Source organism: Girardinichthys multiradiatus, chromosome 3, assembly GCF_021462225.1.
Source record: "Girardinichthys multiradiatus isolate DD_20200921_A chromosome 3, DD_fGirMul_XY1, whole genome shotgun sequence".
In the NCBI taxonomy this organism is placed as follows: Eukaryota; Metazoa; Chordata; class Actinopteri; order Cyprinodontiformes; family Goodeidae; genus Girardinichthys; species Girardinichthys multiradiatus.
This window is the reverse complement of record NC_061796.1, coordinates 28,037,815-28,159,932: the sequence shown is the minus strand read 5'-3', so window position 1 is coordinate 28,159,932 and position 122,118 is coordinate 28,037,815. Positions and strand designations below refer to the sequence as shown.

General features: G+C 40.0%; 1 protein-coding gene across 2 annotated transcripts; it reads right to left on the bottom strand.

Moving 5' to 3' along the window:
• Nucleotides 1-6,892: 6,892 nt before the first annotated feature.
• efna3b (ephrin-A3b) lies at nt 6,893-98,599 on the bottom strand. Of its 2 annotated transcripts, XM_047360521.1 has the most exons (6): nt 98,110-98,599; nt 97,770-97,971; nt 30,564-30,856; nt 24,982-25,047; nt 24,044-24,121; nt 6,893-9,411 (listed from the first exon to the last, which is right to left on the bottom strand). In XM_047360521.1, exons 2-6 carry the CDS (start codon nt 97,877-97,879, stop codon nt 9,293-9,295), a joined length of 666 nt encoding a protein of 221 aa, XP_047216477.1. In that variant the 5' UTR covers nt 97,880-97,971; nt 98,110-98,599; the 3' UTR covers nt 6,893-9,292. The 2 variants fall into 2 exon arrangements, with proteins under 2 accessions (XP_047216477.1, XP_047216478.1); XM_047360522.1 differs by lacking the exon at nt 24,982-25,047.
• Between the last annotated feature and the right edge of the window lie 23,519 nt (nt 98,600-122,118).

The window sequence follows — 122,118 nt, the reverse complement described above, 5'->3', positions numbered from 1 at the left end:
ATGTACAAAACATCCCGTTTATGAGAATAGATGTAATGCTTGAGGTTCAAAAACATCCAGTGAACGTGTTTTCAACCCCTGCTGAACAATCCCACAGTCAGAAGCTTCACATTCACAAGTCTGCCCATGCATAACATTGGTTCCTCTGTACAAAGATGCTCAGATGTAAATGCTGTTTCTCCTCTGCCTGACTCATTGTGATAAATGAATGCAGCAAGAAAAGCTGCTTTCAAGTCCATGACTGAAGGACCTTGAGTTTACACAGTCATTTGCAGACCTTGGATGGGTATTCACCCCACTGTTTTTCTCTGTTCAGTATGTGAGAGTGGAAGTTAACAATCTGCACCCAAACACTTCCACCTCTAATGGAGCTAAAACAAAACCAAAAGCTTTACTTTTGTCATCATGTGCAGAACTAAACTGTTATATCATAAGAGCTTAATAAATCTCTGTTTAATCTAACAGCTCCAGTTACACAACAACCATTGTTGCTCTAATAGCTTTTTTGTTTTCTGAAAGAGGCTAAGCACTCATAAAAGAGCAGCAGCTCTGACCACTGAAGCTATGACTGAACAGTGACACCATGTGGTCATACTTCGCTACTGCAAGGCGGATTAAAATGATGCCTGAATAAAACACAATTCATGAATCTATGGTCATGTGGTCCCACAGATTAATGTAGAAGATACGACGAAGGTTGATACTGAAGTACATTAAAAGTCTTATTAAAACACCTTGAAATCTGATGTGAAGGTTTTGAAAAACTCCAAGTAGTTGAGTGAGGATGTAAACAGCAGGCTGGACTGGAGGGCTAATATTAAAGATGCGGACAAGAAGAGAATGTGCAAACTATTATCTGAGGAAATACAGATACAGTAAAAGGCTGGTGATCTTCTACAAATCTTTGTTTTAGGTGTTTTCGATTGTGCTGTGAAAGCCACATCAGTGCCAGAGATGGGAGCAGAACATTCCTCCTTATTAAAAAAGTAGGTAAAATCATTGAATAAACCCAGTCCTTCCCAAAAACCTTCATGACACCCTGCTGCTTCAGTGGAGATCTTTCTTCAACAAACTCACTGAGCTCTGCAGTAACAAGAAATTCATCCTGAAATCATTCCTAAATTCAGGGTAATGTCATGATTAAGTGCAGCCAGTGTCTCTTTGCCAGCATAGAAATTATTTGTTTTGACGGCAATCATTGTCAAACACTCATAAAAATAGGAAAGTCAGGGGACCTCAAACAAGACCTAAGGTTCAAGTTATTCAGATACTTCATCAGTTTAAATAAAGGGACCATTAAGAGTCTAGTTTCCAAGGAACTACAAACTGCCAGAACAGCAGTTTTACAGTCCACAATGAAACAGGTTTTACATCACCAGGGACTCAGAGGGTGTTGACCAATAAATAAGTGCCTGCTCAGAAATCAACACCTTTAGCTTAGTGCAACTTCCCCCATGGCTTGGCCAAATACCTTCTGGAGAAAGATGTTAAGGTCACTTGAGAAGATTGAGCTTATTTAACCACAACAAAAAGAATGTTTGGAGGAGTCAAGGTGATGCTTCAATTTAAGAACGTTGTACCAACTGTCAAGCATGGTGGTGGTGACATCATGCCGTGGGGCTGTTTCACTGCCAACAACACTGGTGTATCGCATTTATGAAATAATGAATCAGCATGACCTTCTGAACCCTCAACTTCACAACCAAACCTCCAGCTTAGGGTGTTTCAGGAAGGCAAAGATCAAAAAAACACTTCAAAACCGGTTCTGGAATCAAGAAAGGTGGCTAACATTAAACTTCTAGAATTGCCCTCCTGAATCCCCTTAGACCTATCGAAAATATGTGAACTTAAAAGCTGGGTTCATGAAAAAAGACTATTCAATTTAAACAAACTCTACCAACTCGGCAAAGAAAAGTAGTAAAATATTCTGCCAAAAGAATGCAAGAAGTTTGTTGGGGGCTACATATAGTGTTTGGACAATGTGCAACCTTACTTATGGAGATTTAACCTAATATTAGTGGGACTAATATATTATGGTCTTTATGTATATTTTACCACGTATGGAACTTATAAAACCAATTATTTGTGTAAATAGGTCACTGAAGTTAAATCATTCCACCTTTAGAACACAATACCTTAAATATATCATTAAAAGCCTGAAATATTTATGGTGTTGGGACCAATGAAGAGTGTTTACCAAGTTCTAACAGGAGCAGTATTTTATCTCCAAATGTAGTTTTTCATCTGTACTTTCTCTGTCCTGCACATTACACTTTATCTGTGTCCTGTGTCTGCTGTACTTCTTACTATGGGTTTAGATGCTTTTCACCTTTTTGATAAAACCTGTTGCATAACAGACAATCCTTCTTTCCATCGTCTATCAGGAGTAGCTTTATCCCTTCATCATCCAGTACAGGCACTCCAGGTGCTAACCAGTTGGGCTGTCTCATTGCTACTCAAATGTTCAGCTGGGGTTTAAAGTGATTATCTTCCTTATTTATATATATACAGGTCCTTCTCAAAAAATTAGCATATTGTGATAAAGTTCATTATTTTCCATAATGTCATGATGAAAATTTAACATTCATATATTTTAGATTCATTGCACACTAACTGAAATATTTCAGGTCTTTTATTGTCTTAATACGGATGATTTTGGCATACAGCTCATGAAAACCCAAAATTCCTATCTCACAAAATTAGCATATTATTAAAAGGGTCTCTAAACGAGCTATGAACCTAATCATCTGAATCAACGAGTTAACTCTAAACACCTGCAAAAGATTCCTGAGGCCTTTAAAACTCCCAGCCTGGTTCATCACTCAAAACCCCAATCATGGGTAAGACTGCCGACCTGACTGCTGTCCAGAAGGCCACTATTGACACCCTCAAGCAAGAGGGTAAGACACAGAAATAAATTTCTGAACAAATAGGCTGTTCCCAGAGTGCTGTATCAAGGCACCTCAGTGGGAAGTCTGTGGGAAAGAAAAAGTGTGTCAGAAAACGCTGCACAACGAGAAGAGGTGACCGGACCCTGAGGAAGATTGTGGAGAAGGGCCGATTCCAGACCTTGGGGGACCTGCGGAAGCAGTGGACTGAGTCTGGAGTAGAAACATCCAGAGCCACCGTGCACAGGCGTGTGCAAGAAATGGGCTACAGGTGCCGCATTCCCCAGACCTGGGCTACAGAGAAGCAGCACTGGACTGTTGCTCAGTGGTCCAAAGTACTTTTTTCGGATGAAAGCAAATTCTGCATGTCATTCGGAAATCAAGGTGCCAGAGTCTGGAGGAAGACTGGGGAGAAGGAAATGCCAAAATGCCAGAAGTCCAGTGTCAAGTACCCACAGTCAGTGATGGTCTGGGGTGCCGTGTCAGCTGCTGGTGTTGGTCCAATGTGTTTTATCAAGGGCAGGGTCAATGCAGCTAGCTATCAGGAGATTTTGGAGCACTTCATGCTTCCATCTGCTGAAAAGCTTTATGGAGATGAAGATTTCATTTTTCAGCACGACCTGGCACCTGCTCACAGTGCTAAAACCACTGGTAAATGGTTTACTGACCATGGTATCACTGTGCTCAATTGGCCTGCCAACTCTCCTGACCTGAACCCCATAGAGAATCTGTGGGATATTGTGAAGAGAACGTTGAGAGACTCAAGACCCAACACTCTGGATGAGCTAAAGTCCGCTATCGAAGCATCCTGGGCCTCCATAAGACCTCAGCAGTGCCACAGGTTGATTGCCTCCATGCCACGCCGCATTGAAGCAGTCATTTCTGCAAAAGGATTCCCGACCAAGTATTGAGTACATAACTGTACATGATTATTTGAAGGTTGACGTTTTTTGTATTAAAAACACTTTTCTTTTATTGGTCGGATGAAATATGCTAATTTTGTGAGATAGGAATTTTGGGTTTTCATGAGTTGTATGCCAAAATCATCCGTATTAAGACAATAAAAGACCTGAAATATTTCAGTTAGTGTTCAATGAATCTAAAATATATGAATGTAAAATTTTCATCATTACATTATAGAACATAATGAACTTTATCACAATATGCTAATTTTTTGAAAAGGACCTGTATATATATATATATATATATATATATATATATATATATATATATATATTCTGGAAAAATACTCACAGAGTTGGGAAGGACCAGTGAGAGAAATAAAGACGCAAACACAGCTTTTCAAAATCAACATTTGTAAGCTTATTATTTTGTTATCTTGATAATTGTTATAACCTGTTATGGTTTGTTCAGTTTACAGTTTATTTTTCAAGTTCATTTAAAGTCATTCCAGTCGAAGGTAAACATGATTGTTAATGTTGTTTCCAACGCTATTAAATGCTTTTGTTTTGCCAGACAGTGTGTCACACATTCTCACTCACAGCAAAGGAACAAAGACACAGACAGTGACTCACACGCTCTCTTACCTGTTTATTTTTACGCACGCAAACACACACACTAACACACACACACACACACATACAGTGATGAACAGAAATCAGCTCTGCCTCTCACTCATTCACTCGCTCTCGTCTTGAGTTCTTAAGTGCAACTTCTCAAAGAGTGATTTGCTCTTTCAGGCTGAATCCCAACCCATTCATCCCTCACCCTCCCACTGAGAGCCATATGTACACCTGGGCTGGATCACATAAAATGATAAAGTCTGTTATTTGTTAGAATAGGCACAATCTCTTGTCTATCTGACAAGGTTACATTTCTCTAGATGTGTTGTTCACACTCTGGCTGTTAGAAGGAGTTCCTAGATTTTGGATAATATCCTTCATAAAAATAATGGACTTTTCAACTACAAGCACACAATTATGTCAGAAAAAAGGAAAATAAATCACAGTAGCTCCAAGCAACAAAGTCCAGTCACCAAACCTTATTACAAAAATAATAAAGGTGGGAAAAACCTTACATGAACCAACTTTTTATTGCAGAAAGAATGCTGCTGTTCTTCAACAGAACTGCATTTACAACTGCATTACAATTTTCTTCCCTGTGTGTGGTGGCAAGATAAACATGGGTCCTCATCCAGTCATTTATGTTACAGTTCCAGTTGTTCTAAGCTTTTTATAAGCATTGTTCTGACTGTGCATATGAGCAAATTTGGGTGATTAGTTTCTTCTAGCCATTACTTGACCTACAAGAATCAACACACACCTTCATGTTTTCTTGTGTTTCCCATTTTGAAGAGTGGATATGACAAATTGACCCCTTGTTTCAACATATTTATAAAACAGATTCACTGACATTTTTATATATATATCTTTCTGAATGGAGTTTGCATGTTCTCCCCGTGCATGCGTGGGTTCTCACCGGGTACTCCGGCTTCCTCCCACAGTCCAAAGACATGCCTGTTAGGTTAATTGGTAACTCTAAATTGCCCTTAGGTGCATGAATGAGTGTGTGCATGGTTGTTTGTGTGTTGCCCTGCGACGGACTGGCGACCTGTCCAGGGTGTACCCCACCTCTCACCCATAGACTGCTGGAGATAGGCACCAGCTCCCCCGTGACCCACTATGGAATAAGCGGTAGAAAATGACTGACTGACTGACTATATATATATATATATATATATATACACAATGCTTATTTCTTAGAAAGAGTAGCACTAAGTGTAGCATCGATAGTTTTGTGAAGCAAGTTGAGATATTTTTTCCTAATAGATAAATATATTCAAGTTAAAGCTTAGATTTGTCTTTTTTCTTCATTTTACAGGCTCATGTTATGCTATAACTCATTTGAACAGTTACAGAATATAACCATCTAAATATGTGCACAAGCTCTTAATCCCGCAAAAACGCCTGAGAGCTAACACTGATTTTGAAGGCTGCCTTAATCCTCATGATTTTTAGCTGCACATCTCGTTTTTATTGGTGTGGCAAAATACTTGGGATTTTGCCGTCTATGCTTAATTCATCCCTTTTTAGAATAATTTTTACATCAACGGTTATATTGGGGACCAGACCTTTGCCACAAATTAACTATCATTGTTATAAGACAATATGTTTAGTTTTGGTTTATTTATATGTTTGATTAATGTTTCAGTCTTTGGACACCTAGCAAAATATATAATCAAAATAAATATGAAACATAATGGTGCAAAACAAAGGCTTGCAACTATGAGAAATATGAAATATGAGAGAATATGACTCCTAATCAAACCAACACAACTCTAAATGACCTCCTGTTGTTAGATATTATTTACTGGAGTCATATGTCTACATTTTCACAAAGTCCTTTGAGCAAAATATAGAAAATTAATTTAAGGGTTGTCAAACTGGCTACAAAACCTACAAAACCAACCTATAGTCAGCATGTACTGTCCTGCAGAATGTGACTCCATTTTATACCTAAAATATTTGGGTAAGAACCAACCCAAACTACAGGAGAAATAGGCAAACGGACTATTGAATACTAGCTTTGTGTGGTAGCAGTCAGCTCTGTGCTTCCTTTGACTTCATTTTAAACTCCTCATTAACACAAAATTAGTAAACTGAGTCATCTACCATCAGCAACAACTTCCACCCCACAGAGGGTTATTGTCAGTGAGATCTGTGTCAAAGGTATAAAATGGTGAACAGGGTAAAATTACCAGCACACGCACACAGACAAAAACAAAACATTTGTTAAAATGTCTATTAGGATTAAGTTCTAGAGATTTACAACAGCCCACATTTACATATGGCTCTCCCCACTTTAGTTTCCACTTTTTAACTCCAGATCATCCCCTCAAGATAACCAAAATATACATTTAAAATTAGATATTTACATGCACTGTATAAAAAGACATAAGCCTTTTTTCTCACTGTCTGTCATTAAATCAGTGTAACTTTTTTTTTTTTAGATCCGTTAGGATAACCGAAATTATTGCAATTCACTAAATGTCAGAATAATGAGTTTATTTACATAAACATTGCCATGCCTTTAAATCATTTGGGAAAGCCCTGATGATGATGTCAGTGCTTTACAAATTTCGGATATGTTAATTCACAAAATCTAAAGAACAGCCAAGATACCAGGAAGAGAGCTGTGGACCTCCATAGGTCTGGTTACACCTTGCATTCAATTTACCTGAAGGTGCCACATTCATCTGTTTAAACAGTTAGATGCAAGTGTAAGCATCATGTGAATGTCCTGCCTTCACACTATCCAGAACGGAGATGGGTTCTGAGCTCCAGAGATGAACGTGTTTCACTGCAAATTTTGCAAATCAACCCAAGAACAAAAACTAAAGGCCTTGTGAAGATACTGGCTGAAGCTGATAAGAAAGCGTCATTATCTATAGTGAAATTAATCCGCTAAATATTGAGGCTTTGAAGAAAGTACTAAAATGCTTTAAAATGATTTCACTCCCTCTCATTATTCTGTTATTTAGTACATAAAACTGATTTTGCTAGTTCTAAGTGACCTAAAACATAAAACTTTAGTAATTTAATGTAAGACAGAGAGAAAAATACTGGGCATGCATCCTTTTATATAGTGTCAATATCTGGTTACAAATGTATCTCATAAATCAACAAGAGAAGAATAAAAAAAAACAACCACAGAAAACCAAACAAAAACAAAAAAAACTAAGCTTCAACTTTATAAAAATTCTTACATGACATTTCACTTCTGTAGACTTCGTAAATTCCATTCTATGTCTGCTGTGACATTTACACGAGTACTTGAACGCCTCATGTGCCGGTGGGTGAGCTGCTGAGTGACCTTATGGGCCAGCCATCAGCTTGCAGTCCATCATCATCATCATCTTCCTTTTAATCAACGGTATAATCCTCACCGCCATCAGTGTTATCAGATACTACGGTGAGCCACTCCCTACTGGAGACCACCAGAGTTGGGGATCCACGGCGAACAAGGTGCTAGTAGCTATTGAAATGCTATTCTGAAGCGACTGAATGATGTATTTGAATTGCTGTATCTCCCCACCAAAGCACTGTTTGCTTCTATAACTTGTTTTTGTTTTTTTTGTGTCAATTGCCACACTTACATACCAACACAACAGTGTGTGGATAAATTATGAAGCTGTTAGTACCATTTAAAAATCTTCTTTTCACTGCCAAACATATTTTCTCACTCAGACGCAGTTGGAACTTCACATGTGGCATCTGATGTAAAGGTTTACAAAGAACAGGGCGGAGTATTGGACCAGGGCAGACCAGTGGGAAACATTTGTAGATGCTTGTGGGTGTGTGAAGTAATGTCCTTCCATCTCCTCTCGCCTGAACAGTCTGTTGTGAGGAGGGGTAGTATTGCTGAGTGGCTGCTCCGTTCCATCGCCATCATGTGCTTTGTTAACCTCAGGGATGTCAGAGGAATAACCAAGAACTTCAAAGGACAAAACTGAAAATGATATATACCTAGGAAACTTAAAACATTAACAAACCATTGCAGTTCCTGTAAATGGCACATTTAAATTCTTTTTTTCCCACAAAAATTACAATATAGTAAAAGATTCATCATTTAAATGCTCTGTATTCCCACCCTTTCTACCTTCTATAGATTGATCAGACATATACATAGGATGACACAGTTTAGATGGCTGATGAAACACTTGCATCTTGCCCAGTTGTGTTTTTTTCTGGGTATGTGTATAAACTATTAGCTACTCTGTCTAGTTTCCTAACCAGACCCCACGCAGATCATTTGCTGGGTTCTTTATTATTTCTTTTGCAGACTAGGAGAAGCTCCCAGCATCAAGAACGAGAAAAGAAAAGAAAAGAAAAGGCAATATCAGTTCAGTTCAGCTGAAATCTATACTCTCTTCAGTCTTGGTGCAAGAAACTATGGCAGCTAGCCCTAAGAAAGTGTTATAGCCAATCAGATCCCAAAAAAGTCTTTAATTCATTTGTGATTGAGGTTTTTCTTTTAATAGGAGTTCCCCCCCCTCCCGTCTCTCCTTGTATAAATGCTTTAGGGGTGAGCGTGATTCAACAAGCTCACCCTACGGCCTGCTCAGACACACAGGCAAGCAGACGCACACATAAACAAAACACAGTCAACGGCACCTGCGCCTGTGAGAACAGGCAGGGTTTAACGCAACTGAACAGTTCAGTCTGTGACACCCAGTTCCTTGAGGTCTTTCCGTGCTCTTCTGAAAAAACAGCTGTACCAACAAACTCATTTGCACGTTGATGCTTGAAAAACGTATATTTAAAAAAGAAAAACGCTGCCCTTCCATCCTGCTCATGTATGCCCCCTCTCTTTTCCCTCTGACCCAATGCTGACAGTGAACATCTTCCCCAAAAGGCATGGTGACACTGACGGGACACCTGCTGCTAGGAGATGAAGAGAGCGGCAAGGAAGAGCATTGTCACGGTGAGGAGAAGTCGATCCCTGGATGGACTGCTTCCACTGACACTCTTCTCCAGTTTGGGAACAAAAGGGTTGAATTCATCTGTGCAATAAAGAAGAGAAACAATATCTTAAAAACTTTATCTAACCACCATTCACCTTATTTCACCTCTTTGTTTGGGGTATTTTTGCCCTAAGAATAAGATTTCAACATTAGTTAAACAGTTAAACTGATCTGGAAATTAACTAAGAAAAACATGTCACCTATACAAAGGTAGTTCAAGCTCTACTCAGCTGTTCGGGTCATTTTCCATTACAATGGAGTACTACCTCAATGTACATGTACATAGCATGGCAGTCCGAAAAGTAATGTGACGTGACTTGTATGCACCAAACCATCATCTAGCTCCCCCTACTAGCCCTCTACTCTCCCTCTACTCTTTCAACAGCCACCAACCACAAAAATGTCTGGACCATGAAAGACTACAGCTTTGATTTTGTTGTTGCCATTAAAAATAGCAGGTTTGATTTTTGTAATAGAGTCACTCTCGTAACTCAACCAATCAGAGACAGGCAGTCTTCTGATGTCGCATTTTTGTTTGGTTGGAACCCCGACCAAGTAAATTCTAAAAATGGAACTGGCACCAAGAATAAGTACTTTATGGAAAACCCTAATAACCCGGGCGAGCTGAGTAGGTACTACTCCACCCCATCCCCACAGTGTAAACACTGTAAAATGTCTCTAGCTAGAAAATACTGACCAGAGTTGGGTCTTCTTCTCTAACTCCACACTGATGAAACCCCTTTAAAATCTGTTACAGTCTTTCTTTTATGGAGTTTTAATTAACTCAATATAAGCTATAAAGTGTAATTGCTGTGATGGGGCCTTCTTTTCAGCTGTTGAGCGAGACCCTAGTTTGACATGGTTACAGTGAGTTACCACTCAAACTTAATGGCCTTGTTTGGACTCCACAGTGAACAAGTATTTATAGTCGAAACACACCTTATGAGCTCCCCCAAAAGGTCAAATACATATTAGCATGTGGATTTGACATGGCAATAGGGTGTATTGACCCGCAACAATGCCTCGATTGTTGTTGTGGCTTCTATTGCACAAAGTAATACCACTCATACTTTCTTAAATACTCTGCCAAATCTATATGAATACAGGAAGTGATTGTTTTCACTTGCAATTATTGTTTCTTTTTATAGAAATCAAGGCTTAAACTTAGTAAGAGAAGACATTTTGAAGGCTCTTTTGCCCTAGCTCTTATTAACAGCTCCAAAAGCAGCTGAAATTGAAGAAAATACAGTGGGCATTTTGAATCTTTGTCATTTTTACTTTTTATACTTACATTGGTGAGATTTCATACCAGCTTTCACAACTGATTATTAAAAGTACTTTTCTATAATTTGCTTAGGAAATGTGGTTCTATGTATTTTGTTTGATCAGAAGTCCACTGATCAAATGTAAGTAGGGTATAATATTAAAGCTTTAGAAAAACTACAAAATTAAAATATATATTTCGCTGCGAAGATATTTAAACTAATATTCAAAGGATAAGTAAAGGGGTACAGAACAATTTGCTTATTGGTATTGGGTAGAAGTAAACCAGGGTTAAATAGCAACAAGTGGGTAAAAATGGGGGTACAAATTGCAGATATGCAAAATATTAGTTTGCTCAGAAAATACCTCAGCCAAAGAGAAAACATTAATAAATCGGTCCTATGTGAAATTGCAGTTCTTTCCAGAGGGCTTTATTGTCTTAATATAGTGACACATTTCTTTTACTAACCTTAGACAGAGACCCACTGTAGGTTTGTAATCCTGTCCCAGCTCCAGGCATCTACACCTGGTAATAATCTAAAAATAGTTTGCAATCTTTTGTTCAGGACTAGGCATCAACTGTTGATGTCTAATCAATGAACAAAAAGGGAAAAAAACAGAGGCAGACAGCTCACTGCACATCTGCACCTCTGAGACATGTGCAGCCAAACACACCCTCTACAGTCACTTGATTAATGGGCCCAGAGACGAGACATAAACACAAGTTTCCGTCTGTACAAAAGTCAGCTGAAGCTGATTAGTGATTCTGTTTGCGGTCCAGAGACAAGAAATAAAGTGGTGATGTTCTCAGTGTTCTCCACCAAGGTGCTGTATCTAGCTCCAGAATATTTTCAGCCGCCCTGTGGGCCAAACAGCCAAGTAATAACCGGCTGACACCTGGTTTTAGAGCCAGCCTCTTCTGGTATGCTCGGCTGGCCAGTCTAATGAGGTCTATGCAGCGGTGGCCCTCAGGTTAAACGCTTTGCCCGAATGTGTGGCTGTGGGGATCAGGACACTCTGTTACCTATCTTTGTTTCTTTGCTGCTGACTGACAGATGAATGTGGCTTTAACTACATAACAAGCAGACTGAAGAGAATCTTGCACAACTAGTTCTAAAAGTAGGCTCTACACCTCATTACACTAGCACACATGCACCTATTGTCAGGTAACAAATAACTATTGGCAGACGCTGTTTGTGGAATGTTTATTGACCATTGCATGACCATGTGGCACGCTAGGCCAAATTACTGTTGGTGTAAACAGTATTGAGTCTCAGTCTGTACTGCTTTATCACAGTCAATAAAGTGCAGCAGGTAACCTTGTAATTAGGAGAGTCATACTGTTAGGGATTTATTATTTTGAATGCCACTGTGATGAAAACAAAAAAATGAAACTGTGTCTGTGTTAATCTGTGCCTGTTAAAGGGCAGTTTTTCCTTTCATTGTCACTGCATGCTCAGTGTGAGGAATAACTGCAAAGTCAAGCACTAAATGCAAGCGACCGTCCACTGTCCCTACGTGCTCGTCAGGGAGGGGTGAATGCTGCAAGTCACTGACTAGATGCAATTGTCTGGAATTCCTTAGATAGAAGACTTCTTTTAGCAATTTCTTTTACTTGTTTGTAAAGTGCCTTGAGACGATATTTGTTGTTAATTGGTAAGTGGTAAATAAACTGTATTGAATTTAACTTAAAACCATTGTATTATCTGTCTTTGAGCTGCATGTGGAGTGGTGTTTTTTCTTCTCTAAATTAGTTGCTAGAGATGACTAGATCAGGTTTTTTCTGGCTGATACCAATTTCCTGCTTTCTCGGAGGTCTGATCCAAATTTTGACAGATTTATTTTATCCTAAACTGCTGTCTCACTGTTTCCTATATTGCTACGCATGATTGTAACCAAGTGTTACATGGGTCTACAAATGAAGAAATAAAGAGGTTTTCATTTAAAATCAATTCCTGAATCCAATTTCAAGTATTTATGCTGCTCTTGATGTACTGCTGTTCTGAATAGTGCATGTGTAATAGGATCAATGGTGTGGAACAGAATGTGATGTCATGACTGGGTATGTTACATCCACTGTGAATTCTCCATCTTATTTTGTTTATTTGGTTTTACTTTATTTCAGAATCATTGGAAGCCAAGTTAAAAGGAAAGCATCTTGAGCTATCACTTTCAGTTTCACGGATCTGGCGTGCCATATATGTGAATCCTCATCAGTGCCGATATCATAGAGTAGTGTGAAATTCAGTAATGCTATCATAGGGGCATTGCTGCAATCTTTGAATTGTAGTTACAGTGATTGTGTATCAAGGGTGCTCATGTGCAACATATGTGAGCTGTTGCACTCATGTAGTTTAATTTTTTATCATTCGTAGCAACCTGGCTTATCTGGTGAACAAATAGTGTATAAAAAAGAGTCAATGCAAGCCGTTAGTTATCTGCGTCTCCAGGTGCAAAAATAAAAACAAGCAAATTTTTGTAAAAAAAAAAACATAACCAATGAGTCTTTGACAGCTATTATTTTTTAACATAGCAAAAGTCACTTGAAACCTTAGGGAAATGTGTTACTGTGATAAAGTTTTAACAGAATATTCCTGACACAGACTTCTGTTTTAACTTGCTTTTGATGCAAGATGAGAGCTTACAGGTTTACAGCCTCATGGTCTGCAGTCATATGTTGTGACTATTTCACAGTGGTTTCAATATAAAACCGAATTAAAATCACTCATAGGTCAGAAGAAGTTTGTCAGAAGAAGTTTTTTTTTGGAGATAATCTGTTTAAATTGGGCCTTAAGGGTGCTATCTTTATGTTACTTTGCAGTATATTTACATTTTCACGAAAACTTCTTTAATTTTGCGATATTTGTCCTAAAACTGTCTTAGTGCTACCTTTTTTAGGTTGAACAGTGGCTTCTGCAGTTGAATTTTTCTATTGGTTCAAACGATACATCTTGGTACATGTCTACGTCACAGCCCCAGGTTCGAGCATAAAGTCCTCTCAATCCATGGAGAGAAATGTGTTCCAATATTATTGCAAGCAAAGAACACGTTTCAAAAATGTTAATTTAAAAAAAGGGCATTTCAAAAATGAAACTTTGAAAAACGTCTCAATCAAAAACAAAGATTTGAAACTAATTTACAATGTTTATAAAATAGTTGACCCTATATTTATGCAGTTTGATATTTTTCCAGATTAAATATTTTCAGATTTTGTTCAGATTTAATGTTTTCAATTTAATTTTTCAGATTACATTTTGTCAAATACTTTTTTCAGATTACATTTTTTCAAATAGTTTTTTCAGATTTTATTATTTCAATTTGTATTGGGGAAGACCGAGTTTCACGAATTTCTTAAATTGTGTTTTACAGATTATGTTCCACGCTTCTTGGGGACGGGGCTTTCTCCGAAGGGGGGCGCGAAGACGCTTTTCATTTGGTCTCAGCTGACGTTAGCAACAGCATTTCTATTGGTCAGTGTGTGGCAAGTGTGAGCATTTCTATTGGTCAGCTTGGACACAAAGTTATGAAGTGTTTTTTCTGGTCTGCGCATAGACAACGACAGGACGCTCAAGAGAAGAGGAGACCCCTGTCCAGCCTCAGAAAAGGTGAGTATGTTCATATTTTGCCACACCAAAATAAAAATAAATCCCTGCTGTTTAAATCACCGAGTTTATTTTGAGTTGCTGAACGTGGTTATTTTTCATGCTTTCATACTTTCTGTTGTATCTTAACTCTAACACACTGTTCAGCTCAAATTTAATCTTTGCCAGTTTGACCTGTAAAGAAAGGGGTGAGGGGGTCAAAATACTTACCCGGACCCACTGGACATACTTTTACCACCTGAGCCATGGTCGCTCGCCTCAACGTCCCCATACATACTGTTCATATGTATGTGTATATGTATTCATAGGCAAATAATTCCCCCATAGTAACTCTCTATACCTAATTTTGAATTACAAATATATTTAGAATGTTCACATAGCCTTTGTCACATTATGTAATGTATAATTAACCCTCAATCTAAACCGACCAACAGAAATGCTGTTGCTGACATCCGTGCAGACCAACAGAAATGCATCTACGCTCCACCCTTCGGAGGAAGCCTTAATAAGTGAAACCAAAATTAGATGAATTAAATATAATTGTACAACTTAATAAATGTTTCAGAGAACTGGGTAAGTATTGTGAGAGGTCTCCAGTTCATTTAATCCATTTGAATTAATAATTACACTATAGAATGTGAAAGACTGGGGTTTCTTGCAGGACCAAAGGGCAAACAGGAGCTTGGGAGTCTTATGTTGAGCTAGGAATGTTAATGATAACAGAAATGGTGACTTACAACAGTGAAAACAGGACATGAAACATATGCGATGTGCTACCGCCTAGAGAAGGTGTGCTACCTCCCTAGCAAAGGTGATCTAATTTCGGCCCTGGTTACTTCAGTGGAAACAATAAGGGAAGAAAAGTGGCCTAAGAAAACTACCCTAGTTTGTGGTAAAGATGTTTTTCAGTGTTTGCATTCCAACAGCAGGCCAACAATAAAATGGTTTTAGACAGAGAAAAAGATGTTTCACTGCTTTGTACAAGTTTATTTTAAGGGCATGTTCTGGTATTGAGGTTGTATGTTTATTTAATCACCAAATATAAATCAAACCAAATCATATACAGTATGTCATGTTGATCAATTACCATGCAGCCACGAGACAGATGGTTCCCCTCAAGTAGGAGCTAAAAATAACCTCATTAAAAAAGTCTATAAACCAGCGTCAGTTGCAGTTATTAAGTTACAGATATAAATACAAACACAGCTGAAAGGCACCTCAGAGCATCTTCAATGTGATGCTGCCTGACTGGCTAATATACACACTTTTAAAACATCCTGCAGAGCAATATAGACATGACACACAACACATTGTCTTTTTAAAGACAATGAAATTGGTTCCAACATAAGAGAAATGTTAAGATAGCTGATCAAGTGCAGTTTCTAAATATTTAAATTTCTAAATAAAAACATAAGCAAGATTGAACAATCCAGAGCAATGTTTATGAATACTGCCCAACAATGTAGCCCTCTTGAAAAAGTAGGTACTTATTCATAGGAGGTAGGCTCACTGGTTTAATTCAGAGCTGCATACTTTAAAGCACAAGGATAGGAAATTGGAGGGAAAATGGTGCTCTACACTTGAGGAGTTCTACTTAATCTGGAAAGATAGTCTACTGTTGTATAAACAGACCCTTCACCAAACTAGAACGGTGTAATTTCCATCATTAATAGAAGAGAATAAGAATAATCTCAGGTTTCTTTTTAGTACAGTTGCTAAACGTACCCACAGTCATAGCTCTATTGAGCCATCCATTCCCTTAGCTCTCCGCAGTGATCACTTTATGGTATTCTTTATAAATAAAACTGATTCTATAAAATTGACTCCTGAACTTTATTACTTTATCCTCAGTGAGACAGCATTGGAGGTAACTGTAAAAACCTGATCTGTGTTTGGACTGTTTTGATCCATTTCAGCTTTCTGAGTTATCAAAAATATTAGCTCCATCTAAGCCTTTAACTTGTATGTTAGAGTCAATCCCAACCAAATTATTTAAGGAAGTGTTCTTTTTCATTACCGCCCCCATATAAGATATGATTAATCTATCCTTAGTAAACATATACTTACCACAGGCTTTTAAGGTAGGTGTAATAAAACATTTACGTAAGAAACCTTCTCTTCATCAAGATTACTTACTAAATTACAGACCTATATCTAATCTTCCTTTCTTATCTAAAATTCTTGAGAAAATTGCTGCTAATCAGGTGTGGGAACATTTATGTAATGATCTGTTTCAAGAGTTTGAAGAGTTTTAGTCAGATTTCAGAGCTCATCATAGCACTGAAACAGCACTGGTGAAAGTAACTAATGATATTCTCCTAGCCTCAGACAATAGATGTGTGTCTGTACTTATTCTGTTAGATCTCAGTGTTGCATTTGATACAGTTGATCACAACATTCTCTTAAAAAGGCTGGAAAGTGCTGTAAGGATTAAGAGAACAGCACTAGGCTGGAATAAATTGCATTTGTCCAACAGATTCCAGTTGGTTCATGTAAATGATAAATCATCTTCAAACTCCAGGGTTACTTGTGGAGTACCACAGGGTTCAGTGCTTGCAACAGTTCTCTTTACTATATACTGTATATGCTTCAAATGAGTAAAACTGCACTGTAAAATGAAAAGATGGCAGAACTCAAAATTCTAAGGCAACAAACTTCAGGGCATTTTTACGTTTAGGACTTCAACTTAACCACAAGTTTTGCTTTTGAGTTTACCAAACCTTTATTTCTATATTTTTGTAATTCAACCAAAAACAATTTTAGGCTGTAAAAAGTTTGAATCCTGAATTTACCCATCCATTTTTTTCTGGGAGGAGTGGGATGCACACACCAGTGGCACCCAGGAAGCATTCTGTGGTTAAGGGTCTTGCTTAGTGACCCACAGTGATAGTCTGAGTTTTGAACCAGCGACTACTGTGGTATTTGCAGAATGCCAGTGCCTGCTTCTCTAACCACTAGGCCACCATCTTGACTCGAATAAATAGGAAGCTTTTTTGTCATTGCACAGAATGTACAACGACATTTTATTTGGCAGCATTTCTTTAGCAGTATTTTTATTATTAAAACTGAATATTACAATCACCACCGCTAACTCAAAGCCAACTTCAAAAGTTGAGTTTCCCGCATTTCACAACAAAAGTACAAAAGTTAGAAGAACGTTGCAATGACCTACAACTTAGTAGTGACAACTCATTTAAAAATGCTAGATTACAACCACTCTGGTTTGCTGGACTGACCTAAGATATTGTCCCTAATATGTCACACTTAGTTTTTTAGGTTTTCACAACAAAAAATAGTTTTTCATCCCAATAAAAGGAAGTTGGGATTTTTAGTGTCAGACAGCATGGGATAAACTTCCACTGTTATGCTGATGATACTTAGCTTTATTTATCTATAAATCCTGACAGATCCAATCCGTTAGATAGACTGCAGGCATGTCTTAAAGACATAAAAACCTAAATGACTAGAAATGTTATGCTTTTAAATTCAACAAACAAAAGTTATCATCTACAGACCAGAGTTTTTGAAAAGTAAACTGCTTAGTCAATAACTTTATCTGTATGGCATTAAATTGGCCTCTGGTCATAAAGTGAAGGACCTTAGTGTTATTTTTGACCAGGTCATGTCTTTTAAATCCCATAATAAACAGGTTTCTAGGATTGCCTTCTTTCACTTCTGGAATATTGCGAAAATTAGAAAGCTCCGGTTCAGGAGTGATGCTGAAAAGCTAATCCATGCATTCAAGATGGACTATTATAATTCTTTACTATCAGGATGTCCACAAAATGCAGTTAAAAGCCTTCAGCTGATTCAAAATGCTGCAGCAAGAGTTCTGATGAAAATTAAAAAGAGAGATCATATTTCTCCTATTTTAGCCTCCCTTCATTGGCTCCCTGTTAAATCCAGAATAGAATTTAAAATTCTCCTCCTCACATATAAAGCCCTTAATGATCTAGCTCCATCATACATCAGAGATCTGATTGTTCCATACATTCCTAACAGAGCACTTCGTTCTCAGACTGCAGGTTTACTGGTGGTTCCTAGAGTCTCTAGAAGTAGAATGGGAGGCAGATCCTTTAGTTATCAGGCTTCTCTCCTGTGGAACGAGCTCCTGGTTTTAGTCCGTGAGACAGACACCTTGTCTACTTTTAAGGCTAGGCTTACAACTTTCCTTTTTGATAAAGCTTATAGTTAGAGTGGCTTAGGTTATCCTGAGCTATCTCTGTAGTTATGCTGCTATAGGCTTAGGCTGCTGGAGGACATAATGACCACTTTCTCTCAACCTGCTTCATTTTCATACTAATCTCCAATTTTGCATTATTTGTTTTTATTTCAGCTTTTAACTTTATGTTCTCTCTCTGTTTTTTCTCTACCTAGAAGCTACATCTGGCCTGGCTCTGTATTTAGCTGTCACACCTTCCTAGAGGGGGGGGGGGGGATCGGCCAAGCTGCTGCCAACAACTTCATGGTCACCTTATACAGATGATACACTTGGCCCTGTCTTTCAGTGTTTAACTCTGTCCCTTCTAGACATAGCTACTGGCTGAGCTTCTACTGTGACTAACTGTATGTGCTCTCTCTCATACTTAAAAACTGACTCAGAGTTAATCTGTTCTGTCTTTCTCTCCTAGTTGAAGTCACTAAAGGAGCTACTACTGTCATTAACTTCAACATAGAAAGTAGTCCTGGATCAGTGCTTCTGTGTTCTTTTGTGTCTCTGCTCTGTTCTCTCAACCCCTCAGTGTCGGTCGTGGCAGATGGCCGCTTCCACTGGTTCTGCTGCAGGTTTTTTCCTGTTAAAAGGAAGTTTTCCTGTCTAATGTTGCTACATGGATCTTCATTATGAGGAATTGCTGCAAAGTCAATGCAAGCAACTGCCCACGGTGGCTACATGCTCATTCAGGAGGAGTGAATGCTGCAAGTCACTGACACCAAGTAATCTGCTGGGTTTTCTCAGGTAGAAAACCTTTAACCAATTTAAGTAATAAACTGAATTTGACTGCACTATTTGAAAGCTAAGTCTGTATGATCAAAGTGAACTGACTTTCTGTTTTTTAAGTGCTTTGACAAGATGTATGTTGTGAAGTTTATAAACTGAATTGATTTGAATTATATATGATCGCCACATGGCCGCACCACAGATGTTGCCTGTTTGATTGGTTTAATAGAAAATAATGGAGTCGTATTTTTCTGATGCAGCTGATATGTGTTATCCATTAAGGCTAAAAAACACAGAGATTGATGTTCACATTAGTAATGCTAACTTCACTATTAGTGGTAATTGCAAAAAATAAAATGCTAAAGACACCTTAAGTTGATGTCACTTCTCTAAACCCTAGTATTACAGCGACTGATTTCTCTCACACACTCGGTGTCTCCTCTCCTTCTAATGTAAATGACTTATGACCATTCATGGCAAGAAAGTCACAAAAAAAATATTTTGAACAGTGTTCAAATAAAATATATTACAGTTCTTAAAGAGAAACTGGTATTGTTTATTACTTAGCAGCAGGTCAAAGTTTCGCGAAAACCAGATATCGGAAATGGGTCACAATTGTCTGATCGGTGCATCTCTAGAATTAAGATTTTTGAGCAGTACATAATACCACAATTCTTTCAAATAAAGCTGTAAAATAACAAAACTGAGCAAGTCTTAAACAGCTTGATTTCTGGCACTGATATCTAACCTGATGTTGCCCACAAAGAACCCCAAACATGCAAATTGCTAAGAGGAGCTGCAATTGCCACACTAAACGCCATTAAAGAAAAAGCTTCAGATTTCGCCTTTAATGGCCGGACCTGATCGTCAGATGCAGTAACCTCCGCCAACACGGTGGGTAAATGCGCATCCGCCCACAGAGTGCGATCAGTAATCACATGGCTGCACGGGAAGCTGCAAGCTCCTTTCCATCTGCATGGTAAATGAGATCTAAATGAAATCTAATACTACAGGCTGTATTCAAGGGGGAGGGAGCCTGCGGACACTGATTGAGAGGGGGTGGGGGACTCCCAGGAAAGAAAACTATGAGCAGTGAAGGTGGGAAAGAGATGGGAAGTTTACAGTGTGAGTCTGCAACATTCAGGGAAGTTCAGACAGATTTACACTTAGGGCTACCTGAATACCATTGGTAATGTAATCAATCTAAACATCAAACATGGTTGGAGAAGAGGAAAAAACTACATCTCTGTTTACAGGTCATTTCAAAACTCCCAGCTGATTTCATAATTTGGACTCACGCCTCTGGAACTGTGCTATTTATTTAATAAGGAGCATAACACTTTAGGTGAGAATGACCCACATAAATGACTGGCTAAACTGCACTCAGCTTCTTTGTCAGCAGTTCAGGTTTACAACTGTTTACAGCAATTGAGGAGATAACAAAACCTTAGAGGAAAATGAAACAGAATATAGAGTGCACATTGGTAGTTTACATACACTCATTGTGGGAATGGATATACAAAATGTTGGGGGTGGGGTTATGATTATACAACAAATATCTTCTATGTATTTCAAAACTGTAGAACAAGTCTGAATTTCTTGTGGAAATACAGGGTTCAAATATTTAAATACGTCCCACAAATATTTTGATAAATATCTCTTAGCAAGTTCCAAAGAAACTACCTGCTTTTTGTAGCCTTTTAGGCAAAGACCATACGTTTTTAATAGTGTTCACCCAGGGCCCATGACAAAAGAATACTGTTAGCCTCTTTCATCCGTTCTAAAGCAAGTTTTGAGCTGTGTTTGACATCATTGTCCTCTTGGAACATCTAAATGTGTCCAAGTTTCAACCATCTAGTTGTTAAAGTTGAATAATTTGGAAATAGTCCTTCTTCTTTATGATTCCGTATTAAGACAGCTGGCATGATGCTGCCACCACCATGCTGGGCGGATAGTACAGTATTCTTTAAATAGAAAGACTCACCTGGACTTCTTCAGATATTCCTTTGGTCATTGTAGCCAAATAGTTCATCTATCTGATGATAAATGTTTCTCCAGATAACATTTGTTTTATCCATGTAGGTAGCTGCAAAATCCAGTCCAGCATGATGGTGGTGAGTTCGGAACAGACTCTTCTTTCTTGGTCAACAGCCTCACAGTCCACTTTACTGTGGACAATGATACTCGTGTTCCAGCATTTTCCACTTTATGATAAATATTAATGCTAAACATTATATAAAATCATAATTGCAATATCAATGTTTGGAATATTGTAACTGCAAAGGACTGTTTTTATGAAATATTAGGTTGGATACCATTTTTAAAGGGCAATGCATTTATACTCTGTGTGCCAGTGATATATTTAGCCAGTTGGATGGTCTCTAACTGCCCTTTAATGCACATCATGCATATTGTTTCTGTGGCTGAGATGCAAAGCCTTCCAAAAAATGGTGGGGAAATTGTAATGATTGCCAAGAAAGAAAAAAATGTTTGTTAATTGTAATCTTTATCATCATTACAAAATTCAGCAATGCTATTGGCATCCTGTAATTGTGCAGCCCCAATAGGCAGGAGTCCTGGAGGTTCCTGGATTTTTCTTGAACATTTTAACAAATGTCCTTTACTCACAGGTCAGCTTTGAGTCCTCCACTTGGGGAGTTCTGGACGGAGCATATTTACAGACAAAGGTTTTTCAACTTAAATGCAAAAAGCATATATTTTTATACAGTCCTGGCTTACTGCTCTGAGTGGGTTGTTCTTTCAGCAAATGGCATGTTTTAGAGTCTACATACTCCAGGGAATGACTTTTCAATTATGAAATTAGTTAACGATCATTTCAGTAATCAATTAATCACGATTATTTCGATTAATTGTTTCAGCCCTGACTGGGATAAGGGTGTTTGCTACAATGTCATGAAATATATTTGATTGATTAATGGTGAGGCTTTCAAACCTAAGAACACTGTTATAACTGTCAAGCAGGGTAGTGGTATTATCATGATGTGACTGTTTTACTGCCAGTAGTACAGGTGTATTGCCCAAAATATATAGAATAATGAAAAATGACTACTTCCAAATTCCACACACTTCGACACTTCAGCACAGTAGAGTGTTTCATTAGGAAAATCATCCTAGACACACACCAAAACTGCTTTCAAAGTGGATAAACCAGGCTGGCATTAAGCTTTTGGAAAAACTCTAACCTGAACCCTATAAAAATGTAAAAACTAAAAGCCAGGTCTGGAAATTACTAGCTAGAAAGGGGTGGTCAAATATTCAGTCACAATTACACCAGAAGCTTGTTGATGGCTACAAAAACCATGTAGTTTCTTTGGAACTTGTTTAATGCCACTTACCTGTATATATAGTTTAGCCTGTATGTATCATTTTGACCCCATTTGGATTAGAAAAAAGGTAAAACAAATTGAAAGTTTAGCGGCAAATTGTTGTGTTATAACAATTTTTAAACCGTTTGTGTAATATATCAGCTAGGATACCAGCACTGCCAAATGAATCATGAAAATATTTACTCTGTTGCAAGCAGAATACGCCTTCCTACAACATATTACTAACTTTTAAAATAAAAAAAGTGTTTTCATAAATATGACAGAATCTATTTAAAAAAAATTGTATATTAAAAGAGTGAAAAACTCAATTTCACACATCAGAAGGCGAATAAACCGATTTTAGGTGACTTTCCTCCTCACTGCACTGCTACATGTGCTCCAAGGGGGAAAATGGAAGATGGGAATTAGAGGGCAAAAAGGAGGGGAAAAAAGATGGAGGGAAAAAATGATTGAGGAATGATGGGAGGACAAACAGAGACAGAGAAGAATTTCAACAAACCGCCATGACCTAGAGCTGTTGGCTGCAGCTACTCGGGGGTTTTCTCATGACGGCTATTAGAGCAAACTGAATTATTACACAAATGCAAAATGCACACAGACACAGACACAGCAGCAGTGCAACATGTTTTACAAGCTACATTAGCTATGTACACCCTGGTTGTGTAATATTTGGCCTAGGTGTACATGTTGGTCTCAGTTGACGTGCCGTTGCCATAACAGAAACAGTCCACCTCATTACTCACGATTCAAAAGTTTCACATAAACTCATTTATTACAATTTTTTAACATTTGCTGCCAGAAAATTATCCATGTGGAAACAATTATAGGTTTGTTCTAATTTGTATCAATTAATACCAGTCCAAGCGAAATTAGGTCAAACAGGAGGAGATTTCATGATGCTGCAGATAATTACATGAGATCTAAAGCAGCTTCTTTTTCTGAATGACTTCTATTTACGCTTTTCTCTGTCAGATTATCATGAAACCGTGTTCTTCTCTAATCTTCCGGAGATCTTCAGAAGATGTGTGAAACGAATATTCATGTAGTTGCTTAGCAGGATCAGCAGCTTGCCAAGCCATCTGGTGCTGTGTAGTTAAATGTGCTGAATGTCATTTTGGAAAATGGCACATTTCACCCTGTTAAATCTGTGCGGCCACTCTGATGTCTTATAACAGTGACCGATTTACTGTACATGTGCCTTTTAGGCCTTTTTTGGCTCTTTTTTAGGTTGTATTTATATTTTTACATCCATTTGTTTACAGAGGATATATATGTATATATCTTGTTAATTCATAGTTATATGTTCCTAGATACCACTGGTGCAAGCTTTAATGCTAATTCAATTTGTTTATGTATTGATCTATTCATCAATATATGTGTTTAATAAAATCTATACTTTCCATCTTTATATAAATACCAGTGGTACAGACCTGTACATTCTACACTGATTTTATTTTATTTGTTTATTTATTTAAACATTCTCATTATTGTGCTGTTAAACAGATGTTTGAAACACTTACCAATATCATCAATTTTTAGGCCTGGACTCAGCGTGTAGTCTGGTTCTGTAGGCTCTGGTTCATCATCCACATCCGATGCTGAGAGAGGGAGAGAGAGAGAGAGAGAAAACATAAGAAACTGTGTGAAACTAAATCACAGCTGACCAGAGAGCTGAGGTTTAAACCATTCCAGGCTAAAGGATTTTGATTACATCCACGCTGACATCTTGAGGGAAGAGAGGGACAAGACAAGGGTGCAGAGGTTAAAAAAGCCCAGAGCAGACCAGACTGACAAGCTGTAACATCAGCAGCACTCTCCACAAAGAGACAGGGAAGAGAGAAAGAGGGCTGTGAGGGACGACAAATCAAAACTGAAGAGGGCCAGTGTGTGAGAAGAAAGACATGGAGTCAGACGGTTGAAGGAGGGAGGAGAGGTTAATACTACAGGGCTGTGGAAGTTAAAAGGACCGGACAGGCTAGGGATCAAAGACGAGCGTGAGAGTGTGTGAATGTGTGTTTGAGCGGGCTGAGAGACTGAAATGTGGCAGCAGAGACACAGAGAGAGAGGAAGCATAACAGTACGTATACATAGCCACCCACTGACCAAAAAGAGCAATTCATGGATTCTGACAGGGACCGATGAAGAAAGGGTGAAAGAGTCGGAAAGAGCGAGGAAGAGGACAGGAAGGAGGCGGAGGTGGAGGGTCTTCAAAGCAGGAGCTACTCGCTGTAGAGGGGGAGGGGTTGTAAAGGGAAGAAGGAGACAACGAGGAGCAAAGAGATGGAAAACTGTGAGTGAGAATGGGGGTTGGGGCCAATTGCGTGAACCAGTTGTGTTTTTTCCATTGAAGAAGGTCTGGGGTCTGACAGATAGGCCACAGGTAAAATCTGCAACAAATTCAAAACACTGCAAATTGAGATCAAAGAGCACATACACAAAAAGACAACATGGGGCATACCTGTGGAGCAGCAGACGTACACTCGTAGTCTGAGACAGCTGCGTCCATGGTGATGAGTGGGCGTGGCTGTGCAACATAAAATAAACAGCAAATCAACATTGTGATGCTGCAGATGTGATGTACAGTCATAGCACAAAGAAAGTATATTCTAGGATTTTAATTCCAGGGTTTGGGGTGACGTGGTGACAGTGTTAGAGGTTTGTCCATTAACCGGTGGGTTGCCAGATCGAAACCCCCGCTTTGTCTGTCTCAGTCGTTGTGTCCTTGGGCAAGACACTTCACCATCCTTGCCTGCTGATGGTGGTCAGGGGGCTCGGTGGCGCCCGTGTATGGCAGCCTCACTTCTGTCAGTCTGCCCCAGGGCAGCTGTGGCTACAATGTAGTCTACCACTGTCAGTGTGTGAATAAGTGAATGAATGGGTGGAAGACTGACTGCAGTGACAAGTGCTTTGAGGTCTCTGAGGACTTGATAAAGCGCTATACAAGTGCAGGCCACCTGCCATTTAATATGTAAATTATGTTATATCTTTTTGTTTTAATCTAATCTAAAGGGTACAAACCAACAAACCTAAATGTAAAAGTCTATGAAAGATTAGCAACACCCAACAACCCTGGATAAGTATAAACTATGTTAAACCATACCATTTAAAAGAGGGGTACTTTTATTGTACCATTACTACACCAGATGACTAAGTCTGTATTATGATGATGTACATCAGTTTCTTTCTAGACCTAATTGCTTTTATGCAGTGGTTCATCCAACCATTCAAATCCAGATTGAGTAACATTCAAAATGTCTCCATGTTCTAAAAAAGCAGCTTCACACTTCTTGAGAAAAAAAGTGAAATACAAAAGTACTTTACAGAACAGGGCTTCTGTGTTCAACCTCTCTCTGTCACTCTTAACAGTCACTGCATTTTAGTGGAAATCTGATATTTATATTCTCTACGTAAAACTCACATCCTCACCCCCAGTCTGAATGCTGCATAACTAACCAAAAGGCAGAAATGCAAAGACAGAGAAACCTTCTAAATTGAAAGCAAGCTGGCATAGTAACACTGAGACATGTTCAGCTACTTTTTTCACTCTCACCTTGTCCGGATGTCTCATTCCACCACAGATGGCTTTAGATGTAAAATGCTGGGGCATAGTAGTAATAATCTTCTGTGAGATTTACTCTCAAAAACAGGGTTCAACTTTATTTAAACTCCTGGTAGCCTGGCTGTTTAATCATATAAAACCATCACAAAAAGTCCTGTCATCTGCTCTGTTTACTTACTCCCTCCCACCAATCGATGACACGAGGGAAGGGAACAGTATGTAGCAAACAGATCATTATGCGCTGCATTAACTTGCAGTCAGACACCTGATATTCACTAGTACAGAAGGCATATGTTTACCATTTACAGTTTGATTAAATGCTTTAATTTTTTTATCAGTATTTTTCCATAATTAAGTCCTAGCTCTACGTTACGCTTATAAAATTGTATTTATGAACAAAGTGTAGGTAGGTTGAGTCACAATTGTTTATCCTAAAGCCAAGCTGCAATTACACTAGAACTATATAATTTTTGTTTTTTATGACTATCATTTTTTTTTTACAACTCATCGTCTCTCTGACAAAGTTTTTGATGTAACCATTAATAAAGAAACTTCACTTACATCTGAAAGAACTGCTAAATGTTTGGAGCCACCACTCAGATCAAGTGACATCCTGCTAAAAACAATATTGATTGTGGCCAGTGTGTTAATTAATTTGCTGGCAAACACTTCAACCTTCCCTGATTAATCATATAGTACAATACATTAAATCACTTAAGTTTGGGGCACCTGGCTAAAATATTACATGGTCAGTGTTAGTTGCAGGGAAATAGGCCAAATGATGTGTCATAATCTCAAGGAGCAGTGGCGGCTTGTGAAATGGGCCATATGGCTGGTTGCTCAGAGATTGGGATGCATTAGAAGTGGGAGGGACAAGCGCCAGCTAAAAAATAGATTGCATCTTTCAGTTGCTTCCTTAACAACTTTTCTATGTTTTTGCATGTGCTTTTGCTGTGGAATTGGTGCTTGCTTCAAAGTAAAGGGATATTATTTAATGGGCTTTGTGTGGGACCGCAGTGCATTTTATCCTGTCCCAGAATTCAGGTGATTTCCTAGACATTGACTGGTTGGGTGGAGGAAGGAGGGGTTTGCCCAGGGCACCATTTGTGGTTTCTGCTTAATGCCTTGCTGAGGGGCATCACTGCTTACTGGGACACTTAAATAAAACAGACCCATTCTTACTAACATCCAGAGCACCTGCACTCGTTCGTTCGTTTGTCGTCTTCCGCTTATCCAGGACCGGGTCGCGGGGGCAGCAGACTCAGCAGAGATGCCCAGACGTCCCTCTCTCCAGACACCTCCTCCAGCTCCTCCAGGGGGAGCCCAAGGCGTTCCCAGGCCAGCCGAGAGACATAGTCCCTCCAGCGTGTCCTGGGCCGTCCCCTGGGCCTCCTCCCGGTGGGACGTGCCTGGAACACCTCCCGAGGAAGGCGTCCAGGAGGCATCCGGTATAGATGCCCGAGCCACCTCAACTGGCTCCTCTCAATGTGGAGGAGCAGCGGCTCTACTCCGAGCTCCTCCCGGATGGCCGAGCTCCTCACCCTATCTCTAAGGGAGTGCCCGGCCACCCTACGGAGGAAGCTCATGTCAGCCGCTTGTATCCGTGATCTCGTTCTTTCGGTCATGACCCAAAGTTCATGGCCATAGGTGAGGGTAGGAACGTAGACCGACCAGTAAATTGAGAGCTTTGCTTTTCGGCTCAGCTCTCTCTTCACCACAATGGACCGGCACAGCGCCCCCATTACTGTGGCAGCTGCACCGATCCGTCTGTCGATCCCCCGCTCCATTCTTCCCTCACTCGTGAACAAGACCCCGAGATACTTAAACTCCTCCACTTGAGGCAGGAACTCCCCTCCAACCTGAAGAGGATAAGCCACCCTTTTCCGGTCGAGTACCATGGCCTCGGACTTGGAGGAGCTGATCTTCATCCCAGCCGCTTCACACTCGGCTGCGAACCGCCACAGCGCATGCTGTAGGTCTTGGCTAGAGGGGGCCAGCAGGACCACGTCATCCGCAAAAAGAAGAGACGAAATCCACTGGTCCCCAAACCAGACCCCCTCCGGCCCTTGGCTGCGTCTAGAAATCCTGTCCATAAAAGTTATGAACAGGACCGGTGACAAAGGGCAGCCCTGCCGGAGTCCAACATGCACTGGGAACAGGTCCGACTTAGTGCCGGCAATGCGGACCAAACTCCTGCTCCGCTCGTACAGGGACCGGATGGCCCCTAATAAAGGGCCCCCGATTCCATACTCCTGGAGCACCCCCCACAGGGCACCTGCACTGTTAAGTTAAAATGTCTGCTGTTAAAATGATCTATAAAAGATGTGCAGACGTTTCTTTTAAAGCTTAAAAATAGGTCAGATATTCTCTTTAAGTTCAGCAATATTTCATCTGAATAGTTTAACCAAACAACCGCTGCAAAAATTAAATACTATGATCTGATCACTTAAAACCCATTTTGAGCTTTTGCAAACAGCAGCCAGTGAGAACAAAACAAAGACCGGGGCATCTCCTTGTTTGTGACAGCGCTGTGCAGCTTTCTTACTGCGGCCCAGCGGAGCAGAACGTTCTGATGACATCTTCTATTAAGCATTGTGGACTGAACAGGCGCCACACTGATTATAGAAGTTTGTTTATGACATTTGTTGTTGAACTGTTTACTGATGAGCTCCAATGTTCATTACTCATATGGTGTCATTTCGGCACAAGGTGCTGCAAGTTAATTCGATGAGCAGTCAACAAAATGAATGAGGCTACTTGACTGCAAGGTGATGTGATTACATGTGAAGCAGGAATTTGTTATCCTGAAATGATTCTGTGTACTCTTTAGCTCGGAAGTCGGGTCTGGGAATGCCTTGGGACCCAATTTAACCGTGCTTCACTTGCGAGTTGGAAAACCAGTGGGATTTGCTACTCCTGGTGCTCTGTGACAAGGCTAACTACATGAGCAATAACAGCCTATAAAAATATATGTTTCTATCTTTTATGCTTTTAAAGAATCTGAAGGTTGTACAGTGCTATGTGCTCAAATGATTTAAGAAGGTGCTAACCATTCGTTTTCAGCCAGTTGTCTATGTTTTATGACAGCCATGTTGAATTTGGAGTGGGTAAGACACTTTCAAGTTTCCAAGACAGATTAGGATTTGAAGAGTTTTAAGGAATGACTTAGAGAAGCACCAAACACTCAGATGGTGACTGGAATCGGCTGGTTAAATGCCCGTATGTCTCCAAACAGTAATCGGCCGGTCATACTTCTTACATACATCTTTGGAGTAGAAGTTCTAACAAAACGATGCTAACTTCTGATTTGGCAGTGCGGAAAATGACTATTTCATAGAGATATTTTTTGTTTTTGTCAGATCAGCTACTTAAAAATCTAGTATACTAAGCCTTGTACTGTAAATTTGGTATGGATTATCCTATAAGGAAAACAGACTTTAGATCATTTTTGTCCTTTGATAGTTTTATTTTATTTGTAACAAATGACTAAAATTAGGGCCACAATAATTATGCTAACTGCTAATATAAGATTATATACTATAAAAGTTAAAAAATCTCACATATCTAATCATTGTATTTGTATTTAAAATATTTTGGGAAATTCTGTTTAACTGCAGAGCTGTGTGAAGCCGACGGTTTTCTCTTACACACAGCGTGAGGTCACCGCTGGTCTGAATACAAATAAAAAATGATAAATCAAGGAAAGCCTTCACTATTGTTTCAACAAATGAATGAAAAGCTGATTTTACAACACATGGGAGTAAATTCAAGCTTTTTACTCTCAAATAAAGGTGGACACATTTGTTTTGAATAGATCTTGTACAGAAATGTTAAATGCTTGTGATATGGGAAACATTATACTTCATGTTTGAAAAAAAAGAAAAATAATATTATGGAGCTATGATCTGTTTTCTAAAGAAGTAAAGCAGGTATGATGTAATTATCTTTAGTGTAGGTATTTGTGCAGATAACCCCCCCCATAACCTGGAGGATTTACTGTATTTATAGCTTTTCAGTGATGCAGACAGAGACAACCCTGTAGATCTGAGCTATTCTTGAGAAAAAAAAAAAACCACTTGTTTATATTTTATGACATAAATGCTATATTTAAGACTGAATTTGTTAAGTAAAATTTGCCATTCAGCATATTGTTGTTATTTACATTTTTAAGGAAAATCTGAGTCACCTGAACTGGGTATAGTCATGAAAGTAAAGGCCACAATATCTCTGAAGGTGCATTTCTACAGTCAATTCCAAGTATTAATGCAGTTGCATCATTACAAGAGGATAGGCTTTAACTAATATGACTATATTTTTTATAATGTATGCCCTTGTGAACCACTTCCTCTCAATTAACAGTTTTCACTTCAAACCTTTAGCCATAATATATATATATATATATTTCCCCTCATTTACGTTTCCCAGGACATCAGTTTTATTGACATATTCACAGTGCAGGATGCTAGTTTGACTCCACTCACAGATGTAGTAGTACTCCTGGCCGACATGGAACTCATAGCCCAGCGAGAAGGCGCTGTAGCGCTGGAACTTCTCAGAGAACTTGATGGGTGCGTGGGGGGCGTGGGGCCGGTTGCACTCCCACCTCTTGAAGCCCAGCTGAGGGTCACAGTTCCTGTAGCCACGGTAGCTGACCATGTAGAGGACGTACTGCTCTCCAGTGCCCACCATGCGCTGGGTGTCATTGTAATGAGGGCAGTAGATATCTAGGTAGTCGTTGACGTTCACCTGCATTGTGTAACCCTCCCTGCGGAGACTGCACAAACAGAAAAAACAACACTGAGTTTGAGAATCTATGTGAAGCCCCTAAATTCTTTTTCATAATTTATGTAGGTGTAGCCATCTACTTTCAAATTATTTTGAATAAGAAACAGCTTTGCACAAAAAACTAAGAATTTCACTGCTGTTCCACTTTGTTCTCAATGAAGACATTTTAAATATAAATAAATAATAAGGGAAATAAAAAAGTGTTTTGTAAATATGTATAAATACTGGTTTTACAAAAGAGAAAGACATGGTTGAATTAGTGCAAATATGTATGGTATTTAATCTGGGTTCTCTGAGGTGGCTGGTTTTGCAAATAGCCCTCTGTAATGCCAGTTTGAAGGTAAAGGTCGAAACAGTTTGTGTCCAGGATGTCCTGACTCTAGACCTGTACAAGTTCTGGATGGAGGGAAAGTCAGCCTTGAGAATGCTCTCTTCAGACCTGATTGTTTGTTGTAGTTTGGACTGGTCCTGCTTTGTGGATGAGCAAAACCACACAGTCATGGATGAACACAGCACAGACTAAATATTGGCAGTGTAGAAGATGACTGGCAACTCATGTGGCACTAATTGAGTTGCTGCAGGAAGTACAGTCTCTGCTGGGACTTCTTCCGAACCTTATCTATGTGTGAGGACCACCTCAGGTGGTTCCTAGGAACCAGCAGTGACCCACAGGAGACACAGTGTTGTTAAGGATGGTGTAAGGACATAGTGTGAAGTTATTCTCCGGATGTCTACCATCATTTCCACTCAGTTGAGCGGGTTAAGCTTCAGGTGGTTTTGACCGCACCAGTGGACCAGCAGATCCACCTCCTGTCTGTATGCAGACTCGTCATTATCCTGGATCAGACCAGTAGTAGTGGTTTGATGGAGATGACACCACTGTTACTGGTCTGATCCAGTCATCTCCTTTAAACTTCAGGAGTTCCTCAGACAGGTCCGCTGAGGTGCAGTCATTTGTGTACAGAAGAGAGGTGAGAGAGAACACGCTCCTGGGAGGACCAGTGCTGATGGGTCTTGTTCCCTAGCCTCACCTGATGTTGTCAGTCAGTCAGAAAGCTGGTGATGACGGTGGAGCATTTTAAGCATGAGGGAACCTCACACAGCTTGTTAAAGACCTGAGTGCAGATGGGGGACAGTTAGTCAGCAGAGGTTCTCAGGCATCAGGGGGAGACCTTGTCAGCTTTCCTGTTCTTCTAATGCTGAAACAGCCTATTTACATCTTCCTAAGAGATCTTAAATTTACGTAGGGGTTCTGAGGAGAGAATGGTTGGTGCATAGGAAGCTTTTGTGACAGAGTGAGATGTGGACGACTTGGTGGAAGGTGTGAACAGCTGCTTTTGAACACTGCAGTAGAAGCTGTTATGGTCATCTGCGACATGAGGATTTTGTCAGGGTGTGGGGACGGCTTTCTCTAGAGAGTGATGTTTTTCAGACCTTCCAAAACTGCTGCTGGGTCATTAGCTGAGAAGCTGCTTTTTAGCTTCTCACTGTAGCTTCCCTTAGCTGTCCTGATCTCCTAAGTCAGTTTGTTCCTGGCCTTTTTATACAGGGCCCAGTCCCCACTTCTATTAGCCCCTTCATTGGTCCTACACAGCCTCCTCAGATGGGAAGTGAGCCATGGTTTGTTGTTTTTATATGTGCAAAGGGTCTTGCTCTACACACATGTCCTCACAAAAACTAGTGTATGATGTCACAGTTTCAGTGAGCTCATTCAGGTCAGTGGCTGAGGTTTCAGAAACACCCCAATCTGTGCAACCAAAGCAGGCCTACAACATATGCTTTGACTCTTCAGTCCATTTCCTAACGGTCCAAACCACAGCTTTAGAAGTTTTTATTTTCTGCCTTTGTTGGAATGAGGAGAAGCAGACTGTGATCAAAAATCCTAAAATGGCGCTGGTGAATGGGTCCTTCTTATTTTGGATTTTGTTCTGTTTTCTTTTCTCTGAACAAAGCCAAAATGTCTGCAGTTGATTTTGGCAGTCAGTCAGCGTCAGGTCTATTATTGTTGATTTACAAATTAACAGTTAAATGTAATTTATGATGTGCAATAAATGCTGGAATCGCTCACCGTATTCCGTTCTTATAGAAGTATTCACACCCATAAAACCTTTACATTTTGTCAAGTTTTATGTGTCAATACTGCAACCAACACATAAACCTGTTGGTTGAAGGTTTTTTGGAGAAACATCAGTGGACAAACAGCATCATAAAGAACACACCAGACAGATCAGGGAGAAAGTTATAGAGTTTAAAGCAGGTATGGGTAACAAAACAATTTTAGACTTTGAACATCTCATAGAGGCAGGAGAGAAGAGTTTTAATTAGAAATGCCGCTAAGATGCAAAAGGTAACTCTAGGACACCTGCAGAGAATAAACTGACAGGAAAACTATTAGTAAACAAAGCCATTGTTAAAAAAAAAAAAAAAAAGAAATTATGTTTGTAGTTTACCACAAGTCATGTAGAAAACACAGCAAACATATAGAGGAAGGCTCTCTTGTTAGATGACAGAAAATGTAACTTTTCTCCTAAGTGCAAAACTCTGCGTTTGGGGGAAAACTAACATTGTAAATTACCCTGAAGACACCATCCCCATGGTAAAACATGGTGGTGGCAGTATCAGGCTGTGTGAATGCTCTGTACATATAAAAAAAAACAGGTTGAAACATTTGACATTATGTAGCATTTTGCTTTTTGTTATGTGAAATCCTGATAATATAAAAACTTAACTGATAGGAAAGATGCACCTTTTTGCATTATTTTGTATCTTTCAGCATTCAACACAGTAATGAGTCCTTTAATTCTCAGCAGGTTGTAGCATTAGTTACACACACACACACACACACACTAGGCATTTAATCAGCCGTTGAAATACCATAACGACATGATGTAAACACATAAGACTGTAGTGTTTGAATGCTTTCTGCAGGTATGTCTTTGTCTTAGTCTGACGCATCCAGATATTAATAAAACAAAGCAGATGTGCGTATGTGTTCATTCCTGCAGGGCTGTGGTATTTAAAGAACACAGAGCTTCCTCTCCAGAATGGACTCAAGGGCCCAGGGCCACAAGCTTCTTCACCTGGTGTCACCGCTGCATTGTCCCCTAACCCCTACGCTCATACATCAACTGCAATGCAAACGCTGCACTCGAATCTGCTGTCAAAGTCCTGGCAACGTTTCTTTACACCCTCGTAGCTCATATATCAGTGCCAGCCCTAAAAAAGGCTCGCTTGACGGGAAGATAAGGTCTGATTCTGTGACTGTGTGTGTGTGTGTGTGTGCGTGTGTGTGTGTGTGTGTGTGTGTGACAAAGTAAATTAGATTCCTTCCTGACATGCATAGCCCTCTTTTTTCCCCTCTCCATCACATATACACGCCTGTTTCTATGTGACACAGACAGGTTGCACTTGTAAATCATACACACACCAATGATCATATCACTCAATCACTTACTCAAAAGTTAGAATGGTGACACCATAAAATCAGAAGGGGGCAGCAGAGTGTAATCTTTAGTCTCTCTTCCTGTTTGCCAGTTCTAGGTCATGTCTCCAGCGAGATTATTATTCAATTATTAAATGAAGATCGAACCCCATCACAACTTATCACAGCTCACGCAAAATCCTTCCTAAATTTGTCTTTTTCTATAAGCACCTATTTTCTCTCCTCCCTTTCTCTGAGGAATAACATAAACTCACCTTCTGCTCTCGACATATAACGCAATTTACTACAAATTTTACTTTTTAAATAAATCATTAGAAGAGCAACACAGTGTCTTTCATATTTCCATGGAACATAAACCAAGAAAAAAATAAGGAACAAAAGTGAGCTTGGGTTCACAAGGGAGGTGTAAATGCAAGTTTAGAGAAAGAACTGCGAGAGAGAGAATATAGCAGACTTAAAAAAGATGCGGCTGGAGCATTTTATGCTCCCAAACAAAGGCACGTTTACTGAGATGAAGGGATAATGAGGGAGAAGGGCAGCTGGGTGCATCTGGAGTAATCTGAAAGTAAACTATTTCCCAAAGATAAAAGCTGGCTGCAGGATTCACTCTCTGCATGCTTGTGCATGTGGGCATGCTTCGTTGCACATCGCAAACACTATATTGAATGCAGCGAGCTCTTGCAGTGAGGGGGATAAATAGACATGGAAAGAAGTAAGTGGCAAATTAAATTTCATGTAAAACTTTCATCAGCATGTTAGATCAGCATAAAGCAGGGTAGTTTTATGTCAAGGCTAATCAGAAAATCAGACATGGCCAATTTCATAGTAACATTAGATAGCAGGGAGTGTGCAGGGAGGAGGAACTGCATGAAAAATACATTTAGACAATAATTTATCATACCTGCAATCTTATCTGTACTGGAAAATACATCTGCTGCCATTAAAAACAGAAAGATGTTTAAACAAAATGCTCCCCATGCAGTCAAACTATATAAAAACATTAATTAAAAACTGATGAAAGTGGAGCCTTATTGCATATAATCTGCAAGTTTTAGATATAGATGGTGTAAATCAAACCAACTTACTAAAAATATTCAAACTGTAAACTGAAGGTTTTTGCAGAGTAGCAACAAATCTGAGTCTCTGGAGTCAAACAACAGTTGGTGCATCTTCTGCAACCTACAGACGTTTGTAGAACAGCAAAAAAAGTGGGTGAAACAAAAGGTTTTACATGTAGTGTGTGAAAATAAAATGACGTGAAGGCCCTTATTGTAGGTTAATCCAGACCAGATTTCGCTGGTAGAACTAATCTGTGTTAGACAAGATAAATTGATTGGAAGCCAACTTATTTCAAGATTTGTAAAACATACACATAGCAAAATACAACTAAGGAAAGTAGTTCAATGTCCAGAAAGCTATTCTGGGCATAAATAAAAAATGATATTTGATATTATATAATACTACAGAATTTTGAATTGGAAAATATGTAGGATTCATGGTCATTATATTTTTTTATGAGTTGATCTAAAAGTTTCCTAAAATTATTTTCTCCAAGCTAAAAAGGAACATAGTAAATATTGTAATTATTTAAGATTAAAATAAAAACTAACTAATTTCTTATTGCCACTTACTAAGTGGCTAAACTCTGCAGCCATGTAGTGATGATGCACCAATCAGTGGACCAGTTTTCTTGTGATCAATTCTGATCATTAGGTCAAATACTGGAAATTCAGATTTTTTCCCCTTGTTTGATAAATGCATTAAAGCTGAAAACTCCTCCTTTTAACCCTGTAAATGCATCAAGAGAGGGCTACCCTGAAATTAACTTTGTTTTAAGTTTAGTAGAAATAAACATACAGATCCATAAAACTTGTCCTCTTTCTTCTAAGTAAGACGATTCTGATGATGTCTTTGGTTCAGCAGTGGCTGAACACAATGAATGTAACAGTTTTAGCTTGTGTTCTGGATAAGTCTGTGTTTGGTGGTTCTTGGCGCTCTGAGATTTTACTCAAACTCTTGAATATGTCAGGATAACAGATCGGAGTGAACCCCAGAATGAAGACGGACAGGCGGATTGACCGGAAGTAAAAACGGCTTTATTTTAAGCAAACAGATATCACTCTCGGAAGGATGAAGAAATTAACAAAAACAAGCGTAACTAGCACAGAAAACAAAGAGAAGTGGTGATGTTTCTTCGATGAGTAAACAGAGCATATATGGAGCATGATGCAGGTGAAATGAGAAGACTGATTGCATGACGCAGGTGGACTGAATGAAGCTGATTACAGGTCGACAGATGCAGGGAGTGGAAACGAAACGTTACTGGGACAAAACAGAAATCCAATGATACAAACTAATCGGGAGAAAACATAACGTACAGAACATAAACGAGAAAACAATAATCAGAAATTAAAGCACAACCAGGGAAAATAATAAACAGAAGCAGGATCCAAAACACAGACTAGGAATAAGAATAAATAAAACCCAAACACCTTCAAATCATGACAGAATAAGCTTAGTTTCAAAATCCTTTTAGGGCTGCAAGTTAACTGTCGGTTTTGTGCCTTTTTCTTCCACACTTTGTCCTTCCACTTATCTTTTTAATAATATACTTGGATAGAGAACTCTGTGAACAGTCAGCTCCTTTAGCAATGACCATTTGTGGCTCATCCTCCATGTGGAGGTCTGCTGTATAACTGTAAATTAAGCCATCTCCCACATGATTATATGGCCAAAAGATAATATTCCTGAGTTTAAAAATCATTCTTTAAGGGCATGTAATATTTAAACTTTCAGAGAAACAATATTTTGGGTTTTCAGTAGCTTTAACATGTCAAGTCAAGTTTATTTATATAGCGCTTTTCAGCAACAAGGCAGTGTTAACCTGGTTGAACTTTTGTTTTATAAAACTTGAAATAAATCACTGTGTGTGATGAATCTGCATAACATGAGATGTACTTACTTTTCGAATTGAATTCATGAAACGAATAACTTTTAATGACATCCTTGTATATTGAAATGCAAGTGTATGTTTGTTTTTCTCTTATTAGTAAATTAGAAAACCTTTCACTGTTAAATTCCCACTAATTGCTTCTTCTTGAAGTGCTACCTGCCTAGTTAAAGCTGATAAGAGTCCAGTCCTATGAGAAGTCTCTTCAGCAGTACACCTCGGAGGAGCTGAACAGCAGTTTCCAAGCTAACAAACACTTTTATATAAACAGATCCTCCAGTGAGATGGAGAGATGGAAGGATCGGCAGGAGAGATGGAGGACTTATAAGATGAGACAAGGGGTAGTTGGGGTTAAAAGCAGCAGAGTGTGGCCACTGGGGAGCAGAGAGAGATAGCAACAGCTAACAGCAAGATCAAAGAAGGCCCGGATCAATGTCACTACTGTAGAAATCACATCAGAGAGGGTGTGAGAGAGAGACTTACAGAGGGCATGTTGCCGATATAAATCAGTCAGCGGCAACATAATGCCTCAGAGTTACCCCCTGCCTGCCTATTATCTGCCTCGCCTCTTGGAGTCTCGTGCATCAATAAAACACTTTGACAATCGGTCCATTTTGTAGTAGGAGCTTTAAGGACTGCCTTATTTCTGCTGCTGTTCATTAAAGACTGGACTTTTTGGGCTATGACGGTATTGAAGGGACCTGCAGATATAAATGCATATATGTTTTTCCTCCCTATGCCGTAAAAAAGCAAACAGCAGAATAATATGGAAAGTAACACACAACATTTTTTCAGTTAAGGTGAGCTGTGTTTTAGTGCCAAAGTCCAGAGTAGATCAGCAAATGGCAAAAAACACAGAACCATCAAGTAGGAGATTCGGCTACTACTTAGTACAAAAAAACAGCCACCTGCCCTTTGTGTTGAGGATCACTGTTGCGATTAATGCTAGGCGTCAGTTGCTAGTCCCAGCTGGGTTTTTTCCTTACACGTCCTGTAAAAGCTTCATTGTGAAACCGACCTGCCAAGTTTATTCTTAACAGCATTTTTACATGTTGGCCAAATCAGTTCTTTTATGCTGCTTTTGTTTTTGAAAGTGAGCTGTGTAGTACTTCCTTCAAAGAGTGTCCGTTCTGTGTAGTTAAAAGGATAAACATTGACCCTTTTATTTTCTCAAGATGTTTGATGGCCAATTCAGTGTGTTTTGCACACTCCAACTTTGGTTTATATGGATATTGCTGACCTTTGAAAATCTTATGTAACAGTGGAATTAGTCATTTTTACAAGCATTGAAAAAACAAAGCACAGCAGCTATTTTATAGCCAGCTGATCAGCTGTATGAAGCAACTGGTGGGGAAGAGGCAGCAATTCACTATTTTGTAGGGAGGGCATGGTGGAAAATTATAGAGGTATTAAACTATACCTATTTAAAGCCTTGGTATACCTTAATACAGGTAACTGGCAAATGCCTAGTTGTGGCATATCACATTAAAATGGGCTTGCTTTCTGTATTGTCAATAGGAATGGGCCAGTTAACACAATAAAAAGTTTCAAAACAGCCCAAATTGTCCTTCATTCCATCCCTGTGGTTTAAAGACCTTCAAATTTGCAGCTAGAAGAAATGCCGGAGTGAATGCAGTTTACATCATAAAGGCAATAGATAAATAATAACGGCTAAAATATGTAAATCTCTTTTAAAATATATTTAACCAGCTCCTTAATACCAACAGTTAAGGTCCATATCTTTGGGGCATAGTTAGGAAATCACAGATTTCTAATCTTCCATCAGTGGTAACTGCAATGTTCCAGATCGTTTTTATAACATACAGAGTTTATAAGCTAACTTGGCAATTACAGCGTTTAAATGTTAGGAAAAATAACTTGAAATCAATTCAAAATCCCACAGAAATCATGAGGAGAGGAGCCAGAAAATGGATGAATAACCTTTTCCCTTCTGGTTTTAGTTAGTGGCCTGGCTGCAAAATTCTGAATAATCTGAACTCACTCTGTGGGTTTGAATGAGAGGCCCTGCCAAAGTGCCTTACAGTAATCCAGTCAGAATTAAACAAAGGTATTGATCAGGTTTTCAGCATCCCATTGAGTCATAAAGGATCTTGTTTTGGCAATGGATAATAATAAATAATTATATGATTTAGCAGAGATGTACAGTATTGTAAAATGATACAGTTCTAGGTATTCTGCAACAACAAAATGTGTTTTCTTTTTATCTAATATGGTGTGGAACAGATTTGGTAGCAATATCTCAACTATTTATAAGAATATTTATAAGAATATAAGAAGATTCTCCATAAAAATGCAATAAAAGTTCAGCTTGCAGGTTCCTACAGCAAAGAAAGATTTTGAAAATGGCACCACGTAATAGAAAAGAAGAACACTGCTCAATTATAGTGTCCGATAAGTGTCCGATAAGTGGGTTTACCCAAGTAGGTGTTATTCAGACACCGATTTACATGTCCGTTTACAATTTCTATCTGCTGAGCACTTGGCAATCAAAGGTACACAACAGCAGGGGGGTGATTAGGCTGCTGTTGGTATTCGAAGCTGTTTGAAAGATAAAAACAGAAATGCCAAGACAAAACAAGGTTAGAGAAATCAAAGGAGGCACCGCAGATGGACATAAGCTGGAGACAGATTAAAACTTGTCCAGTAGCGGAACAAAAAATTGCCAATCAGGATTTTTAAAAGCCTCTCTGCCTCCTGAGGCTTAGAATCTTATTCGCATCTTAGTTTGGTACAGAGATGCGAACATTGTTGGAGGATGACTCCAATCAGTCAGCCGAGCGGTAGGTATAATTGAATGGCTCCCCTGCTGAACAGAGACTCCCAGAGATTTGGCTCTCATCAAACACAGACAGGAGTCTTCCTCATTGCGTCCTCCTCTCTTTTCTCTCTTTAACCCAATTTTTCCCCTCTGTTTCTGTCTAGAATTGTCTGACAGAAAGCAGTTGGTGCAGATGAAAAACCTTTGTGTAGATGTTTGTCTGACACGGTGTAATCCTTGACTTGGTTCTAAGTCCTCCCCATTAAAATCAATGTTTTTTGAGTGTGCCTAACATAGCAGTACATGCTTTAACAAGCATATACAGCAGTCCAGCCCTGTGTAGCGTTGGTTCATTATCGGTAATTGATCATAGTATTGGAGCTAACAGGGATTCTTAATTAGAGCCCTTACATTTGATCCCATCTTCTGTCTTCTCCAGCTTTTGTCCACATTTGCTACCTTTTTCTGCTGTTGCCTTACCATTTGCACACTATTGCATCGCTCTTTCACCTTTTTCTCTCTTTCCTTCCTTCCTTATACCTTCAGACATCCCCTCAAAACCTTGCGGCCTGTTTTACTGGCTCCTTTGACCAAGCGTCCAGCTAAACGTAGAGGCACATTCAATAAGAATACTGTACTGCATGATTATGCTTAGTAATATGCGTGTTCTGTGACGGATGCATATTGCACATGCATCCATCATATGTGCTTTTGTTGTGGGTTTCATTCCAACACACGCAACGCAAATAGTTGGGAGTGAGGAAATCAGCATGAAGGGAAAAACAGATGGAGAAAGGCGAGTCTGAAACACATGCACAACCAGATGATGAAGGAAGGAGGCCAGAGAGGTCAGAATATATCAGGACAAAGAAAAAGAAGAACATCGGAAATATTTACTTTCCAAATTTAAAGATTTTGTGTTGGTCTGCAATCTGTTGTCTTTTGCCTCTAACAGGTTTTCTTACACGATTTCCCTGTATTTAGCTCCATTCACCTTCCAATCAATTCCCCAATTTCCGTGTCCCTGCTAAAGAAAAGCACCCCGGCAGCATGATGCTGCCTACTCTATGTTTTACCCTGGGGATCAGGCTGATGCGCAGTGTTTTCCTCCACACAAAGTGTTTTGTATGTATTACAAAATGGTAGGTTTTAGTAGGTTTGCATTTGCGCCATATTCTTTCTATTCTTTACATGGATGGACACTGCTCTGTGAGATGTGTTAAGCTAAGGGAATAATTTATATAACCTAACTCTGCTTTTAACCTCTGCACCACCTTATCGCTGACCTGTCTGATGTGTTGCTTGGTCTTCATGGAGCTGATTGTTCACTAATGTTCTCTAACAAACATCTAAGGCCTTCACAGAACAGCTGGTTTTATACTTACATTAATGTACACAAAAGTGGACTACATTTTACTAATTAGGCAATTGACTACATTGGATTTTATTTTGGGGTATCAGAGCAAAGGGGGCTACATTTAAAAGCACACCAGCCAAACCAAGCATTATTTTCCATCCGCTTCAGTAATACACTACTTTGTGTTGGTCTGTCACGTGAAATCCCATTAGAGGTTTGCATCTGTAACCTGTAAAAATGTGTAAAACGTCAAAATGGCATAGAAACCTTTGCAAGACACTGTGACAATCACTTGATATTTGCAAAACAAATGCATATTTCTTTCTTTTTCTTTCACTTTGTTCCCATCAACCATGTCTGGGCTCCTATATCCCTCTGCTTACCTATCTCCATCCTTCCCTGTTCCCAAAGCCCTAACACGAGCAGCAGTGATCCTCTCAGATGCTCAGGACATCAGTGGTAAAGAAACACACTGAAGAGAAAGAAAGTGTACGTTCACTAAGCTTCTACATGATTGATGGTGATCCCCTCTGATGGCTCTGTATAGACTCAGCACTCAGTGAGACATTACCCTCTGACCCAGCTATTGATTCCTGCCCCAAACACACAACACTACCCTGACCTCTTGTGGACACAGAAAAAATAAATAAAAAACATACTAACATCAGTATACAGCCCTAGAGATTAATCGCTTGGCAGCCTGCGAAACCTGATCAATCCGCTGCATAACAATGATTCCCTGAGCCTGCCTCAGCTCACTTCCTGGCAAAGTCACGTGGCAGTGGTGCCACTGACTGTTTGGATCAGGGTCTGGAGGCTTGGATATCAAGACCACTCTGATGCAGGGAATAAGCCTGTTCTTCACAGCAGCAGCTAAATTACTCAGATCCCTCGGCTGAGCTTTTTACTGAGGGATCTGGGCTAAGAAACGGGGCTCACCAGGGGAATGTCCTTGGTGCCATCCATCAAGCAGACCTGGGTCATGGAGAACTTGCAAATGACTCTTTTTCTGCAAGCACTTGTTTTAACCCACTTGAACTACAGGGTGGGTGGGAGGAGTCTGCTTCATAAATCCCCACTAACCAGCCACGATATTAAGTACACCTGTTCAACTGTTTGCTAACCCAAATTCAATTCAATTCAAAGATACTTTAGCAAATAGCAAATCAGCCAATGAAATGGTAGCAAATTAATATTTAGACTTCCAGACATGGTGAAGACAACTTGCTGGAGTTCAAACCGAGCATCACAATGAGAAAGGAAGGGGATTTTAGGGGATGGCATGGTTGTTGGTATTTCAGAAACTGCTGATGTAGTGGTCTTTGCAAATATCCAGTGAGCGGGAGCTGTTCAGACAGAAAATGCCTTTTTGATGTCAAAGTTGGATTGAGATGTTGAAGCAAAAGTAACTGAAATAACAATTGTTACAACCAAGGTGGACAGAATACCACATTCTCTGAATGCATAACACGCCAAACCTTGAAGCAGATGGACTCCAGCAGAAGAAGACCACACTTCCTAATGAGCAATAGATCTGATTTCAAGACTAAAGGCTTCCACTGAGTCAGACATACTGTGCGTGTACTGAGAGCACCGCAGACTCTGCACACACTGTCCGCGGACGTTTGAGATTTAATTCTCTAACTCAAACTCTAAAGTGGTCTAAGCTAATACTTAGAAGTAAAAAATATAACGGCCACTAAAAAACTCTCCACCAAAAATTTAATAATGCAAAACTGACACATAGCATAGTCAAAGTCAAAGACAGCCTTATTTGATTTACTATCATATATCTAAATTTAATCCCTTTCTTATGTTATAATACTGTGTACAAAAATACTCTGTATTTCAATTCAATTCAAGTCCAAAAACAAATACTTTATTAATCCCAAAGGGAAATTAAATGTTGTTGTAGCTCATTATGAGGGTTTCTTCAAAGAGCCGTTGTAGATGCTGATGGCTGTGGGCAGGAAGGATCTCCTGTAGCGCTCCGTCTTACAACAGATGTTACGGTTTGCGAAATATAGGACCCCAGAATGCAGACCAGAAGGCAGCATGTCGGTAAGTAAAAAAAATTTTATTAACAAAGATTCACTCGCAAAAGAGGCAGGAACAAAACAACAATATGATGTGGTTGAAGGCAAACATGTAGAAGCAGAAGGGTCTAGGGCTGAGGTGGAAGATAAAAAATGTGAGGTGTTGGACAGCTGTGTGTCCTGTGGGTCAAAGGAAGGTGGAATATCTGTTTGGCTGTGAGCAGGAGAGGAGGATGCGAAGCTTGTTTCTGAACTGAACCTATTGAAGAATGTGTTCAGTTCATTGGCTCTGTCCAGACCTCCATCAGTCTGATCATCCTTCTGCTTGAAGCCTGTGATCTTCTTCATCCCTGTCCACACATCTCTGATATTGTTTTGCTGGAGCTTGCTCTCCAGCTTCTTCTTGTACACCTCCTTGCTGTCTCTTATCTTGACTTTAAGTTGCTTCTGTAAACTCCTCAATAATTCTCTGTCTCCCTCTCTGAAGGCTCTTTTTTTCTTGTTAAGCAGGTCCTTCAGGTCACTGGTGATCCAAGGTTTGTTATTGAGGAAGCATCTCACGGTTCTGGTGGGGATGATGTTATCCACACAGAGGTTTATACAGGTCCTTCTCAAAATATTAGCATATTGTGATAAAGTTAATTATTTTCCATAATGTAATGATGAAAACATTTTTAATCCTAACCCTAACCCTAACACTAATTTTGTGAGATAGGAATTTTGGGTTTTCATGGGCTGTATGCCAAAATCATCCGTATTAAGACAATGAAAGACCTGAAATATTTCAGTTAGTGTGCAATAAATCTAAAATATATGAATGTTAAATTTTCATCATTACATTATAGAAAATAATGAACTTTATCACAATATGCTAATTTTTTTAGAAGGACCCGTATAGTCAGTTACACACTCAGTCATGGCATTGATGTCCTCTCCATGTGGCTGACACAGTGCGTCCCAGTCTGTAGCCTCAAAGCAACCTTGCAGAGCTTCTTCAGCTTCCTGTGACCATTTTCTCACAGTCCTCTTTATTACAGGTTGCCTCTGAACAAGGGGCTTATATTTTGAGCAGAGAAAAACAAGATTGTGATCTGATTTGCCTAGAGGAGGTCTTGCTGTAGAGATGTCCTTGGCATTTGCATAAAACAAATCCAATGTTTTGCTTTCTCTGGTAGAGCAGCTGGTAAACTGTTGAAACGTTGGAAGTGTAGCAGATAGTGAAGCATGGTTAAAATCACCAGAAATTGCCACAAAAGCATTGGGGTTTTGTGTCTGTAGCTTAGCAACAACTGAGCTGATGGCATCACATGCAGTGTCGGCAACAGCGGAAGGTGGAACGTAAACTGTTGCCAAAATAACACTGGTGAACTCTCTAGGTAAATAATATGGACGAAAACTTACTGCAATATCTTCAATATCTGGACTGCAGAGATGACACTTCACAGTTACATGTCCTGGATTACACCATCTGTTGTTCACAAGTACTGCCAGTCCACCTCCTTTACATTTGCTGCTCCTCTTTAAATCTCTGTCTGCTCGTATGGTTAAAAAGTCCGGCAGAGAGTCGGGGGATATGATCCTGCAGCCATGTCTCAGTAAAACACATAATACTGCCCGGTACTCTGGCTGGGTCCTTTGTAGGGCTTGGAGTTCATCCAACTTGTTTCCCAACAATCTCACATTGCCCATCAAAATCGACGGAAGAGATGGTTTGAACTTCTTCCTTCTCTCTCTTCTCTTAGCTCCTGCTCTGCACCACGGCGTCTCCTTTCAACTCATCAGGGATTTAGGGTTGTAGTTGAAGTATTATTTGAGCTTTTGAGATATTAATCAGCTGCTCCCAGTTGTAAGAAACAACCCCATTGCCATGGCAATGCATCATAACAAATGTCCAAAAATAGAAAGTATTAGGAAAAATCCTCCAAGCTGCACAGCATCTGACACCGGAGAGGACAGTTGTCCAAAAAAAAAAAAAATCAACTGTATCCACCACAAGAGGAATAGTTCCCAAAAAAGAATAAATCCGCATCAAAAGTAACAGAGCTACTCCAACCTGCTGCAACCTTGAACGGCACAATTCTAAAAATTGTGTTTTTTGGAGAGCAAAAAATTTAGAAAACATTAGTAAATATGACAAGCAATTTATAGTTGAGCGCCAAAATATTCATACACCTGACATATCAAGTTTGTGCCCACAAGCAAGGGATCTGACTTCTGTTTCACACATTTAAATATAAATATAAAAAGTCTAAAGTACAGAGAAGATAAAAAATGTAAAAACAGAAAAGAAATGAACTAGTAAGGTGTACCTAATAGAGAGGCCAATGAATATATTTTACAGGTCCTTCTCAAAATATTAGCATATTGTGATAAAGTTCACTATTTTCCATAATGTCATGATGAAAATTTAACATTCATATATTTTAGATTCATTGCACACTAACTGAAATATTTCAGGTCTTTTATTGTCTTAATACGGATGATTGTGGCATACAGCTCATGAAAACCCAAAATTTCTATCTCACAAAATTAGCATATTTCATCCGACCAATAAAAGAAAAGTGTTTTTAATACAAAAAACGTCAACCTTCAAATAATCATGTACAGTTATGCACTCAATACTTGGTCGGGAATCCTTTTGCAGAAATGACTGCTTCAATGCGGCGTGGCATGGAGGCAATCAGCCTGTGGCACTGCTGAGGTCTTATGGAGGCCCAGGATGCTTCGATAGCGGCCTTTAGCTCATCCAGAGTGTTGGGTCTTGAGTCTCTCAACGTTCTCTTCACAATATCCCACAGATTCTCTATGGGGTTCAGGTCAGGAGAGTTGGCAGGCCAATTGAGCACAGTGATACCATGGTCAGTAAACCATTTACCAGTGGTTTTGGCACTGTGAGCAGGTGCCAGGTCGTGCTGAAAAATGAAATCTTCATCTCCATAAAGCTTTTAAGCAGATGGAAGCATGAAGTGCTCCAAAATCTCCTCATAGCTAGCTACATTGACCCTGCCCTTGATAAAACACAGTGGACCAACACCAGCAGCTGACACGGTACCCCAGACCATCACTGACTGTGGGTACTTGACACTGGACTTCTGGCATTTTGGCATTTTCTTCTCCCCAGTCTTCCTCCAGACTCTAGCACCTTGATTTCCGAATGACATGCAGAATTTGCTTTCATCCGAAAAAACTACTTTGGACCACTGAGCAACAGTCCAGTGCTGCTTCTCTGTAGCCCAGGTCTGGGGAATGCGGCACCTGTAGCCCATTTCCTGCACACGCCTGTGCACGGTGGCTCTGGATGTTTCTACTCCAGACTCAGTCCACTGCTTCCGCAGGTCCCCCAAGGTCTGGAATCGGCCCTTCTCCACAATCTTCCTCAGGGTCCGGTCACCTCTTCTTGTTGTGCAGCGTTTTCTGCCACACTTTTTCCTTCCCACAGACTTCCCACTGAGGTGCCTTGATACAGCACTCTGGGAACAGCCTATTTGTTCAGAAATTTATTTCTGTGTCTTACCCTCTTGCTTGAGGGTGTCAATAGGGGCCTTCTGGACAGCAGTCAGGTCGGCAGTCTTACCCATGATTGGGGTTTTGAGTGATGAACCAGGCTGGGAGTTTTAAAGGCCTCAGGAATCTTTTGCAGGTGTTTAGAGTTAACTCGTTGATTCAGATGATTAGGTTCATAGCTCGTTTAGAGACCCTTTTAATGATATGCTAATTTTGTGAGATAGGAACTTTGGGTTTTCATGAGCTGTATGCGAAAATCCAAAATCATCCGTATTAAGACAATAAAAGACCTGAAATATTTCAGTTAGTGTGCAATGAATCTAAAATATATAAATGTTAAATTTTCATCATGACATTATGGAAAATAATGAACTTTATCACAATATGCTAATATTTTGAGAAGGACCTGTATGCCATGAGCTGCTTGTTAGTGCCATGCCCAACTGGGCAGCCGTGTGTGGTCAACTTTACCGATATATTAGGAAAACCAAGGGGACATTTTAAGCAAGACAACAGCTCAGAGGAAACTGCAACCTTTATTTAATCGCCGCACTAAATTACAGACTGCGGTTAACACATGGCATATTTTTTTGCCTTTGTTGCTCTAACAGAGGCAAAGAAAAGCTAGACTGAGGCGAGTGCTACCTAAGCCCCAGCCTAATGGGCTTTCAAGACAAAACCTCAGCTTGCTTTAAACATTAGTCTCTATGACGACCAAAGAAGCCCTCGATTGTAGCAGAAAGAAAGCGGGAGAGAAGAGGGGTGGGGGGACTTCAGGGGTTTGTGCTAAAATACAACTCTCCTTTATTTTAACATCCATTTCTCTCTAATGGCCAATTAAGCATTACTTATTATCACTCTGTATTATCCCAAATCATCTGTTTCAAAGTAATTTAAGATGGTGGTTTTTTTTTTTTTTTTTTTCGTTACATCTGAGTCCAAAATTAGCAAGCTGAAAACAGCGAGGTAGAGAAGGAGTGCTGCTAAATCTATTTTACTGTATAGCCGGTTCTATATGCTTCACTTGTACTCAAGGGGAGACGTCCACAGGATGAAATATGGTTAGAGGAAGAGACAATGTTCTTCCAGTTTCTTTAAAAAGTGGTTTTCTTAAAATAGGCTTTAATATTAACTTTTTCAAAGAGAGAGAGAGAAAGAGAAACAGACCTGGATAAAGGCTTTCAGAAAAGCCACTAGATAAAATGTGGTGACTGTAGTCTATACGTTATGTTGATGTCAATAAGTCCAATACATGCACATATTATTAACAGAGTGCAAACTATTAAAAATAATATTATATATATATATATATAGTATACTTTGATTCACTCTATTAAAAAATAAAACTGTCCATTCACACATCTTCACCAAAAGATCTACAGGCAGATGCAGCATCCTGGTTCAAACATGTGGACAAACTGGAGTAAAAGTTACAAAAATGTATTATGTACATGTGCACAGGTTTGCAATATGATTTGGGAGGAAAATGAGTCTCCCTTTCAGGCTGGTTTGGGAGGAGAAAAGAATTTTCAGAAGAATAATGACAAAAAAGACATGTTGCAGGATTCAGCGTGTTGTCACACACAATAATGTCTATAAAAGTTGCTAAATCTTGAAATCTAACCCTCAATGCAGAATGATAGAGCAGGCTGATTGCTAGTTTTTGAAGAAAGCTTTTTAAAATAATAACAAAGAAATGGCTATATAAGGAAACTTTCCTTTTATGTGCAAACACATGAACACGTGCAACAATCTGTGTATGTGCATCAGCATGTTTGCATGCAAGTCCCACGAGCATTATGGCACTATGGGGTGAAGGATTTTTGTAGGTGGAAGAAAAGGGGCTGTCAACCAAAAAAGGTTGAAAACCACTGCTCTATTTGACTTTAGCAGATCTGGATCAATTTGTCGTTTTGCCCATTTATATCCCCTATTTCCTAAACCCACATTCCCATTTAGCCCCACCCTTCTTCCATTTCACATCTGGAAACAAATTATTTCATATCAATGTATTAAATCATTTGTTTATCAGTTTATTTCTCATAGGAGTTAAAAAGTATGCTAAATTATTGAGATAAATAATCATTGAAATACTCTGATCTCTCTTATAATTTAATGTTTTTTTTCTTTTTGAAGATTTTATATGATACACCAAGTATAATTTTGCTTCTGAGAGAGGAACACTGCAGGTGGAATTTGCCACCATCAATCAGAGGACCATCAAGCAAGCGTTACCAGTGTTTCCCTGTGCAGAAGAAGGCCTTCTTCTGGTGCACAGATACAACATCCCAGATTGGACATATTTCCGTGATGCAGTGATCCCAACACTTTACAATGAGACCTAAAACAAAGTCATGAAATGTTTGAAGAAAGCAGGTAGGACAGGTCTAACATCCATTGCAACAGAATGTTATGTGACGATAACAGCAGCAGCTTGTTGACAGCTGTTTTTTAGCTTTACGATAAGTAGTAAACAGATGGACAATTATATACACACACACACACACACACAATCTTCTGTTTAAAAATGTCTGGGTATTCCTGTCAGATGGGAGATGACATTGAGCTCCAACGTTTCTATTAATGAACATTGACATGGACAATTAATTAAAGGCATTCAAACATACTCGGTCACAAAGGCCTGAAATTAAAGCATGCTGATGAAGGCGCATTTGTAATCTAAACAATGAGAGCTCAATTAGCCCTTTAGGAAAATTTGAATCAATGGAGTGAAACAACGATTGGAGGAAAACGAAAGCCCGCACAGCAGGAAACAATAATGATCAGGCTTACCCCACTGTGAGGTTTTTATTTTTATTATTTGTCAGAGAGGAACATAAAAGACAAAGAGAACATACTGGTGTGTTTGCACCGACACACTAGAGGGTACACAGGCCAAAGTGACAACAGAAACATAAAACATTGTTGGCTAATAAATGAGCAGACAAGTTTTTTTTCAATCCCTAAACAAAATTCGGTAGCTTATGAAAGAACTGAATACATTTCTGAATTTGTGTGTGACATGTGAAAGTTATACTTACAAATTCATATGCTTTTTTTCAAGACTTACTGTACTGTGAAAATGTATTTATCCCCCTACAGATTTCTTCTCTTTTCACTTTTTGTCACACAATGTTTTAGTTGTCCATGTATTAATGGGGGCTGTTTCAGCAACAGCTCCTATTAATCATTTGTTAAAACCAACAGTCGTTTACATCTCTGCGGAGGAATTTTGGCCGCTCTTCTTTACAGAATTGTTTTTAATTCTGCCATTCTGGATGTGTTTCAAACCTGAACAGCCTATTTAGGGCCATGGCACAGCATCTCAATCAGATTTAACTCCAGGCTTTGACTAGGCCATTCCAAAAACCTTGTGACCTTCAGAGAAAGACTAGCTGTTGTGCTTCGACTTTGTTTCTCATCTGTTCCTGAAGTATTTTAAAATCTTTTACCCTACTTCTTTATTTCTTAATTCTTTAGACGTAGCTGTAATCAGGCCAAGGTGGCTACAGAACGTGAACTCATATTTCCTAAAAACTAAAGAACACCTTTGAAAACTGCATTTTATCTTTGGTGGGTTGTACTTGTCTGATTTCAAAAGATGTTTCATGGCCTAAAATTGTTAACTATGACAAAAACAGAAAAAAACCTATAAGGGGGCATGCATTTTTCACAGCACTGTAGCTCTGGTGTGTTGCAGCTTCAAGTTTACAAATGGAAGGCCTAATGAAAATATAAACCTGTGACGGCAGAGCAGCCGAAATATTAATGTAAAAAAACTGAGACAGAGTTTGAAGGGATTACAAAATGAGATAGATCTTGATTGGTTGGCATGTCAGGGGGTGTTTGTGTCAGTGCTTGATGATGTGGTCGACTCTCTTCACTGAACATGAGCAGTCTCTGTCAGACTCCACAGAGCATCAGTAAAACATTCCTCTCTCTCATGACCCACCAATCCACCCTACACCTCCAACCCCCACTATCAGGCATTTCTCTTATGTCTCCCTGTGCTTATCATCATCCTTCCATCTGTCTTACTTTCACTTTTTCATTTCAGGTCCAATCTTTTTGATGGTCCTCTCCAACAACACATTTTCATCTGCCACCTGTCAATCTGTTGCTCCTCCCTTCTCACTCTCCTCTGTTTCTTTAAGCGTCAGCAACCTTTCGATCATCATATCACACCAAAAAGGTGCATTCATGTACTGGAGAGGTCATATTTTAGAGTACATGGCAACATGTGTCATAAATAAAATATATATTTTTGTACATCAAGATGCAAGAATGTCACAGGTGACACATCTGTCATTTCTTTCTGGTTTTAGATATATTACTTGCTCTAATACACATCATATATTAAGTGTACATATACAAGAAATGAAAATAACAACCTTTAAGCAGGTATTAGACAACTTTCATTAAACCCATGTCTCTTTATTAAAAACAGCGAGATATATAGATAGATATATAGATATATAGATAGATAGATAGATAGATAGATAGATAGATAGATAGATAGATAGATAGATAGATAGATAGATAGATAGATAGATAGATAGATAGATAGATAGATAGATAGATAGATAGATAGATAGATAGATAGATAGATAGATAGATAGATAGATAGATAGATAGATAGATAGATAGATAGATAGATAGATAGATAGATAGATAGATAGATAGATAGATAGATATAGACAATTACATGAACACACATACGTATCTGCAAGAATATACATATATTCACATAAACAAATAAATATACATGCATACACACACGTAATGGTCATGCTGAAAATAATGTCATCCCTAGTTTCCAGTGAAACTAAGAAGAAAAACTGAAATCTGATGTTTTTTTCACTCCAAACATTTCATTGTGAGGAACATAATGAGCGCAAATGGAAATGGCCAAAAGCAGTATGAGCAGATCAGAGCTTTGCAAAATTGAGAAATCACAACTAGGAGGAAAACTGTGATTGGGGCTACTCTAAACTGAAGCACAGCTTCTTGGAGTAACTCATTTGACAAACCATGACAACAATGAATCAGCATGTGGACACATTGGTCTGTTATAAAACAGATGTCTTTAAATGGAATTAAGGTTTATGGTGTTAATGCGTCTTTCAAAAATGTGCAGTATCTATTTGTATTCTGGCATTTATTGAAAAAGGGAGGGACGGTGGGGGGTGGGGGTCTGTGCGTATGAGGCCTCATAAAGTCTTCCCACGTCCCAGTGGAACATCCTGGCCATATAAGCAATGCCTGCTCTGCTCAGCTTTGCTGCTGAAATATGAAATATGCATGGACCATAAAGAGCATATGGACCATCCATCTCAATATCCGCTACAGCGAACCATCAAAAAGATCATTAAACCGAACACACACTCGTTGCTCACACACACACGAGCACACACCAAATGGCACATAAACATGCACTCCCACGTTATGCATAATGGTTTATCAGTTCTCAGTGCCAATTTTTTGCTGACAGCACACACGCAGTAAAACGCTAGCGCATACACGTGCATTTAGGAAAAAGAAAGTGATGTGACATTAGCTTAAGTAAATTAGCTCACCTCAGTTTTTTTGTGTTTATTTTAACATGTTACTAACAGCTGTCACATCAGAAACAATGTTAGTTTGTCTTTGCAAAGAGAAACAGTCTCAGTTTCTGTGTGAGTTACATACAAACACCCTCTAAGCTGTCACTTTTTATATTGTCTTCACCACACCTCTGTCAGCTCTTCTCACCGTTCACTGCAGGGAATTCACATTAAACATTGGGAAGAGAGACAAAGGCAAATGCCTGGACAAATGAAAAGAAACGTCAAAGAAATATTAACCAATCAGGAGAACAAAAATAAAGACAAAGGGTGATTAATGATAACAGAGATATAATAAAAAAAATATAGGAAAAGAGTGAATTCTCATTCAGATTTTGCAGGAAACGACCGCTGTGTGAGCATCTGTGTATTCAAATCTACCCATCTGTCCTCTTTGATACTCTCCCTTTTACCGTCCTATCTGTGTAATCTCTTTCTACAGTAGGTGTCAGCGAGGAGCCTGACACTAAGTCAGCGTCATACTCTATCATCCATGCAGACAGAGATGGAAGTGTGCACAAACAGGACAGCTACAAAATGGCTTTCCTTTTTATCTTATCCCTCCGCTCTTTCCACTAGTCTTCACTTCCCTCAATCTCTCTTTGCCAAAAAGTTGTCAGCTAAGGTGCTTCTGTAACATCAGTCTGCTAATGGGCACCGCACTCTCGTTACTTTACATGGCAACTTTAAAAGACTGTTTTGTTTTATGTGTCAGAACAAGGCTGGGCTAAAAGGCCAGTGTGTGTGTGTGTGTGTGTGTGTGTGTGTATTCTTGACAAGATCCTCTGACACCACTGTCTCTGCTGTCAAAATGACACCTGAAAATTAAATTAAGTAAGACTGTTTACATGTTGGCTATTCTGCCGAAGTAAAAACTTTCGGAGAAGTGCTGTTTGTAAATTAAATTTTCATTAGACAACAAGTATTTATGAGGATGTTTTCACCTGGTAGGAGATGGAGTGCAGCCAGCATCCCACATATGCTTATTGTGTGTACTAGTTGCATATACGAACACAGCAGCATGCTGGACACTTGAAATTGAAACTGATTTGGTTAATAATTATTTGATCATTGAGAGCACTCACAGAGCATTGAAATTTCACTCTCAGGTGATACGTCCATTAAAAATAAATGAAATAATATGCCGTTGTCGTGGTATAAGTTATGTACTCCGTCCATATTCAATAGAAAACTCGGAGCTTCACACCCTCGATCCCAATATATACAGCATGTACTATTAAAAGCAGGAGAGGTTTAAAAGTCAAACATGTTTCAAAGACATGACAGAGTTGGTTGTTCCACAAAAGCTGTCATATTTCCACAAATAAACACCTGTAGTGTGTTTTTTAATATGCCAACATAAATGGGAAGATTGGAAACAGTGTGACAGCAGCTTAGGAGATCCTGGAAAACTTTTTTTTTTTTAAAAGGACAACACATTCTGTCTTAACTGATGCAAAGAGCTGGTAGGTGTTTTTGTAGGAGTCTTATTCAGACGTTGTCAGGTGTGAAAAGACTAGAACAGTAAATCTGTAACTGTATACATGTTATTGGACTGTGAGAACAGCAACATTTTCATTCCCACTTACAAACTAAATCAAACTTTTACCTGAAGAAGTCTATAGGCCCAAAACACTTTCTCTCCTTTCTAAACTTGATTTCTCTTCTTGCCACCTGGAGATATTCTGCTGCTCCAGCGTATGAACATTGTCAAAATGTAAATGCTGCAAGGTGTGCTGCTGCCTTCTGGTTGTAGATTTAAAAATATTTCTTTTGAAACCACATGTTTTAGCTGCTCACCTTGGCTGCTGAGGAGCTCTTTTGATAAACCGACTCCCCATCTTGTTAGTGGCGCTTTGATTCAGCCAATTTCAGGAATATGAAAAGATGCTGGTATGTCTTGGGAGACCATCGGGCTTTTATACACTGACGTTTGCGTGTGTGCGTCTAGTTAAGTATTGCACATGTATGAATGAACTTGTTTAAGAATACAAATAGGCACACCTGATATCAGAAAAAAACATAATAAGTAAAGAAAAAAAATGTCTGAGAAATAAATGTTTGCTTTTAGACATTTGTGTCCCCTCTGGCAAGGACCTTTCTCTGTCCCCCACTGTCATCCCTCCCCTTCAAACACTTTCTTTCCAAGTCTTTTTTGCCTCTGTGTGACATCACCTGTTCCTTTCATCTCCTGCACCTCTGTCCTGCCTGTCTTCCTGTCTACAACTGCCAATCTATCCACCGTGGTGGAAAGTTGTAATCCCCTCTTTCTCTTCAGCGGTTTATTTCCTTCTCTATCTTAGTAATTATCTCTCCGCTCCATCCCCTTGTCGCCACGCCGCCCCCCCCCATCCATCTATCTGCCTCTATGTAAAATATCTCCATCTGCTACCACTTTCATAATCCATTTCTCATTCCACACCCTTCCTTATCTCATTGAGCTGACCCCTTCATCTTTCCCCTCCTTCCAACCATCTTTCCATCCCTCCTCCTGGTTGTGCGCTGATTGAAATTCAAACCAGAGCTTTGCCGGCAGCTCGTGCGGTCAATGATTTGCTTACCACACGTTCCTGTCCAGGTCTGCAGAGGTTGGAAGCAATCTGGTGTTGGGTGTTAAGAGAGAAGATAAAGCAACATCAGACGCCACACTAACAGAGTCTACCGCCCATTAGTTTGCTATGTTTATCATTATTCCTGAGCTAACACCACCAGTTCGTCAGAACTCACATTTCTGTTTGAATTTGAAAGTTTTTTCTCTGTACTGTTTGTTTCTTTTTGCATCTATTGAAGAAGCAGAACAAGAGAACATTATTGGTAATGTGTTGATAAGAATAAATTAGGTTTAAAACTGAAGGTGACAAGAAACCTTGGTGGTAATAGTTTGGCAAAAAAGTTTGTTTCGTACAGCTTTGGTGGCTGCACACAGCAGGAACTGTGGAAGCAGCCTAAAAAACAAATCTGGGCACAATTTGGAGGTGTGCATGCTTCTCTGCAGCTGGAAGCTTAACTCCAGGGAGTAACAGTCCAAGGTGCTTCCAATTTGTAGGGTTACCAGGTACAGGGAGCATTATATTTATTCACAGGGCAGCACAGATTATTTGTTACAGCTGCTTTGCGAGATGCTTTTGGTTGAAACAAGGGCGGCAGTAGGAAATTATGTGCTTAACAGATGTGTGGCCAAAAACAATGTAATGATATGCTTGATGCAGTACCACCTTGTTGTTCAGAAGTTGTAGCGTGGACATGAGACCAGCACGGCCAGTTCTACTCAAGATTTTCCAGCAATAAAGCCACCCAGGTGTTCACCAGCCCAACGGGGTGGATATATTGCCATTATTACCAAAACACTGCTTCATGCCCCACCCAGTTTCCTAATTTGGAGCCACTGAAAAAAAATTGCAGAGGAACTCAAAGAAGTGCAAAATTTAGACCCATCTGTGCTCGAGAAGAACTCACCAAGACCTTAAAAACATCTAAACTTGGGCTGATTTTTTAAATCATCCAGTCTTAATCCTGTTGAAGGAGGTTTATGACTGTAGGTGGTGATCTGCAGATCCAAAGCAAAACTCTAAAGTTATGCTTCAAGTGTTGTGCTCATAAAAAATTTTTTAAACATGGTAAAGACTAAATATGTCATACTCAGTGTAAGGGAGATTTTAAAGGCTTTAAAGCCTATGAAATAAACAAAGAAGCAGATTGGCTGATTTGTGTGTGTTTGTGTTGAAGTTCAAAGAAGAAAACATTTTCTTATTAATATCTGTGAGCAGAAGATAGGTGCATAAACATTAATTTGCGTCACAGCTGTCTTTTTTTAATAAGTGTTTGTGTGTGAGTCAGTAATTTTCATGTATTTGTGTACTGTGTGTGCGCTTCAACCATTAGGCTGTCTTGTGCAAGACAGCTGCTTCAAAGATGGCAGCGATGAGCTTTGTCTTTCACTTAAATCGAAGTGATTCCCCACAGCTCAGCCTGCCAGACGAAACCAGCATCAGCCAACACTGGGCTCCAAGCCTGGCTCAATCGGACAACGAGACAAATAGTGAGCGAAGAAGGCGGGGAGGGAGAGAAAGGAAGAGAAGGATGGAGACCCATGGGTGAGAGGCCACAGAGGTCTGTTTTTGTCTCTGGTGCAATGTGATGAAACCGGCAGGCAGCCAATCAGACATGACGACGAGCCAACCGGAGAATAACCTGGAGGTCAGTAAACACACAGTTACGCACACGCTCTCACACACATACAATCAACAGCGACTGCTTGTTTTAATCACAACTTTGTTCCTTAAGGTCTGAGCGCACTTTTCTTCATATCAAGTGTTGCATGTAGAAGGTAATTGGATTGGCTGTAATTGGTTGTGGTCTGCTGGTTTGAGCAGCAAATGCTGGCTTTGCATAAACATACAAATTAAAGCCCTGTTTATTTTGTGTGTCAACGTGTGCACTGATCTATGTTGGTGCACTGAGTGTAAAAGCCAACCTTAAGCCATTATTATGCACACTGGACGAAAAGACACAGATCCTGAGGCTGGAAAAAAATGTGGCTTGAAACACAGGAGTGGGCAAGGTTAGAGTGGTCAGAGACTGAAAAAAAAACATGAGACAAGATAAGATAGAAAGAAAACGAAGCGACTAGTGAAGACAATGCTTATGAAGGCATAACATCTGAAGTAAAATGTGAGCATGCATTTGTGTTTGTGTCACCCTCTGTGTGAGCTGAGCCTGCTAACAAAACATCATGTCACCTGTAACAGAGAACAGACTTTTACACTAGAACCAGCTAAACCCTATCATAGACTTACATATTCTAATCAAATTTACTATAGTAATGCTTTGTATGCTTTAGATATTAGTTCTAATTATGGTTATTTTCCAAATAGATGACTCAATCTATTCAAACGTCTCTCTCTTTCTCTCTCTCTTTTTACTTCCACCCTGTAAAGGTTTTCCACACTTGATTACATTTTATGCAGCTGTACCATGAATACTATCGCAGAGGTGGTACACTCTGCATTAGCGTTTGATGTGAAAGCAAATAGGTTCGCTTTAGATAAAAGCACCAACTGAGTGAATGCCTTTAAAATGACATGCTCCCTCTTAGCTTTTCGAAAACCTTCTGTTCAGATACAAGAACCATATCCAAACAAATGCCTCTTTAAGGTGAATAATTCATGTGTAATCGACTGCCTGTAATGTTTTTCTGCAACCTCAGATTCGCTGTGCTCCCTCCTCTTACACTGACTCAGGCTTTATCTTAAAAGGAGATTTCAGAGCTTTACATCAAGACTGCCTTTATATGCCTTTTGAACGTTTCAATTACAAAGAAAAGATAAGATAACCTTGCTCTGTGCAGAGCTCCAGATCTTGCTACCAGTCTTCTAATGCTCCTCTTAAAAGAAACAATAATTAGCTTCTCATTCAGACTGAGTGATTAGCTTGTATGACTGAATTAGAGGTCTCTGAGGTTTTCCTTGCCGTTTGTAATTAAATGGAACTAATGAGCCTTAGAGGTAAGGCAAGACATACTCGAAATTGTCTTTAACCACGCATGTTTAAAAAGGAATTAACAATAAAGGAATCGATAATGTGAAACATGAGTAAAAACCTTCAGGCCACCGCCACATGTCTTACTAAAAGAATATCAAAACATTGTTCGGAGAGTGAGAAGATCATTATGATCGTTGATCATCCAGAAAAGTTCACTGGGTTCTGTGTAATATGATGGTCATCTTTAGAGGGCGTACATATGTACAGCACAGGCTTCATTTTCAGGTCACATGAAAAGCTCTTCCTGAGGATGCTGATCTTCTTCACATAAAAATAAACCTAAACACACATGGTGTGACGCTGCTACTGATTCTAATATAAATAGTTAATATCCAGTATCAACAGGAAGGCTAGAAAAATATTCTGCCTTTATGTCTCCTTGTAGCTCTAAAAGAGAAATCTGAATCCGGCACAATTGGTATCAACAGGTCAGAACTTGAAGAAATTCAGAAACCTTTGCATCACATACAACACATACATTTAAAACCTGCTACCATCTTATATTTACATTCAATAAAGTTAAGACACTTCCTCTGGCTGTAGCCAGTCACCACTAACCTGGATGTGTCACCATGATCTAGTGAAAGATAGCAGATAAGGTGATGTAGATGAGCATATAATACAGTGGCTGTCAAACTCCTCAGGGGTTGGTGTCCTGCAACTTTAAGATGTGTCCCTGTTCCAGCACACCAGAATGAAATGGCTGAATTACCTCCTCAGCATGTAGTCGAGATCCACAGAGTCTTGTTAATGACCCAATTACCTGATACAGGTGTGTAGAAGCAGAAATGCATCTAAATGTTTCAGGACACTGTCCCTTAAGGACTGGAGTTTGACACTTTGTTTACATCTCTGACTAGCTTTTGACAAGACAAATCATTGTTTATAGAAAGTGTAGATGATATCTTCTGAGGTTAAGGTACTGACTGCTCGTAACCTCTGCCTCTAACCTCATCACAAATATCTATGGTTTACTATTCTTCTTCCAATCAAGGCTTTTAAACTCAAATCTTGCCAGCCTTCCAGGCTTTCAGCTTCCAGGCTACTGATGTTAAGCAGTAATATTTTAAAACACTGACAATAGGTCACTCTCTTTCCCTCTTTGTTTCAATAATTTATTAGCAGCATTACTGTGTTAAAAAGTGATGAACAGGGATTATGCGTTCTGCCGCTCAGTGACAGGGGGTGGCAGTCATTAGCAGGAGATAATAATAGGCAGGCTATTAGCTGGGGTCAGAGCTTTGTGTCAGATACACTGACTATCTGTCTGCCATCCTTTTCGTTCACTGCTTTCCCAACACAACTCCTTGTTTCTGCTTTGCTGAGCTCAAGCCCATCCCTACTACGACTAATTTATACCTCCTCACTCCACATTTTCTATATTTCACGCAGAAATGCACACTTTCTGTCTCTTTACTCACAAACATTTGTCCTCACTACAGGGCCAAACCACTTCCCTGCAGCGCCGTCTATCTAATCCCATTTCCCATCATTCCCTGCTCCCCTTTCACACACTCACATCCTGCTTTTTCTCACTGTAAATCTTCAAGACAAGCTCCCCGTCGGTCACCACGCATCATTTTACAGTTTATTCCCCCCTCAATTCATTCTAACCATGACCGCTTTAATGCAAATTTATTTTCAGTAAACAGTTTTTGTATCTTTCCACATCCAGGGTAGGGCTAATTTTTGCAAATAAAAAATGTACTATTCTTTTGTAGAAAGGAATGCAGAACTGATCAAAAAGCTGTTTATGTCCTATGTGCTGCTTAGGATAAAGATTATTTTTGTTACCTGTGACCATCTACAGATGTTCCACATCTGCATGGCAGCTCTGAATTTATGGAGCCATGCTTAGGAAAACACATGTTGAAGTTAGCTGAATCAGACGTTAACCAGCCTTTATCTGAACTGCCTCATTTAAGACAAGAAAATTATGTCTGATAGAGTCTGTTTGTCAAGTGAGAAGGTAATTTCTTTTGAAATTCACAGTGAAAGTGGCTCTGAAGATATAATTTTCTATCACATGGCTGTCACCAAACAGAAGAATTTTACAAAAACAGTCACTTCTCATTGAAAAATAAATGATTTCCAGGGATGGTAAAGAGATTGCTGTCTAAAACCTGATTCCATACTGAAATACCCCTCAGCTCAATCAAAGAGAGATTTACCACCAGAGAGAATGTGCTTTGAATGTGTATAAAACCCAAAACCATCAGAGGGTAAAAGTACAAGGTTCCAATACATTTCCTTAGGGAAGTTCCTTACTTTTATAATTCTCCAATTTTTTTAAAATTCTCAGTCCTATTTAAGTTCGTTTGTAAAGTATAAATACATAAATTCACTACTAATTCATTGAAGATGTTTACACTGAGTAGGGATGGATGGATGGATGGATGGATGGACTTGAGCACAGCACAAGTCACTTCCTGTCTCTTCTCTTTCTCATGTGCCCATAAAGCAATCTCTGTAACGTTAACATCTTGGACACTGTAATCTGAGTAAGGTGTAGGTATCTAATGCAATCAAGACACCACTCAACAGCTAATTATTACATTAGCATGCAAACTGTGGACTCATGGCAGTCAGAATACAAAAGCCAACAATTATTGCATTCCAAACAGTCCTTTGTGGTATCAATATTTCATACACTGAAAATGCGATCACCATATTTGTGTGATATATTGTGATTGTTTCATAACTTGTTTTGTCTAACAATGATTAACTGGAACTGAAAAGAAAACATGTTGTGAGCCAAATTATCAACAAGTCATATCAAAATAAAGAGGGAGGAAGCTAACGTTAGCCTTGCAGCATAGCGTACATCTTCCTAGGCAAAGATCCTTTCAGGGTGAGATGCGGGTTTACTGAAGACTTTTTGTAGCCAAATGTGTGGAGTAATGTATCCCTTTAGGAGTAATGAATAATAACAAAATATGAACAAAATAAATATAACAAAATATAAATAAATTTGCAGTTTGAAGAAAAGATGTGCACCTGAAACACAAGTGCCATTGGTAACCAAAGAGTAGATTTCTAAGATCTTTACAAAAAAAAGAAATGAATCTCAGTAAGTATTTTACTAAACTTTTAAAATTTTTCCAGTAACTACATTCTTAGATCATGTTTTAGGGTAAAGAATCTGCTTATTTTGTAAAATGTGGAATATGTAACAATAAAAATGAGAAACCAAAACAAATATTAGAGGAAAAAAAACAGATCTGGAAAAAAAATCAGCTACCCATTAAAGGCATCCATTTTCCATTAAATTATTTTTATGTATAATAAATCGGTCTGGCTATGGTCAAGTTTTACCCAAGTTGCTTCAAGGTTATACTGCTTTGTTGCTCTTTATTTTCAGTTTATTTTGTTTCTTAAAGCACCGTTACAGTCATGGCAAGGAAGGTTTTGTGGTCCAACTATGCTCATACTGTATTCTAAAAAAAATCCCACAAAAAAAACAATATAAAAACCAGGGAACCATCATTTCTGAGCTAACAAACCGCCGAAAGTCTGAGATACATGACACGTAAAGAAACACTTAAAATTCAGGTACAACTACACACCACTAGAGGAGTTTGCACACTGAGAAGAAGCAGGTTACATTTCAGCCTTATGACAGGGACGAAAACAAAGAACGGAGATGTGTGGTACACATGGAGATTAATTAAATGTATTTTACAGACACCTAAAAGCAAGAAATATGTTTAAAACATCCAGGTTTAAAGTCGCACCCAGTGAGAGAATGTAAAATAAGGTTCATGCAAACCTAATCCTCCTTTTATTTGTCAGAGTACACAATGATAAAGCACCAGTTATGAGGGAGTTTGTGTGCCAGAGCAGGATGCCAGGGATACGTTGATATAGGAGATGATCCACAAAGGGAATATGAAGATATGTCACTTAGAGCATCTGATTTTTATTAGGATTATAAATGACCCAGAGAGTAACAATAAACAGGCATTTTGCTTGTTCTCTCCTGCTGTGGTATTTGTTAAAGTGTTCACAATCATCATTTACTATACCATTAGAACCCGTAAGGGAATGCCGACTTCATCTTCATCTAATGTTTATCCAAAATTGCTTTTACCATCAGTCATTCAGTGCTTTAATATTCAGGGATAGAATCCCAACTCAATTAAGGTATGATTGTGCTAACAAGTGCAGAATTAATTATAATAAATCATAAAAACATTAAATCAAGTGGTGTACCTCAGAGAGTATGTGTGTGAGACGGAAGAGTATGCATAACCAAGTGATCAGTCCAACAAAATCAGAATTAAAATGAAATACAGGCCTTATAAAAGTATAGAGAAAAAACAGCCGGCCATATATAAAACATTTCTTGTAAGTAAAATGTTGTCACTAAAGCACCATGTTTAAAATATCATACCTCTGTCACACTATTGCACATCTGCCCTTGGTTTTAAGGACATGCTGAATACTTTTTAGTAGGGCTGTTAATAGATTAATAAATATTAACTAATTAATCGTAAATCAGTAAAAAATTAATTCCAATAAATCTCATTTCAAGTTAACTTATGATAAAATAATAATGAAAACTAATTTAAGTCATCACTTTAAACAAAAAGGGACTTTACTTGTTTTCTTTTACCTTGACACCCTTTCGGAAATCTGTGAAATAAAAATAAAACTTGTTATTGCATAAAAATGCATAACATAACGACAACTTAAGTGCATCACCATACATTCATTTTGTTGTTCAGTCAGTATGAAGTAGGACAAAAATAATTTGTTATCTGTACATGGGTTTTTCCTCTTCCTTTATTGCATGTGGCTTGAATTTCACACTCTTTATTCCTTAGTAAAAACCAATAAACCTCCCCTTCATTCTATAAAAAAAAAATTCGTTTCTGTACTATAATTTTTTCTCTCCTGTCATCACTCCTCAGTTGAGGAGATGTGACCCTCCATGAGAAGGTTGAGGTAGGTACTTTTCAAGGATCGGCGGGATAAAAGCAGGCAAACTGAAGAAGGTGGGAGAGGGCAAAGTTTTTATTTCTCAACAGAGAAATACACTGACTACACAGAGGTAACATCTGTAAATGGGCTTTTAATCTTAAATTCGCAGCAGATTCCTTTAAATGATTACATAAAGACCTGCAAAAGACAAGGAAAAACAAATAAATGGAAAGCAAAGAGGTATAGAAAGTTTTAAAACTACATTTTGTGAAAAATGAAACAAATAATCTTATATTTTCCCAACAAGTTCTTTGTCTTTGTCAATTACAATCATATTCATTTCTGCACTTAAAACCATCCATTATTATCAGGGAATAGACCTACAATACATATTTTTTTGTTTTGTTCAGTTTTTTTGTCGTCGTACTCGTTGTCGTACTCGTACTCGTCGTCTTCCGCTTATCCGGGACCGGGTCGCGGGGGCAGCAGACTCAGCAGAGATGCCCAGACGTCCCTCTCTCCAGACACCTGCTCCAGCTCATCCAGGGGGAGCCCAAGGCGTTCCCAGACCAGCCGAGAGACATAGTCCCTCCAGCGGTGGGACGTGCCTGGAACACCTCCCGAGGAAGTCGTCCAGGAGGCATCCGGTATAGATGCCCGAGCCACCTCAACTGGCTCCTCTCGATGTGGAGAAGCAGCTCTACTCCGAGCCCCTCCCGGATGGCCGAGCTCCTCACCCTGTCTCTAAGGGAGTGCCCGGCCACCCTATGGAGGAAGCTCATTTCAGCCGCTTGTATCCGGGATCTTGTTCTTTCGGTCATGACCCAAAGTTCATGGTCATAGGTGAGGGTAGCAACGTAGACCGACCGGTAAATTGAGAGCTTTGCTTTTCGGCTCAGCTCTCTCTTCACCACAACGGACCGGCACAGTGCCCCCATTACTGTGGCAGCCGCACCGATCCGTCTGTCGATCTCCCGCTCCATTCTTCCCTCACTCGTGAACAAGACCCCGAGATACTTAAACTCCTCCACTTGAGGCAGGAACTCCCCTCCAACCTGAAGAGGACAAGCCACCCATTTCCTGTCGAGTACCATGGCCTCGGACTTGGAGGAGCTGATCCTCATCCCAGCCGCTTCACACTCGGCTGCGAACCGCCACAGCGCATGCTTTAGGTCTTGGCTAGAGAGGGGCCAGCAGGACCACGTCATCCGCAAAAAGAAGAGACGAAATCCACTGGTCCCTAAACCAGACCCCCTCCGGCCCTTGGCTGCGTCTAGAAATCCTGTCCATAAAAGTTATGAACAGGACCGGTGACAAAGGGCAGCCCTGCCGGAGTCCAACATGCACCGGGAACAGGTCCGACTTAGTGCCGGCAATGCGGACCAAACTCCTGCTCTGCTCGTACAGGGACCGGAAGGCCCCTAATAAAGGGCTCCCGATTCCATACTCCTGGAGCACCCCCCACAGGGCATCACGAGGGACACAGTCGAATGCTTTCTCCAGGTCCACAAAACACATGTGAACCGGTTGGGCAAACTCCCATGAACCCTCGAGCACCCTGTAGAGGGTATAGAGCTGGTCCAGTGTTCCACGGCGGGGACGAAAACCACACTGTTCCTCCTGAAGCCGAGGTTCGACTATCGGTCGGACTCTTCTCTCCAATACCCTTCTTATGAAGGGGGACCACCACCCCAGTCTGCCAGTCCAGAGGCACTGTCCCCGACCGCCACGCAATGTTGAAGAGGCGTGTCAACCATGACAGCCCTACAACATCCAGAGACTTGAGGTACTCAGGGTGGATCTCATCCACGCCCAAAGCCTTGCCACCGCGGAGCTTTTTAACCACCTCGGTGACTTCAGCCTGGGTGATGAAAGAGTCCAACCCCGAGTCCCCAGCCTCTGTTTCCACCAGGGAATGCGTGATGGCAGGATTGAGGAGATCCTCGAAGTACTCCTTCCACCGCCCGATAATGTCCTCAGTCGAGGTCAGCAGTCTCCCAACCCCACTATAAACAGTGTTGGCGAAGTGCCAAGTGCACTGATGGACACCCTTATGTTTGAACATGGTGTTCATTATGGACAATCCATGACTAGCACAGAAGTCCAATAACAAAACACCACTCGGATTCAGATCGGGGAGGCCATTCCTCCCGATCACGCCTCTCCTGGTGTCACTGTCGTTCCCCACGTGGGCGTTGAAGTCCCCCAGCAGAATAATGGAGCCCCCGGGAGGGGCACTATCCAGCACCCCCGACAGGGACGCCAAGAAGGCCGGGTACTCTGCACTACCACTCGGCCCGTAGGCTGAAATGATAGTCAGAGACCTCTCCCCAACCCGAAGGCGCAGGGATACGACCCTCTCATCCACTGGGGTAAACCCCAACACGAGACGGCTGAGCTTGGGGGCAACAAGCAAACCCACATCAGCCCGCCGCTTCTCCCCGTGGGCCACTCCAGAGTAGAAGAGAGTCCAACCCCTCTCAAGAAGATGGGTTCCAGAGCCCACGCTGTGCGTGGAGGCGAGCCCGACTATTTCTAGTCGATATCTCTCGACCTCCCGCACAAGCTCAGGCTCCTTCCCCCCCAGCGAGGTGACATTCCACGTCCCTAGAGCCAGCCTAAGCATCCGGGGATCGGGCCGCTGAGGTCTCCACCTTCGTTCGCCACCCAATCCTCTTTGCACCGGTCCCTCACAGTTCCCCCTGCAGGTGGTGGGCCCACTGGGGGATGGCCTCACGTCTCTTGTTCGGGCTTGGCCCGGCCGTGTCCCGCCAGGAGCAACCCGGCCACCAGGCGCTTTCCGACGAGTCCCGACCCCAGGCCTGGCTCCAGGGTGGGACCCCGGCTCCGCCGTACCGGGCGACGTCATGTGCCTCGATATTTTGGTCCTCATGAGGGATTCTTGAACCATTCTTTGTCTGACCCATCACCTAGAGCCTGTTTGCCATGGGAGACCCTACCAGGGGCATTTAGGCCCCAGACAACATAGCCTCTAGGATCATTTGAGCACTCAAACCCCTCCACCACGTTAAGGTGGCGGTTCAAGGAGGGGTCAGTATTTATTTATTTTTTCACAGAAGCTTAATCCAACACTAAATACTATCTGCAATTACGCTTTGAAATGTTTTTTTCCAAAAAATGTGTGTCCTCGCTTTATAAACCTGGGTTCTCGTCCAGCCTCGTTTATCACAGTTTCAGTTTTGATCAACTTTTATTATTGGTCTGACAGTGAGTATGGGCATGTTTTTTTTTCAGTCATTGTAGAAAATTAGAATACATATCCCTTTCCTGATTTGCATGTTCCCTAATCTTTCCCAGCCAAGCCGAGAATGATACAAGAACTTGACATCTGTGTCATGTCATAGTTATACCCCCAATAAACAGGAAGTCATCAATAACTAATTAAAGGTTCCGCAACAGTGATCAATTTGAAAAGTGGAGGGACTGATAAAAAACAGCTTTAGATAAATTTTTTCCACGGAATAAATGTACTGAAATAAAAGGCTGGAGTTTTTGAACATTTTCAGTAAGATTATGAGGCTATTTGAAGGGAAACCATGATTTCTTCAATCTGTTGAAACAAATCTCTATTTCAGGCTGTGGGAGAGCAAGACTTTTAGCAGATAATATGAAGGCTAAATAAAGTGCAGAAAACTTGCTCTGTTTTGTTCTTTAGAGCCCACCTACCTGCCTGAATGATTACAGGCCAGTGGGACTCACTCCAATCATTATGAAGTGTTTTGAGAGAGTGGTGCTGACCCACAGTGTACAGGACACCCTGAATCCTCTTTCCCACCTGGAAAATAAAGACTCCTTCTCTACATTAGGATGCTCTTTATTGACTACAGCTCCACTTTCAATACGGACGTCCCCCCATAAACTCACAAAGAGACTGAGGAAGTTTGGTATTTCTCCAAAGATCCTCAGAAACGTCTACACCTGCGTCAACGAGAGCATCTTGACCAGCTGCCTGCACTCTGGTACGGCAGCACAAGTGCAGTGGACCGCAAACGCATGCAGAGAGTGGTGAGGCAGCGGAAAAGATCAGCAGAACTCTGTTGTCCTCTCGGCAGAGATTCTGCCACTCCAGAGTCCAAAGAGGACTCTGGAGTGACAGAGTCCTCTATCCTCAAAGAACCCGCCCACCCTCAGCAAGGACTCTTCACACTTCTCCCCTCAGGCCGGAGGTACAGAATTGTGAAATGCAGGACCTCCAGACTCATTGTTCCTCTCTGCCATCAAGTGTCTAAACTGTTGATACTTCTCTGTAATTCCTTCTCAAGAAATAACATTTAAATAAATTGTTGAGGTAAGGATCAACATTTTTTAAGGAATACGTGACAAGTCTGCTGTTTTAATAATGCTAACCACTAATTTAAACGGCTCCAGGTTTTTCTGTTTTGAAAAAGTAAAACCTTGTTTTACAGCAACTCTTCTCTGGAAAATATGGCCCGATGTCTCTTCTGCTGCTAATATAAATAAATAATGACCACTAATGACTTGAAAAAACAAACATTAGTGGTCATTAGGCTCTTGTATCTTCATTCTAAAAGAGAAATCAGAATTAGCTACGATCGGGATCTTAAGATCAAATCTTAACAAAAACTGGTTATCGACAAAACTGTGCATCAGTGCATCTCTAATTTTAAATATGTTTTAACCAGATGTGCCAATAAATGTGAAGGGTGCTGTAGTATACATTTATAACAGATACATTGAATGTTTCTGGAGGTCTGAACCTTCCTGGTCTGATTCTGTTACAGGATTTTCCACAGTGTTTATTTATATCTGAAAGCCTCAACATTTTAAGGTTGGGGATCAACCATGGACAAGATATGTCTTATTTGATTACAAATTACATAGAAAGAAAGAAAGAAAGAAAGAAAGTAAGAAAGAAAGAAAGAAAGAAAGAAAGAAAGAAAGAAAGAAAGAAAGAAAGAAAGAAAGAAAGAAAGAAAGAAAGAAAGAAAGAAAGAAAGAAAGAAAGAAAGAAAGAAAGAGCTTTTAATAAGCTTGATCATTTTTTTCTGTTTATTCGCTCTCAGTCGAAATTGCCTCAAGGTGCTTCTCGTTCAAAAAGTAATTCTCCTCCACCATATTTAATTGTTTTATTGTGTCATTACTTCATGTTGCCGGAGCATTAACGTACCGCTCATTCCACTATGCCTATTAAATCGTAATGGCTCTACAAAACAATACACATTGAGATACAACGTACACAACAGCACAAACACTCTTCAGGACACGCAAACATACACACACACACCAACACACACACACACTATTAGGCAGCCATGGTGCCGGAGAGTGATACGAGGCAATATTGCAGGCGAGCGATCTGATGAAGTGTGCAAAACAGTCATTAGAGGAGTTGTCGTCCCCATTCAGTTTACCACACACTTAACATCTTAACGAAGAAGCGGCGTTTCTTTCACACAGCAATGGTTTGTAATCACATTCAGAAATAATATGAGACTGTAAGGCACACACACACACACACACACACACAGTCCAACAAACATGCTTGTAGCACCATTACACTCCAGATAGTCCTGCTTCTTATTTCTCAGATTTATCAGTTTTGGATCATTTTAATCAAACTGCCACATAAGCATCTATTACATATGCAAATCACATGATAATGTCTGTGTGTTCACTTCCATATAGTTAATAATTCATATTACTCTACTGTGTATGTGTCTCAGCACTTTGAATATGTTTCCCCACTATGAACTCCTGGTGAGAAATGTGAAACAGGCATTTTACGGACTTTCATAGGGGAAAAGGCTCTGGGAATAACAACGAATATGTGAAAAAAGAGAAAAGGAAACCAGAGTTTTCAGCTGGTAAGTTATTTAGACAATAATTATGTGCTGTGTTAACTTCTACGAAGTATTCACAACCCATAAAGAAATGCTTTCATTCTCATTCTTCTGCAGGACTTCGGCCCCGAATGCACTGGTAGCATATATGCTACCAGATTTAGTGCATGCAACATTTAAGCCAGACTGCAGGGAATGCGTTGTTTGTACCTTACCGCATGTATAAGTGCAACCCAGCGAGAGAAAGTCTTAAATGTTTCTGGGAGGGTGTATGAAAGTAATAAGATGAGTGGAGTGCATTTCTCTGCTGAGAGAGGGATGATGGATAGTTGAGGAGAGGCAGGTGAAACTGAATATCTTCCAACAGGGCGGGTCATAAAGCAATAAAACAGCCTCCTCCCCACCAACACAATGAGATCAAATAACTTCCAGTGCCTGTAGCAGCATGCATGCACACACACACACACACACACACACACACAGATTTGGAAGCAGAAGCAACATCAGTGACTTGCATCGACATTCAGGTTTTCCTGTGTTTTGAAAGATCCATCAAACTCTCCAGCAGGAGCAGAAATGTAAAGGCAACGACTCTTTGACAAACCCCCACCCCACTATCTCCAGAAAAAACACATTTTCTCACATGCCTCATGTAGAGCATGCTTCAAGATGCATGCACACTAGCTCAGAGACTCTGCATGTGAGGGGAAGTGAGACCAGACGAACAAGTAGTAGAGGAGAAGATCAAATCCAGCTAGCAGAAGGTGAGATCAATCTCATGTCCTGAGGTGGATGGAGGATCACTGATGGGATGGATGTTCAGGACTTAGAATATTTGGATAAATTATGGTCAGATTCCCTTTGACCATTTCATATGTCCCTGTAGCTCTACCAGTATCTGTAAATTCTCATGCTAAAGCAAATACACACCAGCAACCTTATAAGGTACACATGCTATTAACGGGCTGAACCTATTTTGCTTTCAGAACTGCCTTAATTCTTCATGGCGTAGATTCAACAAGATGTTGGAAACATTTATCTGAGATTGTTTAATGATAGCATCATGCAGTGATAAAGATGGTCTATGGTTGACTGTGGTGGCCATTGCAGTACTGTGAACTCATTATCATGAAAAACACTAGTTTGAGATGACTTCAAGTTTGGGACATGGTGCATCAAAAGATGGGCTCACTCTGGTCATATTGGGATGAACATGTTTAGCAACACTCAGATGGACTGTGGCGTTTAGATGATGCTCAGGTGGTACCACTGCGGTCCAAAGTCTGCCAAGAAAATATCCCCCACACCATTACACCACCAGCACTCTGAACCGCTGTCATAAAAGAGGAAGGATCCATGATTTTTAGAAGTTGGGACTAAACTTTGACCCTACCATTTTAATGTTGCTGCTGAATTTGGGAGTCAATGGACCAGGAAATATTTTCCAATGTGTTATAATCCACTTTTGGGGAATTTGTGTGAATAATAGCCTCCGTTTTCTGTTCTTAGCTGACAGGAGTGATACTTGGTGTGATCTTCGACTGCGGTTGCTCATGTGCATCAAGAACTGATCTAAGTAGGCCAAAGATTGTGTATTCAGAGACAGCATTCTCTGTCCCAAGCTGATATTTCAGCTACTGCTGCATCATCATCTTGAAACAGTCTGCTCATTCTCCTCTGATCTTTCACACCAACAAGGCCTTTTCATCCACACAATTGCCACACAACTGACACTCACTGGATAGTTTCTCTCTTTCAGACAATTCTTTGTAAACCTGAGAGGTGGTTGTGTGAAAATGCCAGTGTATCAGCAGTTTCTGAAATACTCACTACAGTCCATCTGACACAAACAAACACAGACAAGTTGAATGTCACCTAAATGCTCTTTCTTTCTCATCCTCCCCATACTAGCTCAAGAACAGTGTGTAGAGCATTGCAGGAAATAGGTTTCTATGGCCAAGTAGCTGCATCCAAACTCTAGATGCAGTGCACTTCATGATTAAGCCTCAAATGATGGCTTAACTCCAAATTAAAGTTCATGATTGTGTAAAAGCAAGGATCTCAATGCTTTTGGCAATATAGTATATGAACTGTTTTGACAAATGTAATCATAAATTTAGTAAGTTAATTTACTAAAACTATTTTATTCACACAACAACCATTATGTCTCTTTAGGTATGTTCCAACATAATGTGTATCAGTTTATTACCAACCAAAGAAAATTGTGTTGCATACGTACCTTGCCGGTCAAAAGTATTAGATACACTTTCCCACTTAATGGCTCTATTTATTTTCATGACTATTTACATTGTAGATTCTCACCAAATGCAAAAAAACAAATATGAATGAACACATGTGAAATTATGTAGTAAGCAAAAAGTGTGAATTAACTCTAAAAATTTTTATACTTTACATTCTTCAAAAGCCTATTTCAAAATGGGTGTTTTTAAGGACAGTGTTTCTGATTGTGGAGCTTTGACAGCAGTTACATGCAGGTACAGACATACAGTTACCTAAAAAAAGACAGAAAGAAGTTATAAATACTATTTTAATGTCACTTTTACTGTTACCACTATAACAAAAAATAACAACAAAATATCGCAATAAAACTTTAAGTCCATATTGCCCACCCCTAGATGGGCAGTCCTTGAACTGTCAACAAGACAATAATCCCAGTCCTACATCAACATTCAACAAAGCTTGATATCAGATGACTTCCCAGAAGATACTGGAAAGGCTATTGTAATTATTTAAATTGAACATTGTTGGAATTGTTTGTTGTGGTTAAAAAAGGCACTTACTGCAAACAAACCCAAGAATAATGAGCTTGATGAATTTGCCCATGATGCTACGGTATGGGTATGCATTGTTTTCAGCAGGTCATTAAAGCAAAAAGGAGCTCTAGTAAGTACTAGAGACGATTGTTATGATGAGTTAAATCATTTTGAAACTACAGGAGGCAATAAAAGAGCAATTTTGTGTTTACTTTTGAGAAACCTCTAGTAATATTAGTTTTGTTGAGCTGTTTTTGTTGAGCTTGTCTGATAATTGCAAACAGCTACTAGTTTGTGTGTGTGTGTGTGTACATGGTACTAACCTTCTACTACTCTTTGTAGAAGATGGTGCAATTGTCCCATCCAGAGTTGACATTCAAATGTGATGCTGCCTTCATGCAGGGCTAGCGATCAGATCAACGTTATCTAGAATCACCAAAGCGGTGATCCTAGACAGGCTGGTGAGACATTGTGCCCCCTTCTGCAGATGTTAAGTTACTTAAACAGATGTGTCCTGTTAAAGTGTAGACTCACAAGTATGTTTTTAATGTTTCCTCCATGAAAATTCAAACACACATAAACGCAAGCACACAGAAACAGTTGTTGGGTGCTAAATCTTAAAAACATCCACCAGAAATCCACCATGCTTCTTGGGGCTAATTTGGGATTAGGGTGTGTGTGATGCTGAAAACAGCCTAAACATACTTACATTGATATGGAAATAAGACCAATTTTCTACTGGCACAAACAGCTAAAAACAGTTGCTTAAATAACAGTTTGTACATGTGTGCACGCACATATACACGCAAACAGAGATATGCATATGAATGCAAAGGGATCTGTCCCAGGGCCCGGCTGTGTCTATCAAAGGCTTGTCTCTCCCGGAGACCAGTCGAGGCCCAGCATTACACACTTAGCATGAGAATACATCAATGGCAGAGGGAAGGAAGCAGACAGGCTTTTATACTCAGAGAACCCACCTTCAACATCTATCTTCCTCTTTGCATTCTCTTCTTTTTGGTCAGTCCAGTCCTCCACCCCCAATGTTTGATCGTTCCTATTATTATTTTTAACTGTGACCACAACTCAGAACTGCTTTTACCATGAACACATGGCCATACAACCCAAAATAGTCAGTCTGTAGATGTGTTTCACATGTGTTACAGAGTTCCTACAACTATGGCCTACTTACTGCTCAATCACCCTCGTGGTTTTGAGTGTCTGGAACAAGCCACTTCAGATCCTGTTCAGCTCTAAGAGATTCTGCAACGGGGCCATCGCCATTTAGCCTGGCTATGCACCAACTAACTGACAAACTCCACTTAATGGGATCAAACTTGGCCCATCACCTGTGTGTCAGTGCATGTATTTGTGCGCGTGTGTGCGCCTCATTGCTTCTCTGTCGATACCCAGAGACAGCCTTTAGTCGGAGAACAGAGGATAGTTGAGGGGGGAAAATCAAGCCGCTCTACCTTTCTCTCTAATTACAAGTGACAAACCTGCAACCAGGAGTCGGCCCGCCACCTGACGCCGCATGATAACCTCTCAGCTCTCTGCCGATACTCAGTGACAGATCTCAAGTGGAGACGGACAGATTAAAACGAGAGCTGCAAATCACCGTCCTGCCCTTTGACACTAATTTCCAATGACAAAGCAGGACATCTATACTGGCAATATCTTGCCTGTCTTCCTCATCTTCCTCACTCATTTAGTTCATCTTCTTTTACTTGAATAGATTTTTCCCTCCTGACTATACTCCTATCTCTCTATCTCTCTCTCATTTTCCGTCGCCTCTGCAACATTCAAAAAGAGGCCCTGCTCCTTCAGCTCATCCATTTCCTCCCTGTTGCGTAATAATCAGGTTAAGACTACTTTGTGGCTTGTACCCTTACTGACTATTATCTCTAATACCATTTTAACAACATAAAAGGCCATATACTGCTGGAGTCCCGTGACAGAATATCCTCACAGCACATAGAGGGAATAACCTGCTCCCCCAACATAATCTCCAACCCAGCTTAACCGCTCCTTTTCAGTAATTTCTGCTGGGAGCAAACCTTTTACATGGACAGATGGGTGGATTTTATACCTGAGTGCTGATCGTCAAACACTGCAGAGTTTCTTAAGGAACTAAAATCAAGCTTTATGTTGTTTAACACGTATAAAGAGACAGAATACACATTTGCAAGTAACAACTGTTCGGAGTAAGCACAGTAAATGATGGCATTCGACAATAACGGCTGTGGTGGACCTTACCTTTTAATATACCCTTTTTTTGCTTAGTTCATTTTATTATGTATTTAATCAGATAACAACATAATTCATTTATAAGGTTATGTTTCCTATAAAAGGAGTCTACATCATGTCCTTTTATCCAAAAAATATTGCAGCCTTACATTATATGTTTTATTTATACTAGTGCATATTGTTTTTGTTTACATGGTTACCTCTGTTCGCTGCATCGTTCAAAGTGCTGCCTCGCTCAGTGCGAAAGGTATGGCACACTTTTAGAAAGTTAGTGTCAAAACCACTCAAATTTGAGGTGGCACAGCAAACGTCCCATATGTAGAGGCTATTAGGCCTCAATGTAGCTATCCAGCTAACCTCAAGACCTTTGCTGTCTGTTTTGCCCCCTTCTGTTGCTGTCCATTTCCTGTCTTAAACACTGCAAATAAAGTGCCACAAAATCCATCCATTCATCTTCCCATGCATCATGTATTCCTACTTTTCCATGCAGGGTTGTGGGAGAGACTGTTGTCTATCTCCAGTGGTCATTTAGTGAGAGACGAGGAACACCCTGTGACACCCTGAAAAGATGCCAGTAGAAATGGGCAAGTACCATTTATCATTATCTTTATTTTATTTTTCCGTATAATAGTTTGGATTTATCGTGACAACAATACACCCAAACGTGATTATGTTTACGGATGCCAAAAACTGTATTGTTGAGACTTTTGCTTTAACAATTTTATCCACAGTTGTTTCTACTAGAGCAGCAATAAATATCATATATTTAAGAATAAAATAAAATGCAGTTTACTGTGTGTTGGTTAGTGATAAAACTGCACTACCTAATGTATCTGGCATCCAGTAAATCCAACAACGTAAAAGTAACTCGTTGCAGGAATGTGTCAATACATAACAGAAAACCTGGAAAAGGACCAGTTTTATACTGAATCTTTAGTTACTGATTTTGTTTGCGGAATCTATTAAATATACCAAAGATAATCCAGTTTGACTGACAGGAAATAGTTGGCTACCACAAATAGTGTTTCACAAAGAGCTACCAGCTGAACACTCAACACACAGTACATAATCTGATGAAGGATCGTGCATCTTCCAGATCCTGAGACAATTTGTTCTTTCTCTTTTAAGCACACACACTGTTCAGTATGCTGTCATTGTGAAGTGCAATGAGTGAACAGAAATAACAACAAAGAAAGTAACAAAGTCCAAAGACAACTTTTAAAACTCTGGTGAAAAGCCTAAACTACTGACCAACAATATGTTTAAAGGATTACACTAAAATGTGCATCCTTGGAAGCAAAATATGAAGAACTTAGGGATGCTTGAAGATTTCAAACTTTCCACTGGCTGTTTATGAATCAAATGATAACAGTGAAAGTATGACCTGTTATAAAAGAGTTTAAAGGGAAAATGACATCAGGTTATTTCATATTTTTTGTCATGTAACTATATGGTTTCTATTGTCTCAGAAACAGGGCAGTGACTATTTTGTTGGCAACCTATAAAGACCAAATAAGAAGCAAGTGACTGCAGTGGTGTAAAAAGTCTGGTGAGAAGAAGTACAAGTTTGGCAAGGCAGTGAAAGAGGCCAAACGACTGTACTCTGAGAAGCTCCAAAACCAGTTCTCAGCCAACGACTCTGCGTCTGTCTGGAAAGGGCTCAAGCAAATCACCAACTACAAGCCGAAAGCCCCCCACTCCATCAACGACCGACGCCTCGCCAACGACCTGAACGAGTTCTACTGCCGCTTTGAAAGACAAAGGGACAGTCCTGCAACCATCTCCCACGACGCCCCCCAACAGCTGCAGCCACAATCCACCACCCCCACCTCCCCAACCTCAAGAGGGGCCTTGGCACCTCCAACCCCCACCCTGAAGTTCCCCCCCACCAGCCCCCTACCCACGCCGAGGACGGCTCTTTCCATCCAGGAGAGGGACGTCAACAAACTCTTCAGGAGACAAAACCCCCGGAAAGCTGCTGGACCGGATTCTGTCTCACCAGCCAGCCTGAAGCACTGCGCTGATCAGCTGTCTCCAGTCTTCACAGACATTTTTAACACCTCACTGGAGACATGTCATGTGCCAGCCTGCTTCAAGTCCTCCACCATCGTCCCTGTTCCCAAGAAGCCAAGGACCACAGGGCTTAATGACTTCAGACCCTCAGTCGCCCTGACCTCTGTGGTGATGAAGTCCTTTGAGCGCCTTGTGCTCTCACACCTAAAAGACATCACCGACCCCCTCCTTGACCCCCTGCAGTTTGCCTACAGAGCCAACAGGTCTGTAGATGATGCAGTCAACCTAGCCCTTCACTTCATCCTCCGGCACCTGGACTCCACAGGAACCTACGCCAGGATCCTGTTTGTGGATTTCAGCTCTGCCTTCAACACCATCGTCCCAGCTCTGCTCCAGGAGAAGCTCTCCCAGCTGAGTGTGCCCGACTCCACCTGCAGGTGGATCACTGACTTCCTGTCTGACAGGAAGCAGCGCGTGAGGCTGGGGAAGCACGTCTCTGACTCCCTGACCATCAGCACCGGTTCCCCCCAAGGCTGTGTTCTCTCTCCTCTGCTCTTCTCCCTGTACACCAACAGCTGCACCTCCAGTCACCAGTCTGTCAAGCTTCTGAAGTTTGCGGACGACACCACCCTGATCGGACTCATCTCTGATGGTGATGAGTCTGCGTACAGATGGGAGGTGGACCATCTGTTGGACTGGTGCAGCCAGAACAACCTTGAGCTCAACGCTCTAAAGACAGTGGAGATGGTTGTGAACTTCAGGCAGAACCCAGCCCCACCTGCCCCCATCACCCTCTGTGACTCCACAATTGACACTGTGGAATCTTTCCGCTTCCTGGGAACCATCATCTCCCAGGATCTCAAGTGGGAGCCAAACATCAGCTCCCTCATCAAGAAAGCCCAGCAGAGGATGTTCTTCCTGCGGCAGCTGAAGAAATTCAACCTGCCAAAGACTATGATGGTGCACTTCTACACAGCCATCATTGAGTCCATCCTCACCTCCTCCATCACCATCTGGTACGCCGCTGCTACAGCCAAGGATAAGGGCAGGCTGCAGCGTGTCATTCGGTCTGCTGAGAAGGTGATTGGCTGCAGTCTACTGTCGCTCCAGGAACTGTACACCTCCAGGACCCTGAAGCGGGCAGGGAAGATTCTGGCTGATCCCTCCCACCCCGGTCACAGACTCTTTGAGACTCTCCCCTCTGGCAGGAGGCTGCGGTCCATCCGGACCAAAACCTCACGCCACAAGAACAGTTTTTTCCCATCTGCCACCAGCCTGGTTAACAAAGCCCGGAAACCACCCTGACACTGTCCCTTTCCCCCACACCCCCCCTTTTTTTGCTGACAGGACACTTGTAACTTGTAACTCTATGAGTTACATTAACGCTCAGCTTGGACTCCTGCTTTACTTGCACTGCTTTACTTGCACAATGATCACCTGCACTGTTGTATTGCTCTTGCATCTTATACTGCTCTATATTTACTCTCACTCACTTAAAACTGTGCACATATATTTATATTATATTGTAGATATGTTTATACGGTTTAATTTGTATTGTATTGCACCGACTACGCCAAAACAAATTCCTTGTATGTCCAAAAACGTACTTGGCAATAAAGCTTTTCTGATTCTGATTCTGATTCTGAAAGAATTACAATTTCGAAAATAAAGCATTTGACAAAGCTTACTTTTATGTTTCTTTCTTGAGCTGTAGCAAAGATATTCTGAAGATTTTTCTATTCAAAAACTAAAGAAATCAACCACTATAAAAATGTTCACTATATCAAAGCTTAACACTTTGCTCTTGTGTCTTCTTTATATAGTCGTATTTACCATAAAACAATTGTATGTAAAACCAAAATAATGTTTTCCTATTCTTGCACTGAATACAGTGTTTACAGTCAAACCATCTGTTGGTGAGTTTCACAGTAAGAAGCAAAGTTGTCAAACAGATCTAATGAATGTGTCACGTTCTGAGTCTGCAGCAAAGAAGGTGCCGGTGTCTAGGAGATCCTTGGAGACTTGAGCCTGGTGTCCAGCTTGGACCCAGGCAAGAACCTTGAAGACTTGGACCTGGCGTTCGGCTTGGACACCGGCAGAAACCCAGATGTAGCATCATCAGGCGTAAAGTCAAACATAGAGTCAGTCGAAGAGTCAGGCGCCACATAGGCTGGCGCATCATAGTCAGGCGCTGAATCTGGTGCCTCAAAGTCAGGCAGTGAGTCTGGCGTGGAGTCTGGCTCCTTAAACAAAAAGTCAGTCGGTCCAAGAACACAGTCGGTAGGCTCAGGGGTACAGTCCATCTGGCCACAGTCAGTCTGGCCAGGAACACAGTAAGTCTGCTCAGGAGCACTGTCCATCTGGCCACAGTCAGTCTGGCCAGGAGCACAGTCCGTCGATCCTGTAACTAAGGTTGAAGGCAGTCCACTCACAGACCCCTCTGGCACAGGGAGTAGAGGCGGTTCGTCCTCGAACCCGTCATGAAACACAGGAACCTGGATGGGGGGCGGTTCGTCCTCGAACCCCTCCCGGAACTTAGTAGCTTGGATGGGAGGCGACTCATTACTGAGCCCCTCTCTGGACATCATAACATGGATGAGAGGCGGTTCGACCTCGAGCTCCTCTCTACACTCTGAAACTTTGATCTGAGGCGGTCCATCCATGCACCCTCAGGAAACTCTGGAACCGTGATCGGAGGCGGTCCGCCCTCGGACCCCTCGGGAAACTCTGGAGCCCTGATCTGAGACAGTCTATCCTTGAACTTCTCAAGAAACTCTGGAACTTGGGTCTGGGGTGGTCCATCCTCGGACCCCTCAGTAGACTCTGAGGTCAAAGCAAAAAACAGAGGTTCTGGAAGCTTGGCTGCCTGTTGAGGTTCAGGAGGACTAGTTGCAGGATCCCTGGGGCTCAGTGCTGCCACCACGTCATTAAGAAGAGGGTTGAAGGGATCTCCAGCAGAGACTGGAGCTGGAGCATCTAACCATCCCTCTGCAAGAAACTCGGTTCGTAATATGGCATGCATTGAAAACAGATCCTGTGGATAACTTAAGTGGGAAACACACTCCAAGCAACGAGATTTCATAAGTTCCTTCTTAGCTTCCTCCAACCCATGCCGGAACTGGAGGCCGAATCGACGGCAGAGGACCTGCAGAGGGCGCTGGGTAACCGCCCACTAACTCCGGGGAAAACAGCCGCGGGGAGGCCATGGCGGGTGGACCCTTCGTGGATGAGTTGGAGGTGCCCTTCCGAACCTTCTCGGTGGCAACTGCCCTCCGACGATGACGTCGTCCTGGGCAGGAAGAAAATCCAGCCGTAAACTCTGCGGCGATTGTGGATGGCTCGGTCGGAGCTGCTGCTGCCATGAAGGGCTCGGACGGAGCCGCTGTGGGCGTGGAGAGCTCTGCCGAGGCTGCAGCTGTCATGAATGGTTCTGGAGAGGCTGCTGTGGCTGTGAGTGACGAGGAGGGCTTGCGGCGAAGACGGTGACGTTGTGGAGAGGCGGAGGTGGCTGAGGCAGTCGAAGGCAAACTGGCGCGGATCCAACCCGGTATAGAGACAGGAGACACCGCCGTCGAATGGCGCCCTTCAGCTTCCTCTATTTCCTGGAGTAACATGGGTGAAGGTAATATTTCCACCCCTTCCTTAATTTCTCCTCCTGCTGTCGCACCCACTTCTGTAGTTCTTTATCTCTGTCTGCTTGGTCCGGGTGGCTGGTTTCTACTGTCGCATTCTGAGGTTTAGGTTGACCAAAGCGCAGACAAGAGCTAGGCAGCAGCAAGTTGTAGAAAAGCTTAAGCTTTAATTCCAAAAGTTCTTCTCAAAGAAACGAAGCAAAGAACACTGCAGGTACAAACATAGTCGAAATCCAAAACTTACAAAAGTATAGACTCTGCAGGAACATGGAAAACTCTGAACATGGTCGAGAGTAGTGAACGGGAGGAACCAGCGAAGAACAATCAAAACCAGAAAGCTTATAAACAGAGGGGAGTGAGGTATGAACCAATGAGACACAGAGGCAAGAAATCAGAGGAGAATGGAAAACAGGTGTGAACCAGGCTGCAGAGAACTGAGGGAATATGAATAGTAGCTAAGATGACAAGGCTATAAAACAAAAGGGAACACGAGAGCTAAACTATAACATTAATCCAGGGGGGGAACATGACTACAAAAACAAAACTCTAAGTAAAGGACTGAATAAACAAGTATCAGGGAACCAGATCTAAATGAAGCTATGAACAAAGATAAATAACCAGAGAAACATAAGAACCAAGAATAATGATTAACTAAAGTAAACAGAGAAACTAGAAGGAACAAAAGACCACCACAACCTAAGATCTATCTAAAGAAACCATAAAGAAACCCTAAGTACAAAAGTAAACAAAACTAAACAAAGACAGACTGAACCAAATAGGGAAATGAAGCAGAGGATGTGAGGACTTAAATAAATACCAACCAAGATGTAAACAATAATTAAAGCTGACCTCCCAGGAGGGAGAACTAGAACTATAGAAACTAAACATAAGGAACTATGCTAAAAAGAACAGAATAAAGGGAACTAACACAGAATAGAATAAACCACAGAAGGGGAACCAAGACGAGGAGGAACAGAGAAAATAAACTAGTAAACTAGAAGAGTGCAAAGTGAACAAAATACCAAACCATAAATAAACACAGAGATACTAAATGAGAAACTAAACTAGAGAATATAGGAAAGACAAGGGAACTAAAATAACAACAAATGTAATGATAATCATAAGAAAACCATAACAAGTAATAGGAAAGCAACCACTAAAGGAACTAGACAAAACCCCAAAATAAATTAAAAGTTGAAAACACAAGACCACAACAAAGTCCAAAAATGTTGCACCACGACGGAATGATTAAATTACCAATGGAGATAGACCAATCGGGAATGTCCAATTTCCCTTGGCTGGGTATGATCGGTCATATCGAAAACTCAGGTTTTTATCCGTGGTGATATTGAAAACTCAGATTCTTAGGTTTGATTTTTAAATGCATCAAACCTAAGAACTTCCACTACTTTCAGTCTACAAATGCATCAACCAACAGGATGTACTTTGATGCAATATTTTTGTTTCAAATATATTAGATGAAGGTTAGGGGCAGATGCCTAAATGGGAAGCCTAACCCTTTTTCCATTTTATGTTGGCTTCAAATCTACTACATTTGTCAACAAAGATGTAGCATCTTTTTTCTCTTTTATTTGTTATTCTTTAGGAAAAAAATAAACAATCAGAATCTCTAAAATCATAATCTGCATGTCAGACTTTAAAGGATATCATAAAAGGGTATCATTTAGGAAAAGTCTGATCGTTGCATCTCTTAGTACAAGACAGGGAGGCATATATCACAAGTTTTAAGACCAAAGTCCATGATTGTTAAAAATACACCAAAGAGCTGAACTAGTTATTTTTGACAATGTTTTTTCCTTAGAAAAAATATTTGCAAGTCCAATTTAACTGTCTGACAAGAACTTGCATTACTGAGAAAAATTTTTATGTCAAATGAAAAATATGAACAAAAACTGCATGTCCGCTTTTGGGAATTCTGAATCTTTATGTTTTGGCTTTCTGCTGGCATACAAAACAAGCTTGTATTCAATTGAATCATTTACAGTGTTTGTAATAAGTTTAAAGGTGAGAAACAGAGTGGGCCAGGCAGATAAAGCAAGAAAGCGGGACAGCCACAGACTCATATAAAGGCATAAACAGAGGCCTGAATGCTCTGCAGACATGGGTTCACGCTACAGGAGTGAGCTTACAGTCTTTTCCATTCACACACAAAGTATTGAGTTTGCATTGACATCCCAATGAATAGCCCTGTAAAGGTGCAGGGCGATGCTAACCAGGAGCACTATCGCTAGCCGCACTGCTCCTTGGCGTAACAGCCGGGGCAGCATTGATATGGTAATGTTGGGGACGTTTCAGGGCCAAGGCTGGGGGACCAAGGACGCTCAATGATCCTCGGAGCCCAAAAAGGACAGATCTCCAGGGCATTGTGATTTCCCCAGTCAAGGCTCTGAGTGATCCGGATAAGCCTGTCCGAATCGCTTTGGTGCCGTCACTCAGCTACTATTGTGGTAATGTGAACAGCCATTTTCACCACAATTGTTTTGGCACTACTGTTCTGCAATGCCCTCTCTTTTCCTATTCTTTGCTGCCCTCAGTCCTTCCCCTCCACTCTCCATTAGGTTTCTTTTCTCTGCCTGGTTTTTCTCTGTCCTTCTTTAAAAGACCAGCAGACACCGCTGAGCAAAACTGTTCTGAGACGATTATGGCAATGCGCTTTGATTATGTCAAAGGATTTTGCAGATGTTTTAGTGTTTACCTCAAAGGATCTATAAGGTACATTTGGAAGGTATTAATGTCAAGGTCTCAGAGGTTTGTGGGAGAACATTAGTGAACAAACAGCATCACATCACCAGAGTAAACCATCCCCACCATGACAGATGTTGTTTGCAGCACTATGCTGCTAGGAGGCTTTCAGTAAATGGCTCCTGTATGCTCCTTTCCTGTAAGAAAGGAGCATACCTTTCAGTAGGGACAAGGAAGCTGGTCAGAATTGATGGGAAGATGGATAGAGCTAAAGACATGGCAATCCAGGGAGAAAACCTGTTGGTTGCCAGAATCTGGAGGCTGAGTCAGAGGCTTCCTGCAGAACAGTGAACTTAAACATACAGTCACTGTTACAATTAAATGGTTTGGGTCAAAGTATACCTGTTAGAATGGCCCAGTCAAAGTACAGACCTAAATTCAACCGAAATTCTGCAGCTAGATTTCAAAATTGCTTTTCACAGATGCTCTTCGTGCAATCTGAATGAGCCCCAACTGATTTGCAAAGAACAATGGGCACAGGAACCTTGAGTGTGTGCAAAGCTGGTAGAGCAGCTAAAAGTGATCCACAAAGTGCTGACTCAGGGGGGTTGAATACGAATGTATCCCACGCTTTCCAAATTTGTATTTGTAAAAAAAACCATTCATCTGATTTCTTTCATTTCACAATTAAAGACTACTTTGTTTTGGTCAGCCAGACAAATTGACATTAAAATACAATATTGTTCATTGTTGTAACATGACCAAATGTATAAACATTCAATGAATACTTTATAAGGCCAGAGTAGTGATAGTATGAGCAGCTATTCATAACAGACAAAGGAAGTGGGCGAACAGTTGGCATCCAAATGCTTTATTCAATCACACTTTAGCAAACGGCACTGGATAAAGTGAGTTTTTCTATCTGTTTGTGCGAGGAGTGCGTTCTCTCTCTTTGCTCAATTTCATTTGATTGCAGCTTGCAGAAAATAACAATGAACTCCCTTGAGGAATATGTGGGAGGTAATGACAGAGATTGTCCCTGTGAAATGAGTTTTCCCTACATGTGTGTGTGCAAGCATGTTAGTAAAAAAGACTCTAGGTGTGTGTGTGTTTTTGTAGGTAAGAATATACAGAGGGAGAAATGAAAACAAAAGTAAAAGGGGAGAAAAGGAGAAATATGCATATGTATTGATGGAATAGTTGTGGGTGGGTGGTACGCTCATGGGCCTCAAACACACTGGTATCTGCACATAGTAAAATGGGAGGAGTATTTTCCCGGTTGCCAAGAACACTACTCCATCAACACATCCTACTCTACAACATCTCCTCCCACATTTCCCTCTCTTTCTCCTCCACCACCTTTATTTTCCACTCTCTCGGGAAGTGACACAGAATCCTTCTTAACTGCGGTACATTCATTACAAGAACCCTGCCACCTCCACATCCTCCATAGACACCCCCACTCCTCCTGTCGTCTCCTCTTCCATCCTATCAGTGGGAAAAAACGGCGTACCTATCCACTTCAAGCAGTCTTGGACTTTACACTCTAATTAACAGAGAGAAAGTTGAACATGAGAGACGATTGGGCTGAAGGAGATAATACGCATTCATTCATGTGCAGCAGTAACACATTTCTGCACCTCAAAGCATAGGAGCACAGAGCAGAGCCTGCAGACAGCGTGGGTGTTAGAACCGAGGCCTGCCAGAACTGCTAGCTCTCAGCCATCCCTTAATGAAACATCCTACTCTGAGCGAGCATCAAATCGACATTTCCCATAAACACACGTGAAGCTAAAAATAATTATGTAGTCATGTTGTAAAAAGCTGAAAACATAAGGATATTATTCATAAAACTCAAATAAAGATGGTAAAAGCCAAAACAAATTAAACCTATATTGCAGCGGACCCTTTAAGGAAAATCCAGCCTTTCAGTTACAACAAATTTTGTAAAATTTGTCACTGTCACACTAACTACATCATCCAGGTCATCCAGGGTCCTGGATCTTTTTTTTTTTTTTTTGCACCTCAGTCATATTATTCAGGATCTACCTTGCCCTTCAATGGCATCAGAAAATATGCTGCATTTGGTAAAGGAGGCTACACCATAAACGTCAGCATTTGAATTGTAGCATACATAATTTAACCACCAGATAAGCCAGGCTGCTGCAGATTCTTTGGAAATGTTGAAAATGGTATGTTGTGAGCGCTGCAGCTCTCACACACCTGCACACGGGCTAAAGCATTTAGACAACTGCTACTCAAATATTGCTGCCATGACTAATCTTGATTTCATATAACACTTGATGACGAATAACTCATTACTGCATGTTTGATAGTTGAAACTGGAATTTATATGGACTGTATGACCTACTTTCTGATTAATTTGGCTAATAATTATCTGATCATTTGTGGTGCTGAAAGCATTGAAATATAATTCCAAGATGGAAGGAGTTTTGTTGCTGAAAAACTCAAATCTTTTTCTAACCTGACCAAAGCACAGTTCCAGTTAAAGTCCCAGAAACATTCAGCAATCTCCCCAAGCAAACATGTGTGATGATAAGACAGAAATGTGTTTCTCCTGGCATTTAGGTAGTGTCTAATGGTACAAGTTGTTCCTGTTGTTCTCTAAGACTGGGTTTTGTTTATTTTTACCTCCCTTCACGTAAAATAGACAAACTATTTGTTGAAAAGTACATTTAAACAGCATGTTTCTACTGAGTCTCATTAAAGGATGCTTTAAGGAATATCAGGTTTCTATTTATTTTGTGGTTTCCTGTAATTATAGATGCTTTTGCCTTGTGGTGTATGTGGTTTCTCCATTGAATTGTGTGACATTTAAAAGCTTGTTTATATTAGTTTGGTATTCCTGTAGATTCTCCTATGAGCTTCAAACTGCAACCACACTCCATCCTGCATGGATCTGAGAGAGGGTGAAAGTCAAACCCAAAAGACAGCAACAACTACAATACATTGTAAGTTTTAATGTAAATATCCCTACTGTTTCTATGTAAATCTCAGAATTATTAGGCTGGCAAAATATTTCAATAACAGTTTAATTATTGAAACACTTGCAATGTTTACTCACTACGTGGTATTAAAAAAAACTCGATTTCCCACAGTGACCATTGTGAAAAGATTTTGTTTATCATAAGCCAGTATGATTTCCCAATACATTACATCATTAGAAAGGAGGTGTATGAAAACAATATAAAAGGCAGTAAAGGTTCCTCTAATCAAAGAAAACAGATTTTCAGCATGTAGAAGTGGTACAACACATCATCACCTGTGCTAAAGTTGTTTACATATATATATTTTATTTGCATCGTGAACCTTGACATTTAAAGCTGAGGAGGAAGAAGCTTCATCTGTAGAGCCCCTGCCAATGAGACAACCCTATGAGCAAACAAAACTCTTAACTAGTAAAGATCTATCAAAAAACAATAAAACTGGGTTATCTGCATCAAATTTCCTGGAACATTTTAATCTACCCAGGCCATTTAGGTATATTACGCCCTCTGACGGGAAGCGGCTCCTTCTTCTGGATGGGGTTTTGCAGTAATCTGGGAACAAAGATCAACAGATCAACTCTGGGCAACAGCAGAGTCCAGAATGCCACTACAACAGTAAAATCATACCAAAATACCACTCATATTATATTGTTTCATAGCAGCTGACGTTTGAAAGCCAATTACTATAAATACAATCTGTGTGGAATTGTGTAGCTAGAATGGTTTTTAAATTAACTGCACAAATCCTGACTTTCTGTGCTATATAATACCAGTAATCATTCCAGTTGAATTCCTGAACTAATCGGGCCTCAAACGTCTATTTCTCATAAATCAAAGTCTTAAAAAGGTTTTGTTTAATGGGTAAAAAACAAATAAGAATACAATATAAACACAAAAAGTTTGAACCAATGAATATTTGTGAATTTCTTTTTTGTGAATTATAAAATACATAAATATTATTTATTCGGATATACTCGCAAACACGCACAAAAGCCCTTGTGAAGGGCTTCACATTGTTATGAGATTCAGCGCTTGAGCACATACTGTCCAAGATGGGTAGATGGGAGGAATTCACTGTAATAAAGTAATCTGTCCAGAATATATCCAAACATATGCACGCACGATGAGAGCTCATTGTCTGAACCGAGGAGCGCCTGGAGAGTGTATACTGATGCAGATGAGGAGAGGAAATGATGCCTCGAGGCCGTGCCGACAGCAGAGATCGAGAGGCAGAGAGGAAAACAGGAGGGCTGCATGAGGGAGAGAGAAAACAGGCTGAAACCTTCAGGAGAAGAGTGAAGTGTCTGCGGGACACCATCGATCGAGCGCTGGCAGAAGCAGACAGCCACACCAGCAGCATCAAAAACTGACACGCAGCAGAGCTGCTGACCCCATATACATCTGAAGAGCAGGATTAATCAATTAGGATTAACTTAAAGTAGTGAAGCAATTTGTCTACTCAGGTGCAAGCATCAAAACAACTGTCCTTTTAGAGTTAGGGAGGGACTATAATCCCGTCTGGCCTGGGAACGCCTTGGGATCCCTCAGAATAAGCTGGAGCATGTCGCTGTCACCTGCAACTAACAATCATTTTGCTAATCGAGTAATCGGTTGATTACCTTTTTGAAAAACAGATTAATAATCAGATAGCAAAAGGTGCATAATAGGATATTTTTTACATACTTTGAACCAGGTGAAGCTAAAACTATGCCACTTGAGTTCTAGAGAGAGTATATTTATAGACAAAGAAGGTTTTTCATCTTAAATGTACAATATACTGTAAATATTTTGGGCTGTGGGTTGTTCTTTCAGCAAATTACATGTTTTAGAGTCTATGCTCCAGTTATTGATTATTCGATTACTAAATTAGTTGACGATTCTTTCAATAATTGATTAATCGCAATTAATGACAAATAATTGTTTCAGCTCCGTGGGTTTCCCTCCTGGACCTGTTGCCCCATGTGACCCGATCTCAGATAAGCAGAAGAAAATGGACGGATAGAATGGAGCTGCTATGCAATAAACTGTATTGCAAATTCACTTAAGAAGTAAATAAAACTCTTTCCAATCTATACTAGCCATCTTTAAAGGCTAAAATGTCTATTTAAGGCAAGGTTCCACTTCACATATGAAGCTCAGGTTTGACCCATCCATTTGTTGTTGTATTACATATGATGTAACAAGAGGCCAATTTCTGCTGATATTAATATATTCTTCAAATTGAGAAATACAAGAGAACCTGAGATTCAAGTAAGGCAATTAAGCATTGATCGTCAAAAGTCAGGAAATGACTAATGGAAACTCCTGACTTAAACCTGCCTGGCTCCAGAATCAGAGCAATAGGTAAAAAGTGTAAAAAGCTGTGACAAACAAGGCTGGATGAGTTTATCTTGCTGCAACCCATGATGAGGTTTATCGTAAGGGAGGTAAAAATCTCAAAAGGCTGCTGTTAGAGAAATACAACCAGAGTGGCATCTTGGGATCTACTTTATCAGGGATGCCAAACATTGTACATAGCACTGCAATAATGTGTCTTAACCCCATGTATTGACCAGATTTACAAAGAAAATGAAAAATGGTACAACCACCAGTACACCAAAGAATCCATTCAGCCTCTTCGTCAAGGAAAAAACTGTCCACCGGCAGATTTCTGATTTGACAGTATCTCTCTGAATGGTGTGTTGATTGACTGGTTTCCCTCTGACACGCCAGGCCGGTAAGGTGTCAGTCTTACCGGCTGCTTGCTGTTCCCATCAGCGGCTGAGTGCTCTCTGCGCCAAATGCTTTCTGCCTCCCACTCTGGCCTGGCTGGGCCTGATTAAAACCTTCTGCTGAAACAAGGTCATAATTCACTTAGCCATTTCCCAATTTCCGCATAATTACCCTACCGCTTTGCGAACACTAACACACACCCGTTCGCACCACATCGCAGACACAAACACATTTCCTCTCTGTTTTGTGTCATTACTGAGAGAAGAGTGGTTAAAAGGTTTCAGGGTTGGCCTCTTAGTGACAGCTTAAATGGATAAAACCTCAATTAAAGACTCGCTCCCTCTCTACCACACTCTCTCTGGATGGAATAAGCATAATTCTGTGCAGTTTGATGAAGCGAGGAATCTTCTTTGGCTTTTCTTTCTATTTTTCAAGCTGCTAAATCAAACCTTCAAACTCTCTGAGACTTTCTCATCACATTGTATAATTAATTTTTACAAAACCTGTTGGAGAGAAAGTGCCTACAGAATAAAGCTGAAACTCGTGGTTCATGGCTGGACAATATTCATAATCAAAGCTGAACAATTGGCATTTCTGCCCAGCGAGCTGTCACATTGGTGAGTAACAGAAATTGCAATCAGTGGATGGATGGTTGGATGGATGGATAGATAATAATAAATAATAATAGTATAGACTTTACTGATATCATAATGGAGAGATTATCCTCTGCATTTAGTCCATTCCTTAGGGAGCCGTGGGCTGCCATTGTGCGGCACCTGGGGAGCATTCAGGGGCTAAGGCTCTTACTCAAACCAGGGTACTTGTGGCCTCTCCAGGACGCAAATGCCCTGATCTCTAACCACTAGGCCACCACTCCCCCCCCAAGGTAGAGCGTTAGACCGCTTTGCTCTGCTGTGATTGTGTTCAGCATATGGCCTCAGACTGCTGCTATGCTGCTATCATTAGCCATGATATCAACACACCATATGAGCATCTGGTATCTGCATGTATGTGTGCGAGCACTGACAGCCTATATTAGTACCCCCATCCCTCCTCCTCAAAAATCCAAGTGCCTGTGGGAAATAGAGTAGGTATCAACGAAAACACTCACACACCACATGCACGCTAATACCTAACCCACTTCAAAACAGCTTGTAAACATCACAGCCTTGTTATTAACACCTGATTACACTCCTGGAGCTTAGGCCTCGGCTTACAGGGCAACGCTAAGATCAACAACATCTCGTGTTTGAAACTCAACGAGTGTTTTCATATACTGCCAAGTGCTCCGTCGCTGTGGGATCGTCTTTCTCTGTGGACAGTTTTTTAGTTTTTTGTATTTAAACATGGGTGGGAGACGTGAGAGCCCCCCCTCCACATATTCCCTAAAAAGTGAAGATAATGAGGGGAAATTCTTCATTAATCATCTCACTCAAGAAAAACATACACTTCTACAGTACAAAAGGCATAATTTCAAATGATGCCTATAGACCCTGCAATGTTTGAGGTTTTTATAGAACGCAGGGGATTGATGTAGAGATCCACTGATCGAAAGTTATAGCCAATTTCTGATGAAGATTTCATTTCAGAATTTTTCTTCAAGATATACTGCCTTGAGTGGTCCTTAATTTGTTATATAAGGAGCAGAAGTGACATCACCCTGTGTGTGATGGAGCAATCACTGTAAAACAGGATATTACTTTTTAAAACAAAGACAAAATGGTTAGGAAGTTGACATTTTAAACTAGCTTTTGCATCTTATATTAGTGATTAGCACAATTAGAGCCAGCATGATTAAAACAGCAGTTTTTGCATGTATCCCTTAGAGATTGCAGACCATTTCCTGAACGATTCACAAGGCGCCCAACATATTCAATTCAATTCAATTTTATTTATATAGCGCCAATTTACAACACATGTTGTCTCAAGGCACTTCACAACAGTCAGGTACATACATTCCAATTAATCCTAACCATTGAACAATGCACAGAGCACATAGAGTTTGTTACGATTCAAAAGGCGCCCAACATATTCTTATGCAGCATGCTTCACAACAAAGTTTGAAAGCTCAAAAGCTCACAACTTTGGTTATGTGTTCTAGTCTTACTCTTTTTTGCTTTTCAGCTGCTTACATAACATCAATCTCAACCTTCCTACGTCTATATTGTTCCTCTGATTAATTGTTTTAAAATCCTCAATGATACTAAAATACCCTTAAAACTGGATGTTTAGTAGTGCTACATGTCTAAAATTAATTCAGAAGTGTTGATGCTTAAGGGTCACAGAAATAAAAGATGTAAATTTTTGTTATTTCTCTAACCATTTAAGTTTTCCAAACATACACAGAGCCAAAATTTGTTTGTCTCCATATACGCTCCTAATTATTGATACCATACAACCTCTACTAAACTGGTCTCATTCTAATTCTTGTCCAATTTAGCTTATTTTAATTAAAGTATTTCCTTAGAAACCTCCTAAAAAGAATACCTATAATAAAGTAAATTTGCTGCCTTATCTAATTACTTCCATTCTAAACCCCCACCATATAACACATGACAGTAGATTAACACAGATGTCCCTAGGTGTTTTCAGATGCCAGTTTTGGTTCCAGCCTTCTGTGTTTTTTGCAACTATATTTCCCTGGCGACCAGATTAAAGGCTATCAGTGCAGTCGAGGAGCAGATTGTGGTCAGCGATTGAACCAGCAACACGGAGTAGAAGACTTCCTCTGTGTTTTAAGCTCCCTGTGTTTTTACGTCTGCACACACCTGGCCACAGCCCAGGTGTAGCTGTCGGACTGTTGGTTTTGAAGAGTTACTGTAATTGAGCATCATGGACGGCACCAGACAGGAGCTTTTAATCATTCTCCTTCTGCTCAGAAAGCACTACAGTTAAAAAAGCAACTGCTCATCCTCTCCATGACATCTTTAAGTAATTTAAACATGTCCAGTAAAATCCTTCACATGTGGCTTGGTGAGAATCCAGCTAACCAACATGTTTAAAAAGCTGCATTAAAAACAGGTCTAAGAGATCAGAAAGGCAAATGCTTATACAGATTATTCGATTTATAAGAATTGACAGTTTTTAATAGCAAAGCATTTCTAGAACTCAAATGTTTTAAGACTGGTTTTTCTTAAATGTGGTCAAAATATGCTATTCATGCTTTAATCAAGGCGGAAGTACGCTAAACATGCAACTGTCAAACTTCCAATCTCCTACTACAAAAATAAACAACTATGTGGGATTATTCTGTTGTATAAATGGTTGGAGCTTTGAGGAACACTCAACCCATATCACTTTCTTAACACATATTTCCTATCAAGTATTATTTCGGACGGTTTGGTCTAATTTCTCACTTTGCATGTTCAGACTATAAAAACAGGCTATTACCAATTAAAAACAGTATCTGCATTATTATTATTATTATACTAATCCAAGCCCATAAATAACTATCAGGAGCTACAACTGAGAGAATGGACTACTTTTCTCCTAAAGGATCACTGAGTGATCCTCGGAAAATGAACAAAGCCTGCATTAATGCACTGCTTTCGTGCAGTTTTTGACTTTCAAATTAAACCACACTACAAGTTCATCTCTTTTGAAATATTGAAAATTAATAATAGCTTCACAACCAGTAGAAAGCATTAGCTGCATTGCTATAATTAATATACTATCATCCATCCACAGCTTTAATCACATTAGCTCCACACCAACCCTCCTAGATTTGAATTAATACAATAAATAACAAATTTTAATTCAACCCCATGTTTTTCACTTTGCATTAAAGTTTAGTTAAAAACTTTGTTCATCCAGACTATCAGCAAATGTTCAATCAAAAATACTGTTAAATTCCTGAGAATCAACTTTCCTTTGAATCCAGTCTGCAGTCTGTCTCAGAACCAGAGATGCACCGATCAGGTTTTTTCTGGTCGGTGCCAATTTCCAACTTTCTTAGAAACTTTCTTTGACCTGCCAGTTCTGATTTTAACTAAATGCAATTTGTTTTTCTAAGGGATGTAACACTGGTTTCTTGATAGAGAGGGTAGATTTGAACGCAGCAAGAAAAAAAGGAGTTCTAAAAAAATCCCCATTTATGCATCTTAACCCAAATCTCTAACCTGTATCTGATTTTCGCTAAACACGCTCAGTGCTTTGAAGAATATACTGCTTGATGATGCATTTGTAAACTGAAACTGATGGAAGTTCTTTGTTTTGATGCATTTACACACGAGAAGTAAATTATGTAAAAAACTTAGTATCTTGACTGTCAATTTCAGATCAGATTCAATTGAGAAATATTGGCCAATTTGGATCTCTGGACAATCGATTGGTGAGTCCGTGCCAGCGCTTCGATCAGTCTTCCATTTTTACAGCCATGAATCTGATTTGCCAAAGATCACTAAAAACAGTACTTGAAGAAATCAAGCATTCAAGAAAAAAATGTTGGCCCAATATTTCAGTTTTATTTTATCAAAATCAGTGGATGCTTTTTTTCTCTTTTATGTGTTAAATTCTTCAAAAAGTTGTGTTTTTCAGATTAATACATAAGAGGAGGCTTTTGGTCAATACCAAAAGACCAGGAGCATTAATAAAGTGTGGACATAGAAAGAAAATCAAGATCTCAAAGCAAGGAAACACCTTTTAAAGTAGTGTGACGATTCAGTCAAAACTAATTTGACAGTTTCCCATTAAGGCACACCACAAAATACCACCTCCCACAGAGGTACCGAGCACAGCCCTGAAAAAAAACCCATCTTATTAATGAGGGGGGACAGAAATTTCCCCTTGCTCCCTTTTAGCATGTATGTCCCATATTCCTCCTCTCATTTACAAGACAAAAACCTTCCCAATCAGAAAAAAATGATTATTTACTTCCACAAAGAGACTTGCAGCAGCATGGGAAAGCCAACAACATTGAAACATATTATGCAAACACCAGTGATCCATCATGCAGGAGTTCCCTATTGCTTTTAATTAATGAGGCCTCAGTGCAGAGCATCTGCACACACACCTTCACACCCGGCACCCAGGATCCATTCACCCGTGTACGCAGCGCGGCCTTATTATTCATCACTGATGAATTATCAGATCCTTGTGTCGTGTGATTTGAACGAACGGTGCTGCTTCCTTACGTGAGGCGTACAGGTGTAAGATTTGAACACAGGTGGGGCTCTCGGACTGAAACTCTTTCTTTAAGAATATATCTTTCGGTCTTAAATGGATCTGGGAGACAGACGGGTCTGCACGCTTCTTGGACTTCACTCGTCTGTCCTCTCACAGTATCTCTCGCTCTTGTATTATGTCCCTCCCGCCTTCCGTGACGCGTCTCTGCTCGCTCTCTCCAACAAGCGGCATGAATATAAAACAATTTGCAGCTCGAGATCAAATACAAAACATACGGAAGCTGATATTACAAGGAGAAAACTCCCATAGCGACAGCTGGCCATGTTTCAATGACTTGCCCTAGAGGTGGCACCGTCACAGATCAATGCGCAAGCGCAACATAAAAAACAACCAAATAAAACAAGCAGAACCTAATTGCAACTGATAAATTGAGAGATATCGCTAATCAAGTTAACGACCATGTTATTGAATTACACTCATACACATGTATACGGACGTTCACAGCAGTGGTTAATTGCCAGGTGGTGGAAGATAATGTGTGATTTAACGGACTGATGGATTTGTTTCTGTTTCTGTCACCCATCAGTGAGCAGAGACATCTGAAACAGGGCAAACACTTACTCCCACACTATAAAAATACACACCTATAGACACTTTTATTCCCTAATAGGGTAGAAAGCTGCAGAAACTTGTGAGCAAACATGCTGGAATTTGCAAAGCTTCATACATCTGCATGCATGTGGATGTGTGTTAGGTTGTTAATCCTTGGTAGCCTGTTTCTTGAGGTTGATGAGTGGCCCTGGGTTAGGAGTTGCTCAGGAAACTGAAGCGTCCCGAGGCTTTACAATGTGTTTACCACTCAAAGTGACAGCAATACTACAGCTTATTATTGGTCTTGCAAGCCTCCGGACTACACTGCGAGTTAGAGGAACTCCACGGAGGCTGACCGCCAGTAGCTACAAAGCACGCCAGCCAAGCCTACGACTGTTGGATGGCAGAGATTAAAATAAATGGTGGAAACGGGACCCGAGAAACAGAAACAAAATATTTCTGGTGTATAAGAGGAGATTAGACATGTTTTTCTGCAGTTTATCAGTATTTTTTTCCTGCCTGTTTCCATGGCTCAAATAAGAATGGTATGACTGGGGGGGGGGATGTTACCGATACAGATTTTTGGTTTTCATTGGGCCTGACCTGTGGATTCTGATTTTTTTTTTTTCTGTAGAGCACGATTCTCAAAGGGTGAGGTGTGCCACCTAGAGAGAAAACAATGGCACTGGGTAGGGGGGGTATCCTAACTGGTTTTTATTTATTTAACTATTTGGTTTTTGTCCAAGAGAAACTAATGCAATATCTTCCAATGTTGCAACTAGAATGAAGGAACTGGATATTTCTGCTGTGTGTGTTTTTTTCATTAGTAATATATACTTTGGGATTTGTTTCCATGGTATTAATACAACTGTAAAAAAATGTACTTTTTACAAACTTATTTTTTTGGCAAAATCTGTTTTTATGGTTCTTAAAAGACAACACGTTTTACTTCTGTATTTGAATAAGTGAAGGCTGATGGAGGAGTTTAGTCAAATTTCATTGTTTTAAAAAAATTCAGTTCTATGCTTGATTGTTTATTTTAAACAAAGAAAAAACTATCTGTGGGAAAATATGACACAAAAACTTTTTTCAAAGGCAATCAGTGCAATCGAGCAGCAAACTGTGGTCAGCGCTTGAGCCGGCAACACAAAGGAAAACATATTTTGAGCTACAAGCATTATTATAATTTGATAATTTAACAAAATAAATTAACTAAAAGAATATTAATTAATTTTGATTTTCTTTTCTTTTTCAATCCAACAGATAATGAAAACATGTCACGGTTATCTTCAATTATGCATCAAAGCAAATGACTACAACCTTTCTGTAGGGGATATTTTTTAGTTGAAAAGTCAAAGTTGCTCCATTAAGATGTGTTTATAGGTTGTTAGAAAACAAACGACAGACAGACAGACAGACAGACAGACAGACAGACAGACAGACAGACAGACAGACAGACAGACAGACAGACAGACAGACAGACAGACAGACAGACAGACAGACAGACAGACAGACAGATAGATAGATAGATAGATAGATAGATAGATAGATAGATAGATAGATAGATAGATAGATAGATAGATAGATAGATAGATAGATAGATAGATAGATAGATAGATAGATAGATAGATAGATAGATAGATAGATAGATAGATAGATAGATAGATAGATAGATAGATAGATCGTAAAAAGTCGGCCATAGATATAGGGTGTCTCCATGGATAAGAAAAACACAAACCAAATGTTTGCACCGCGCGCACCATCCTACTTGACGTAAGGTTGAGTCAGCGGGGGCGCGCTTCATTAACCTTGGTTTTGAGAGTCCATGACACAACCTTTCGCCATTTAATACATAGAACAGAAAATAATGTGCTTTAGGTTTAGGTTCCTTGATTGAATTAAATTCAACAAGAAAGCGGAAAATTTTAGGCTTCTGTCCCAAACCTTTATCTGATTTTTACTAAATTGAAAAAAAGCTGCCTAAAAGCTTGATGATGCATTTATTGTCTAAACCCTGAGGCTGTTTTCAGCTTTGGTCCATGTAATCAACCTGAAAAAAATTATATATTCCAGTATTTGACCTCCAAATCAACATTCAAGTGGAAATTGACTCATTCCAATTTTTTTAAAGACTCCAAGACATAAAAGAAGGAAAACTGCTTTGTGCTATTCCGACATGACAGTTTTGAATGCAACAGAAAATAGGTGTTAAGATTATACCCAGAGCATATGTTTCTAACCTTAATTAAACTCAAAAAAAGGTGAATTAAACTGCAGATTGCTTGTTGATGCATTTTAAGACAAAAACAACGTGAATTCCTATTTCCAATGCATTTATATGAATAGGGGGAAAAAATCAGATTTTTCAGTGAGGATCAGGGATGAGACAGGTCCACAGAGATCAGGGTGTTCTTTAATTAACCACCTCTTCTTTTCTTTTTTTTTTTACAAAAGACACTGCACCGGCTAAGAATATTCTGCCTCTGGGATGAAAACAGTACAGATAGGAAGGGAGGGGGAAGAAACTGCTGGGCTTTGCAGAACTCAGGTCCAAGAGTGTCAGGTTAAAGGTTAGGGCTGCTCCAGACTCTTATTTCTCCTTCTTGAATGGAAAATAAAAAAATACATCTGCTGGGTGTGAATGTGCAGCAAAATTCAGCAGACAAACGACTGAATTAGGGGCACGCTCGTCAAGGTTAGCGCTGCTGGAGTTCCGCCTTACTGATTGTGTGGACGTCCACCTCTTTGCTTTCCAGTATCCCTTTAACCGTCCCTTACAAAAACCAACTTCTGTCTCTAAAATAAGAACTGAAGGTGGAATTGAGGTACAAGGTGTGGGGGAGGGGGGGGGGGGGGGGGGGGGGTGTCTGAACACTGAAATTATGTGGAGAAATGCAAGAAAAATTCCGCTGAAATGCATCAGCTGTAAATGTTCAGCATTTTATAACCATTATGCTTCCAGTATTACATCGCTAACGAAGACCTTAGTGGTTTCCGCCTCTGTTACTTTATCCACTACTTACAACAGTCCTGTTATGAGCTATAAAATAAATCCCCCTCGCCTCTAATAGTTTTATTTCACGCCGTAAGCTAGAAACCACTGGCCTGCAGATGGTGTTGGCGCCGGCCGACAGAATCGTTTATGCCCCCTCTGCCCAAAAACAACTGCATATTTTTGTGCCCTAAATAGTACAGAAACATACATTTTATTACTGCTCATCCTTAGACATAATGGATGCTGCAGGATAACACACTAAATGTCCTGATACCTAGTATCACAAAGCATTCACAAAGACAAGACTCGTGGTGCATGGTAAGTAAAAGGGGAAGGGTGTAGTAAGGGCAGATAAGACATTTTTGCAATTGCATTGTTTTATGAATGTAGTAAATCAATTTGCATCCTAGATTTAAAGAAAATGTTTCAAAGGATTAAGATAAGCTGCCTCCAAATGTATTCATTTTTAAATAAATGTAAATATGCATGCAAGATTTTTACTATCCCGCTGCAGACTGGTGCTGCATTCTTATAATCCCAGTGGCACAGAGCCATGCATGAACTCAGGAAGAGAAAAAAGATAGAAGCAAGGAGCGAAGGATTAGGAGAACAGAAAGACTAAGACTGTGTGTAAACCGGGAAAAAGGGGGTTAGAGAGGAATAGGAGCTAGCAACTTTCAGAGGAAGAGATTGAACAGTGACACTGCTGCAACACAATGGGGTCAGCATGAAGAAGTGCTCCTAATTGAATCACACAGAAGAGAAGACAGTAAGACAGAGGAGAGGAAAGCTGGAGGAGTCACATTATCTCCCTCTTTCTCAGGATGAAAATAAAGGGAATAAACTGTAACAAGCTGACTACAAGGAGCAGGGATATAAATATGTCTGAGCAGCTGTGGAGCAGAAGGTGTTGAAAAGATGCCTGGAGCCACCTTGACCACACAGTGGGGGTCTGGCAGAGCAGGATTCAAGAATAGCTCCAGTTTCTTTTTCGGGCTTGTGCAACAATTTCCATCAATAGGGAAAAAATGGATGTGCATGCATTAAGAAATAGCTCATGCAAAAAGAGCAGGAAATGCATTAGAAGTGTAAAAACAACCTTACAGTATAAATGAAGATAGAGTAGCATAAATATGGGGATCTTACTGTATGTTGGAGCTGTTCCAGTAAACGGAGTGCCGGTTGGCTGACACCTGGAGCGGCGTGCTCCAGGTGAGACTCGTAAGCACCCAAAGAGACAGCGCTGCCAGAGCCATGCTCCCGGCTCCTCTCTCGGTCTCTGCGGCCACTCTCTCTCTCTCTCTCGGTCACCCCACCAAACAGCGCGACTCAAACATCCCAGCAATGCCTAACATGCGAGAAGGAGGCAATTAAAAAAAAAACAACAAAAAAAGCTTCATGCATGCATACAAAAGGGCTACTTTCAAGGATACTGCTTGGTTAATAAGTGTTGCAAAAGTCTATTGTGAAACCAGACTGTGCGAACCTCCTCCTCCTCCTTCTCCTCTTCCACCAGCGGATCCCAGAGCTTCAAACAACGGGGTTTATGGTCCGTGTTTAAAACCGAGGCGCCCCTCCTCTCTCCTCTCACCGGGGATCTGCTGCTCCTGGGGCCGCCAGAGAAGTGTCTGAGGTCGGTGTTGGGTCCAGGCGGGAGGTCGGTGCTCCTCCGGGTCTTTAAAGCAGTCCGAGAAAGAGTTGCGTGCAGCTTGATTTAAATAAAACAAATAAAATAATGAACAATAAGAAGTTGTCCTCTTTTTGAGTGTTTTTTTTTTTTTTTTTTTTTTTTATCTTTCGCAGCTTATTTCCCTTTGTTCCAATAAATACACAGAAGATCTCAGATCTGGAGCAAACCAACGCAAACAAATTCAAGCTTTCTTCCTTTCTACAACCATCGTGCACGATGTGCAGGCTGCCCGCACGTCGCTCTCTTCTCCTCCTCTCTTTCACTGTTTGGTAGGCAGCCCTCGTTCAATTCCTAACTCCACCCCCCCACCCCCCCCTCTGTGAGCGAGAGACAGAAAAAAGGCGCATTCCTCCAAGATTTGTGGCCGAATTGCAGCACATCACCGGACAACAGCGCGACTTCAAGGTTTTTCCTTCAATACCCGCTTTCAGAATGATGCTGCAAAAGTACATCATTCTCTTCATGCAAGCCAGCGATCATCTGAAGCCAGTTTTTTTCCACCGATGTTCACCCTTTTCACTAAAGTTAAACACTTGCAAGTATAATTGTCCTTTTTAATGCAAAGAAAACATCCTCCAAATCAGAGTTGCCTCCAAACGTTGTAGGTTAGTTAGATTCATCTTCAGTCCTCCTCATGAAGAGGGAAATCCCTCTGGGAAATGGTGACTCACCACTAAACTGAACCAAATGTACAATCTTATTGCAACCAGAAACCTCAGTATGTATTTGTGTGAACTTATAGAGTAACACAAAGCAGCACAGGATTGTGATATGGAAGAGAAAAAACTATACAAGGTTTAGGACGTGTTTTTTAACAAATACAAATCTGTGAAGTATTTGTATTCAGCGCCCCTCTTTTGAGGTATCTCTTTACCAGCTCTGCACATCTAGAGAACAGGTGTGCCCTTCTCTTCACAAAACAGCTCCAGCTCAATTAGAGTGGATAGACAGTGTCTGAACAGCATGTGATTCAGGTCTGGACTTTGACTAGGCCACCCAACACATAAAAAAAAAACTAAAGTAAGCCCTCTCACCCCAGTCCATCAAATTTTTTGATCCTGCAGGAGTATTTGTGGCAGAAAAAGTTGGTTTCATTTAGTTTGATGTAAACTCTTAATTTGTAGCTTAGACTGTCTGTTTAAGGTCCTGCGTGAAGGTGAACCACTGCCCTCGTCTCCAGTTTTTTACAGCCTTTAACAGGTATTTTTCAATGATTGCTTTGTATTTAGGTCCATCTGATTTCACATCAACTCCAACCAGTTTCCTTGTCCTTGTTGAAGAAAAGCATCCACACAGCATGATGCGGCATCCACCATGTTTTGCCATGGGAATATTGTAATGAAAGGGCTGTGCAATGTTTTCCGCTGCACATCATTTTGAATGTTGACCAGAGTGTTACATTTTGGTCACATGTTAACAAGAGCGCCTTGTTCTGCATGTTTGTTGTGTCCTATATATGACTTAGCCCAACCGTCTCATGCCTTTATTTCAGCTGTGGCTTTCTTCTTGCCACTCTTCCATCAAGGATAGATTTGTGGAGAGAATGACTTAAAGTTTTGTATTGACAGAATCTCCAACCTGAGCTGTGGATCCTTACAGCTTCTCCTGAGTTACCATGGACCTCTTGATTGCTTCTCTAGAACTTCATCCTTGACTTGTCTGCTGTGTTCCTTGGTCTTCATGATGTTGCTTGTTCATTAATATCCTCTAACAACCCTCTGAGATCAGAATAGCTGTATTTCTTTATGTATTTCTTTATTGCAACTGCAAGTGACAAAATGGGAAAACGTTCTAGAGATGTGAAGACTGTTGCAGGGGACTGTATACAGGGGTTGGACAATGAAACTGAAACACCTGGTTTTAGACCACAATAATTTATTAGTATGGTGTAGGGCCTCCTTTTGCGGCCAATACAGCGTCAATTCGTCTTGGGAATGACATATACAAGTCCTGCACAGTGGTCAGAGGGATTTTAAGCCATTCTTCTTGCAGGATAGTGGCCAGGTCACTACGTGATACTGGTGGAGGAAAACGTTCCCTGACTAACTCCTCCAAAACACCCCAAAGTCGTTCAATAATATTTAGATCTGGTGACTGTGCAGGCCATGGGAGATGTTCAACTTCATTTTCATGTTCATCAAACCAATCTTTCACCAGTCTTGCTGTGTGTATTGGTGCATTGTCATCCTGATACACGGCACCACCTTCAGGATACAATGTTTGAACCATTGGATGCACATGGTCCTCAAGAATGGTTCGGTAGTCCTTGGCAGTGACGTGCCCATCTAGCACAAGTATTGGGCCAAGGGAATGCCATGATATGGCAGCCCAAACCATCACTGATCCACCCCCATGCTTCACTCTGGGCATGCAACAGTCTGGGTGGTACGATTCTTTGGGGCTTCTCCACACCGTAACTCTCCCGGATGTGGGGAAAACAGTAAAGGTGGCTCTTGATACGTCAGAAAGACTTGCTGTCTTGGTCACAGATGCGCCACAAGACGTGCACCAACAATTTGTCCTCTTTTCAACTCTGGTATGTCACCCATAATGTTGTGTGCATTTCAATATTTTGAGCAAAACTGTGCTCTTACCCTGCTAATTGAACCTTCACACTCTGCTCTTACTGGTGCAATGTGCAATCAATGAAGACTGGCTACCAGGCTGGTCCAATTTAGCCATGAAACCTCTCACACTAAAATTACAGGTGTTTCAGTTTCATTGTCCAACCCCTGTATGTTCATTATCTGTCTTATACTAATTTACATGAATCATAGGTGCCTATGGAGTTGACTGAATGCAAAAGTCCTGCATCTCCATCACTTTCTATACTTGTCTGAGGTATTATTTGTTGTGAGAGAAAGGGCAGACTGGAAAAGAGACAGGAAAGGGGAGAGAAAAAGAGAGGACTGGTATATAGGAGTGAGATTGTTACAGTTTTCTTTTTGCCTGCTGGGAATGAGTTGGTTAAGGAGAAGTCAGAATGATTTATTGGGAGAAAAAAGGAGGGAAATAGGGAGAAGAAGCACAAGAAAGAGAGAGAGAGAGAGATGAGATGAGATGTCATCAGGGAATCCCTTTGTCTCCTCCAGTCCTTCCACTCCTCTCATGAGCTGTCCATTTAATCCCCCCGCCCTGATTCTTCCTCCTCTCACCTTATTCTGGGAGGCTCGGTAAAAACTTTCTTCTAACATGTGATCCCTGCTTTCTGCCTGTGCTAGTTTGGTTCTGTTTTTGGGCCCTGGTGGTCTTCGTGTCTGTTCTGCTTCTGCTCCTTTCTCCATCTCTCTGTTGGACATGAGAAACTTAATATTTTCACAAACACTGCTTTCTTCCTTCTTGCCATTTCTGTTCTATCATTCCCTCCCCTTTTGACTGAATTGAGCATTCCAGGCAACAAAGCCCCTTTTCCTTGGGGTCAAATCTGACAGACCAGAGAAAATTATTTACCCATGGTACATATCTCTGGAGACGGCCAGGTGCCAGGACGTGAAATAAAAATAAAATGTATTACCTCAGTTGGGTAAATCTATAAACATGGAGTGTTTTTTCTTTTTTTTTGTTTTTTTTTGTTTGGTTCGGTGAAGTTGGAGATGAACAAATTAATTTGTTCAGACTCAACAACTACAATCAAGTTCCCCCAACTAAAAACAAGTAATCGACATGCCTTATTTTAAAGCTTCTAGCCAGTGGTGTTTATTCTTTACTCTACAAACTGAAAGGCACAACTGGGTAATGAAGCAGATTTCTACTACAGAATTATGCAAAAACATTTTTCAGAGATGTCTCTCGGGGGGACTGCTAAAATCTAATGGCTTCAGTGCATATTGATGATGTCATATTATGTCCGGTTAATGCCATTTGTAACCTCTAAGGGAAATGAACAATTTAAGGTTCTGACATTGATGCTGAAGCGTTTTCCTCTGGTCTGTCAGACCTTTCAACTAAGAAATACCAGCGGTGATTGGTTCCATTTTACTCGTTTAAGCTACAGCTTAACCTGGAGCTGGTTTTATCTGCGAGGACAGTTTGTTTGTTTGCATGGATGGATTCTCTCTGAGTTTAAAGAATGTAGTAAAAAAAAGGAAGGAATAGATTAAATTTTTCTTATCATAACATGGCCATCTTGGAAGGTGGCAACTGATTCAAGCAGAGAGAGCATCAGAACACAGAACAAAGAGAACCTCAAGCCTGCTTACCTTGCCAGATTTTTTTGTGATAAATGTTCTTGTCTACACAAACATTTGTGCCCAAGTTTGAACTTCCTGGCTGATGTCTTGAGATGTAATTCTGACATAGTGACATTTATTTTGAGAAATGCGTATTTCCCTCCTGCAGCAAAACATCCACACAACATGATTGTCCAACCCTACACAGATAGGGCGGTGGCCAGACACTTCAATTTCAGTTTCATCTGACTGCAGGACATGTCTCTAAAAATTAAGTTCTTTGTGCCTGTGTGCTTTGCAAACTGTAATTTGGCTTTATATACTGCTTTTGAAGTAATCGTTTCTTTCTCACCGAGAGCAATTCAAAGCATTGCAGTACAAGACGTTTTTTTTTACTGTGGATAATAACACTCTTACCAGTTTCAGCCAGCATCTATGTAGGGTCTTTTGTGTTTGTTCAAGGTTTGATACACAGATTCTGCTCATCTCCTTCCTAAGCAGTATGATTTGTGGACAGTCCCATGGATATTACACTGGCACTACAACTGTTTGAACAGGAGAACATCACACCTTTAGGTATCTGGAAATTTTCCACAAGAATGAATCAGACTTGTTAATATTCTGGCTGATTTCTTTAGATTTGTTTTTTCATGATGCCGCACAAGAAGGCAGTGCTCTGAGGTGCTGACTTAAAATACATCCACAGGTGTGCCTCCATTGTACTCAAATGTTATAAATTAGCCTATCAGATGCTTGTAATGCCAAACCTTGTTTACAGTCACAGTAATTTTAATGTATGTAAACGTCTGACTTCAAAGAAATTTACATTTTGTATAAGTACAACATTAACAAATTCCAATTTTTGTCTTACTCGTTATTCTGGCATTTAGCAAATAAACATAATTCTAACTGAACTAAAACAGGAAAGGTTCTGTCTGATTGAAGTGAGAAAAATTATTCATCTATTATTTTATGCAGTGTATGTAAAACATCTGGTTTCAACTGCAAATAACATATTTTAATTAACTTTACAGGTATTGTTCTAGGATCACATGGTTGGATATTTGAGGCCTGGATAGCAGAACCATTGGATTACTTGTGTATTGGAGTCATTATGAAAAATGACCTCAGGCCTGGATGCATGTGTTGTCGCTGAAGCTCTCATGACATTTCCAGCCCAGAGTTGGCACACAACACATGTGCCCAGAGCTCCTGAGTGAAACCTTGGAATCTAATCAGAGCTCTCTCTTGGCACTAATGATTGGATTTGGGCTCATGCTTCTTTTCTTTGTGCTCAGCAAGTAAACAATGCACAGCGGGGCTCCTAGATATGGAACGGGAAACATTTTCTTTTGTATCCGTCTCATTCCGATGGATTTCTTGATTCAGGAGTCTCTCTTTCACTCTGCCTAATGCTCACTCTCTTCTTGGCCTGCTTCGCTGTTCACTGTTGTGTTAGTAAATTGTACTGACACTCTCCCTCCACCCCACCTCTGTCTGCTCCATCACCACCTCCGCTGCTCTCCCTCCTTCCCTGGCCCTCTTTCACTCGAGTGACTGACACGAATTTTCAATTTCTCTGTTTACCTTTCACTGCTGTGCCTAAAACAACACTGATACAGGCTAAGAGCAGGGGGGGAAGAGGCTGGGGCAAAGCGAGGAAGGGGGAGTAGATGGAGATGAGCGTGGAAGGATGAGGGGGAAAGAGGGAAAGGAGAAGAGGTGACACGAAGACTGTGGATGAGGTGGCTGGGGGGTGGGGGGTGGGGGGTGTGCAAAAATGGGAGAAGTGAAAAAAGAGAGAGAACAGGACTTTCTCTGTGTTTTTCGTTGCAGAGGAATCCAAGTGAGGAAAAGGAGTTGGGTCTGGGAGAGTGGGGGTTACAGGAAGGAGAAGGGGAGATGGTACTTCTGGACAGTCATGCAAACTTATTTAACAGAGGGGATAGAGAGGGGAGGGGATTGACAGGATGGAGGAGAGTGTGAGTGGAGGGCTAGGAGAAAACCTTCGATGGGGGCACAGAACATTAGGAGTGCAATGAGATATAGAGTGTGTGTGTGTGTGTGTGTGTGTGTGTGTGTGTGTGTGTGTGTGTGTGTGTGTGTGTTGGGGGGGGGGGGGTAGATTTATGAAGGTGCAAAAAGAGAGGGAGGACAGCAAGAGTGATGGGTAGAAAGACTTTCTTTTCTTCCTGAAGAGGAAAAGAGGGAGAATAAAGAGGAGGAAAAAGAAAAAAAGAGAGAGCTCAGAATAGATATGCTCTCAGCAGCATGAAATATTGAACGAAGGAGAGCGAACACAAGGAGGAGCACAGAAAATGGAGGGACTGATAAAGACAAATACAATCGTTTTGTGTGTGTGTTGTTCTGGGGGAACAGAGGAAGAAGAAGAAGAAGAGTGGGTGACAGAAATATGAAGAATAGCAGCTTGTGGCTGGAGAGCAATTTACACACACACACACGCACGCACGCAAGTACACACACACACACACACACACACACAGGCACTCTGACGGCACTTTAAGTTTAGATTGCTCCCATGTGTGGCAGAGCTGTGCAGAATTCGTCAGTGTTGAAAATATCACACTGCAGAATGTGTTTCATCACTATTTGCACCAAACCAACACACACACTCACGTTTTTGCACATATGCATGCCCCATCACCACCACCAGCAACCCCTCCTCTTCCTCCACCATCCTTTGATCTCACTTCTCACTGATCTTCTCTCCTTCTATGTCAAATATTTAGGCTGTGTTTGGCAGGTTTGACGAAAATTACCATGGAGAAATGATTTTATTTATTTAACTTCCACATCATCAGAAGTCGGCAGCTGTAACTCGGAGCAGATAGGCGTTGATCCAGATTTTAAAAAAACCACTAATGCTGAGTTTAATGTTTCACATTTCATAACAACAAAAGGGATCTTTGTTGAAACGTCTCTCAAAAAATGTTTTAGTGAGGCAGAAAGAACTTTTTGTGGTTTAGAAGACACTTGTGACTGTCACAGACACACAAAATGTTGAGTCAGCACCATTAGGTGGTTTAAATTGAAATTTTAATGCAGACATTGCATCAAATCAGGGAAATTTCTTTACTTAAGACATGAAAGAGCATTGCTTTAGTGGGACAATCACAGAGATACTACCACCTGTGTCTTTAAGTAACTCATAGATCTGCATTCACTTACTCTGCGTTTCTCTTACCATATATCAGGGATTTGTTGGTGTTTGTGTGAACAGAGGAAGGAACCCACAAAGAAGAAGCATATGTAGAAGTCAATAGGCTTCATATTGACTGATTAGGAATTAATACTAGGATACATGTATCCTTATAAAATCACAAAACTACAATGTATTATATTATATTATATTATATTATATTATTGTCAAATTGTCTTTTTTATTCATAAAGCATAATTTTATTTAAAACTATGGTTGGTCAAAGTGTTTTACAACCAATTAAACAAATAGACAGCAAAATATAAAATTTATTCACTAATGTTATTAGGATAATTTAAATGATAGTCATTTTTATTTCACACAGTTTATACATGGTACATTTGCCATTTATGTAAAAAAGGAACCTAAAGTGATCTGTTTGCATTCATATATTAAATTTATTCTGTACAGGATATGTTTACCTCTGTCCTAGACAGTTTCCAAATGAAAGACAAATGTAAGATAAAGTGTTTTATATGTATGGATAAAGTAGACTCTCTCAAACATATTTAATTTGTCCATTTCAAATGATTTTCAGATTTTATTAATCTCTGTTGGTAAAAAAAAAAAAGCACATTAAAACAAAAACTACTGGCTTTTGTTTATTACTTTATTGGAAAAAAATACTAATGATTTAGATAGATAAAGACATAACACAATTAATTACTTTTATTAGTAATTTCTCTGAATACATGCTGTATTTAATAATATTATCTTTTGTATATAAGATTGGGATGCACAGATTTTATCCAGAATAATTAGTGAAGAAAATGGTTGAATATGAAATTAACAATTATTTAGTTTTAGTACAATCAAATATTTGTTAAGGAAATTTATTATCATTATTATATAAAATTATTAATAAAAAATTATTGCTATTATTACTATTATTGTTGTTATCATTATTACCATTATTATTATTGTTATTATTATTATTAGATTGTTGAAACATGTCATTTCCACTTTTAATGGTAAAAAAAAATCAAAGTCCAAGACTTCCTCATTGATCACTCATGTATTTCATCAGCAAAATGACAGAAATACAAAAAAATTTAAACTTAATCAATGAGTCAAAAAAGAAAAGAAAATCTCATCCATGTTCAGCTGTAATCTAAAAACGGAAAAGAAATAATTAAACAAATTAGATTTTTATTTTATTTTGTTTTGTTTTATTTTGTTTTATTTTATTTTGTTTTGTTTTATTTTGTTGTTTTTTTTTTTTTTTTTTTTTGTTGACTGATCTAGCCTTAGTTTCCTCATGTTAATTTTCCCAAAGAATGAACAAATAAAAGTCACTCATAAACTGGATAACTAAACAAGTAATATTTGGATTAGGATGAATGTTTTTTTCATTTTTAGTTTAGTCCTAAATTAAAATGATCATGTGGCTAAATAAGGACAAAAACCTTATAATGTTTAGCAAGGTTTTTCCTGACAAAATACCAGACTTTTGATAACAGAATTTTCACTGTTTTCGTCAGTGCTTCTGGTTGTAACAACAACAATACATTAATTACTGAATTAGCAATAATAATATTAATAAAATGCAACTGCAAGAAAACATAAAACAACAAAAAAAATAATTGTAGTCTGTCTATGTTAAGTTTATGACCATTTTGTGACCCAATGTTTAGTTAGAACTGATCAATTTCAGTCTGAACAGCATAAACCCAGAAATAACCCAGTTGTTTTGTGAGTGTCATTTTAACAGACTGAACACCAAGTAAGTGTGAGGTAAAATATTTCATATGATCTGATCTTTTATCATATTGTAACTCAAGTTTGAGTTTGAAAATAATAATAAAATGTTAAGCACATTCTTTAGAGTGCCGTTATAATCTTTATTAAATAATATAGTGACAATAATGCCTGCCAAAATAGAGCAGACGTCACAACTGATGGACTGGATGTTCAAATGTGCACATTTTAACTTCTTGGAAGGATTGACCAAGCCTGTACATTTATTTGACTGATAGTCTGAAAGATCATTCTAAGCCAGCAGAACCAATCCAGCTTTTGATGAATGGGGTTTACCTTGAGGAATGGATTTAAATCTCTGCAGTAAGAAATGTCAAACTTATTGACATTCTCCATGAGACAGGCAGTCAAAACTGCAACAAACAAAGTCTCTACTATTGACTTTGGTTAGACAATTACAGATACACAGTCAGGCTTTCTCTCTTTTTCTGTCTTGGTTGTGTTTTGTCTTGTACCTTGTTTGTTTCATAATTGAATATTTTGCACCTTTAACACAATTCATATTGCACTGATCAATGATATAACCTTCCCCCAAAAATCCATTTTAATTCCTGACTGTAAGACAAGACAATGGGAAAGAAACAATGGTTGGCAGGCTGTTACACAGCACAGTTAAATATAAAGAAAATACAGTGTGAAATAAAGCCCCAGACACAATAAAATCAAGTCCAACTTAACTACAGTAGGAATTCATCACACACAGACTTCATGTGGCTGGATTGTGTCAGCAGTTCCTGCAAGATGAAGACATTGAAGCTATGGACTGGCCCGCCCGTTCCCCAGACCTGAATCTGATTGAACACAATCTGGGTCATCATGTCTTGCTTCGTCCACCAACATCACATTGCACCACAGACTGTCCAGGAGTTGGCGGATGCTTTAGTCCAGGTCTGGAAGGAGATCCCTCAGGAGACCATCTGTCGTCTCATCAGGAGCCCAGGCATTGTAGGGAGGTCATACAGGCACGTGGAGGTCACACACAATACTGAGCCTCATTTTGACTTGTTTTAAGGACATTGCATCAAAGTTGGATCAGCCTGTATTGTGATTTTTCACTTTAATTTTTTGTGTGACTCCAAATCCAGGCCTCCATTGCTTAATGAATTTGATTTCCATTGATGATTTTTGTGTGATTTTGTTGTCAGCACATTCAACTTTGTACAGAACAAAATATTCAATGAGAATATTTCATTCATTCAGATCTAGGATGTGCTATTTGAGTGTTCCCTTTATTTTTTTGAGCAGTCTATTTTACACATGTCATTATTTAGGAAATTAAATTTTAGTTACAGACCAACACAAAGTGTAGTGTTTGACTTTAAGTTAAAATTAAAAAGCTACATGATCTTGTACCTTTTTTTCCAAATACAAATCTGAAAAGTATGCCATAAATTTAGATTCAGCCCCCTTTTTATACTATTTTGTATAAAATAGTGAAAATCTCAGTGGTTTGTTAGAGCATTTAACACTCAATATAAGCCAGGCTGCCACTGATTTTGTTTAGACATGTAGTAAAATTATACAGCATAGGTATGGCAGCTCGTGCATGCCATGCACCGCACATATTCACCACGGTTACAGAATCACAGAAACTTTAATTCAAATATTGTCATAATGATTCAATAATATCTCTCATTCTTAGTTATCTGCACTGTTGAAGAGTTAATCACCTCAGGATCCCAGATGCCTGAAACTGAAAGTATAATTTATATTATAGAAATTTAAAGTTAACCATAAATTTAATTACTTAACTATTTGGCTACCTTCCTGGAGCATTCAGCTTTCATTCCCAGTTGATTCTTTAATAATAATAAAAAAAAGATCAATAAAATGAGACAGTGACTTTATGACAAAAGCAACGTACCCCACCCTGACAAAGCAGAAAACTCTTTTACTCCACACCACTTCTTCTATTTCACAATAGACAAATTTTAAGGATGTGAAAGGACTTGATGTTTAATAAAATCTGCTTCCTTTCCACATATTTATACCAACGTCATGTGTTATTTTCAATATGCCAACATGCATAGCCAGATGGAAGCATTATAACAGCAGCTTAACATTACACCTCACCCTGGACACACCATATTCCTTGTGAAACATGATGGTAGCATCATGATGTGGGGACAGGAATGCTGGTTATAGCTGACGTGAAAATGGATGGAGCTAAATACAGGGAAATTCTGGAAGAAATCCTGTTTAAGGCTGAAAAGGACTTGAAACAGGTCTGGAAGTTCACCTACCTTAAGGACAACAACTCTTAACATACAGCCAGAGCTACAAAGGGATTGCTTAGATCAAAGCATATTCATGTATTAGGATAGCTCAGTGAAAGTCTAGGCATAAATCTAATATAGAATTGGTTACAAAATCTGGAAATGTTCCTGAGCTCTGAACGGTTTTGCAAGGGGCTATGCTCCTAAATAGAATTTTCTTGTACATTTGAATCCACATTCTCTGTTAGAAACCATGAAATGTTCAAGCCACTTTAGCAAATGATTAATGCAATGTGTGCTTGTGTATCTGTGGCTTGTGAACAACTTTCTGCAGCATGGATGCTTGTGCTCAGCTTAGACAAATGTTCCTGATGCCTCATATATCACAAGTCTCCATACTGTATCATCCCATGAGTGCACTTCTGCAGACAGTGCAGAAACAATGTAGACAGCCGGTTCACACACATGCACTTGCACGCAGATAGACAGCCACATACACAAGAAGAAAACTCCCTCCCATGGATAGACACGCATACAAACACACAGAAAGGAACAGGTGCATTTTGAAAAGCCAGCTGCCAGCCGTTCTTTGAAACATCTACATTTCATCAGCCATGGCGGCAGCAGCAGTGGTGGTGGCGGTGGCGGCTGCAGGCAGCAGCACACAGGTGACACCAAGCCCAGTGGGCATCGAGATTAAGAGACTGGGAGGAGGTTTAACATAGGACTGTCATCTCAGGTCAGATTTGCATTTTTCTTTCATTGTTAAAGGTTAGGTATTCCAGAGGCTAAGCTGATCTGATAAATGCCAAAAGATACCTTCCACCCTCAAGCATGGCTTACTCGAGCATTTGATGGTAACATCATGTGTGTGAAGTGAGTTGAAAGGACAGAGGGGAGATTTCAGCCCATTGGATCAGTGTTATCGGTACCCAGTTGGTGTCTTCTGCTCCTGTATCACTGTCTTTTCTTTTCTTCCTCTATTTTTTCCTTTCTTTCTCATCACCTTTAGCTTCCTCGTTGTTATTCCATCTCTGTTGCCTTTTATTTTCTTCATCCTCTGCTGCTGCTGTTTGGGCTATCTCTATTTCCATGATGCTGTCATTCCCTTTCCTTTCGCTCGGTCTTGATACATTAACCTCTGACCCTCGGCAGGAGTTGGCACTAATTGGCCCGTAATTGCTATCAATGCTGCATGTATGCATGGTTTGCATCTTTTTTTATTTATTTGGAAAATATGATGAATATCTGGCCAAGTTTGTGCTAGTATAAAATGTAATCATTTTAACACATTTTTCGTTGTAATGGTGGATTACGTGTGCAGTCGGAACCACAGAAGATGAAAAAATATATTTCTGCTGCTGCAAGCAAACTGGAGCTTACCAGTGTCTATATTCACAAAATTCTCCAAAATGTTATCACACGCACACACACACACACACACACACACACACACACACACACACACACACACACAGAGAGAGAGAGAGAGAGAGCACAGATCATAGAGCATCTTGCTAAATAATTCACTTTCCCTGAAGTTTTTCTCAGTCTTTACAGGTTCAACCACAAACAAGTGTAGTAATCAGGATTTTATGCAATAGATTAATGCAGTCTTGCATAATTGTACAGTGGAGCACATTGGTTTAAGATGATTTACAAATAAAAACCTGAAAATCGTGTTGCAATATGCATTCAGTCCCATCTACTCTGATTCCCCTAAATAAAACCCAGTCCAACCAACTGCCTTCAGTGATCCGTACATAACAAAACAGAGTCCACCTGTGTGTAATTTAATCTGAATATAAATCCAGCTGTTTTGTGAAGGCTCCAATGGTTTGTTAGGGAGCATTAGTGAACAAACAGTATCATGAAGACCAAGGGACAGATCAGACAGGTCAGGGAGAAAATTGTGGGGACATTTAAAACAAGGTTAGGTTATACAACAATATGCAAAGATTTGAACATATCGCAAAATGTTTTAATCTAGTATTAATCAGAGAAGCAGCCTATACAGGGCTGTCCCAAAGTTGTTTGGGCCCTTAAGCAGAACTTGATTTGAGGGCCCTCTTCCTGTTAGGAACATCACCACCACTAACAGCATTTTAATACAGATTTGGTGGAATCTGGTAGAGGGAGGCAAGTTTAATTGGCTGAACTTAAAAGCATTAATGAACAATTGTTTATTATTTGCTGAGACGTATTTGTGAACAAACCAACTCAACACAAAGACAAAATTAAACTAAATACCATCAGACTGCAACTATGTAAACAAAAAAATCAAACACTGAAGATTATTCTTTGCACTTTTACAAAGTAAACTTACCAATTACTTTAGTTGTTAAATTTAAATTTTAAACAATTCAAAATCTTTTGTTGTATCTATGCTGACACTGTCAAATCAAACTTAATGGTATTCTCATTCTCAATATAAAAACATAAACATTTTATATCTATGGTCTGTATTAAGATTCAAGCATTTATGGAAGGGCCCTGATGGTTTGGGGTCCCTAAGCAGTGGCTTAGTTTGCTCATAATGGAAGTATGGTGGTGGAGGCATCATGCTGTAGAGTTACTTTTCTTCACCAAGAACAGTAAAGCTGGCCAGAGTTGATTAAAAGCTGGATGGAGCTAATTAAATGACATAACCTTTTAGAAGCTGTAAAAGGCTTGAGAGGTTTACCTCGCAGCAGGACAATGACCTGAAACACACTGGAAAGGGTTAGATAAAAGCATATTTACATGTGATAATGACCTAGTTAAAGTTTAGACCTAAATGTAATTCAAGATTTGTGATAAAACTGATGTTCACAAACACTCGCCATCCAACCTGACTAAGCTTATACTATAGTATGGAGAAGAATGGGAATACATTTCAGTCCCTAGATGTGCAAAGCTGGCAGAGACACAATGCAAAAGACCCACAGCAGAAAAGGATTCTACAAAGTGTTGACTTTGGAGAGTTGAGTACACATACCTAACTTTTGATTTTTTAGTAATACCTTTTTTTTTTCCCTCCCACTTCACAATTATGCCCTACTTTGTGTTGGTCCATCTCATAAATTCCCAGTAAAATACATTGTTTGTGCTTGCGACATAACAAAATGTGAAAATGCTTGTAAGGCACTGAAAATATCTTTTTTGTTTTTCTTTTTTTTTTTACCGTGTCCTGTCCGGCAGAGTATCGCTCAGAATTGTTCTCTGAGTGACAAGAAATTGCTCAACAGATTTACTTTCACAAGCAGAGCATCACAGTTAATGCTTTAAAGCTCTGCTTGATATTTATAGAAGAAACTTTATTATAAACTTCTTTGGGAATATTTCAATTGTTACGGATATGGAGACTGAAATGAAAAGGAAAAATGAAGCTCAAAAAAGAGAGAGATGGGGAAAAAGGGGAGAAAAGGAGGAAATAATGGAGGAGAGAAAGAAGGATAAAGAGAATACAAGATTACACCCTGCTTGCTTATACACCTACAGCTGTTTTTTTTTTTTAACAAAATAGTACGCGGTAATTCTGAATGTAAAATGTACTTAGTGAGAGGTGCAGCCCAAAATAGAACATCTGTGTATCTGTCAACACCTGAAGCTTAACACCTGTGAGTATGAGTGTGGACACGCTTTTGTATACAAGGTTTCTCCACAAAAATATGCAATAGTGAGTGTGAGGACCCACAGGCCTGCCCCATGGTCCCTGGACGGACACTGAGGAGATCCGAGCCACAGACATCTAAAGGCCCCCAAAGCACAAGAACCCCAGAAGAACCACCGCCGGGACTACCGCAACCCCCCCAGAGAAGAGCAGTGGAGAGTCCCAGGGGAACCACCCAGCAGCGACAGTGCAGAAGCCCCAGGGAGTCCACAGGCCCCGCCGGCAGCCGTCCACGCCCGAGCAGATCCAGCCATGGACCCAAAGGCCCAATACCCCGGGACACACCTCCCCCCAAGCAGAGGCCCGACAGAGCCCAGGGTGCCAGGCCCCGGCAAGCAGCCACCGGGAGTGAGCCAGCACACACCAAAACACCTGGCCGCGGACACCGAGAACCACAAGTACACCAGTGGGCAGAGACTCCAACCACCAGCAGGCGGTGTGGCAGGGAGGAAGCTGATCCAGGAGAGGGAGCAGTTCAAGACACAACCTGTTGCAAAAAAAAAAAAAACAGGCACACACAGTCACAATCACCCACTCCCACCCTCATGCATACACATAAAATCACTCACACCCAACATAAGGATAACAACAATGGATGTCATACACTCACTCACACTCCCCATGCATACTCTATACTCCCAGGTCCAGGCGCCTGTACCCCCTCAGGGCAACCAGCCCCCGGACCCAAGAGGTAGTCCCCTTCCCTCCTGGGGCAGAGGCAGGCAGACAGCGCCGGTACTGCCCAGACCCGGGTGACCCCGGCCCAGCTCCCGCCCCCCTGCCCCGAACCCAGTCCCCAACAACCCCCATCCACCTCCGGAGAGGGGGCTATGTACAAAAGAGGGGTCCACATGGCCCAAAGCAACCCGCCAACCGAAGCCGCCTCAGAACGGAGCAGTCCCGACCCCCCAACGAGCCCTGATCTCAACCCCATGAGTCTCCCACCCCCAGTGAACCCCAACAAGAACAAGAACCTCCCCACTGTAAATATCTTTAAAATGTTTTCTTGAACTGACTTTGCTTGGCACCTGACTGGGGCAAGTGTTTGCCCCGGTTCTGCAGCCTTTCTAATTGTGTTTCAAATTCGAAATATGTGCATGTCTGTGTGTGAGTCCATTTCTGTGAAGGCTCTGAATCCCAGCAGTCCTTTGTCACACTGACTGACTGCTGAAAGGCTGAAAGCAGGAAAGCCATTTCAGACTGCGGAACTAAATGATGGCAGGTACTCACCTATCCGCCACTCCCCACAATAACACAATACAGACCAGTCATCAGCAGCCCTGTCATCTCCATCTGTAAATGCACCTCACAAAGCCCCCTCAGTCTCTCCTTCTCCGTTGGCTGCCAGTCAAACTTGTATTAATGTCTTCTAAACCCAGTTGGTCTTCATACAGTTGAAAGAGACCTACAGTAGATCCAGAGGAAAAATACATCTGTTAGGATTTTCTTTCAAATTTTGCCTTAAGTGCTCAGGTTAAAAGCAATCAAAACAATCTCAGTGTGGAAAATATATATATATATATTTTTTTATGAGAGATAAGCATCAGATTTACACATATGGGTAACAAATAGCTCAAAATCGGATGCAGCATTTGGATTACTGTATTTTCTTTTATGTTCTCTGGATCAAAAATAAAACTTAAACTTTTAATGACAAATCCTGTTAGTAAATAGATAAGTACAACTAAAACTTGAAGCCTCCAGACAACAGCATTTAACATCAGGGCTACTGATGTTAAATGAATCCTTAAAAAAAGATGAAAAATACTCCAGGTTTAGTATGTTTTCATGACACATTATCATCTAAAAGCATTTTACTAAAGACAAAGAGGTCAAATTCATTTCATGTAGACTCTGATTCTGTTAACAACTAATAACATGTAGTTCAGAAAATCATTTTCTAGGTAAGGAAAACGTTAAGACACCCTACTCAACAATATCTTGTGTCAACCCCTTTGGCTGAAACAACTTCAGTGAGACATGTTTTGTAGTGATCCACCAGTCTATGACTTCAGTCTGAGGAAATGAAGTCAAGATCTGGGCTTTGACTTGGCCCACTTTACATTTCTTAATTCTCAGCCAGCCTTCGGTGGATTTACTGGTATGTTTTGGACCATTGTCATTTTTCGTGTTGTTGTCCAGTTCTGCTGCAGCTCAAATTGTTTTACAGATGGTTATATTTAAACCACGACACTTCCACATCAGATTTGGTATACGGGTTGTTTCTTGTAATGTTATATTTGGCTTATGCCAAACATGTCCTTTGTTCTGGTCTCTAAGTAATTACATTTTAGACTCCTCTGTCCAAAGAACATTATTCCAGAAGTCCCTGTTTTTGTTTTGATTTGTCAAACCTTAGTCTGAAATTCCTCATTTTCTCTGAAAGCAAAGGCTATCTCCTTACATACCTTGCTTGAAAGTTAAATTTGTGCAGCGTCTTTGTGTGTGTAGAGGTGTTCATTTTTATATTAACAGTAGCAAGAGCCTGCTGTAGACATTTTAAGTTTTTGCTACTGGTCTGCTACCAGGGTTAATTTGCTTGGACATTCATACTAGGGCATGTTGGCAGTTGTTTTGAATGTCCCATACTTTTAGACCATATTTTTTTTTAACCTTTTGCAGAGTATTTTAAAAGGCCTTTCCTTTTCTTCAGTTTTTATTTCGTTATATATTTTACATTAACTTTTCAGTATCATGATCCTTTTGTCCAAAGTATCTTAGAAAAGCACACAGGATGTTGAAAATTCTCCTAACATTTTAACAACTGTTTTACTGACCATATCATTTTCTTACTGACTCTACAAACTAAGATCTCTTCACCTCCCCCTTTCTATTGCAGAAAAGATAATAAATGTTTAAAACTTCTTTGTGCAACCCTTGTTTAAAAGAACCAAGCTATGTCTTTAGATTATTTTAGAGTTACTGCTGTTTGGCTTGTTTTGCTGGTGGAGGAAGGTGTCACTCGGCTGAAACATATGACTCAGTTACACCAGCCATATATTTCTTGTGCTGGTGTTGCTTCTTCTTGGGTCTATTGATGAAATTAATGACCAGGGTGACTAAATAAGCTGTCACAATATATGGCTCTGGAGGCTGTCAGGGGTGGGCAGCCGTTTACACAAACAGAGTAAAGTCAGCCACAGGAGATTCTGAGAACAAGGAAAGGAGCTGAGTTTTTTTTAAGGTGAGCGAGTGAGAAATAAGACATCAGACAGAACTTGGGGGATGCAGTAAAAGAAAAGTATGAGGAGGATAGGGGAAATAAAGGTGTGTGGAGAGATGGATAGAGAGAGAGAGAGAGAGAGAGAGAGAGCAGGTAAAAGCAGGTCTGGTCCAGGTGGGGTTCAGACAGTCAGTATGTTATTTTAGGAGGGCAGAGGGAGGGAGGATGAGAGAAAGGGATGGATGGAGGGAGTGGAAGATGAATGTAGTTAATTAAGATGAGCTGGCGGAGGAGACAGAGTGGAATTACACAAACACTCATTAGAGTCTTCGTTAGGGGGCACGAAACGAGAGCAGCACATCCATCATCTCAACTCTCTATACCTTCCTTTCTTTATTTTCCTTACCTTGTTTTCTGCTGCTTTTGCTTTTGCTTTGCAACCACATTTCCTCCTGCCATCCTCATCTTCACTGCCCCCACCCCCTCAAATTGTCCTGTGCTGCTTTCTATCTCTTTGTTTATCTTTTCAACTCCTTTGTTTTGTTATTGATCCCCATGAGTAGTTGACTAAATAGGTGCAGTTTAACATCTGGAATCCTAATTAAAGCAACCTGTGTTCCTTTCTCCCTTCAGTTTGACTTTTTTATTTCTGTTTTTTTATTCCTTTAAAAATATTTCCCAAGAAAATGTATTCCTGTTGCACACAATGACAAACACTGATTCCACTCTATCATCACTATTTTTATTGTCTCAGAAAGCAGTTCAGCGGTGCCTGCAGTCTACTGCAGACCTCTGACATAAGTTATACACATCAGTGAAAATGCTTACCTCCCATAGTATCATACTCATGTCCTGCTTCCGCTCGCCCTCTTTGATTCATCTTCTGTACAGTCCCTTGGAAAAGTATTCATATTTCATTGAGCTTTTCTGATTCTGTCAGCCACAAACTTTATCTTTAACTGGGATCTTATGCCATATATAAAGACACAGTAGTACATTGTTGTGAAGTGTAAGGAAAATTATGGTTTTTCAAGTTTTTTAACAAATACAATCTGAAAAGTGCGGCATACATTTGTATTCCACCCTCTTGAGTCAATAGAACCAAATTTTCATGCAAAAACAGCAGCAAGTCTTTTAGGATATGTCCCTAACAGCTTTGCACATCTAGTGACATCTGACATTTGAACTCATTCTTCTATTCAACAGCTTGAGCTCAGTCAGATTAAATAGAGAGCAGCTGTGTCCAAAGTTTTGCCACAGATTCTAAATTAGATTTATATCTGGACTTGTTCAGGGTTATTGTTGTGAAAACAGGTGGACCCCCACCCGAGTCTCAAGTCTTTTGCAGCCTCTACCAAGTTTTCTTCTATGATTGTCCTTTATTCAGCTTAATCCATTTTCCCATAAACTCTGACCAGATTCCCCGTCTATGCTGAGGAAGCTTTCTCACAGCATGTTGCTCCCATGACCATGTTTTACAAGGTAGATGGTTTGCACAGTGTGATGTGCAATAAAAAACTTTCGTTTTTTGTTTCTTTCAACAAGTTTCTTCTTTCCACTTATGTATAAAGACCAGTTATTTAAAGTGCCTGACTTGTGGTTATGCTATCAACCGATTATCCCATGTGAGCTATGGATCTCTTCAGCTCCTCCAGAGGTACCATGATCGTTTAGGCTGCTGCTTCGATTAATGCTCTCCTTGCCCAGCCTATTACTTTGTTGTCGGCCATGTCTTGATAGGTTTACGGTTGTCATACTCTTTCCATTTTGAACATTGTTTCATGAGATTTTTAAAGCTTGAGATGATGTTTCTTAACCTAAACCCTGCTTTAAACTTCTCCAGAACTTTACCCATGACTTGTATCCCTTTCCTTCCACTTCACAGTCATGTTCTTGTCAGGGTGACTGTGGCAAAGTGAGAAGAGTAGTTGTCATGGGTTGTCCTGTCACATATCAGTGTGCTCCTGGGAAAGGCACCTATCCTTAAGTTGCCTACTAATCTGCGTATTGTTGTATGAGTGTGAAAATGACTGGGTAATTGTGCCTCTACAGTAAACCGCTTGAAGTGTTTTTTTATGTATAGAAAAGCGCTGCATAATTTCAGTCCTATTGCCATTTAGTTTGCATCCGTCTGTAACATTATAAGAAGGAGCAAGTTAGTTTTATTGTTGCTGACTGCATCACTTTGCTCTCCTGAGATCAGAAAGATAAAATGAAATGGGATGAGACTGGAGGGGGTCAAAGCTGGTTTTTGCTTCTGGCATTCCTGCACATTCACAGTGGAAGCTGCAAAATTACCACAATATACAGTGGTGCCTAATCTGTATCTGAAAACTGTATGATAGACGTATTTCACTGCTTGGCATTTTACTGTTATGGCTGAATGTTGAAACTGTAACAGGGCAGATCCAGATGGATCGATGGGTTGCATGTAAATTACACACCCGTCGATAACCATTGTGTTATTTGAGCTATGAAAATACACTGAAATGAACGTAACTGAATCATGCAAACAATTTAAAGTTTTTCACGGATATTATGCCAGGAAAATACGATTTATCTGAGCTCCACAGAACCATTAAGCATTTCTGTTCATTTTTTCAGTAAGTCAAAAAATAGATGGGTGTCAAAACTTTTCTTCATGCCATTTTTAAATAGATTTGCAAAAACTGAAATATCATAGAGCGTTGAACTTTTAGTCAACGAAATAAACCTTTAAAGTACAAATCAGGTAAAGTGTAATTTTCGTTAATACTAGACTTTATGACTGAACTGGAGTTTGCACATTCAGTCTTTGTTTGCTTTATGAGTTTTGAAAAGGTACAACAGCTTTCCTCGGAGAATCCTGTTTATACTAACTGCCCCAGACCTGCTGGTATGGTCAATTTAGCCTCCGAATAACCTGAGCAAGAGAGTATTTAACATTGCTGACACACTCCCGATGGGTGTTTACTTTTCACCAAGGCTGCCCTTTATCACCTGTTCTGGTAATTGATATTTGGGAGACTTTCTGAGATGAGTTGCAGAGTGTGCAGCTCAGAGACCTCAAGGTCTCTCCTTTTTACATACAGAATGCTCTTATTAGCTTCATTGCCTGACCTCCTGCATGGAGTAGGGCTGTTTTGAAGCCTGATAATGTTATTATTCAGAACTGGTTAGACCGCTCAGTACTGTTAACAAATCTAGTTTTATTTTACATAAGAATATTGCAGTCCAAGGAAAATATTGTCTGCTTATTTAATTAGAGGCTTAAATGGCGCTGAAATGAACCCGGTATTTTGATTATCTAATAATCAAAAACCTAATGAGACAGTAAGTGATCTGACCTGACTTGTCTATCTCTGATGTTGAAAATACATTTCAACATTCAGGTGGTATGATTCTGCTTTTTATATATGAGAAGTAGTGGGGTGCACAGAGTTGCCCTCTCAATAGATTGGATTGGGCTGTGGATCAGTGCAGCTTGTTTTCCAACCTGTCATTTTAAATGGATGTCCACCTCTTGGTGAGTTTACAGTTGGGTCATTATATTTCCAGTATCAGATGATGGAGCTTGACATAGCAGGCTGCCATTGGGGCACTGCAGAACTTCACAGGTAGAGAAGGACAGATCTCTGAATAGGTTATCTTCACAATTAGGAAGGAAAATTGAATCCTGGAAATTAAGAAGGTTTTAAAAGATGAAGACCGTCAGCTGAAGGAACGAGCCATGTTCCTGACAAGCCACCTTTCCCACTATCCAAAACTTTGCCACATCATCTGTAACTTTATATTCTAACTACCTAAAACCTAATCACTAATCACTTGTGGTTATATTATAACAATGTCTAAAACAAATTTAAGGCAATGTTTCCACTGTATCCCTAACAGTTCCATCTCCATACTTCACAGTTGGTATGAGGTTCTTTTCCTAGGATGCTGTATTTTGTTTCTGCCACACCTGTTCTGTTCTAACGTCAAAAAATTCAGTTTTAGACTCATCTGCCCAAAAATAATTGTTCCAGAACTCCTGGTCTTTTTTTTAATTATATTTTTTGCAGCACTAGAGGCCTTTATTTTTTAAATTTTTCCGACAGCAGGCAGACAGAAAATGGGCAGAAATTCGGCAAAGGTCTCCAAGTCCGGGACTCAAACCCAGGACAGCCACTTTGAGGACTGTAGCCTCTATATATCGGTTGCATGCTTAACACCAACAGCACCGTGCCCCAGAACTCTTGGTCTTTGTTCTGATTTCAGATTCTCTTTAGATCTCAGGATGGTGTTCAGTCTCACTTCAACATTCAGGGGCAGACCAAACTAAATGCCTGAGGTTTAAATAGGGTAAACCTCCTTCAAAATGCGGTGTAATGATGTTTAATCATGTAAACTTGATTTGATATACTGTACCTTTACAGCTCAGCCCAAAATTATTGATGCCCCTCTCAGATTTGGGTTTGAAGTAATATTGATTTTAAAATCCTTTGTCTTCTGAGAAGAAGTAATATTAGCATTTAGGAGTGGCCTGGCCACTTGGTTCAGTGAAAGTGTGTGAATTTAAGTAGCAATAAATGTGGGGGTATCCTCATTTATTCATCACCAGAATATTTATTATATTTTGCAAAAAGATTTAAAATGTATTTTCTTCATAGGTTGTATGCGTACCTTTATAAACATATAGCTGATGCTAATAATAATAAACATATGAACTACAAATATAGATAAATTAAATAAATAAAATAAGATTAAAATATGAAAAATACAAATATAAATAAATTAATAAATAAAAAGCAAAAAAATTAAAGAATAGAATTACAGTGTATCACTTTTAAAGGTCAACATAGGTCAACGTCCAAAGGTAGAATTAAAATGAAATACATAAAACTAAATAGAATATGATGATAAACATGTAAAATTACTTTAAGCAGAGACACAATCAATATAAAGGTTATTAAAAAGATCAGTTATTTAGACTATAGATTTGGATGAATGTCAACATAATGAATGTAATATCAATTTTATTTAAAAAAAAATAAAACTTTCAGCCATTCTTAAAACTTTAGGGACACTATTCAAGGAAAAGGCATCACAGTATGTTTTAGTTTTCACTTTATAGGAAGACTTCCAAAACTTGAAGTATCTGTTAGACACATTAAACACTTAGTCCTGAAACCCAATCAAGACAAAAACTCTGTCGCTTGCAAAACACTGAAAAATCTCAAAAGGTTTAAAATAAATGTGTTTTAATGTGCTCGAAATGCACTTTGAGTTATCAAAGGTATTGAGACGTGTTTCCCAAACACAAACAAATTATTATAACGTAGTGGATGATGAAGTGAGAAGACCATTATTATCATCTGCTCGACCAAAAGCAGTTGTAGCCAACACAGCACAGCCAAACATTAATATTGTAACATGTTTTTCAGTGCTCTCATTTGAGGGCTCCCTGTGAGAATATTTACTCTCTCCTATCCTCCCGACCTATGAACCAAACCTGAGTCTGTTGCTGCAGGGTCACAGGCAGAGCGACGGCCCCCCAACCGTTTGAAGCTGCAAACTGGGGTCAGGGGTCGTACCGCACTCACAGCTGGAGGCTGTTAACAAGCTACTGTCCACCCGCCCGACTAATCATGGTGACCCCGCAACAAATA

What these genes read in the sequence shown, in the direction of transcription:
- efna3b (XM_047360521.1), bottom strand. Translation starts at nt 97,879, where the DNA reads ATGGCTCTGGCAGCGCTGTCTCTTTGGGTGCTTACGAGTCTCACCTGG. An exon ending in TGGAACAGCTCCAACATACA is followed by an intron (nt 30,857 to 97,769) that starts GTAAGATCCCCA and finishes CTGTTTGTGCAG; the next exon opens with TCTCCGCAGGGAGGGTTACA. An exon ending in GTACGTCTGCTGCTCCACAG is followed by an intron (nt 24,122 to 24,981) that starts GTATGCCCCATG and finishes TCCCTCTCTCAG; the next exon opens with CATCGGATGTGGATGATGAA.